This window comes from Eleutherodactylus coqui, chromosome 12, assembly GCF_035609145.1.
Source record: "Eleutherodactylus coqui strain aEleCoq1 chromosome 12, aEleCoq1.hap1, whole genome shotgun sequence".
NCBI classification, from domain to species: Eukaryota; Metazoa; Chordata; class Amphibia; order Anura; family Eleutherodactylidae; genus Eleutherodactylus; species Eleutherodactylus coqui.
In genome coordinates, this window is record NC_089848.1 from 110,482,096 (window position 1) to 110,597,124 (window position 115,029).

General features: G+C 45.9%; 1 protein-coding gene across 3 annotated transcripts; it reads right to left on the minus strand.

The window, feature by feature from the left end:
* Window positions 1-26,803: 26,803 nt before the first annotated feature.
* Window positions 26,804-96,614, minus strand: WAC (WW domain containing adaptor with coiled-coil). 3 transcript variants are annotated; one of them, XM_066585086.1, is made up of 14 exons: window positions 96,290-96,613; window positions 96,120-96,153; window positions 85,810-85,996; window positions 74,169-74,263; window positions 72,764-72,879; window positions 68,250-68,344; window positions 52,890-53,189; window positions 38,431-38,676; window positions 36,919-37,041; window positions 36,590-36,738; window positions 32,061-32,182; window positions 31,640-31,829; window positions 29,336-29,463; window positions 26,804-27,947 (listed from the first exon to the last, which is right to left on the minus strand). In XM_066585086.1, the coding sequence occupies exons 1-14, from the start codon at window positions 96,328-96,330 to the stop codon at window positions 27,878-27,880; spliced, it is 1,896 nt and encodes a 631-aa protein (XP_066441183.1). In that variant the 5' UTR covers window positions 96,331-96,613; the 3' UTR covers window positions 26,804-27,877. The 3 variants fall into 3 exon arrangements, with proteins under 3 accessions (XP_066441183.1, XP_066441184.1, XP_066441186.1); XM_066585087.1 differs by lacking the exon at window positions 36,919-37,041 and having other exon boundaries at window positions 96,290-96,614; XM_066585089.1 differs by lacking the exon at window positions 52,890-53,189 and having other exon boundaries at window positions 96,290-96,612.
* Window positions 96,615-115,029: the final 18,415 nt, after the last annotated feature.

A 115,029-nucleotide genomic window follows, 5' to 3' on the forward strand; every position in this document is an offset into this window, starting at 1 on the left:
GGTCGCTCTCAGGTGCAGTCGTACCAGTCTGTCCTCCATATCCGCAGCAGCTGACAGACAGATATGGAGGGTAGATTTTATTCTGCAGTGACGCCGGTATATATTTCCGCCCCATAGGAGGCTCGCTTCTAGAACTTGCAGAAATTTTAACTAGCATTCCAGGTTAACAAAATGTCTCACCTCTCGGAACAGCAAGGCGCCTCCATCTTTCTGGTTACTGTCCTTCTTCACACTACTGCTGCATACTTTATTTCCAGAGGTTCGCTGCACACTAACATCACGGCCTCAATTCACTGTAGGCAAGGGATTCTTTCATCCTCACAGGGAGTCCCATCATCACTGAACACTGTGACAATGTTGTCACAGTGTTCAGTGATGAGGGGACCTTCATGGAGAAGTTGCACATATGAAACTTGGCCCATTCACACGTTTTCCGCTCATAGGCACGTAAAAAAAAAACACACTCGTCTGACCGAGCCCTGAATGTAGCGCCTGCCCTCTTGTTACCGTCGCAGTCCTGGGTATAAGCAGATAGGAGAGCTCCCTGTATTGTCCCCTCATGTATACATACTTTATTTGATTGCCCCCTGGCCGTCTTTTTTCCAGTGTAAATAATCCCAGTTTTGATGCCTCTCTGGGTATTCCAGTCCCATCCTCCTGTCAGAGAAATTCTAAGTACAGCACCAATCAGGCCCACCCCACTTGCCCCGCTGCCGGTGGTAAAGAAGAAAACACCACACGGAGGTCTGGTATCGTTCCTCACACGGGGACATGACTGCGCTGCCCCTTTATTACAGATTACATGAGATCTTATACCCTTTGGTCTCATCACTAGAAATGGGTGATGGGCTCATTGGCTAAAATTCACAGCATAACCATATATGGGAAGTCCGGATTTCCGGCCTGAGACAGTGAAAGTTCAGATGCATAGTTGAACATCTTGATATGGCGCTTCTGGGAAAACGGCCAAGTACACGCGGCCTTCGTGTCTGGTTATTCCTTGTGTTCAAGATACATTTTGTCTTCGCCTTGCAAGGCCTTCGGAATATCTGATGTAAGGCGACATATAAGTTTTTCTCATTTTAACTTTGAATATAACTTGCATACAGGTATAAAAGCATAAAGAACATATGGCAATATATACATATACCCTCACACTCCCACGCATTAGTTTAGTTGCCCATCTTTGAACCCCCTCAAGCACTACCACATCCTTCCTGAGCAGCAGAGTCCAGAACTGTACACAGTATTCCATGTGGGGCCTGACAAGTGCCTTATATAGTGAGAGGATAATGTTCTCATCCTTCGCCCCTATACCTCTTTTAATGCACCCCAAGACTTTATTAGCTTTTGCAGCAGCTGACTGGCATTGGTTACTCTAGTTAAGTCTACAATCCACTAGTACTCCCAGGTCTTTTTCCATATCACTTTTCCCTAGCAGTACCCCATTTAGTGTATATTGGTGACACCCGTTTCTACTGCCCATATGCAGAACCTTACATTTATTAATAGTTTACAAAGGCCAGGAATCGTTGGATTCCCCAAAAACCGGAGGGACGAGGCCAATTTAACATTGCAGAGACTTTTTCAGCCTCCATCTAGAAACCCTGTCTGGAGACAATATACCCCAAAAAGGGGAGCGACTCGCATTCAAAGACACATTTCTCCAATTTAACAAACAGACGATTCTCCCTTAATATTGAATCGCACAGGCTAATGTTTTGGAGCCACAATGAAACTCTGCCCCCGAATCTGCAATGAGTGTTCATGGTCTAGGGTGAGTAGGGCGGTTGTGTGAGAGAGAGAGTGAGTGAAGTGCAGCTCAGTGACTGACTGGGCTCTATACTACTGCCTGCGTCAGATAGGACTACTGAGAGAGGGATCTGCTGCAGAAGCTCTTATTGCAGAGTCCCAAAGCTGACAAAGGAGGGGTCGCATCTGAGACAGCTAGGGAGGACCTCTCATTTAACAGTTACCCAGATAGGAGACCATCGAGGGACTTTGGGGACCTCATCACCCCAACATCGGGAAAGAGGATGCCAGAGGTAGTGAGGACGGACCTCTATGAAATCTGAGAGCGCACACACGAACAACTGGTGTTAGATAAGAAGCAGGCCTGCTAGTCCGGGTCATACTGTGCTATTCAATTTGACGCCTAAAGTTCTATTAGCTTGTGCATGTAGTAATGTACCTTCACAGACCTAGAGAGAAGCCAGATAAATGCATTTACACCCAAATAACTTTGGCCCTAAGGTGACGTCACACAGGTATATTTGCGCACGTATTCATGCACATTAATTTCAATGATCTCCTTCCCATAGATGTATTTTTCCTGTGCATTTGAGCACCAAAAGTCCACATAGAATTCAATGTAGATATGCAAATGCATGTGCAATACACTAGGAGATGTGTGAAACTGCGCAATTGCGCAGGAAAAAGAAAGCATCCTAAACTCAGACTAATTAGTCATTTCAATGGCAGGGAGCATGGGTGCGCACGGAATTGTGCAAGACTTGCGTATACAAAAAAACAACATCTGTTCGGCAAAAGCGTGGTGCAGAAATATGCATACACTTGTGTGAAGCCGGCCTTACTCTTATCAATGTAGTTAATGTATGCAGATATCACATTATTAGAGATGAGCGAACCTACTCGGCCACACCCCTTTTTCGCCCAAGCGCCGCGATTTTCGAGTACTTCCGTACTCGGGCGAAAAGATTCGGGGGGCGCCGTGGGTGAGTGGGGGGTTGCAGCGGGGATTGGGGGTGAGAGGGAGAGAGACAGGGTTCCCCCCTGTTCCCCGCTGCTCCCCCCGCCCCCCGGCGCCCCCCCGAATCTTTTCACCCGAGTACGGAAGTACTCGAAAATCGCGGTGCTCGATCGAGTAATTACTCGAAACGACTATATTCGCTCATCACATGCGTCGGTGCTGAACTCTTGTAATGATTTGTTACTTTTGTTCTCCGATAAGATGTAACTTAAGGCCCTTTTACACGGAATGATTATCCTTCAGAAATTGCTTAAATGATCGAACAATAAACGATATTTTGTTCACATATCGTTCATTTTGTGCAAGCATGAAAATCATTCTTGGCTCGTTCGCTAACCATTCAGTTTAAATACTGATCATTCAGTCATTCTCATTCACTTATAAGGCCCCTTCACACGGGCGAGAAAATCGTGGGAGATCTCTGAGTTGCGAGTCGCACCAATCTCGTACAAATATAAAACCCAGTCTTTTGAATGGGTTCATTCACATTTGCAATGTTTTCCTGCATGGCACCGTGTTCCGATGCTATGCAGGAAGCACAGCGCAGCATGTCCTTTCTTTCTGCAGTATCCCCCATTGTTTAATGGCAGCAGGACCGGCCCCATTGAAAAGAGTGGTAGAACGTGGCGAATTTGCAAAAAAAAAACTTTTTGTCCCTGGATAACCCCTTTATGTACAGAGGATAACCTAGTAGGACAACTCCTTTACTGATAAGTGACTCCCAGCCTTTTGGAGTCGTCTGTGAATGCTGGGAGTCACTTCCAAATATTTACACTTGGACTAAGTGACTTTAATAGGTTACAGAGCAACATCAGTGTCAACATTTGGCGAAGTCTTATCAGCCCTTCAACATGTTTCTAAGTATAAAGTTCACATGGATCGTCTGCTGCTTCTCTGCCCCTGGAGTCATGGCATTATGGGCTCATGCAGGTGCATTGCGTAATATGGCACAAGTAGCAGTTTATGAGGCAATACTGCCCCCCGTATACCTGCAGCTTCTTACTGGGGTGTTTTTGGTCGTATAGCATACAATAGAAGAACATGGTGGCATGCTCTGCAGAAGCAATGTCTCCATCTCCATATGGCATAAGTGTCGGGAACGTTCCTGCCATATATACCAAACCTATCTATAGTGCCCTGCAGACCCAATGGATGACCAGAAAGGGTACTTTTTGAATCTGTCGGACCAGCATGTGTCTGCATAGCTTTTTTTTACTATTTAGCAGGGTGTAATTTGCTGCATGATATGTAAAATGTATAGCTTGCGTTAAAAATAGTGGGCGATATCTGCCACGGTGTGCCTATACAGAGGGGTATGTCAGGGATATATCTCAGGAGTAGTTTCCAATCTACACTGCAAATGCAGCATGAACACCCGAGGGCCGCTGCATTACAAGATTATCATAACCTTTTTAGAACTATTTTGTACTTTTCTCCTTTTATGTGCCGGGGGATTGTGAGGTTCCCGTAATCCTTGCAGCTCCCCCATGATAAAGTTGATGCTTCCAGCATAGGAACCAGCAGACTGTTACCCTTCTTCTCTTTTAGAACCACAGATGAGGCAACTGGTAACTCTATTAGGATCCAGTTGTCCACACCAGGTGAGTCCTAACTTTTTATATCTGAGGCACTTCTCCACACTTGTATATACCTTTTGATACATTGCAAAATCTATCACAGATGATGAGTTTGTCTGGCTGGCCCTCCTTTTAGTAACAATAATATCACTTCTGGACCCTGGTTTATTAACAATAATGCCCCTCTTTGCACAGTTGAATTCCATATGGCACAATTTAACCTTCAATGCTCTCTCTCTCTGAATCTGGGGTCACTCAGTAGAATTCCCACAGTCCTAGTTATCTGTTGGGCTTACTGGAAGATTATAACGCAGTTAAAGAAGTTGACTTTAAGATGTGTCTCTTTACTTTCCCTGGCTTTGACTTCACCGGGTTTGTGTAACTCACTGTTTTAGTGGAATGGGTCCCAAACTTTCTCCTCCACACTGCTGTGGATGAAGAAGCTGGTGAATCCTGGCTTCCTCATTTAAGGACACGATATCTCTGCTTTCACTGCAGAACTCCTCCTACACGTCCTTCTCCTCCTGCACATCGTCCTCATCCTGCACATTGTCCTCATCCTGCATGTTCTCCTCCTCCGACTGCCTCCTCACGACTCTCCCCTCCAACTGCCTTCTCTTGCTGTCTATCTGATGCACTTTCTGTCTACACCTACCTCCTAACATCCTGCCTCACCCTGATATTTTCCCGCTCTGGACTATCACACCATTCCCCTCCACCAATCAGTGAAAGCATGACAAGCAGCCAGCTGCTGCCAAGCGGTTTAGCTGAAGCTTAGAGAAGAAAGGGGGGAAACTGGGTTTTCCCGATGTACAGCACCTTCTATGTCTTCTAGGAGCCCATAGCTAGTTGTTATAGGACAAATGATTGTGTGGCTATCCTGGAGGACCTTCCGGGCCACTACATCGGGATCGCTGGGGGTCTCAGTGGTGAGATCCCCACCCATCAGACTTTCACCACCTATTTTGTGTATAGGTGATAAAAGTCAATCTTGGTACAACAATCCTTAATACAGAACTTGCTCAAAATATTTGCCATTCACTGACAGCAAACAGAGATCCTGAAAATGTAAAGGAAATGGAAACACCAAGTATTGTACATACACAGGCAGGTTGATTGGTGCTTTTCTCTTGGCAGTTCGATTGAAAGGCCTGATGAATGATTGTACGTACAGTCGTTGGCTTCCATTATTGTGTGCAGCACATTTCCTGTTTACGTGGGCAGCCATGTTGCCGAAAATGATCATTTTACATTCGCCTCGTCAGCTGATCGCTGGGTTGACGATCTGGAACTACTTTCCATTTATCCGATCATTCGCCTTTGTCAATGGGCCTTTAAGGGGGTGTCGGTGGCGTGTCCTTTAGCGCTGCTCAGTGGCAGTGCTGCTCTCTGCTGCGGTCCGGTTGTTTATTTACATGCTGCAGTCCCGCCCACTGCATGGGATGTCACAGGTGCTGCAGCCAATAACAGAGCTCAGCGATGGAGTGGTGACCTGTCATTGGCTGCGACGTCAGAGGGGAGACCTGGAGCCGCGGGGGAGAGGGTTCTACTTCAAAAATACAACTCGGATGACCCCTTTACCAATTCATTATAGGATGAGCAGAAGGGGTGCGGCGCAGACAGAAGAGGCGGCTCTTTCCAGAAGCAGCTCGGCTTTTGTCCGTAAGTGACGTCTATTATTCCCCCCGGATCCTGAACACAACAGACGCTTCCTATCGCTGAAGTATTGGGACATTTTCTTGAATATTTCACAGGAATCAGAGAACTTCACACCTCCGACAGGAAGCCGCATTGTGCTGTGTTCGCCATTCACGCTCGGCTGCCGCCTTGGCCGGCTCCGCGTCAGGACAAAAGTCGTTTTCTCAGAACTTTTGCTCCACTGGAAAGTGTGTGAGACTTAGTGTCCCCATCGTTTTATAGACATGGCCGCGTGACAACATTCAGGAGAGCTTCAGTCCTCACAGCAGAGGCGGCCGAAGACGGCAGAGCAAAGAGATGCGAGGGGCGTCGGGGGACCCACAGGCCAGAAAGACCCTCCAGGGAAGCGCTGCGCCATTCTCTGCAGCCCAGAAGTATCATGTAACATTACTGACCGTCATGTCAGATCCAGCTGCGGAGAGACAGATGGACATCAATGGAGGGAAGGGGGAAAGCATTCACACAGGCGAGCGCGGTATTGGAAAATCGCGCAGTTCCTTGTAAGTGCGTCGCGATTTTTTTCACTATTCAGAAGCAATGGGTGAAATTTCTGCGGACTCGGGGAAAAAATAGAACATGCTGCGATTTTTGTATCTCACGGCGTCACTGCAAGAGAAAAACCGCAGGTGTGAATAGACGCAGTGAAAACAGGGGGACGTTCTTCAGTGCGAGTTTTGTGCGTCATGCAATGCATAAAATTTACGTGAGAGACTCGCTCGTGTGAACGCGCCCTAAAGCTGTAGATCGCCTCACGTATCAAAATTGGCTGACCTGTCTTGTTGCGTGTTGCAACCGCACTACAGCTTTTATTGGTTAATGATTGGTTGCTATGGAAACAAGACATTTTATGTCCGGCAGTTTTGATAAGTGAGGCGCATTATCATTAGTTTCCATTTTTCTATGAGGCCCTCCGCAGCGGCACATGGCCGCCCGTGAAAGGCACTTCTGTCCAAAAAATCAGATGAAAACGTAGCATTTCACAGATCCACAGGCTGCAATGGGTTAAATATAGTCAAACTATCCTCCATTATGGGAGCAGGAAAATGGCGTCGTCAGGATTAACAGATCCGTCTCCTATTGAAACCAAACGGGGTCTGTTCAGCTCCTGCTTCTGTCCAGCAGGTTTCCGTATGAAACAGTCCTGCGTGCACAACCTTTTCATCCAGCATTTTATGGGGGGTCCGCGCCGGAGTCTCTGAATGGACCCCCCAATATAGATGTCAACAGAGCCTAAAATATGCCAAGTGAAGTTAAATGAAAAAAAACCCACAATTCCACCATCTTTGTGGGGTCGTGTTTCTACGGCGTACAAATGACAGGTAACCTTATTCTGTGGATCGCTGCGATTACGACAAATCCAAAAAATTTTTTCCCCAAAGATTTAAAAAAATCTTTGGACAAAAATACAATTATTTTCTGCCGCCATCTTCCGACCGCCAAAACCTTTTTATTTTCCATCAACATAGTTGTGTGCGGGCTCATTTTTTGGGGGGGCGTCATGTACTTTCTATTGATACCATTGTGGAGTTCAAATAACTTTTTCATCATTTTTTATTACATTTTTTCTTGATTTCGGAGGGGGGGGTGACCAAAAAAGTTCAATTCTGACTTTGCGTATTTTTTTGTGATAACGCTCACCGTTTGGGGTAAATAATGTCATCAGAATAGGTCATCAGTGAAGAAGGGCAGAAAACGCCTTTAATGCATTTGGCGCTGCTAGTTGGGTTTACTTAGGCTGCTGTGTGAAATGCTGGTTTGAGTCAATATGTCTGTCGTACAGAACATGGACAGCAAATTGACAGCAGCGTCCACCGAGTGCTTCTTCGCTTCTCCTGCCATGTAGCGGCACCAAGTGCTTCTTTGCTTCTTCTGCCAGGTAGCGGCACCGAGTGCTTCTTCGCTTCTCCTGCCATGTAGCGGCCACCGAGTGCTTCTTCGCTTCTCCTGCCAGGTAGCAGCACCGAGTGCTTCTTCGCTTCTTCTGCCAGGTAGCGGCCACCAAGTGCTTCTTCACTTCGCCTGCCAGGTAGCGGCCACCGAGTGCTTCTTCACTTCTCCTGCCAGGTAGCGGCCACCGAGTGCTTCTTCACTTCTCCTGCCAGGTAGCGGCCACCGAGTGCTTCTTCGCTTCTTCTGCCAGCTAGCGGCACCGAGTGCTTCTTCACTTCTCCTGCCACATAGCGACCACCGAGTGCTTCTTCGCTTCTCCTGCCACATAGCGACCACCGAGTGCTTCTTCGCTTCTTCTGCCAGGTAGCGGCACCGAGTGCTTCTTCACTTCTCCTGCCACATAGCGACCACTGAGTGCTTCTTCGCTTCTCCTGCCAGGTAACGGCCACCGAGTGCTTCTTTGCTTCTTCTGCCAGGTAGCGGCACCGAGTGCTTCTTCGCTTCTTCTGCCAGGTAGCGGCACTGAGTGCTTCTTCGCTTCTCCTGCCAGGTAGCGGCCACCGAGTGCTTCTTCGCTTCTCCTGCCATGTAGCGGCACCAAGTGCTTCTTTGCTTCTTCTGCCAGGTAGCGGCACCGAGTGCTTCTTCGCTTCTCCTGCCAGGTAGCGGCCACCGAGTGCTTCTTCGCTTCTCCTGCCAGGTAGCAGCACCGAGTGCTTCTTCGCTTCTCCTGCCAGGTAGGGAGGTGCTTGCAGTCAGATCCCGTTGAATTTTTTTCAACGTTATTAAATGTGCTGGAATTTTATAATGTACTCAGAAATTTGTAACGGCCACCAGACATCTTAGTTGTCCGAATCCGCTGATAATGGCAGAGCCGGGCAGCTCTCTAATGGATGTGGGGCTGCTCAGCTTATCAATGCCAGTCTTACGTCCCTAAACACACCAACATTCATTTGTTGGCTGAAGGATCACTTGGCCAACCTTTGTTGAAGATATACGGCGGCCGTAAGTCTCATAGAACGCCTTAAAATGACCCTCTATGCCAAAACAAATGGAACTGCAGCTTTTTTCATGAGGGAAAGAGTAATTCTTAACTGACCCCCCAGCAGCACAGGTTCCAAGCAGCTCACAGCAACCACTGCTTGACAGAGCCGCCTATGTAAAGACCCCTCGGCTGCCAGCAGCCATGGCCTTAGTTATGGGGGATCTGTGCAGCCGAACAAGGCGCCAACTACCAGCTTGTAGAGGGGGCACCAGAGAGAAGTAGGTTGGAGACAATCATCCCCTATAGGTACAGCTGACTAGATGGTCTTTTCCTCTGTGTGGCAGCATATTGTGGAGCTACATGAATAATTCTTCTCCTATAGCTTTATTTATATTATGAACGTGGCTCTGGTACTGTATCTATGCTACGAGCTTGGTTCTGGTACTGTATTTATGTAGTGAGCTTAGTTATGGTCCAGTGTTTATTCACTGAGTTGTTGTGGTGTGGATATGCTGCTACTGGTATGTCGCTGGTCTCTACACAATCATAATACAAGCAGACTGCCTTTCACGGGCATAGCCATATCCCGCGGCAGAGCTCCGCTGCGGGACCACCACCCGGGAGCAGGAGACAGCTGACGGTTCTCCGCACTGAGCCTATCTGAGACTGCTGCGATTTGCTGCCCGCGAGCGGAGAATCACTATGATTCTGTGCACATGGACAGGGGGGCTGCGCTTTTCATAGCAATGCTATGGAAAGCATTCACTGCGTCCCCCATGGCCGGATTATCGCTGTGGGGAATGCAATGAAAATTCACCCGCGGACAGGCAGCCTAATACATATTGCTCTTTTCGTATGATGGGCTGGGATTCCGCACAGGCTGCCATCTAGTTTAAGGCTGGCACTGCCAGCAACGACTGGGTCTGTTTTATTTAAAAGCCAGGGTTGACCCCCAACCCTCAGGGAAAGGCTGCATTTTCATTCTTTCTGGAGGGCCACTTTAAAGTAGCGGTCGCCACGGTGTTCAGTGGGATCTGCTGGTCACAGATGAGCCACCAACCAGCTAATCCCGACTGCAATGAAAGGCCGAGTAGTAGTTTAAGTAGTTTGTGTTCATCATGAAATAACAATTCTGGTTTACATTTTCTTGGAGTTTTGCACTTAAGTGTTCCTCGGTTATTCTGCCTGGAAATGTATGACTAAATCGACAATTGGGCACTGTCATTCCCTTTGTCAATGAGGTGTATCCCTACAAGCTCTGGACACTTTCCGATCAGCATTGACTCTGATCAATCGTGCAGCAGGGTCCAAGAACAACAGGGGGGGGGGGGGGGATATTTGTTTCACGACTCTTTTCACGTTTTTTTTTCTTTTCTCCAGTTTAAAAATGTGACAAATAAATGAAATGTTGCTCGATGTCGATACATTTGTTGCATCTTTAAATATGTGTAGAGATGTGGAGTTACTTTGTACACCGCCCGGCTGCTAGAATGGCTTTTATAAAAAGTTGCAAGTCATAGATGTCTTCAAAAACCTCATTCGATTCAAACCTCCAGACATTTGAAAAGTGGAGTAAGGCCCCATGTCCACTTACCTGCATGGATTCCACTGCTGAATCCCAGAGTAGAGTCCGTGCGTGCCCGCGGCCTGGGACATAAAAAGACAGTTTCTTACTTCTCCGGATTCAGAGCAGGTCTCCTCCGTGCCAGCCAGATCTTCTTTCTTCTGCACGGATCCACGGCACGTCCACAGTGACAGCTGTAGGTGTGCCGCGCATCGGATGGCTTCAATGGAAGGACCCGCAGGAATATGGAGCATGCTGTGATTTCTTCCAGCGTGTGCGATCCGCATGCCGGGTAAAATCACATCCGCATGCTTTAAATTACCTTGCAGATGCTAATGCATCCCTATGGGCGGCTGGAGGAGAGGATCTCCCACATGGGAGTCTCGCATGGATTTTATAATTAAAATCCGCGCACGGACATTGGGTCTAAGGGCTCATGTCCACGGGCAAAATAAGAATTAAAATCCGCAGCGGATTTTAACTCTTCTCCCGCACGCGGATCCGCACCCCATAGGGATGCATTGACCACCCGCGGGGTAGATAAATACCCGCGGATGGTCAATAAAAGGGATTTTTTTAAAAATGGAGCATGAAAAAATCTGGACCATGCTCCATTTTCGTGCAGGTCTCCCGCGGGGACGGCTCCTGCGGGCTTCTATTGAAGCCTATGGAAGCCGTCCGGATCCGCGGGAGACAAAAATCTGATTTTACTCACACGCTCCGTTTCTTCTCTTCGCCGCGGCGCCATCTTCTCTCCGTCGCGGCCGGATCTTTTTTCTTCGGGACGGCGCATGCGCGGGGCACGTCACCGACGTCATCATGCGCATCCGCCGAGCCGAAGAAAGAAGATCCGGCCGCGACGCAGAGAAGATGACGCCGCGGCGAAGAGAAGAAACGGAGCGGATGGGAGGTGAGTTTATTCTCATTTATTTCTATTTTCAGCGCTCATGTCCGCGGGGCAGGAGGGACCCGCTGCAGATTCTACATGGAGAATCCGGAGCGGGCCTGATTTTCCCCGTGGACATGAGGCCTAAGGGAGCACATGGCACGCTGTGTGATTGCATCAGGGGTCTCCGAGACAGAACCCCCGAATGGAATCAAGTGGAACTGATTATTGTCATTTGTGAAACAGACGCCACTTTGGTGTCCATTTGATAAGATTTACATTTGTTAAAATTAAAATCAGGGGGGAGAGGGGGACTGCGGTACCCGCCCAGCCGCCCAGCCTCCCTGCGACCCATCTCCGGTCACCAGTTGGTGTGGCCCTGGCATCTGCCCCGCTTTGCCAGGACGCCCTTCTCTTCTGGGGCTCCATCACAGCGCTGTTCTCTACAACCCCAAACAGAATCACACATTGTGTCATAAAATGCTGTGTGACTGCAGTACGGCTGGTTTCACGCGGGTGATAAAGTTGCGCAATTTTTGCAAGAGAGCATGGAATCGCAGAATTATGAAACCAATGATCTTCCGTGGTTTCCTTCACATTCGCGATGTTTCCACTTAATGCAATGTTGCGATTTTAAGAAATGGCAGCATGTCCTATATTTCTGCGTTTTGCTATTTTTTTTATCACCCATGTTTTCCTATGGAGCCTCTTTTTTATCGGAATGCACAAACTTTTGATTTTTGTGCAATGCGTTTTTAACATTAGAAAGTCCTATTGACTTTCACACAAAAAAACTGCGGCAAAATCGCGCAAGAAATCACATGCTTTTGTGAGAAAGAGAAGCGCTGACACTCAAAAATCACAGGAACAAAGACGTGATTTTGCCACAATGTTCTGGCAGTGATATCGCAATTGCCTGTGTGAGGCTGGCCCAAGAGAGGCGGAACTCTGTTCTTTTTGGCACAAATCAATACTAAATTTGTCAAAATTGATTCACACCAACAAAAAAAGGTGCAACTTAGACCAGAATTCTGCCGCAACACCAGTAATAAAGGTGCCACAACGTGTGCAGCGAGAAGCACTGTTTATTATACCTGCATCCGCTGTTACATAACACACATTGTAGCAGCTGTGTAGCAACTGTGCCATCTAGTGGTCAGTGCTAATATTACAGACAAAAGGCTTGTCTCTTCTCATGATTGATCTCTACAATACCACCACATAGAAACTGCTGCAGTAGTTTTCTCTACAGAACAGGAAGTGTCAGACTATTATTAGGCTAAGTGGTCAGTGTGCAGGGAGGGGGAGGAGGTGAGCTGTGACATCACCTATTATTCATTTTAGTCAAAAATTGATCAAAGATGTAAAATAAAACCATCAAAATTCCTAAAAATATATGTTGATTTACATAAGAGGTCATTTTCTGTGAACCTGTTGCCACCACTCGACTTCTGAAACTAACTTCACCGGCCGGCCAGGGATGACACATCAATGAATCACAATGCCTTCACTTTTCCTTATAAGTCCATGTATCTTTGCAATTAGGTTCCAAAGTTCTCCTGCACCATATGCAAATCAGCAGACAAGAATCATATGTCCCAAAAGGGTCACACTAATATATGCAAGGATAACCCCACACCCCTTTGTCTTGATTGATAACTCGTTGCATCCCCCAGTATACAGGGCATTAGAAGTGATGGGTTTTCATCTCCTCCCAACTAGTAAAGTTAATTTTTGGGGTTGGGTGATGGTGAGAGGTTCTCTTTAGAGACCACCAAACTGTCATATCTACACTTTGTGTGAATGCTAAAGAAGAGAATTGTCTGCTGACCCCGTCTCTTCAGTCTGATGACCCCCCCCCCCCCCACCACCCTTTATGCAGAAATACAAACTTCTGATACCAAAGAAAAGCAGCGACTCGCCTGACTACTAACTTATCCAAATTGGTTATCAGCTTCAGTGTAGGCAAGAAGGTTCCCATTCACTGACAGGAAGCAGAGATTCTGACGTTCTGTATTATTAGAAAGTGGATCAAATCTATGTTATACAATGAATAACTTTAGTTAACCCCTTCCAGACCACATAACGTAAATATACATCATTCGATCATGGAGTGGGTTGAGAAGCCGAGTCCTCTCCGCACCTGATGTCTTTCAGCTGTTTTTGAGAGCTGGCAGCCGCCTCCATCTGTTTGCAATCAGAGTTGGCTGTGAGCGCAGCAGTTAGCTGTTTAGATGCTGCAGTCAAATCTAACAGGCAAATGAGAGGTACCCCACCACCACCACCACCATGCACACACAATGGCATTGCAGGGTGACAATGGACTAGTATGGCGGCCTGCAGCTTATTGAAGTGTCTCGTGGCTGCCTTACATGGTGCTTATTAAGCCCTGCCTCTGGCTGGTCTTAATAGACAACATTTAAAATCCCCATATACTGCAATACTGAAATATTGCAGTATACAGCTCAAATGATTACAGGTTCAAGGTTTAATAACATTTTTGTAAAAAGTTAAAAAACACCTTTTTCCATAAAAATCTAAGGAATGAAAAAAAAAAAACATGTCTGGTTATCACTGCATTTGTAAATGTCCAAACTGTTAAATATCACAGTATCACGGGACAAAGGGGTTTGCTCTCCTAGGTCCCCAAAAATCTGAAAAAGGCCATATTTACACGAGTGTATACGTATTTGGAATGAACAGTGCTTTTCTGCATGCGCATTGATGTATTTTTACGTAACTCTTTGCACTCACGAGTCATGTTCATGTGTACGCGCCAAAGAAAGACGAACCGATTGAAATGGCTAATTAGTCTGATGAGTTCCAGATGTGTTCTCTTTCCAGCAGAATTAGGGTGCATTCACACGACCGTATATCGGCTGAGGAGGCAGAGAGGGGGTGGGAGCTCAGCTCCTGCTCCCGGCTCTTCCAGCCTCCCCCCCCCCTGCAGATGAGGACGACGTATATCGTCCGGGCATGAAAATCGAGCCGATATACGATCGTCTGAATCCACCCTTACAGTGTATTATGCATCTCCTTGCATATTGCGCGCATTCGCACACCAACATTGACTTCTATGGGGAGTTTTGGTGCGCAAGAAAAGTACAGCATGCTGTGATAAGTTTTACGTGACAAATGTTTGCGCAAAATACGGAAATGTGAACAAACCCTGTGAAATCAATGGGCACAAATACGTCTCTGTGAATCTGGCCTAAGAAGGGATCAAAAGGACTTATTTACCCCCCAAATAGTACTAATAAAAACTATAGTCCCCCCCCCCCCCGCAAAAATGAGCCCCCACAGAGCCCAATCGATGAACAGATCAAAAACTTCTGATTCCCAGAGTTCAGAGACCGAACGCAATTTTGTTTTAAAAAATCAATTTATTTGTTAAAAGTAGTTACACATTTAAAAAAAAAGATATAAATTTGGTTTCACCGTGCGGACCTACAGAACTACATTCACGTCATTGTTACGACATAGGAAGGGGTTCTTTACTGTAAGAGCAGTGAGACTGTGGAACTCTCTGCCGGAGGATGTGGTGATGGCAAAATCCATAGAGGAGTTTAAAAGGGGACTTGATGTCTTTCTGGAGAAGAAGGATATTACAGGATATAAATATTAGGTTAATTGTCAATCCGGGTATACAGGCAGGTAGGAACTATTAGGGGTTGATCCAGGGAACAGTCTGATTGCCATTAGGGAGTCGGGAAGGAATTTTTTCCCAAAAGGGCTATTTGGCTTCTGCTCTTGGGGTTTTTTGCCTTCCTCTGGATTAACACAGGAGGATAGACAGGCTGGACTAGATGGACATTGTCTTCATTCAGCCTTACGAACTATGTTACTATGTTACTGCACTGTAAACATTGTAACCCCCCGCCCCCACACTCCCCTCCCCCCTCCTATATGTTGCAATTGTATTTTTTTTTTCATTTCATGTCACTTAAATATTTTTGTTTTGGGTTTTCCTGCACATTAAATGGTATCATGAAAAAATACAACTTGTTCCACAATAACAAAATAAAGCTCTTATACGGCTGTCGATGGCAAAATAAAAAAACAGTGCCTGTTGGACGGTGGTGATGAAAAAACGAAAATAAAAAATGAAAAATCTCTGGTCTATAATGAGTTAAATGAGTGGTGGGCAGCAGCGAGCCCCCTGCCCTGTTCTTCCAAGTACTGGCATTAGCAAACTTCAGAGAACTCTTCTTATAGAGGAGACTTAATGCAGCCAGCAGGTGGCAGCATAACACTGTGAACCGGCTGACGTCCGGTCTCAGCAATGAGAGGCGGCTGGTGGATGCTCCACAGCAGAGACGCGCCATTCGTGACACTGAATGCCCTGTATGACGCCATGTTGTGCGGCGCAATAACCTATTTACAACAAATCAGAAATTGTGAACAGGAGGTTTATGTTCATGAAATGTGAATAGGATTGAAAATCTATCCGTGGGGGTTTGACTACTTGAAGCCCAAGCGCCAATGCCAGTCACGTCAACCACAGAAGAGGCGGACGTGCAGATAAAGTCCCACTGACATGAACGGTGAGTTTGAATTACTTGTCACTATGATGTGACAGCAATGGGAGGGGCTGCTCGAACATCACTCCTGAAGTATCTGGGGGTATAAACTGCAGGGGGCGCTATTCTAGTATTCGTCTTGGAATATAAATAGCGGGGGCGCTATTCTAACATCACTCCTGAAATATCTGGGGGTATAAACTGCAGGGGGCGCTATTCTAAGGGCCCTTTAATAGTGAACGATTACACTATGTAACACAATTTTTGTAACTGATAAGCAGATAGTAGTAACTTTAGTGCGCTGAATTCAAATATGATATCCGTTTTTTTTGCCACATAAGGTTTTCCAGTTATGGGGCCAAATGGAATCCAATTGCCGTTGTATTGTATATTTTGGAAATCTGCCAATACAATTATTCCAGTCGGCTCGCCATTAACCTGCTTAATAAAAAAGAACAAAAGTGATTGTGTAACTATTTCCCAATCACTGTTAACACACCACTTGCTGAAGGAACACTATAAGGGTAGGTTTATGTAACATATAGGGTATGTTTCCACGTGGCGCAAACACCGCGGATCATACACCAGTAAGTTGTAATTAATGAATTGTGTTTTTACAGGTCGTTGGTTAGACTGAGACTATTTTTCAAAATGTAATAACAATATGGCTGAGCGACGCGAATGTCTGAACAACCCAGACAACTTCTGCTATGTCTGCGGACAGTTCACAACAGAGACACAGCGGAGGAAAAGAACATCCTTGGTAAAGTGGGCCTGTCATAAGCGTTTCGGAATAAAGCTTGGTGACCAAGATAAGAAGTGGCACCGCCATCATCTGTGTGTCATGTAACACTCGTCTCACACAGCGGCTGAAAGGCAAGAGTAGAACGCCATTCACTATTCCGATGGTACGGCGGGAACAAAGAGACCTCCACACTGACTGGTATTTCTGTATCACAAATACCAAAGGTTTCTCCAGTAGACAGATATACCTGCTGCAATAAAGCCTCATGACGCCAGATTACCTATTCCTGATCCAATGGGAGGGTCGTTATTGGCCTCTGGCTGGGAAGCATCACTGGGACTACTATGGTGGTCACTATTAGAGATGAGCGAGTATACTCGATAAGGCACATTACTTGAGCGAGTAGTGCCTTAGCCGAGTATCTCCCCGCTCGTCTCTAAAGATTCGGGGGCCGGCGGGGGGCGGGGAGGAACAGAGGTGAGATCTCTCTCCCCCCCGCAACTCACCTGTCACACGCGCAGGGACACTGTTACTACTGGGGCCACTGTGGGGGGGTCACTATTACTACTGGGGCTCAGTAGTAATAGTGGACATAAGCATATTTCAGTTGTGCAAATGCGATATGTATTTGCATGACCAAAAATCACTTACACCCATGTTTTTCGCCCGCTCTGGCATGTTTTTAGGTGCACAAATACACTGCATATTGGCACATGCAAAAAAGAATGTAGACAGGCTCATCGAAATATTATGAAAATAAGCAGTTTTCCTGCGTACTCACTTCGTATTTGTGCAGCCGATTCACTTCAATGGCTTATCGCAGTATGTAATACGTTCCAACGAGGTCATGGCAAGAATTTTTTCACACGATTGTACATTAGGGTGGACCTTATTTTTCAACTTTCTAAAAGTATAGCTCCCACCCCCTAACTCGTTCCAATCAACAACAACAAAAACGATCTGTGCAAAATTTTAGCTTATCGCACAACTGCGAGGCGACCCTCATCGACCATGAGGTTTTAAAATTTTCACCCAGAAATTCATTTTTTCAGATAAATTTTTTTTATAGATATTTTATTTATAAGCCCTGGTAATGGAAATTAATGCGAGCGCTACTGCCTATTAGTAGCTTATTAATTTCATTTGCATTTAAATGAGACTTCTTTTGCTGTATGCAGAGAACAGCGGGGGGGGGGGGAGGGTCTGTTATCTGCATACAGCTCCACTGTTTGTCAGCGGGACAGCAGCTGAAAACAATGCACTGCCACGGGGAATCACAGCGTGTCGTCCCTGCTATTAGCTGGCCAGCCAGAGGATTGTGTTTATGAAGAACTAAAAATCATTGTTTGGCCGTTCAACTGTTTTTGGTGGAAAATCACTCTTGGATCCGGACTTCCTCCTGTAAGAAACATTACTTTCCCTCTGTAAGAACCTGCAGAAGTCTCCCATCATATTCGGATAGTTCTTCCCTTTATAACAGTCCTCAATGACTTAAATGCCTTCTGTACGTAATCCTAATTGGGAGCCTAAAATTACGATGCTCCGCTATGTTAGATTTGACAGCTGGAGAGATAACAGTATCTCAAGTAGGACCAAAATCATACCAATTGATATGGAAACCGTGGATGGATCACCGGTGTCTTTTGGGACCTGTAACTCATGAGACAATCGAATTTGAAGTCATTATTGAACCTGATCACCATGAAACAATTAGTTTCCATCTTATCTCTTCTCCCAAATATCTAGTTATTCTAGGAATCCCTTGGTTTTCCACCCAATCCTTTCATCAACTGGGACTTAAGGACCATTACCTTCCCCTCTGAGTACTGTAAAGAAAGATACCAGCTGTCACTAGCTGCCCACGAACATACCCAAACCTCTGAGGATTGTCAGTAGAATTTTGATAAGTTGCCGCCTCAGTACCAGCAGTTCAATGACATCTGCAGTACGAAGAAATCCGATCAACTATCCCCTCATCAGCCATATGATTGTCCAATAGAACTGCTCCCCGGAACGACCTTTCTTTTTGGGCGAATTAACAATCTTTCCAAATCAGCATTAAAAGATACTCAGGGAATTCCAGGTTGGAAATTTAAAGAAGGGTTTCATTCAACCTTCTTCATCCCCAGCTGGGGCACCCTGTTCTTTATAGAAAAGAAAGACCTAACCTTGTGGCCATGCATTGATTATAGGAAACTAAATAAAATTACTGTCAAAAATGGCTACCCTCTTCCCTTAATCCCGGAATTGGAAAGACTCTATTCTGATTTTTACCAAACTAGATCTGAGATGGGCCTGTAACTTCATATGGATCCTCAGGGGATGAGTGGAAGACCACCTTTAGGATGAGATATGGACATTTTGAATACCTGGTTAGGTCTTTTGGCCTTTGCAATGCTCCTGCCACCTTTCAGCATTTTATCAATGATGTGTTTAGAGATTTTTTGGATACAAGAGTCATCTTTCTATCAAATTGGAATAGACCAGGATCCAATTCCTTGAATATATCATCTTCCCAGTTGGTCTGAGTATGAACTCAAAGCAAAATTAAAGCTGTAGTTGATCGTCCCACTCTAAGAAATCTAAAAGATGTTCAATGCTTTATAGGATTTGCAAATTTCTACCAGAGATTCATAAAAGTCTTCTCAAAATCATCTTACCAATCACTTTGCTCACCAAGAAAGCCAAAACATATTCATGGTCTGCAGAGGTACAGGGCGCATTTGAAAAACTAAAAGCTCTGTTCACTACTGCACCAGTTCTGATTCACCCAAATCCAGAACTACCTTTTGTTGTGGAAGTGAACGCATCCAATGCTAATGTGGGAGCGGTCTTGTCTCAACGAATCGGAAACAAGATGCAATTGGACCTTGTGCATTTCTGTCTCATATCATATCACTTGCTGAAAGAAACTATGACGTTGGAAAAAAAAGAACTGCTAACCATTAAAGTTGCCCTCTCCGAATGGAGACATCTTTTGGAAGGTCCTAATCATCCTGTAATAGTCCTTACTGACCATAAAAATCTAGAATGTATCCGCATGGCTAAAAGACTCAGCAAGACAAGCACATTGGGTATTATTTTTCTCCAGATTTAATTTTACCATTTTGTATCGGCCTGGTTCAAGAAATGGCAAGGTTGATGCCTTATCCAAGATTCATCCCATGTTTTATGTCTCAGTGCTTACGTCAGTCACGGAAAACACCTTTTCAAGAGAAATGAGCCACCACTTCCTCCCGTAAACAAGATAGAGAACAGGATTCTGGTCTCCAGAATTTTTAGCGGAAGCTTGCAGTGGCGAGGATATTCCTGCTTCTGTCTTCCTAGGATACCATGGGCTTTCCATCAGAGATATCCAAGAAAACCCAGCCCCTGGGATGTCAAGAGACCAACCTGGGAGGGGGCTACTATTAGGACTCGAACCCAGGAGCTCCTGTGCTACAGACGGCGGCTCTCCCTGCTGAGCAATTCAGAGAGTTGGATAGCTTCCCTGCTAAACCTTGTCCCCGTTTCTTATTTCTGATCCTGTCTTCCTGATTAGTTACCTTATATAACCTCCAATCCTTATGTGATTATTGAACTCCCAGCCAGTAGTCAAGCTCTACCACCTGCCTGCTCCTTCCCACTGTGAACTGATACCTACCCGTTACTGACCTCTTGCCTTCCTCTGACTACACTACCTGCCTGCTCCTTTGTACTGCAACTTATTCCTACCCGTTACTGACCTCTGGCTTTACTGACCACGCTATCTGTCTGCTCAGGTTACAAGAGACTCTGAACCTTCACCGGATTGTTACATATCCCCTACCACAGTATATTCACAGAATCAAGAATATGCTAATCGGTGGGGGTCTCACTGCTGAGACCCTGCCGATCTCCAGAACAGAATTGCCATGTCCAGCTGTGACTGAGGGTCGCTTCTCCCCCCCACAGTGAGCACTATGTCGTACGTTTTTGCAAACTTGGCAATCTGACGTAGAAAGAGTTCCTCCATATCTTCTGCTTGTCCAGGTGGCCTATAGTAAATACCTACAATGTTGTCCTTTCTGTTGTTCTCTCCTTGTATTCTTACCCAAACCATTTCTACAGAACTCCCAGCTCTGAAGCTTGAATCTCGGTGGAGATGAATGTTTTCCTAACATACAACACCTCCTCCCCTATTATTAGGTCTGTTTCTTATAAATAAGCTGTATCCTTCAAGCCTCGTATTCCAATCATGTGTATCAGCCCACCAAGTTTCCGTGATGCCCATGACATCATATTTCTCTTCCTGTGTTAGGAGCTCCAATTCTCCTTGTTTGTTTCCCATGCTCTGGGCATTTGTGTAGAAACATTATAGTTTGTGATCAGTGTCTCTTGCTCCTCCACTTTCATTCTGACCTTTTGGTCTTTCTTTTCACTTCTAATAGCGAGGTTCTCAAATGTATTATTAGCTGTATATTTTTGCCTTTTACTTCCCTTCACATATTGTTCTAGTTTAAAGCTCTCCTAATAAGTGAAGCAAGGCGCCCACCAACTATATGCTCACCTGTTTTTGTAAGGTGCAACCCGTCTCTACCAAGCAGTCCATTAAATAGGTAATTCACTCCATGGTCTAGAAATCCAAAGCCTTGCTGATGGCACCAAAGACATAGCCAGTAGTTCATCTCTAGAATCCTGTTCCATCTCCTTATTCCATGGCCATCCGCTGGGAGAATGGATGAGAAGAGCACCTGTGCTCCCAGTTACTTTACTGCGGAGGTCTTCAAAGTCTCTGCAGATTGTTGCAAGGTTCTTTCTATGATGTCATTTGTCCCTACATGTATTAATAGGAATAGATGGTGTTCTGTAGGACTGAAGAGTCTTGATAGCTTAGCAGAGATCTGTGATTTGTGCCCCTGGAGGACAGCACACCTCTCATGTTATATCAGGTCTGGAGACAGTGACCTCTGTTCCTCTCAATAGAGAATCACCCACTACCACCACTCTCCTCTTCACAACACTTTTTTTTTCTCCTTCCAAGAAAATTCAGAGTATACTTTTTTTTTTGTCACCGATAGCTGGCCTTCCGCTGCATCAAAGATGCACCCCCCCCACTGTTAACCCCCTCCCTGCCGCAATCTATGTAGATCGTAGCATGGGAAGGGTTCACATAGGGAGCGCAGTCCCTCTGTGATGTTATCGGGCTCTCGTGATGTAATCGCAGAGAGCCTGGCCGGTTGCCATAGTAACAGGACGCCACGTACAGGCGTTCTGTATTACCATTGCCTATGATCACTGTAATAAGCGATAAGGCATTGCCGGAGAAGTTCTGCACTGCTTTATCACAGTGATCATCAGTGGTATGGTACAAGTACCTCAGAGGGACACAAATGGTGTAGAAAAGAAAAGGTAATAAAAATGTTTAAAAAAAACGCAACACTTTTTGGCTCTCATATTAGCATAAAAAATAAAAGATCCCACCTATTTGGTAGCGTCGTATCCGTAACGACACGTACAGTAAATTGACCATGCTGTTTGCTGTTTATCCTGCACAGCAAAAAGCATTAAAAGAAACTGCTAAAAACTGAGGCAAAATGCTAATATTTAGCATTTTGCCTCCCGCAAAAAATGCAATAAAAGTGATCAAAAAGCCATATGTACCCCAAAATGGTACCAATAAAACTACAGCTTGTCTCGCAAAAAGTAATACCTCACAGAGCTCCATCCATTGAAAAATAAAAAAGTCATAGGACTTTAAACAGCGATTTGGAAAAACAAAATCCCAGAGGCTTTATTGCAGAAAAGTAGAAAAACATAAAACAAAAAGTAAGAATTTTAGCACTGTAATCGTAACGACCCGCAGAAAAAAATGTATTGTGTTATTTATGCTGCATAATTAAGGCTTTTGAAGAAAAAAAAAAAGTGTTTTACATTATAGTCTATGTAGCCAAAAATGGCACCAATAGAAACCACAGTTTGCCACGCAAAAAACAAGCCCTTATACGGCCGCGGACGGAAAATAAAAAAAGTTATGGCCTTTGAAAAATTAGACATTAAAATCTGCCGAAAATCGTTGCGCCCTGAAGCCCAAAATAGGCCATGTCCTTAAGGGGTTGAGAACAACTTTCAGCTGATCGAACTGAAGTTTAGTATTTAGAACCCACAAAGACTCCAGATGTTCCTCTCCCTCCTATATGTCTTCCCGTAATGTGGGCTTTAAACAGGATTTTACATAAAGAAAAACCCGTCCCCTTTCCTGGCTTTTATAATCCCTCACCCCTGTAAGTCCACCGCCCAGTCACAGCTTTCATCCAGCCAGGTCTCCGGTATTCCTGCTATGCTGTAGTTTTCCCTCAGACATTACTTGCTTCCAGTTACTCAACCTTATTAGGCAGACTTCTAGCATTAGTCCCCTTACTGGTCAGCCTTCTAGCATTAGCCACCATAGAGTTTAGAAGTTTTTTTATTTTTTTTATTTTAAGTGTATCCCTACTAACTGCTCTGCCGTTTCTAACTGTACACACGGCTCCACCCCCATTTCCATTACTTGGTCCCAGCTCACTGTCTCCTTCCTACACCAACTCTTGAGGAACTTGTTCACCTCCCTAACCACCCGCTGCCTTCCTGGTGTGGCAGATGCTGCAGGGACTATTTCCCCTAAGATTACATCCTAGTTCCTTAAAATAGTATTAAGAACCCTCTACCTACCTCTAAACCTTATTTGTGCCAATGTGCACCATGACCGCTGGCTCCTCACAGTATCTAAAAATCAGCTGCTGAAGCACAGCTTATTTAGAGTTAAAGTCCACAGCGACCAGCATACTTGGACTCTGTCTCTTGCAGAAAAGAATCCGCAGCACTACCGCTACATGTAAACATAGTTTGAGGAGTTCAAACGAGGCAGATTTGCTTCAGAATATCCACAGGGGACATTCTGCAGATCAGCAGTATGAAGTCTGCCTCAAACCCCACATCATTTGGTGCAGATTTGGTCGCATAGTATTGTGCGGACCTCATCCCCTCATTGAGAAGTGAATTCCACAGCGGAAACTGCGATAAAACTGATATGCTGCAGAATTAAATTCTGCACTGCTTGTCCATTTCTGCACTGGTTATCTGCAATTATTTCTGCAGCTTCTGGACGAGATTTTGAAAATCTTATCCACTTTGTTGCTAATGCAGCAGAATTTCTATGCAGAGGGTCCACACAAAAATTCCGCCCATGTGGAGCAAGCCTTAAGGGCTTTTTCAGGCATAGCCCGCCAAGATGCACCAGAGTCAGAGCAGAATCACTCCTCCGACCCTCGTGTAATGGCTGGCGCTCATAATCGCAAGTGCAGCTCTCACTGAAATCAATGGCATCCCAAACACAGCTCCAATTCATTTCGATGAAAGCTGCGCCTTCAACTACAAGTGTCAGCCACTACACAGGGGTAGGAGCAGCGCTTACTCTCCGACCCTGGTGTATCCGCGGGTGCTGCCTGGACAAACCATTTAATGTTGGCTGAACGATTCCCAGCCTAGAAGCCATGCCACCCCCGTTGTTAATCACTGCTCCATACCAGGACCTGTCTAGCCTGCCCTGAGCTCCCATTCCCATTCTTACTCTCAGCATACATCCCCCTGGCAGTCAGAGGGCAGGTTGTGCTGCAGGATGTAATGGCATCCCTCTCCTGCCAATTTTGCTACCTTGTTGGGTTGTGCCAGTTCAGGACTCACCTCCCTGGTTCTCTTCCCTCTACCCCTCCTTCTGCCACCCAGCTAGCTGCCTGATCATCCTGCTCTCCCAAACTACCATCCACCTCCACATCTACCCCAGTGAGTGCTCTGCGAACAGCAAACTCCTATCCATGTTGTCAATGGATTTTAAAGTGTTGCGAGCTGCTCATTTAGATCCAGGATCCGGTATTCTAAAGTGATCCATTACACCTTTGCAGAAAGAAACAGATGGGTGATAATGTAGCAATTGTTTTCTTCTGCTGTTTATTTGTAATAGGAAACAATTTACAAAGCCAAAATTCTCCATCATTGAACGGTAACAGTGGTTTGTAATATATCACAGATATTGAGAGGTCTGCGGTGGTGAGAGCAGTGGTCAGCACCAAACGGGAACACCATAGTACATCACAAGCAGCCATTAAACTGAAAAGCATGACGTCAAGACGAGGTAAACGAGACAACTGCGGAGGCGACATGGAAGAAACAATGGAGATGGGATGAAAGTCTGGTAAGTGCGCCTTGAAAGGAAAAAACAGACCTGATGGATATTTCTGTAGCAGGACCAATGGTTTAACAGCTTGGACATCAGGTCAATGTACATTGTTTGCTTTTTTTAAACAAAGAAAGATCCTGCCCCTAGAAGGAGTTGTTTTGCTGCAAAACCTGGCATACAGTTCCATCTCAGGCAGATATGCCAAAGATTAGAGTTGTGTCGTGATTAGATGACTAGTCTTGCATCTGAGGCACTAAAAGTGGTTCCACCCTTAGAAAAAGAGGTCCACTACACACAAGGAGCCCGAGAGCCTTTTTAGGCTTGTGTAAAGGTTATTGACCACTAGACGCCTCTACGACGCAGAGTTTTCACCCCGTTACCAGAGTCTGAGAGGGGCGCATTATTGGGATGCGAGAAGCTGGATGGTCGTATCCATGAATTGTCCCCCACTGACCGTTGGAGGGGGGCACAAGGTGACCGGGCTCAGGACGCCCCCTACAGAGCACCAGTAGAGAGGAGCATCTGACCAGACTGTTAGGATGTGTTGGGACCAGTGGATGGGGGCACACAAAGTGACCGGGCTCAGGACCCTCAACAGACCACCAGTAGAGGAGCGTTTTATCGTCCAATGGTTTCGTTATCCATCATCCAGAGACAGGGGGCGCCATTGTTACACCGGTGTCCGTCGGAACAATTTCCAGACGCTTGGTAAATCTTCAGCAACAAATCCAGGTTTAGTTTGGACACTGATGACGGCCGTGTTTGTGTCTGTAGACCTCAGGGTGAGCGCCTCAATCCTGCCTTTGCTGTGGAGCGGCACACTGCCTCTTGCTGGTATGAGGGTTTGGCGAAGGACATCGTATTTGACAGTCGGTCCCCCTAGTAGTGGTACGAGGGGCAATGACAGCTCAGCGATATGTTCAGGACATCCTGCAGCCACATGTGTTCCTCTCATGGTGGCTTCCAAGAGGCAGCAGGATAATGCTTGGTCGCACATACAAGGGGGTCACAGGAAGCCTCCACAACATAGTCACACTTCCTGCCTGGTCGCCAGATTTATCGTCAATAGAACAAGTATGGGACCCCAATTTCAACAGCCTATGAGTTTGCACGTTCTAGAGGCTCTGTTGCAGCAAATGTGGAGCGATGTGCAGCAGAATAGAATACAGAACTTGTATACCTCCATGCCCGCCCGCATCACATCTTGTACCCAAGCTAGAGGCAGTACAACAGGTACTAGAGCCTCCATGCTTGCCCGTATCACATCTTGTATCCAAGCTAGAGGCGGTACAACAGGTTACTAGAGCCTCTATGTCTGCCTGTATCACATCTTATATTCAAGCTAGAGGTGGTACAACAGGGTACTAGAGCCTTCATACCTGCCCGTAACACATCTGGTATCCAAGCTAGAGGCGGTACAACAGGGTCCTAGAGCCTCCATGCTCACCTGTATCAAATCTTGTATAAAAGGTAGAAGCGGTACAACCGGGTACTAGAGCCTCCATGCCCGCCTGTATCACATCTTGTATCCAAGCTACTGGCGGTACAACAGGGTACTAGAGCCTCCATGCTCACCTGTATCAAATCTTGTATAAAAGGTAGAAGCGGTACAACCGGGTACTAGAGCCTCCATGCCTGCCCGTATCACATCTTGTTTTCCATAATAAATGATGCTTTTGTAATCACTTATAACAATTTTACAATCACACACAGGAATTTCATTCGATTCTGACAACTCCTTATAGGTGCTTGATCTTTTTTGACAATGCGTGGTTATACCAAAGCAGCTTCACCGAGTACAGCTGTGGCCGGGAGTCAATCACAACAATGGCAAGTACGCCAAATGCCGTCCGTCCGCTGCATTTAAAATACCACTGGTGCTGTGAAAAAAAAAATAATTACATGACGACAACATTTAAAAGTAACACAACCGCCTCTCACCCCATTAAGGTAATTATAACATGTTGCTAGAATGAAATGAAAGCAAACCGGTCATCTCTTTAAACAGGTTTATTACAACAGATACAGTTCACATCTGACTAGATCGTTTTCTTCTGCTCCCCCACACAAACATTTGAAGATTTAAAGGTTTTTTTTTTTTATTTTACTGATTTCCAAAGGGGCAAAAAAATAAAACAAATCTCTGTATATTGTATGACTGAGCGAGTAATGTGCTTGTAAGCACACGACACGGGTATCCAGCAGTTATCACAAGGCTGCGTGTGGAAAGAACTTTCAATAATTTATACAAGCAAGTTGGTTTGTCGATCAATCACCGCAATGTTAAAGCTACTGTACACAGGAATGAAAAAAAATAGATGGAAAATAAAAAAAAAAAAAAAAAGTGCCATCGCAACTGTGCCGTTAAGGAGGAAACTTAAGATGCGTGGGAAGAAGTCGTCTAGTTCATCGGGAGGAACACTTCCAGGAATATATTTAAATTGCAGAAAAAATAAAATATATATATATATAACGTAATGAAGCACTGAGGCCGGGGTGAGAGAATGACGTCTAGCACAAATGCTTTGTACACTGCCCAAACTGTTGGAAATTACGTCAGACACAGATACATTTTGCTTGGTGCTGGTATCTAAATTTCTGGAGGAGGAGAAAAAAAAAATAAAAAAAGCAAGATTTCTGAATGATAAATTAATAAAAAAAAAAATATATATATATATAACGGCTAATTTTGCAGACAAGCTTACATGAAGGCTAGGGTCGTTTACCACCTCAGCATTGATTAGTTTTGGATGTCAAAGCTCTGATACACACATGGGCATCCCCCATGGCTTCAATCTACAAAACATATTTACAACGTGAAGGATACATCTACAAGAAATCTACATTTCAAGGAGGGGTTTTTGTTTTGTTTTTTGTTTTATTATTTTTTTTATACAAATCACGCTTGTATTCTTCCCCCCTGAATTGACGCCCTCCGAGTCCTGCACCCTCCGAAGTGTCCGCTGCCCGACTCAACGGTCCAAAGTCTACTCGTTTGCAGCTCAAAAGTGTTGAGTCCAGGCTCCGCTCTGCTTTACAGTCCCCAAGTCCACGTGCAAGACCAACTCTTCACACCATGAAGGAATTCTGATTTTTAAGTTTTTCAAGTTCTTTAATTTGCTGTCTCAAAAACAGTATCCTGAGGAGAGAAAGAGCAAGCGTCATAATAAGAGAAGACAGTACTAGGCTCAATGAGATAACGGCCTCTAAACTCAGGGCTCAGCCACGTTACTAAACAAGTTTTTTTTAAATTTTACTTTTAAACAAGAGGGGAGAACACACGAAGGAAAAAGAAAAAAGACATTTTGTAAATAGTTAAAAAGAGATAATTCTTTTTCATGTCTCTGTAGGTGAACCTGCAATCCTATGACTGCTAACACTACACTGCAGCACTTCTGTACTACAATGCATAATAACTTATCCTAGTGATCACAGTCTATGGCAGACTTGAATGCCACTGACTGGCAACTACTTGCCATGCCAACTGATTGGCTCTCTGATAACATGGCAGCGAGCTGAAGTAGTAATGGGGGGGGGGAGGGGTTGAGGGAACAGCCCATTTCTGTAAACCGTTTACATGCTGCAATCAACATTGATCCTGACATGTAAGGGGTTAACAGTGGGGATCAGAGTTAATCACTGAATACTGCTACTTCAACGGGAGACTGCCTATAAGTCAAAGCCAGTCCCCGGCTGCAGATAGCACAGGCTCAGTTTCTGAGTTTGTACCATCCAAAGGACACAAGTGTATTTCGATTTACCGAACCGCCTTCTCGCCCAAGGTGTAAAAAATCACAGCTTCAGTGCCCGTCTAGTTCACATGTGCATACTTGTTGCAAAAATATGGAGAACAAAAAAAAAATTACCAAATACAGCAAAAAAAATCTTAAATATTTAAATAGAAAAAGATGGAACAAACAGATGAAAAGCGAACAAATCAAAATACGGAAAATAAAAAAAATTTAAAAAAAGAATTGGAGAAAATAAAGGAAACTATTGTGCATCTGTTTATATTTACATCCAAGTCTAAATTATTCCTTTTGGACACAAAACCAAAGTAACGGCCTAATGTATAGAGATGGGTAAATGAAATGTTCTACAGTAAGACCAAAGCCAGATGGCCCCCATTCTAGTTCATGGGGTTCCCATGAGGCTCCATTTGTGTCCATCATGTGACAGACGCATCCTGTTTTTCTGACCCGAAGTAGATGTGAATCAAGCTCTGCCCTCCGTTTCGGCCAGGTTCCTATACGATTCATTGGGATACATTAATTGACCAGAAATAGATGTAAAAATCTAAAGTTGTCCAAAAATGAATTCACATGCAGCCCGAGGAGCAGAGATGGCCGTTTACTGGGTGTGTGGCCATGGTGATCTCGCTGTATGCCACTTCACACTGTGGGATTATACCAGTTACCGAAAAGCTTAGGTGTCTTTATAAAGTTACACTAATGTGACCAGAGCCGCGCCGCTGTCCGGTCTGAAATCTGCCATTGTGGAGACCAAAATAAGAAGCGTCATACAAACCTCTGCTCACGCAGAGTCGCTTGAATTTCACATACTCGAACTAAAGACCTTAAATTTTTCAACTCTGTACAAATTTCTGACATGTGAATGCTCCCCATGTTGTGAGCTTCTTCACGCAACCTTGCAGCCTACAGAGGAAACAAAAATAGTTCTGAGTTTATTTCCTGTTACTTCAAAAAGCACCAACTTATTCCACGGCGCGGTCACAGTTTACACCCCTCCATGTTCCCAGCGGGTGTCACCATCCAATTTCCACATTTTGTTAATCTACACGGGTTTATTAGTGTTTCATGAAATTAACCTGATTAGTAGTTAAGATTTTTTATCTATTTTTGAGTACGAGAGAAAACCCACATAAATCCTTAATTGGATTTGAGCAGACGACCCAAATGCTGCCAATCATTGCGCTACCATACTGCCATTTAGAATGAGCCAACTCCATGCAAACAGGCGTTTCTGTAGTTCATACCTACGTTACTCGGGGTGCTAAATCACAATAAATCTTCATGATCAGAGGAGGAAGCAGAAGTTAATAGACTATTCCGGTACTAGGACGTTATCCCCCATTCACAGGGTAGAAGATAGTCTGATTGGATCTGTTGGGGTAACCGTAGTCAGACCCCTGCCTGAGTCTGAGGATCCCATATACCTCTGAATGAACGGACTGATGACCATGCATGCACACTGACACTCTACTCCTTTCAGTGGGACTGATGGAAATGTCCGAGCACCTGTACTCTGCCTTCTCCGGTACTCCCAACCAAAGGAGTCGGTTCATTCAGGGGTATATGGGAGCCCATTCTCTGGATCGGTGAGGGTCCCAGGAGTCAGACTGCCACCAATCAGAAGGCAAACTGCTATTCTGTGGATAAGAGAAAGAAGGCTCTTCTGTAAGATGACGTTAAGAGCTCTTACGAAGTTATGGCGATACGATGCAAATACAATATTATTTTCTTGGAGAGTCGGGGAAGAAACCTCAACTTTGTCAATCTACGTTTTGGTTTATATATAGCGTTACTCATGAAACGTAAAGGACATGATACATTTTTCTCTACGGATAGGTACAATTACGACAAATACCAAAATTATGGCTTTTGGGATTTTTTGTTTAGATTTTTCCACATTAAAATTTTTTTTTTTGGGGGGGGGGGGGGGGGGTTTCTCTTCAGCATCGCTGCATTTAAAGTTCAATAACTTTATTTTTCCAAAGTCTGACTGTTGGCAGTAAAAGAAACCAAGTCATCTTGTAGATATGAGACCTTCTAATGGCCAACAAAAATACATGATATTGCAAGCTTCCGAACTACCCCGAGTAGGTAGGAAAGCTCGCTGTAACATCATGTATTCTGTTAGTTATTAAACTGTCTCAGATCTACAAGATGACTTGGTTTCTCCTGCTGGGAACAATCACAATTTGCTCTACTAGCCAACACAGTACTAAACTCTTCTCGTTTTAGTTTTCCATTGATGGAGCTCCGTGAGGGCTTGGGACAAGCTGTAGTTTTTATTGATAACATTTAGAGGTTTACATGACATTTACGATTACTTTTATTGGTAAAATGAAACAAAAAAAAAAGTTTACTTTTTTTTTTTTTAAGGCTCTGCAGTGCAGGATAAAAAGGGCATTCAGTTTATTGTATGGGTCAACACGGATGCAAGGATTCCAAATGAGAGACTGAAGTGTGGCTTTTTTTTATGCTTCACACATTTATGCCCTTGTAGGGGCTTTGAACCTGCAATGCTATAATCACACTAATAAATTGCAGTACTTTTGTACTGCAATGCATTATCACTTCTCATAGCGATCACAGGCTATGGCAAATCCGGATGCCATTGTGTTGCATCCGTTTGACATGGAAACACACGGCCCTCCGCAATTACATAGCGAAGGGCCGATGACATCACAGAGAGCATGCCCTTCCGTCTTTGAATCCTTTACAAGCAGTGATCAACACTGATCACATGTAAGGGATTAACAGTGGGGATTGGTGCGCTCACTGATCCAAGCTGTTGCAGTGGGAGGCTAGCTTTTCAGCTCAAACTCAGCCCACCCACATAACCTAAGTGTATGCGCCTTTGCAGCAACTGCTTCCCACCAAGCATGTACATTTATGCCCTGGAGCACAGGAAAAGTGAGCTATTATTCTGTATCACAGGTGCTCAGCTAAGACGTTACACGGGGGGGGGGGGGGCATTCTTTGCAGCAACGCAAAAAAAGGCAAGTAGAGTCAGAATTCAGCGGGTAGACATCACATCTTCAGACCTCCGAACACTAATTGAGGAATTACAGGAGATAAAAGTTACCTGTTTCTCTGCATGATCTGCAGGCCAGCCTTGAACATGCTTTATAAGGTTTTCATTGAAGTAGGCAGCTAGCGTTGGCGTCAGCGAACACGAGGATGACCGCGCAGACGTGCTCTGCGTTACAGATGACGTGCTGGATGCACAAGTGCTGGAGGTATGGTTTGGACTGGGAGACGGGCTTCTCTGACTACTACAGCGAGATTAATGAAACCAGATTAAGGTAAAAAAATAAAAACATTACTTGAGCAACGCTTTATGTAAAGAGGGGTTTTCTGCCCCCTCCCCCCCAGAGCCACACTTTTATGGTTCCCAACAACAGCTCTGAGTTATAAAGAAAATCTAAGCTAAACTACCTTATAAATATAACACATAGGATCATCATAACAGCGGCTCCCCGGGAGTCCCAGAGCCGGTAACTTACCTTTGTCGTTGAAGGTTTCGTGGGGAAGTGGGTTCATGTCCTTGGGGTTTGTCAGCAGTCACGCTCTGCTGAGGGACAGTCTGTGTAGATGGTCCTTGCTTAGCACCAACCGTGGTGTTGGCCTACGGAGACAGACACCATCATTTTATTTTCACTGGTTAGAAACAAACGCTGAAAAATAAGCATCTGGCAAAAACATTCACAATGCGCCCGATTGTGTATATGGAGTCACTAGGCAGGTCAGTCTACCAGGGTCTCCCATCAAACAAGCCAAAAAAAAAACCCCACTACACAGGGCACCCTTAGTACTTGTCCTAATATATAGTGGACCCAGACATGACTACACAGCGCACCCTTAGTACTTGTCCTAATATATAGTGGACCCAGACATGACTACACAGGGCACCCTTAGTACTTGTCCTAATATATAGTGGACCCAGACATGACTACACAGTGCACCCTTAGAACTTGTCCTAATATATAGTGGACCAGACATGGCTACACAGGGCACCCTTAGTACTTGTCCTAATATATAGTGGACCCAGACATGGCTACACAGTGCACCCTTAGTACTTGTCCTAATATATAGTGGACCCAGACATGGCTACACAGGGCACCCTTAGTACTTGTCCTAATATATAGGGGACCCAGACATGACTACACAGTGCACCCTTAGTACTTATCCTAATATATAGGGGACCCAGACATGACTGCACAGTGCATCCTTAGTACTTGTCCTAATATATAGTGGACCCAGGCATGACTACACAGTGCACCCTTAGTACTTGTCCTAATATATAGGGGACCCAGACATGACTACACAGTGCACCCTTAGTACTTGTCCTAATATATAGGGGACCCAGACATGACTGCACAGTGCACCCTTAGTACTTGTCCTAATATATAGTGGACACAGACATGGCTACACAGTGCACCCTTAGTACTTGTCCTAATATATAGGGGACCTAGACATGACTACACAGTGCACCCTTAGTACTTGTCCTAATATATAGGGGACCCAGAAACGACTACATAGGGCACCCCTAGTACTTGTCCTAATATATAGGGGACCCAGAAACGACTACACAGGGCACCCTTAGTACTTGTCCTAATATATAGGGGACCCAGGCATGACTACACAGGGCACCCTTAGTACTTGTCCCAATATAGAGGGGACCCAGAAATGACTACACAGGGCACCCTTAGTACTTGTCCTAATATATAGGGGACCCAGGCATGACTACACAGGGCACCCTTAGTACTTGTCCTAATATATAGTGGACCCAGAAATGACTACACAGGGCACCCTTAGTACTTGTCCTAATATATAGGGGACCCAGGCATGACTACACAGGGCACCCTTAGTACTTGTCCTAATATATAGGGGACCCAGAAATGACTACACAGGACACCCTTAGTACTTGTCCTAATATATAGGGGACCCAGAAATGACTACACAGGGCACCCTTAGTACTTGTCCTAATATATAGTGGACCCAGAAATGACTACACAGGGCACCCTTAGTACTTGTCCTAATATATAGGGGACCCAGGCATGACTACACAGGGCACCCTTAGTACTTGTCCTAATATATAGGGGACCCAGAAATGACTACACAGGACACCCTTAGTACTTGTCCTAATATATAGGGGACCCAGGCATGACTACACAGGGCACCCTTAGTACTTGTCCTAATATATAGGGGACCCAGAAATGACTACACAGGACACCCTTAGTACTTGTCCTAATATATAGGGGACCTAGCCTTGGCTACACAGTGCAGCCGTAGTAATTGTCCTAATATATAGGGGACCCAGAAATGACTACACGGGGCACCCTTAGTACTTGTCCTAATATATAAGGGACCCAGAAATGACTACACAGGGCACCCTTAGTACTTGTCCTAATATATAGTGGACCCAGGCATGACTACACAGGGCACCCTTAGTACTTGTCCTAATATATAGGGGACCCAGAAATGACTACACGGGGCACCCTTAGTACTTGTCCTAATATATAGGGGACCCAGAAATGACTACACAGTGCACCCTTAGTACTTGTCCTAATATATAGGGGAGACAGACATGACTACACAGGGCACCCTTAGTACTTGTCCTAATATATAGTGGACCAGACATGGCTACACAGTGCACCCTCAGTACTTGTCCTAGTATATGGGGACCAGACATGATTACACATGGCGCCCTTAGTACTTGTCCTAATATATAGGGGACCCAGACATGACTACACAGGGTACCCTTAGTACTTGTCCCAATATAGAGGGGACCACCAGACATGGCTCCACAGGGCACCCTTAGTACTTGTCCTAATATATAGTGGACCCAGGCATGACTACACAGGGCACCCTTAGTACTTGTCCTAATATATAGGGGACCCAGGCATGACTACACAGGGCACCCTTAGTACTTGTCCTAATATATAGGGGACCCAGAAATGACTACACAGGACACCCTTAGTACTTGTCCTAATATATAGGGGACCCAGGCATGACTACACAGGGCACCCTTAGTACTTGTCCTAATATATAGGGGACCCAGAAATGACTACACAGGACACCCTTAGTACTTGTCCTAATATATAGGGGACCTAGCCTTGGCTACACAGTGCAGCCGTAGTAATTGTCCTAATATATAGGGGACCCAGAAATGACTACACGGGGCACCCTTAGTACTTGTCCTAATATATAAGGGACCCAGAAATGACTACACAGGGCACCCTTAGTACTTGTCCTAATATATAGTGGACCCAGGCATGACTACACAGGGCACCCTTAGTACTTGTCCTAATATATAGGGGACCCAGAAATGACTACACGGGGCACCCTTAGTACTTGTCCTAATATATAGGGGACCCAGAAATGACTACACAGTGCACCCTTAGTACTTGTCCTAATATATAGGGGAGACAGACATGACTACACAGGGCACCCTTAGTACTTGTCCTAATATATAGTGGACCAGACATGGCTACACAGTGCACCCTCAGTACTTGTCCTAGTATATGGGGACCAGACATGATTACACATGGCGCCCTTAGTACTTGTCCTAATATATAGGGGACCCAGACATGACTACACAGGGTACCCTTAGTACTTGTCCCAATATAGAGGGGACCACCAGACATGGCTCCACAGGGCACCCTTAGTACTTGTCCTAATATATAGTGGACCCAGGCATGACTACACAGGGCACCCTTAGTACTTGTCCTAATATATAGGGGACCCAGGCATGACTACACAGGGCACCCTTAGTACTTGTCCTAATATAGAGGGGACCAGACATGGCTACATAGGGAAGCCTTAGTACTTGGCCTAATATATAGGGGACCAGACAAGGCTACACAGGGAAGCCTTAGTACTTGTCCTAATATATAGACCAGACATGACTACACAGTGCACCCTTCATACTTGTCTTAATATATAGAGGCCCAGACATGACTACACATGGCGCCCTTAGTACTTGGCCTAATATATAGGGGACCAGATATGACTACACAGGGCACCCTTAGTACTTGGCCAAATATATAGACAAGACATAACTACACAGGGCACCCGTAGTACGATTCCTCGTAAGTGTACGTCCTGGCAGGGGGGGTACTTGTATTGTGTCATTTATGCTGCATGATTAACGCTGTAAATAAACGGTTTCTCTTCCTGTCATCATAAAAAAAAAATATATATAAAAGTTTTACAATATAGTTTATGTACCCAAAAATGGCACTAATGAAAACTACAGTTCGCCACTCAAAAAACAAGCCCTTATACAGCCGCGTCGACGGAAAAGTAAAAGTTTTAACTTTTGAAAAATGAAGATAAAAATCGGCCAAAAATCGTTGCGTCCTTAAGCCCAAAATAGGCCGTGTCCTTAAGGGGTTAATGGATCAGTTTTTGTGAACTTCACGAAGTAGAATATACAGATCTGTCACAAACTGGTGAGAAATGGAAGAGTTACAGAAACCGATGAAAGCGTCTGACAGACCGATCACTTATCCGTTTTGCTTCAGTTTCTCATCAGTTCGTTTTAAGTTCTACAATGTATGTGTTAAAAAAACGATTAGCAACATGATGTCCTCATGCCTGAAGGCTCCACTCATCAAACTGTACACTACATGTATGGAAATGTACCATCTTTCCCTTTATGTGTCATAGTCACTAATGTATTTAAAAGATTCCAAAAAAAAAAAAAAAAGCGCAGCCATTATACTTGTGTTTGGGAGGTAGAATAGCGTAGCATTCTGCACTTTTCTGTTCCACAACATAAGGGAGCGCCAACGTAGTCGGCAATACGCACGTCTTTACCACATCTGACCAGTTATAATCTAGGAGCACATCAGGCAGTATGTGCATTAGACTGATGGCTAAAGCGTGATGTGAATAGCCCCCCTTCAAAGGAAAGATACCCAGCAACCTTCAGTTCTGGAGTGTTAAGGGGAGTATTTGTTACTCTCCTCATGCCACAAACACAGTAGACGAGAAGTTGAACATACAAGAACGAACAGCGGCGCATTACCTTTGGCTGTGAAGATACGGACGTTGTGTTTATCAGGGGCTTGTGAGGAACGGTGTTTGTCTGCGGTGTGCTGATTCGGGGGGACACATACGATCTTGGTGAGGAGGCATCGGATGTCAGAGACATAGGCGACTGATTGGACTGTGTTGCTGAAGAAGAAGAAAAAGGAAAATTACAGCATTTAGTTCATTAGCCTCTGGAATAGAAAAGCTGCAGACGCCACGAAACCAGAACAGATACCAGGATAGCGGTCACACAGTACCCAAACACGAGATTCAGCCAGCTGGTTAGAAAGGTGACATCCAGAATGAACAGAGGCCAACGCTCACCTTGTGCAGACAGCTGTGCGACTTGGGAGATTAGAGACGTGATGTTGAAAGCGGAGGGCCCAGCAGTAATGAACTTGTGTAGTATCGATTGTAAAGAAGCTTGTGTCACAGCAGCTGTAAGGACTAGAAGTACAGATCCGGGTTAGAATATGTGTGAAGAGGTTAGTGAAAAGTAAAATGCAAGCTGCACCCTGTGTAGTGTACGGTCAAATGCAAATGAGTCACTTGCATCAAATTCAGAATAGACTGTGTAGTAAAAGGAATTTACCACTAGGTGGCAGCAAAACCACATTTTTCTCAAAGCACCCATGATATACCAGCAGGTCTTTCCCCATTTCCTACCATCTAATATTGGTCCCTTAACTATGGTATCACTATCTACTCTTATTAACCCTTTGTTCCCCCCCCCTTGCCCTCCTAGCTTGGCCGCACTTAAAAGCCGAAGCTTAAAAACCCGTAGGTGGTTTGGCCGCCGGCATCCCGTTGCAGCTCTCTTTCTCCTTAGAGAGGAGTGAGGACGCAACAGGGGGCGGGGTTGGGGGGGGGGGGGGGGGGGTTGACATGCTGCGGCTGTCAATTTTGTGCCACATGGCCGCTTCCGCCCGGCTTTGCTGCACCAACTTTTGAAAAATCTCATCCACATGGCTGGCTTATCCCGGGATTAGGAGTCGCAGGTGGAATTGCCACAGAAATTCCACACGGAATTTTCGTGGCAAATCCATCCAGTGTAAACCCAAACTAAACGCTCACGACTCACAGCTGTTATCCCTTTAAATACCATTGTAAATTCTGACAGTGGCATATAAATGCACCAACTGGTGTTCAGGTACAACCAGAGACCCCCACTGACCGCTAAAATGAAGGGGGCGGAAGTTTTCAGGCAAGCGATGCGCCCCTTTGGAAAAAGTTTAAGCTTAACGAGCTCAGCCACAGTTTGAAGAGCGGCTCATAAACCTCTATGTGACAGTCTCCATTTGCCGAGGAGTGACTAATCACAGCCACAGAGGACACAGCGCTTGGCTGCGCACTTCTGCCCCTTGATTTCAGTGGTCTCAGCATCTGGACTTCTACTGATTTAACCTTTTGCCATGTCATTAGGAGATACTAAAAGTTTTATAAAAGTGAAGATACTGCTTTAATATTGTTCTTCACTTTGCAAATTCCCAACACACTAATGGGCCATTTACACGGGACGATCACTCAGAATTCGTTAACACAAATTTGAGTGATAATTGTGCAGGAAAAAGGCAAAAAAAAATCAATCGTTTACCATTTGTTCACAAGTAGTTATCGCTGACCCCGAGTCAGCATAAAAACCATCGATTAATCGCAGGCTTGTCCTTAGGTGTAACTGATACCCGCTCTAGAAGGTGAATGTCTGAATGCTCTGCACAACCGCCAACGACCTCAATGGTGATGCCCGCGCTCGTGCAGTTGTTTAGCCGACTGTCACCCCATAAGACACAAACAGCCACACACTGAAAACCCTCAGAAGGGAAGAACATTCAATACCTTCATTAATTTTGGAGATATCCACATTAGAATTATTAATCTGCAGAGTGGCTTGCAAGGCAGGAAGCAGCTGTCGCAGGAGGTTGGGGTCCTGCAATATTGAAGGAATTGGTGATTGTGGCACCGGTGACACAGGGACTGTAGAAGAGGAGGAGGAGGAGGCAGGAGGAGCAGTAGAGGGATTTAGTCCAGGAGCAGATGATGTGGAGGGAGTAGTACACGATGGTTTGTCAGCAGATGACGACTCTGTGGGAATAAAGACGACACTTATTAGATACACTCTTTACAGAATCCTTATACAAATGTCCGCTTAACCTCTAAAATAGCAAACATTCAGTCCCCTTAAGGGGGTTTACCAGAATATCAAGTTATAAGAGGGGCTAGCTTGCTGATCTGCAGGGGTCTCACCGCTGGTGACTGCAGGCAGCCACACGTTTTGGCCCGTAGTTGCGTCATGTTGCTGCACACAACTGACATTCCATTTCTCTGAACAGAACGGCCGACATTTATGACGACCGATGTTTATGCCGGTCTGAAAATGAAGTTCGTTGGAGTGAACTGCTCCAAAATAAAAGATGCGCACCTCTTCAGAAAGGTGAGTCATTCTGGTCTGAAATTGAGAAAATGAAGTGTATGCCCATGAGCAAGCGTAATGTGTGCCACAATTATTGGCATTTTTAGCTTTTAAGGGAGTCTGTCAGCTGGAACACGCAGTCCGTACGGCCGGCATGTTATAGAGCCGGACGGATGTATAGTTTATGGGGGAAAGATTCAGTATAAAGCCATCATGACGACATTAAAAGCTGCGCCTGAGATATTTGGCCACAGCTGGCATTGGACATCCCATCTATGGAGAACGCACCAGAACAGGCTACGCTGAAACTATCTTTTTACTCAAATAGTAAAAAAAAAAAAAAAAAAAAATGAAGCCCGCGTGTGTGTACCCGCTCAGATGATGGCTGCTACGTCCCTCTGAGCTGTACCGTCCGATGGGCGGTCCGGTCCCATCAGCGATTGACTGCAGCCACTGTATGTAAAACTGCGCCAAATGTGGAACCTGCTGCAGATTTGCATCAATTTCACCCTCCGCGTTGCGATGAGACCCGCAGTGAGCAACTGACACGGTGTAGATTTAAACCCTGCAGCGCATGCAAGTTCCAGGATGGTATTTTCCTGCGCCACCTGGATGGTATAATCACATGCCCACGGCTCATACTATAAGTGTGGTGGAAAGAAAGCAGACTTTACGCTACACGTGAACATAATCTAAATATCAGAGACCACGCCCACTTCCACTAACCCCACCCACATTCTCCTAAAGTCAGGCAAATGCAGAGAAAAAAAGTTACACATTTAAGTACAAATATGGCTTGTTCTCTAACTTGTGAAGTTTCATGCTGGTGAAGAATAAATCTCCCATAAAGTACATTAAAAATAAAATCAGCACAACAGCATTTCCGAAAATATCCTCTGCCGTTCAAACGTGTCCTGGTGTAGCAAATAGGCGGCTATAAAGGCGCCTTCCGTGGCTGACATCGTATTCTACACAGCGGAACACATTTATGAATCCATCTGATTGTAAAGGCGCTTTTATACATAGCGATTACCGTTAAAAGGGAAAGTGAACGGTAATTGTCTGGTCTAAACGCGAGACGGCGGCGAGCGATAATCATTTGCTTTTTGCTCATTGGTCATTTTCTGCAGGCATCGTTGGCTCCTCCATTTATCGTTTAGTCGCTTTTACTGCAAATACGAAAGTCTGAACAAGGCTCACCTGAACACTCCAACGTGTCTGCCGGCATCAATAGGCCGCATGAGAACCAACGAGCTACCGGTGAGGTCACTTCAAACCAGAATCGGCTGCTCTAAAAAGAGCCCAAGACCGCTCAACCGCACAATGTACAGGTAGGCACGCTCGCGCTACCGATCATCCGCACACCGCCGATACTCTGCCGGTTAGAGCAATAGCAGCCGTGCCAACCGACATGCCGATTGTCAGAGGATCAGACAGAGCAAAAGGGCCGCATCGTCATATCATCCGCATGCCAGATTGTGATCCAGAGTTCTATCGCATTTAGGCCACTCGCCTCCACCTGAAGCCATGTACTTCTGATGCACAGGCGGGGAAAGTGTTCAAGAGTCTGAAAAGCACCATAAATGTAGTGCAAAACCATTCAATATTTTCCATAGTAAATCCGCCCCGGTGCCGCAGGACGTCACACAGAGGGTCTCAATCCCCAAAGCACAGCCTACTCCAATCTCACCAGCCAACAAATTTAGCATTGATTATCAACATTTTGAGGAACACTTTGTTTTCCTGCACCAAGCCAATATTGCAAAGGCTCATAGGTGTCAGAATGATAGCTACCCCCACAAATGACCTCATTTTAAAAACGACACCCCTTAAAGGGGTTGTCTCGCGAAAGCAAGTGGGGTTAAGCACTTCTGTATGGCCATATTAATGCACTTTGTAATGTACATCGTGCATTAAATATGAGCCATACAGAAGTTATTCACTTACCTTCCCTGCGCTGGCATCCTCGTCTCCATGGCTCCGTCTAATTTCAGCGTCTAATCTCCCGATTAGACGCGCTTGCGCAGAAGGGTCTTCTCCCATCTGTTCGGTCCGACACGAGCGGCATTCTGGCTCCGCCCCGTCACATGTGCCGATTCCAGCCAATCAGGAGGCTGGAATAGGCACAAGTGACGGAGGCGGAGCTACGCGATGACACACAGAAGGGGGCGAAGCCAGAATGCCGCTCGTGCCGGGCCGAACAGATGGGAGAAGACCCTTCTGCGCAAGCGCGTCTAATCGGGAGATTAGACGCTGAAATTAGACGGAGCCATGGAGACGGGGATGCCAGCGCAGGGAAGATAAGTGAATAACTTCTGTATGGCTCATATTTAATGCACAATGTACATTACAAAGTGCATTAATATGGCCATACAGAAGTACTTAACCCCACTTGCTTTCGCGAGACAACCCCTTTAATGTATTCACTGGGGGGGGGGGGGGGTCAGGAGTATTTTTATCCCACAGTTTTGTTTTTATTAAGAGTTAATGCAATTTAGAGGAGAAAAACTAAAATTTATTCATTTTTTTCCCCCTTTAGTGCACATGAAAATGAGGATTTACACCCGAAAATGGATCCCCCTGCTTGTCCCGTGTTCAGAAACATACCCATTGTGGCCCTAATTTACTTATAGGACATGTGGCTCGGCCTATAATGGAAGGAACACCCGTTGACTTTCAGGGCACAACTGAATACATTCCAGGCCCCATTGCTCACTTGTGTAGAACAAAAAAAAATTGACCCCCTAAAAATAATCCCCCCCCCCCCACCCCCCTTTCGTTTTCGGCGTTCCCCAAATCTTAGATAAAAGTAATAATGTGAACTGTGTGGTATTTCCGAAGACAGGGGTAACTACGGAGGCTGGTTGGGATGGGCACATGGGGCAGTATAATCAGGTATCCTTCCTCCTCTCATGCTTTTTGGGGGGTATTTCTTGACCCCAGCAGCAGGGTTGGGGTGTAAAAAGTGGCGCTCCGAGTCTCCGTAAACTTGCTGAGGTGCGGCGGTCTCACACAGAAGTCGCTCAACAAGCTGCTCCTGAACTGCATGAAGGCGAGCGTTCCCGGGGCTTCTTGTAAATGAGGTATTACAGGTAGCGGTCTGAATAACGCCGGGCTCACACATCCGTATGTGGAATCCGCTTGCAGAGGTCCGCAGCGAATCCCAGCTGTGAGCCCGGCTGTGGCCCTGTGTACGGCCGCATAATGTACTGCGTATAACTGCGTACTCACATAGGCGGTCATGCGCAGTACACCTTTTTATCGTTTGTACTTCCGTCACTTAGCGATGACGCGACGCCTGCAGCCCGTACACAATGTAGTTAGGTATGGGCTGCAGGTATATCCACGACCATGGAGCAAATGGGATCTAGGTCACGGATTTCCGGCAGATCGCCGTGGGACATCGGAGGACAAGGGTAAGTATTTTCAGCTGCCCTCATGGATCCGATTCATGAGGGCAGCTGAAACTAACTCTCCCCCCCCCCCCCCCCCCCCACACACACACACACACATTTCCGTGATCGCCGCTATCCACGCACATCGGAGCCCCCCATGACAGCATCCAGTCATTGGCACCCTAGCTGATAGCAGGGAGCTGTCACACGCACAGACCCCAGGGCTTTAGTCTACAAGACCGGCGTGTATTAACAGCCCTGTAGATTAAAGCCCAAACACCCAGGGCATGAAAATGCGTATGGGTGGTCACTAAGGGGTAATCACAGCAGTTACCGGCAGATGTCAACTATCAGCCAAACAAGACCGTGAACTACAAAGTGAACCTGCAGTAATTCTCCTCAGTCCCCGACTTCTTGGTATTATCCGTTGTGCTATACACTCTCGCTGAGCACTAGGGGTGGGGGATCCAAGGAAACCCCTTTAACACTACATGGAGTGTACGCTGCTCAGTCCGCTCACCCATGACCGGGCCAGTGTAGGCCGTACACCACTGGCTAAGAGGCGCTGCACACATTGCACACAGCAACAGTCATCTGCCCTCAAGTAGTGGAGCTGCAAAAGCTGGATGGAAACATTTTAAAACCATGAGGAGGAAAAAAAGTAATTAATGAAAGGGCCCTTCCAGGGAGCACACATTTTTCCATCCCTGTCCCCCCTCATCTGACTGCCTGTGACATTTTGGGGTCTTCTGTGTTTCAGCCACTTGCTTCCTCACAGTATAGCCCCCTGTGTCTGATGCTCATCAGGCATCATCTGGAGGCTGACATTTTTTAACTTTCAGATCTATCCCATGATGCATCAGCAGAGCATTGGCTAGAGGGACAGTTTAGCATAATTTTCTACAGTGCCCTAAATAAACTACAACCCATACAGTATACAGTCAGAAGGATGAGCTGTGACCCCCTCTATTACACCTGTGTGATCATCATCAGTAACTGATAGGAGAGTCCCTTTCCCGCTCTAGGCAGAATAAGAAAATCGACTAGTTTCAGACAACATAATCCCAAGTAGATCTAAGATCATATAACTATCTAAGGCAAAAGAGGCCAGTAGTTCCAGAGAGAAAGGAATAACTAAACAAGGTTAACAATAGCTGGCATATATACTGGGGGGCTAGATACATCATGAATGAAGAAGAAAAAAAAAAAAGAAATCACAGGAGTAGCCCTTTAAATAGTTTAGAAACAGCACATGTCCCCTTAAAAGCTGCGGTAGTCACAGGACTAGCATGCTCCCTCTAAAGACACAGACATTTTAATTTCCTGTTCGGTTATCACCAGCAATTTCCTCCTGATGTGGACATCAGCAGGGAGAAAGTAAAGGTCTGCAGTAATTCAAGTCATAATCAACAGCACAGAGCAAATTTTTATTCACATAGTTGGGCACATCTTTAACAGGTTTTTAAAGTGAACCTGTCAGGTGATTTCGCAGTCCTATCTCAAAGAAATATGCTGTAAGTAGAGAACCTGAACTATATGGACTCAAAGGAGTTGTCTCGTGGCAGCAAGTAGGGTTATACACTTCTGTATGGCTCATATTTAATGCACGATGTACATTACAAAGTGCATTAATATGGCCATACAGAAGTTATTCACTTACCTGCTCCGTTGCTAGCGTCCCCGTCTCCATGGCTCCGTCTAATTTTGCTTTCTTCTGGCGTTTTTAGACGCGTTTGCGCTGTGCGGTCTTCTGCCTGGTGAATGGGGCCACTCGTGCCGGAGAGCTGGTCATCGTAGCTCCGCCCCGTCACGTGTGCCGATTCCAGCCAATCAGGAGGCTGGAATCGGCAATGGACCGCACAGAGCCCACGGTGCACCATGGGAGAAGACCCGCGGTGCATCATGGATGAAGATCCCGGCGGCCATCTTGGTGAAGGAAGAAGTAGGAAGAAAGAAGAAGTCGCAGAGCGGGGATTCGGGTAATATATATATATTTTTTAACACATCCCTTGGGTTTGTCCTGCGCCAAACGGGGGGCCTATGGGGGAAAAAAACCCCCGTTTCGGCGCGAGACAACCCCTTTAAGGAATTTGGAGAAGAATTTTCAAGATAAAACAGTAGAGATCCTCATCTGCACAGCGATACAGGGAAAGGTGTCAATCATCCTGTGTGGGCGCGGGAATCAGAACTCTCAGGCCTCATGTCCACGGGGAAAAATCGGGCCCGCTACGGATTCTACATGTAGAATCTGCAGCGGGTCCCTCCTGCCCCGCGGACATGAGCGCTGAAAATAAGAATAAATGAGAATAAACTCACCTCCCATCCGCTCCGTTTCTTCTCTGCATCGCGGCCGGATCTTCTTTTTCGGCCGGCGGATGAATTCGTCACGCCGGCGGCACGTCGTCGACGTGCCGCACGCATGCGCCGGGCACATCCGCCGAGCCGAAGCAAGGGAGATGCGGCCGTGAGGAAGAGAAGACCTTCCCGGCCCGCTGCGGGTGAGTAAATGCTTTTAAATTCCTATTTTAGGTCTCCCGCGGATCCGGACGGCTTCCATAGGCTTCAATAGAAGCCCGCGGGAGACCCGCATGAAAATGGAGCATGGTCCAGATTTTTTCATGCTCCATTTTTTTTAAAATCACTTTTATTGACGATCCGCGGGTATTTATCTACCCGCGGGTGGTCAATGCATCCCTATGGGGTGCGGATCCGCGCGCGGGAGAAGAGTTAAAATCCGCTGCGGATTTTAATTCTTATTTTGCCCGTGGACATGAGCCCTCACAGTCTCTTCTACAAGTCCTGTGAGGATTTGCTACTCAGAAATCCTACTTCAAATCATATAAAGCTATAGATCGCAGATTATCTCCCTCTATCATTTTCTGCTTTCAGGTGATTTTTTTGCAGGCCTATCAGAGAACAGAATATGATCGCGCAAGAGATCGGAGATCTATAGCTTAATATAATTTGAAGCAGGATTTCTGGAAGCAGAGTAAATCCTCACAGGACTCCTAAGAGAAACAGTCCCGGTCATCCCGCCCATGCAGATAACAGACAGCTTTCTCTGCATCTGTGTGTACAGAGAAGGATCTCTGCTGTTTCATCCCAAAAATCCTGCTTCAAATTCTTTAGGCCTCCTGCATACAGGCTGGTCGGACCCTGCATGCAGGATTCTTGCAGCGGCGTTTGACCCGATGCCCCCTGCGTGACCGCCTGCACATGGGCAGGTCGGATTCCCCCATGCGGTATTCCTACAGCGGAGCTTGACCTGGTGCCAGGCCTGCTTACCTGTCCAGCGTCTTCTCCTGTGCTGAGAATGTGCCAGGCGGCACATGCACAGTACAGGGGCCGGACTAAATGTGTCAGCCAGGCAAGCGCAGTTGAGAGGATGCCGCGCCGTCGCCCTTGTGGTGACGGGCCTCCTGAGTCATTCCACAATGGTCGGGGCATGAACAGCTTCCATTGACTTCAATGGAAGGCAGCTGTGCGTATCCCGTGGAAAATCACAGCATCTTGCTATTTCTTTCCCGCAAGTGGAAAATCACAATCGATCTCTGCTCGTGGGCAGGAAGTTGTGTTTTTTCCATAGCATGCTACGCGCTGGATTTGCTGCGAAATCCGCAGGCGGCATCCCGCTCCGGATTTCGCAATGCAAATCCGTCCATGTGCAGGTAGCCTTAAACCCATATATCTCCGAGCTCAAAAGGAGCTCCATACAGCATATTCTGGTTTTAGATAAAACAGTGAAAATGAATTGACAGGTTCACTTTAAAAACCTCTTAGGGATCTGTACATCAATGCATGAAATGATTTATCTAGAATTTCAAAAAAGTGCTCTATGATATTATTTATGACTTTATTTACTGCAGACCTTTACTTTCTCCCTGCTGATGCCCACAGCAACTGCAGATAGCTGGAGAAAGATCACTAAAATAAGTTACACAGTATTGCCAACCTCCACAAGTTATTCTAGACAACTGAACCAAAAATCATGAACAGCATAAGTTTTAAAGGGCATATACCACACTTATTTATACAGGCCACACCATAAAAATGCCCCCAAAATGTGAAGCACCATGGATCTGCCAGCAAGACATAGGTCATGTGCAGACACCATTTTCAGTCATCCCATTCATGCAAGAGCCTCAATATGAAATGTATTACAATGATCAACTTCATTATCATTCTGCCACAATTCTATACAATCTTTCTTTGGAATTCTGATTTTTTTTTTTTTTTTTAGAGTACCCATAAAAAAGTCACGAAAAAAAACCCACTATGCTAAATAAAAATAAATAAATAAAATTAAAAAAATATATATATTTTTTTATAAATATTCTTTGAAAGTCCCAACCACTAACCTACAAATGATAGGAGGGGGACTGCTGTAAATAGCACAATCCCGCATGACATAGGATCACCTACACGTTTCACCCTTGAAAACGAAGGGCTCATCAGGGACCAAAAACAAAAATAACGTGAGACAATTATGTCTATAGGCCCTTTTAGACAACAATTTTCGCTCAAAAAAAAACAAACCACAAACCGCTTGATGTCGTCATTTGAGCAATAATCGTTGTGTGTAACTGCACTGACATCCTGCAGTTTTCGTTAAGCCGTCACTGATCTTTGAGCGTGCTGACGATAAGCCTTATCAGGGATTCCCAGCAGGATACAGCTGATACTATTGTTTCAGCTGTATCCCGCTCCCTGATCACAGGCAGGGTATGAAGAACACAGAGGCCCCGCTTGTCTTCTGCAACCCCCGCTTGGAGCGCAAGGTGATCGTTTAACATTTCAGTGATCACTTTGCGCTGTAAAAAAAAAAAAAAAAAAAGCACACAGCGATTATCGCTCAAAAGATTTTTTGAGTGATAATCGTGTCTAAACCAGGCTTATCTTATTACTAATTATCAAAGATCATATACATGCAATAAAGAAAACCCTGAAATTGTATATTACATGACAAAAAAAATGTGAAGTATAAAAATATGGAGAACCAAATCCTAGAGGTTAAAACCTTCTGAGACAGTCAACCAATTCTCACCCTTCCCAGCAAAGGTGAGATGCAGTGGAGAAATGCTGCAGTGGCTTAAAGGGGTCATCCGGCCATTTACGTTTATTACTAGAACGAGCCAAGTCAGACCCGCCACTTTGACTTGTGTTCGACAAGAGGTCACATGGTATCGCAGCCTCCATTGTCAGTGATGTCATAGGAAAGCGACAGCCTGTTGGCTTATTAAAGTAGTTGGGCAAGGCCCTCTCTCTATCATCACCGATTCAGTGATGGGTCTGACTGAGCGCTCTAGTAAGTAATTCAAATTGCCGGATGACCTTTTTGACCTCTTAAGGACATAATCTATTTTGGCTATTAACCCCTTAAGGACCAGGTTGTTTTTGTACCTTAAGGCTGGGTTCTCAGGGCAGAATCCCACTGGAAATGCGCAGCTTCAAAACCCGCAGCACTTTGCGGCAGCTTTTGGAGCGGCTTGGCTGCAATACTTTTCCTTTGTGGCCGGCGCTCCCATAGAGAGCTGTAGCTGAGGCATCCATAGTACCCTCAGTTACAGAAGTAAACATCCCCTGTAGTGAAATTAGTCACTGGCAGAGCTGATCAGGGTCTGATACGACGTTGCAGCTCTGCTATAACAGAGAGCCCCGGCGGTCATGTGATCCCTGGCTCGCATGGGGAAAGAAACACTTCCACTTTTAGTACATAATCGCTCATTGAGGCTAAAGGCTGGTGTACACGGGCTGATGATTGCTCAAAGATCGCTTAAACGACAGTCTGATTGACAGCTTTGAGGGATCATTTTGCATTAAGTATTAAGTAGCTACTCAGCTTCTTAAGTACCAATTAAGTGTGTAAACGAAGCCTTCACTGAATGCAGCTAATAGCCTATTATCTGAGCTCAGATCCTTTGTTCTCCAGGGGAAACAATGCTATCAGCACTCCCTGTGGAGAACTACTGGTAGAAGTGAGTGACGATTTTCAGGTTGGACTGAATTTAACGATCAGCTAACAGTGCCCGAAAAGCAGACTATGGGCGCACATTTACACACACGGCTTATCGCTAAAACGATCGCCGATTAGCGATTTTTTGTGATCGGCTGGTGTAAATGGGCCCTAAGTGGGGCTGTAGCAGTCTGCCGATGGTTCTACAGAGGAATGGGAAAATAATTGTTTGCGCAGTCAGGTAAGAGTTTCATTAGCGGACTATAAAAAGGTACCTTTACACGGGCCAACAGTCACCCAAATAATTGTTCAAAATTACGGATTTGGGGCGGAGCCGGTATACACACGGACCCCAACAGTGCATCGAGCAAGAAATCACTCAGTAGTGCGTTGGTCAGCATCAGTTCTCTGAAACCAAATTACCACCGAGCGTCTGTAAGCAGGAAACACTAGGTTTACTGTCAATGAAGGAAGGCAGACAAGATCTCCATTCTCTGACTCCTCTGTAAAAGCCCAGGAGCGATAGTCTGCAGTACGGCTGTCGAATCTGCTGTACCATGTAAAGCTACCTCTAGCAGCAGCCCTTCTGGTCATCTTCAGTATCGCGAACCCCATTACATCCTACAGGGAGTAGATCCAGTATAGACACAGTGGGTTCTTTCACATGTCTCAATCAAAGTTGTGTAACAGCTGCCAATCAGCAGGATCCACACTCGTTCGTCTGGCGTACACACAGTCTAATTCAGATGTATGAGGGACGAGCAACCGTCCATGCGAGCGTTCATCCCCACAGTGTTTGGTGCAAAATAGAAGCAGTCACCTGCCGATAGAGCCTCTTCATTATTGTGTGAGACCCCCGTCACGGACCCCTCACCAGCCAGTAGCCTACTGCAAACCGGTGAGCGGCAAAAACCCTGAAACAGCCCGTCTGCACGCGGTTATTTTATTCCGCTCTGGCTTTAGTTTATACTTCTAGTCATTGTTACAAGGCTTGTTAGGTTTGACATTGGCTTGCAGGAATGCTGCCCTCTAATAGGTGGCGCTGTAGAGGCATTGTTCCCATATCCCAGAGAGCATGCATGGCCTTGTAAGTCTCCTTCTGCCTTCTAGGTACTCTCCCTACAGATAACCATGACATCTTCCTATAAGCGGCAGCCCTTTCACATTTACTGAATGATAATTGCAATGCAAGATCATCTTGTGTTGCTCATATCGGGAGATCTTGAGCAGACAGAAAAGGTAAGACTTCCGTATGAGCAGCCCACAAAATAAACTGCAGAGGTTTCCCCTAATCAAACTGGTACATTTCATACAAAGTCCTGCAGTATTATTGCTGCTCTTCTATGACTGGTGGCAGTGTTAGCGCTTCATTCACTTCAGTCTTCAGAGTTCCATTCTGAAGCTTCTGTTGCCGAATTCTGTTAAAATGCAGGACAAAACAGCGCCGCATGAGGTGGTATTTCATCCTGAACACCACTGAAACTGATGGACCCCGTCGCAGTCAATTGGGACCGTTCAGGACCGTTGTGTCCATCAGACTGATCTGTTTGCTCGGGGGATCCAGTTTTCCCCACTTCCATAACACCAATGAGAACCATTAAACGGAACGCGAACCTTTGCAACTATTTTCAGCGTTCTACTGGTTGCAGTCACCAATAGATAAGGGATTCCTAGAGCTGCTGCAAATATTCGATGGCTGTTACATTTGGCCGAATAGGTGATAAATCTACATTTTTCTCCAAATTGCTTCAAATGCACCTCCATTATGGGGAATATTGGACAACTATGACAGTCCACCTGCTACATGGATGCCATGAAAAAGGCTTGAAGGGTATATCCAGTTTTAGGGGGGGGTTGCACCAGAGCCATAAGTGTTACTCTTGTCTACAGATTTGTATGTCTCCGTGGTTACAAACAAGCAAACCATGAATGTAGTCTGATCCTGATTTTTTATTTTTTAATATCAAGAATATTTGCAAAGAATGTTAAAATTTTAAATGCATTAGAGCGGCAAAAAATTGCTGCTACGGTGAATGACGAACATTAAGTTATTGTCTGCCAAAGTACAGCTACAAGGGCGCGTTGACTTCGTCACAATTTCTGCAAATCTGCCAGCTCACATTACTCGACACTCCTGGCAAATTACAGAGAACACCTTCCTATTTCAATCAGTGCTGATGCTGCTATGATCACAGGACTTCATTAACCAAAGCAAAAACTATCAGTGGGTTTTGTGTCATGGAGTGCGCAGTCTGCGAGTAAGTGAAGCCAATAAGAAGCAAAGAGAACTCCACTTTATACTCTAGATTAACTGAATTAAATAGCTAAAGACATTATAAACTTAATCTAGCATGGAAGTATTAATATAGACTGAAAACCCAACTACTTCTATTAAAATGTTAAAACCTACTGCAACAAAATAAGGGCCATTTAGAGATACGGTTATCGCTCAAAAGTCATTTTTTGAGTGATAATCGTTTTGTCTAAACGAGCGCCATTGTGCACTATTCGTTCATGGTTGACTTTTAGCAAGCTAAGTCAGCGATGAGCCTCATCAGTAGGAGACCAGCTGTCTGTATTCTTTTAGCTGGATAGCGCGCAGAGCTCTCAGCGATACCTCTGAGAATGAAGCAGCTCCTGCTGTTCTCAGCACTATCAGTTCAGCGAGATACCAGCTGAAAGCTCCAAGAACAAAGCAGCTGTTTGCATATACAAAGCAGCTGCTGTTCTCGGAACTGTCCGCGGGGTCCCGCTCCACCTGCATTTAACTCTTAAGCAGCTAATTAGCTACTTAAAAGTTTATGCAAAGATGATCGCTCAAAACTGTCACTCAGACTGTCGTTTGAGCGATCATCTTTCAGTGTAAATGGGATTTAGTTGGAGCTCACAATCTTAGTGATGTTATTAACCAGGGCTCCTTTACCCCAACAAAGAGCTTAAAAAGGAAAGAAAAAAAAAAATCTTCCAGCACTCACATCATTAGTTTCTTTAGTCGTTACTCAACTGACTAAAATGGAAAGTGTGAGCATGCAGGATTATAATTAAAGATATTCTGTCATTCGGTTCATGCTGCCCAAATCACAGGTAGCATGAACCCAGGACAGCTACACATATTGCCCCTGTGCATGCTCTATTCTGAAACGCTGCAGTTTTGTGTATATGGAGAGAACAGTCAGTCTGCATGATGCAGGCGGGAAGCAGCCGGCGCCGTGACTCGGAGACCAGCTACAAGTCTAACTTCAAAGTCTTTATTATGAAAAGCAGCATTTCAGAATAAAACATATGGTGGTAAGGCCTCGTCCACACAGGTGACCAAGTCAGGCGATTTTGTAGTGTTGCTACAATACTACAAATCACATGCATGTGAAGCCCATGCTTTCCTGTGGGTTACTTCACACATGCGATATTTCGTAGCATGCGACAACCCGACACAAAAACCTCACAGGTCCGGCGATATGTACGTGACTCTTGAGCATTTGTAGCCCACATTTCCCTATGGAGACTCTCTCTGTTGCATCACACGAAAACGCGGTTTTCGTGCGATGCAATGCAACTTTGACAGTAGGAAATCCCACTGTGAAAACCTAAACTAAGCCCCACCTGCAGGGAAAAAATAAAAAAAATACATACATCACCTTAGATGCGCTGTCAGCCCGGCCGCATCTTCTCCCCTAGGTCCCGGCACTGATCAGCTTCTTCTATTGTGGCAGGGGATTGAAAAATCCCCGCCTTCTGGAAGTGCTGGCTGTGATCAGCTGACGCTTAGCCAATCACAGCCAGCACTCGATGACTGGTCAGATATAGCATTATATAATACCCACATGGCTGCTTATCCTGAAAAGTCAGGCGTGCTTTAAAAAGGAAGAAAAACTGGGGGGTCGTGGACAGAATTGCTTTCCAAATATAAAACATTCCAGTAACAATGAAAGGCAACAGCAGGCACACATCTGCCCCGCAAGATTTGGGCCAAGTCATCCATACAGTCAAGCCCAAGTGACGCGCTATAAGAGACAATTCGGCAAAATATTGTCCTCATGCGTGAACCCCTTTGAGGATCAACGCAAATATGAAAGCTAAAAATTTCCCATCTTGCAGACTTGTGCTCCCCAACATCCCCATTCCTGAGCCTGCAATTAATAGTGTTTACCTTCTCGGCTAACATGCCAGTGTGGTATGAGCAGCACTTCCTCATAGCTCTACACATACATGTAGATGCCATTTGGGATTTTGCTTTAACAAAGTCTAATAAATATATATATATGAGTATGATGACTGGAGCGGACCACCGCAGTTATGCTGAACGTCAGGTCCTTCTGCCAAAACAAACCATGTAATCTGGCACATCCACCATACTAATATCACTTTATAATAACACAAACTAACATTACAGCCACAAGCAGAAAGTTGTTCAAAGGACACCCCCCCCCCCCCCCCAATAAATGCTAACTCACTGGTATGAGCCAAGATGCAGACATGGCGCACGCGGTGCACTTCCCCTCCCCCCCCAAACAATATGTATTCCCGCTGTCCACATTACCTTTTCTGTCCGATTTTTGTGCTGGGATGGAAGATGTAGGGATAGGCAGTTTCGATAAAGCCGCTGCTCCATTTGCGTCAAATGACTTTTTTGGAGGAGGGTGGTCAGGCTGTACTGTGTAAGTACTAGAAGGAACAGTGCTCGGGGCAGCCACCGCTTTAATTGTGTGCTGCACCGGGGCGGCACTACTGTGAGTCTCTGTTCTGGGGAGTCTGTAGTCTCTATCATTGTGCCGGCTTGTCTGCGACAAGATATTCTGTGGAAGCATGCTGCTGGCGTCATTGGAATGTTTCTCATCAACTGATTGGGAGTTTTTATAGAAAAGAAAAATAAATAAATAAAAAAGCTTAATAAGCAATGCGACCATTCATGTAAAATGATGTACATTGTGCAAAGCTCTGAACAGCTCAGCTTCAACTCATAGTGGAAATCTGTGCCCAAATACAAAGAAAAGACAGAATTCTTAACCGCTTCTGTAGAGTTAAATGGGGTTTTACCACTAAAAGGCATTTCTCCCCCTATAAGGATAGGGGGTAAATGACTAATCGTTGGGAACCCCAACAATCCACAGACCGGTGCACCCAAATGCTCCATTCACTTTATGGGATGCAGGGAGACGGCCAAGGGCATCAATATCCACCTGTCCAATAAAAGTGAATGTGGCGGCCATCGAACGGGCACACCACCACCCAATACAGGTGCATTGGTCTCAGGATCGAGACATGTATCCCCTACTCTGTGGATGGGGGATTAATGTCTTTAATGGGAAGACCCCTTGAAGCTTGCACTGGCAGACCACAAACTGCTCTCTGATCACTTCAGTTAAAGTGACCCTCTGGTTTCGGGACCAAATTCTGCTCCAGGACTGGAGGCTGAGGGAAGTCTATTGCCTGCAGTTGCTCTATTCCAGGGTTCCCCAACTCCAGTCCTCAGGGACCGCCAACAGGTCATGTTTTCAGGATTTCCTCAGTGTTGCACAGGTGATGCAATTATTGTTAGTGCCTCAGACATTACCACAGGTGTTCTTACCATAGGATATCCTGAAAACATGACCTGTTAGTGGTCCCTGAGGACTGGAGTTGGGGACCCCTGCGCTATGCCATCCCCCTGAACCACCACTTCCAAGTCCCAGTTTCAGCCATCCAATCCCCACAATGCATTGGTAGCGTAAGGCCCATTTACAACCAACAATTATTGCTCAAAAGGTGTCTTTTGAGCAATAATTGTTGCATGTAACTGTTACCATCATTAGCTTTTCGGTCCAACGATGATTTTTAGTTCAGCATAAAAACATCGTTCAGCAAGCTAGCTGATAACGGGGACCACACGCTGTGATTCTCCGCGGGAGCGCCGATAACATTGTTTTCAGATGTAGTCCCAAGGCAGAACAATGGAGCTGTACGCAGATAACAGACCACCCGCTGTTATCTGCATACAGGGAAAGGAACTTCATTTACATGCAACTAACGCTAATAAGCTACTAATAGGCATTAGTGCCCATTAGTAGCTATGCAAAATGATCACTCAAAATTGTCACTTAAACTGTCTTTTGAGCGATCATCTTAGTGTGCAAGTGGGGCTTTAGACATTAAAGGGGTTGTCATCAAAAAAGGTAATGGCTGGCTATGGGACAAAAAAAACAAAACAAAAAAAACAGTAATTCATCTTTGGGTCCCCCTTCCCGGGACACAGTAAAGAGACTCCCAGGGATCAGTCCCTAGCATGGACTTCCGTCAGGCAGCCTCCGATTCGCTCACATCCTGGGCGCCATGACGACAGGAGTTCAAGACTGTAAAACTCCAATTGGCTGAAGTGAGCATCTAACATCTGATGGATGACTGCACCGGGTGCCCTGGATATGGGAGCTGCATAGCTGTGTTCCAAGGGCCTGAAGACCGGCAAGTATACCCTTTGTTTTATCCCATTGCCAGCCATTCAAAGATAGTTTTGCAACGACAGCCCCTTAATGCACTATATCTGCTCTCTGACTGGCTAGAGCTCTTCATGTGACCAGCATTAGCCAATCAGAGGCAGTGCACAGCGTGCATTTCATAGTTAGAAATTGCTGCAGTCCTCTTGGACAGCCGAAACGTGGGCCTGGGAACCAACACAATAGGAGGAGCGGCAAGGAAAACCAACTGCAGCTTAGACACCCAACTCCAGTCCCAGGGCAGAATATCATCCCAAAACTGGAGGGTCACTTTAATAATCCATCACTTAAGTAATTTTTTGCCATCCAAACTTTTTTCTAATAGGGGGAGGGGTTATATGAAATGAATATACATTATGGGAAATTAGGTGAAAAAAAGACCAATTTCTTTCATTATCTTATTAAATAGTCTCAATGCAAAAAAATAGCATTTAAAAGCCATCACTTCTGCACAGTATACAACAGGCTAGTGGGGACAGGACAGAAATCTTACTTCCAACATGTAAAAAGCAATCAAATGTCCTGACTGTCAAATACTGGAGAAAAAGAAAAAAAAAAGCTGAAAAAGATTCTTATTTAAGGGTAAAAAAAAACCAAAACTAATAGTTCAATAATATTCACATCTATCTGCTGCAGTAATTATACATCACATTACTTATTGCTGGGGAGTTGCCATAGTAACAGTCTTAAAAGGGATTCTCTGAGTAGTGACAGGGTACACAACTGTTAAAAATAAACTCTAAGCATATTTAGCACTCCGATCCCCCGTCGGCCCCCACAACCATCCTCATGTCCAATCTGCTTACACTAGAAGTTGGGACGCTCCTCCTCATGTCCAATCTGCTTACACTAGCAGAAGTTGGGACGCTTTGCATACACACGACTGCTGCAGCCAATCACCGGCCAGAGATTTTGAGCCGTCTACTACCGAGGTCACCGGATTGGCTGCAGCGGTCATGTGTATGCAAAAGACCAGAACGAACAGACCGGCGGTGCTGAACCGGCAGGGGAATAGGGAGTGGGAAGTATGCTCTAGTTTATTTGTAACCCTTGCCTGTCCTCATTTCCTTCAACAGCTCAGACCCCTCGTCGGGGTGCGTTCACATCTTGCGGGAATGCTGCGGGATTAGAGGTTAGCGCTACAGCAGAATATCCGCAGCATTTTTTCCTCTACACGTTAACAAGATTTGCTTTAATCATAAACTTTCTCACCACATGTGAACGCACTCTTAAAGGGGTTTTCCAATCTTAAGTGCTGCCAGCGGTTGGACACCCATCATCCCTGAGAAGGTATTTTCTCACACCTGACAGTCCCAATCAAGACTAGGATGCAGGCCCTTCCTTCTCGGGATGGTTAGGGGGTCCTAGAAGCCTAATCCCCAGTGATCATGAAGTGATGCCATCGCTTTGGAAGATGGTAATCCCCTCACAAGCCACAGTCAAAAGTTTCCTCCAACACTAAAAGCAGTTAGAAATGGGTATTAAAAAACTGCTCCAGGGAATAACGCAGCACCTCATTCTGGGGAAGAGCGGAGTAGATGGCGGGACTACAGCGGCCGCCAAAACATCAACTTCTGAACAAAGACTTCTGGCTGATGAGCAGACTGCCATCTGTTGGAACCAACTTTATAACAAGTTATAACTCGCCCTCATTGTTAGAGCTGATGTCCCACTGGGAATAAAAAGCTATAAACCAATCCACAGTATAGGGGAGAAGTAGCTGATTGCTGTGGGTCCGACAAACAATCATGAGAATGGCGCGTTCCAAAGGTCCCCGGTTGAACAAAGTGGAGGTCAAGCAGGAACTCTGCTGCTCCACTTGTTCCAAAGGAGACGGCCCAACAACTGGACTGCGGTTCTACGGATATGAGACGACCCTCGAGGCCAAATTAACACGAGCGTATGCGTTTTTGAGTATTGTGCACGCACACACTGCCGTGTACATCCAGCCTTAAGGCTGCAGCCATACTTACAAGTTTTTGGTGCATTTCTAAGCCCCAGCAAAAAACTACATGTGGTTTTTAAGAAGCGCATAAGTTTTATTTTAGCTTTTTAACACACTGTAGGCATTTATTGTATTTGTTGCTGCCGCTCAGAAGCGCGCCAATAACACTAAGTGTGAAGCAGCTTTACGGGGTTATCCCATATCCACAGCCTCGGGGCCCCAGGTACGAACGGCCCATTTACACAAAGATTATTGCTCAAAATTAAAAAAAAAAAAAAAGCTCACTATTCAAAAACAACTATTGCTAAACCACTTCTCGTTATGTATTAATGCCCCACGCTCCCATAAAGCTGTAGCAGTGAGGGAAAAGCCAGCGAGAACCCAGCAATATTCTTCAGTCTAGACGCTCTGCACGAGTAATGACGTCCTTAGGGGTGACGTCAACGATCCCCGGCGCTCCGCCTCCGTTCACTGATCATCTCTGCTGTCTGGAAGCTCAGGAGCAATAATCTCTTCCAGTCGCCCACCAGCATTCAGAGTGAACAGGCAGTCGTTCCTCGATTGACGACTACCTGTTTACACGGGATGATAGTCATTTGATTTTTACACCTGCAGAAGCCGGACGAATAAGACAGAGTTTATTTAAAGAGTTTTTCAGCTCTTCCAACACGTCCATCTTTTCTTAGGACTCTGTATTGTTCTATCACTCCTAGAGACGCATTAGTTGGCAACTGGTTATTAGCATTTCCCTCAGCACTCGTATACATGCAAACACAGTATAGAATGTCAACACCCAGCTGTCACTTTGTTCTGCCTGTCACCTGCCGTCTGCGGCAGCAGAAACCGGACACTATTTATAAGCAGATTTGAAATAAAGTTCCTCTTCCAGTAGAAAATGTCTGCAGCAAAACACAAACATGTAGTTACCAAATACCACTATAATACATCATACCATGAAGTGATAAGCCAGGGGATGCCAAGAGCACCCCCTTTAGGATGTCCATATATTTTACAGAGTCGTCTCTCAGGCCCCTCATCATCCTCCTCCTCACTCACCGAGAGAGCAGCAGCTTATCTACCAAGAACAAAAGGATCAGACAGCTGAAAACCAAACTACGGAGACTCATCAGTCCCAACATCTGCCACAAGGGAAGTTCATCATACACCCCAGGGGGACCCGGACCTGGAGGAGGGGAGGTCATCATACACCCCAGGGGGACCCGGACCTGGAGGAGGGGAGGTCATCATACACCCCAGGGGGACCCGGACCTGGAGGAGGGGAGGTCATCATACACCCCAGGGGGACCCGGACCTGGAGGAGGGGAGGTCATCATACACCCCAGGGGGACCCGGACCTGGAGGAGGGGAGGTCATCATACACCCCAGGGGGACCCGGACCTGGAGGAGGGGAGGTCATCATACACCCCAGGGGGACCCGGACCTGGAGGAGGGGAGGTCATCATACACCCCAGGGGGACCCGGACCTGGAGGAGGGGAGGTCATCATACACCCCAGGGGGACCCGGACCTGGAGGAGGGGAGGTCATCATACACCCCAGGGGGACCCGGACCTGGAGGAGGGGAGGTCATCATACACCCCAGGGGGACCCGGACCTGGAGGAGGGGAGGTCATCATACACCCCAGGGGGACCCGGACCTGGAGGAGGGGAGGTCATCATACACCCCAGGGGGACCCGGACCTGGAGGAGGGGAGGTCATCATACACCCCAGGGGGACCCGGACCTGGAGGAGGGGAGGTCATCATACACCCCAGGGGGACCCGGACCTGGAGGAGGGGAGGTCATCATACACCCCAGGGGGACCCGGACCTGGAGGAGGGGAGGTCATCATACACCCCAGGGGGACCCGGACCTGGAGGAGGGGAGGTCATCATACACCCCAGGGGGACCCGGACCTGGAGGAGGGGAGGTCATCATACACCCCAGGGGGACCCGGACCTGGAGGAGGGGAGGTCATCATACACCCCAGGGGGACCCGGACCTGGAGGAGGGGAGGTCATCATACACACCAGGGGGACCCGGACCTGGAGGAGGGGAGGTCATCATACACACCAGGGGGACCCGGACCTGGAGGAGGGGAGGTCATCATACACACCAGGGGGACCCGGACCTGGAGGAGGGGAGGTCATCATACACCCCAGGGGGACCCAAACCTGGAGGAGAGGTCATCATACACACCAAGGGGACCCGAACCTAATGTATGGCCGCCCTTACAGCTATCACAACCACCTGCAAGGAAGCTGCTGCCAGTCAGCCATCGGGGAACAACATTACATGTCAGTACAGGACTAGAGGCGTTATCCGGAACCAAGACCCTACAAACCTGTTGCAGGAGCTGAAGTACTGCAAGCACTTACTGTTTACCTACTGTTCACCAGACTTCTACAGCTCACTGCAGCTTCCTTCTACCCAAGTGAATATGAATGAGCTGCTATCAAAGGGTTTTGCACGCAATTGTTATTGATGGCCTATCTTCAGGGGTCCGCTGCTGGAAGTCCCAGACGATCAGCAGTTTGACCGCCAGCTGCAAGCGCCACAACACACAGAGTACAGATTGGAAGCGGATAGTTCCAACCTGTGTAGCGGCCAGTGCTGTTAATTGCAGGCGGAGCTCTCAAAATCAATTATAGCTGTGCCTGCAATTACTAGTGCCAGCCACTACACATGGGTCAGAGCCATCTGCTTCCTCTCCATGCTTTATGTGTTATGGCACTAACAGCGGGCACCCAAATAGCCGATCAGCTGGGGTCTCCAGCATTGGAGGCCAGCCAATTGGCTACTGATTATCTATCCTGATGGGTAATATTAATTGCCTGGAAAATCCCTTTAAGTAGTACAGAGCAAACTTGGTAAAGGGTGAGGCAGAACTGCTGCCCTACAGGCAGAGACTTGACGGGGGTGCAGAGAGGTGGCTCTAATGTCCCCAATAAGCTCACAAGATTTTAATAATTAAAGCAAATGCTGTAAAACGCACAAATACACTCTCGCCTCACCAGCTGTCCGGCAACCCAACAACGGAAGCTTTAGTGGTGCCCGCCACTCTGTTTACAGTCTGCCAGTGATGGCGTGTCATACCAGCAAGGGACTGCCTCAGTCAGTGGCCTCTGTGGCAACGTGCCGTACTTCCTGGCACTACTGAATGGCACGTTGCCACTAGTACCGAGGCCACTGACTGGCGGCACCAGCCGCGTGCCGGCAGATTATAGACAAAGACTGGAGGACCATGGAGGCCTATGGGCTGCATAAGCAGGGGATGGAAGAGGGGAGTAGTATTTTTTAGGTGATATTCTAGAGCACATGTGTCAAACACAAGGCCCGCGGGCCGAATCCGGCCCGCTGCCTTGTGTTATGTGGCCCGCGGCGTGCCGACGGCCGCTCACCACTGTAGTGATTACCAGCTGGGGTGCCGCAGCTCCCCGCTGGTAATCACACTGACAGCGCTGATCCCTTCTCCCCCGAGTCCCCTGCTCTTCAGTTCCGCAGGAGAGGACTCAGGGAGGAAGCGTGCCGTGCTGCTCACTGATGTCAGTGCACACCCGGACGCATATGAACTTTTTCCACAAGACTTCTGCACTTGTCAGCAATTCCAGCAATCTGATTGGGGAATCTGCCAACCCAGAGAACCAAACAACCAATCAGGTTGCTGGAATTGCTCAATAGTGCAGAAGTCTTGTGGGAAAAGTTCATATGCCACCCGGGCTCAGCACGATCCGAGGAGGAACGGTGCTGACAGCAAGGAGGAGGTAAGCACATGGCTGGGGAAGGGGGAAGTTAATATTGCTGCTGGGGGGTGAGGGTTAATATTGTTGTTGCTGGGAGAAGGTTAATAATGCTGATTGCTGCCGGGGCTGAGGGAGTTAATATTGCTGGTGTGTTGGGGGGTGGGGGTGGGGGTTAAATTGTTGCTGGCAGGGGGTTAATATTGCTGCGGGGGTCGGGTGGGGTGGTAATATTGCTGCCGGGTTGGGAAGGGGAGGATGGGGGGGGGGGGTGTTAATATTGCTGCTGGGTGGGTGGGGGTTAATACTGTTGCTGGGAGGGGGTTAATATTGGTGCAGGGGGAGGGGTTAATATTGCTGGTGGGGGTTAATGTTGCTGTGTGGGGGGGTTAATATTGTTGCTGGGAGTGGGTAATATTGCTGCTGGGAGGGAGTAATATTACTGTAGGGGTCGCTATTACTACTGGGGCCACTGTGGGGATCGCTATTACTAACTGGTCTACTGTGGGGGTCAATATTTTTACTGGGGCCACTATCAGAGTCACTATTACTACTGCGACCACTATGGGGGTCACTATTAGGGCTCGTTCACACGGGCGTAATTGCATTTCGGTCACACAAATACGCTACGTATTTGCGCAATCGAAAATCGCTTATGCCTGCGTATTTGGGCACGCAGAAAAGAACGCAGATGGGCCCCTGAGATGGTGCGCAAATATGCATTGAATACATAGGCTTCCTGCGCATTCACCACGTATTTGCGCGGCCCATTCACTTCAATGGCCTATCGGGGTGCGTAGTTTGAAACAATATAGGTCATGCTGTGTGAGAATATACATTATGTGAATGAAATCATTGACATCAATGGCTTCTGTTCTCTGCATATTATGTACGCAAATACGCTGGTGTGAACGAGCCCTTACTGTACTGTCTTATAATCGGCCCTTTGAAGTTCACCAAAAACCTGATGTGGCCCCTGGTGAAAATGAGTTTGACACCCCTGTTCTAGAGCACTTACTGACCAACCCCTTTGAGGGGTCATATAAACCCTTCAGTATCTTAACTTAGGTTTCCACTTGTAAACTACTGATGGCCTATTCTCAGGAAAAAACACCAAGTAGCGGGATTGGAGGGGGCACGGTGCCCAGAATCCCTGCCATTCAGCTATTCCCTGGGCTGCTGCACTCGTGTAAAGAGCTGATTTGTCAAGGGAAAAAAAAAAAAAAAAAAAAAGACAGCTCCGCTCTCATTGGAGTGGTCAGGCTTGGTATTGTAGGCAAAGCTCCCATAGAAGTGGATGGGAACTTGGACCGCAACACCAAGTTTTGCCACTATATTTGGAACGCAGCTGTCACTTCCTGCGGAAATCAACTACATGCATGAGAGTGTCAGTCTGGCTTGGCAGGGATTCAGGGCAGCGGGCCTCATGGATCCCACTACTGATGGTCTTTCCTAAGGATAGGACATCAATAGTCTACAACATCTCAGAGTTACTTTTACAATTATTTGCCATCACAACAGAATAAGACAATATATCGTGGATTCAGGAATCCTTCAACAGAGAACCAAAACTCTACGATGTGCCAACATTTATTAGCTTTACTGTCAGCCGTCTGCTCAGAACACCCACTAATCACACCACAACCACCAACACCACACAAGCACTAACTGGTGCAACAAGTAAAACTCAGGTATAAAACTCTGAACCTACAGAACATTTCAGCTGAATGATCAGGCAGCAGACGAAATGAATATACAGAATACAGCGCTACAGCCAGCCGAACTTCAGAAACCCACAATTACACATTACAAGAGTATAGTCCCCATTTCCATCATGTACATATAGGGAGGGAGGGTCCACACAGCTTCACCTGCCCGGGTATCACGACAGTTTGAGGGACAGCTTTGAGCGATTATTTTGCATAAAAAATAAATGGTATTTAAGTAGGTACTCAACTACTTAAATACCAATTATGTATGCAAATGAAGCCTTCATTTGATTCCCCCCCCCCCGGGCCTGCTCGGACCAGTAAGCAGTTACTCGAGAAGAGCGATGCTCGCTTGAGTAACTGCTTTATCCGAGCGTGCTCGCTTATCTCTACCCCTTAGTAACAACTGATTTTAGCCTTAAGAGCCAGTAGGTCATACCGCCCCCACCCTTGTGTCCCAGTGGTCATAACCTTTATATACATTTATCCCGCCGGTTTAGCTATATGAAATCTTATATTTTGCAGAACAAATCCTGTTTTTCTCAGGAACAAATTTACGTTACATTTAATGAGCGATGGGGAAAATGTAATTTGATGCCTTTCCCCACATGGCCTACAGATTAGGTCTTCTTTATTCTACAAATCAGTAGGATTATGACAACACCAAATATATGGAGCTTTTATTCGGTTTTACTACTTTTACACAAAAAAAAAAAGTTTAAGCAAAGATTTTGTGTGGCGCTGTATTCCAGGACATTTTCAGTTTTCCATATTAGGTTTATTCTTTATGGGATTAACTTGTAGTCTTTATTGCTACCATTTAGAGGTCTATACGACTTTCTAATTATTTATTTCATTTATGGGAAAGCGAGGTGATCAGAAAACAGCTATTTTATTTTTTATGGAATCTACCATGCTGGGTAAATGTAAGATTTTATGGTTCGGGTTGTTATGGATGTGGCAATACCAATTAAGTAGCTTTTTGTTCTTTTTATTTTTTCAATATTTAAAACCTTGTGCAAAGTGAAAAGTTTCATTTTATTTTTTTCCTGTAAAAACTTATGATGCCGCAGTCAGTGGGGGGGGGGGGGGGGGGTGCAGTTTTTGTTGCCTAGTCATTCATCATTGTATTTCAGCAAGCTTATCAATGCACACACTGAGTTCTCAGCTAGATACCGTTGATACTATTGTTTCGGCTGGTTTCCCGCTTAGACCACAGGAGTATGCAGAAGACAGAGCTCCAGCTGCGTTCTGCATACCACAATCGGAGTGCTCAGCTGTATACCAGCTGTGCGCTCCATGAATACTGCAGGAGAAAAGCGGTCCAGCTGTCTTCTGTATATCCCGCTCAGAGCGCTCCGCTGTAAACCAGCTGTGCGGTCCCTGAACACAACAGGAGAGTATGCAGAAGACAGTTCTGCAGCTGTTTTCTGTATACCCCATTCGGCGCGCTTAGTCGTATACCAGCTGAGCGCTCCTTGAACACAACAGGAGTATACAGAAGTATTTCACAGAGTAGGCAGAGCAAAAAGTCTCCAAATTTAACTTGAGTAGCCCTTTCACAGTGGTGACTTGAATTAAAAAATATAATTTTTATTTTGAACTTTTTTAAAAATGCACATATAGGGGCACAACACATAAAACAACAAAAACAAAAAAAAAGGTAAGTAAGGGGCGTGGTAAATACCATCCAACCACACCGTCACTAAAGATGGGCATCCAATTGTGCTGTGTGTGTGGGTGTTTGTGTGATCTGGTCACCGGCGACCACGAAGTCTTTTTGTCCTGCTTAAAGCCGGTAATGTATGAGGCAGGGGTATATTGGTACTTGGTGTTTGTAAGATTATCCCCAGTTGTTTTGGTCTTTTTTATTTATAAAGCCCACACACCGTAGATGGATGCAATTTTTAGTGATTTGAACGTTCGTTTCTTCACAATTCTTTTTTGCCCCCCCCCCCTTTTTTTTCAAAGGAGGGTAGAGGTACCTGACCAATTCCTAAATGGATAGTCGGAATTGGCCTTGGCCGTAGGGATCATCTCCCGAGGTTGCTAGATATGTATGATGCCAACCTCCAGAGAGAGTCTCCCGGTTAGTATAGGACGGCCTCGCCTCTATAGATAAGGGTCGTAGTGTAAATACTTGACCCAAGCGTATTCGAATTTCCCTTTTTAGTATGCTGATTCTCGTATTTAATTTCTCGACGCGTTTCACCACTTCAATTCTCGTGGATCATCAGGAGCATTATAAATCGGGATTGAGTAGAGACAGTATAGATGATATCATGAGGTCACCAATAGACCAATTGATAAAGAAACGAATATCTTAATTTTTGGAGGGCCTGTTCATGCAGCAGGTTTCTCAAAGGATCGGGTCTAGCCTGGGTAGAAAGTTTGATACTCAAATTTCTCTTATTGACAAAAGCAATAATTTGAGATTTGCCAGAGATAGCGTATCCTAATGACCCAAATCAGCCTTGAATGCGAATGTCTGGCGTGGGGTGTTCAGGACTGATACGGGAATGTTCAAGCTGCTACTACTCACAGAAACATACCATAGGGATGCAGTATTATGCTGTGAGTAAAGTAGTATTGGAGCAATCCGTCTCTGTCCAGAGATTGGATAGCCGGTTCGTCCTATGCAATATGCATACTGGGACGCTAAGCCGGTATCGCAAGGGTTTTTGTGCCTGTGCTTATTCAGGACACATATCCCCAGGTGAGGAAAAGGAGAGAAGCACTAGCCCCCTGCTTCTCTATAGAGAACACCCCGTTCACCAATCTGCTGCTTCTTTAGCTATCACATAAACAGACTAGTGGTTTACTAGCCTGTTACGTGTAGGAGCTTATCTAACAGAACCCGCCCGAGTTTCTTTTCCCAGAGTGTCAGAATTGACAGAAGAAAAGGATGGCTACAAGATGAAAATAACAAAAGTTGGTGTCCATAGCCCAGATGGTAGGCTAGGGAATGAGATGAAAAATTAAGATATTCGTTTCTTTATCAATTGGTCTATTGGTGACCTCATGATATCATCTATACTGTCTCTACTCAATCCCGATTTATAATGCTCCTGATGATCCACGAGAATTGAAGTGGTGAAACGCGTCGAGAAATTAAATACGAGAATCAGCATACTAAAAAGGGAAATTCGAATACGCTTGGGTCAAGTATTTACACTACGACCCTTATCTATAGAGGCGAGGCCGTCCTATACTAACCGGGAGACTCTCTCTGGAGGTTGGCATCATACATATCTAGCAACCTCGGGAGATGATCCCTACGGCCAAGGCCAATTCCGACTATCCATTTAGGAATTGGTCAGGTACCTCTACCCTCCTTTGAAAAAAAAGGGGGGGGGGGCAAAAAAGAATTGTGAAGAAACGAACGTTCAAATCACTAAAAATTGCATCCATCTACGGTGTGTGGGCTTTATAAATAAAAAAGACCAAAACAACTGGGGATAATCTTACAAACACCAAGTACCAATATACCCCTGCCTCATACATTACCGGCTTTAAGCAGGACAAAAAGACTTCGTGGTCGCCGGTGACCAGATCACACAAACACCCACACACACAGCACAATTGGATGCCCATCTTTAGTGACGGTGTGGTTGGATGGTATTTACCACGCCCCTTACTTACCTTTTTTTTTGTTTTTGTTGTTTTATGTGTTGTGCCCCTATATGTGCATTTTTAAAAAAGTTCAAAATAAAAATTATATTTTTTAATTCAAGTCACCACTGTGAAAGGAGTATACAGAAGACAGCGCTGCAGCTGTGTTCTGCATAACCCGCTCAGAGTGCTCAGCTAGATACCAGCTGAGTGCTCCGAGAAGACAACAGCTGTATACAGAAGATAGCGGCCCCGCTTGTCTTCTGCATACAGCGTGAGCCTTCATTTACACACTTATGCAAAGTGAGCGCTTAAAACTGTCACTTAAGCTGCCGTTTAATCGAATTTGGAGCGATCACCTTGCCGTGTAAATGCACACAACGATCATCGCTCAAAAGATGTCTGAGCGATAATCAGTGTCTAGATGGGCCCTAACATTTTGCAGTGTTTATACTCTGGGACTGCGCTGCAAATACGGTGGAGGGAGCACAATTGGTAAAGTTCTTTTTGTAGGCAATCCCTTTAAAAGTAAAGTCTGGGTTTAAATGCAGCATTTTTGCTACAGATTGTACCGGGATTCTGCATTTCTCTCTGAATTACAATTAAACAATTTACAGTTAAAAAAAACAAAAAACATAAGTCAGCAAGTGTGAGCGGGGGCTAGTATTAACCCTGCAGGGCAAGAGTCAGCCTGAAGAGCCTCCATTCTGCATTTACATGAGACGCGGACAAACTACTCTTTGCACAATACACCGCGGCACGGAGTCCGACAATCACACAAGCACATTACTGGATTAGGTTCCTTCAGCCACAACTGTCTTGAAGATCTACAAGGATACATTGCAAAGGTTTACCATAATCTATTACTAGTAAAACAATGCCTGCGCAGGGAATTATGAATTCCCCAACGCCCTACCGCCTGTGTAATCTGATAATGTATATTCTTTACAATAACCCCTTTATAGGAACGTCTGATGAGCAGAGATGACAATACACCGTATATCTCTGGGTACGCTTTTCTAAACAAGATCTCAAAACTCACTAAAATACACAAATTCAAAACCCTTAAAAAGGGGGTCAGCCACTTCACAACAGGAAATAATGTTCCTGAAGTCCACTTAATGTGCTCTTTATGTCTGCAGTGAGCCACTCTAAAGCATAACCCCCTCCCATCACCTCATGCATAGGCTCCATCTATAAAGTGCCTGTATATGGAGGGGCATCACTCAGCCTTGTACATTACTATGGCGGAAGTGGTGTGACATCTAAGGTCACATCCCCCTCCCTATACAGCCATCTTACAGCTGGAGTAGCAGACAAGAGACGACAAAGGGGTCGAGTGATGGGGGGGAGCGGGGGGGGGGGGGTGACTTAATAAAGCAGAATGGAGTTGTCCAAGTAATATTTCCTCTTAAATCTGTGTTCCCCATCCCCAAACATAATGAAAGACTGTATACTCCCCCTCTCTTGGGTCTCCTGCAGTGTTTATAGGCTGCAGTTGGGGTATCACAGGCTGCTGCAGCCAATCACAGACCTGCGCAATGAGCCTCCGTTATTAGCTGCAGCATCCCATGAACAGACTGGATGCAGAGTACAGAAATGCAGCACTAAACAAGCGTGGAGCCAAGACAAGTGAATAACAGATTTTTTTTTTCTCTTCTTTCAATTCCGTTTTGGATGGGCACCACGGCTTTAAAAAAAAATTAATAAAAGTTAACTTGGACAATCGATTTTATAAGTTTCTAAAACGGATTTTGGAGCATTTCCCATTATTTAAGTGGCCGAACCCTTTCAAAAGGAAATGGGTAACTTTTTTCACCTAGTAACTCAATACTTTTTCATGCGAGACATCCTGGAGAACGCAGCTTGAGACATCGCTCAAGGAAACCACTCGCGTGCCATAAGCTAAAAAGCTGTGGAATGGCCATTGGGTAGTCCACCTCTCCCTGCCTATTTAACTGAAATACAGCCCTCCTTGCTGAGCGACATCGCTAGCTCAATCCTCTGGAAACACTCCTTCTCCCCTCAAAAACGCTTGCGCTGCACCGTCAACAGCGCATGTGCGTGACATTATGGCCTGAGGGGGGAGTTAGATGTACCGATCGCTCCATGTGGTGCAAACACTTTGAAGGTGAAGCGCACCCTGGAGAGGTCACTCAGCAAGGCACTTTTCAGCTGCACTGTCAGGGAGATCCCAGACCGCTGGCAGAGGTGGACTCCCCACTGGCCGGTCTACAGCACACTAGCACAGTGTCCACAATGTCTTAGGCATCTGGAGTTCGGAGCCAGGATTTGAATTAAATAAAGGTATCGCTGCATTCCCGGATGTCCCACATGGAAAAGCATACTGCGGTACTTGGTGAAAAGTTAGGTGACCGACTTCCTTTAACTACAAATGATCTTGCTTTACTATAGATAAAACGCACCTGTAGCTGCGGCTTGCATCGCTTCTCTTCTATAGTCTCTGTCTTTGGGGAAACTATTAATTGCCACTTTGGTTGAATCCTTTTGGCGCTGTTCTCTAAAAAGTAAAGCGGAAAACAAAAAAGAAAGAATGTATCAGCAGGAAATAACATTTAAACATTTACCAAGTATTTTAAATTAAAACTAATAATAAAATATATATAAAGTCCGGAATAAGTTGCAGTCCTCCCACTGGCCACACATGATCACAGAATGATACCTGCCCCTTCAGCTCACATGGCAGGGGATTAATAGATGGCTGTACCAATATACTGCTAGAGGACCAGGTACGGCTGGACACCAACGTACACAGATACACCTCTGCGTGCATCTCCCATGTCACTTACTGAACTGGTCAGTGATATTTTTATACAGATTGTCAAATAAAAAAAAAAATTTCCATAATATTTTCATAACAAAATCTTGATTTTCAACGACACTCGCGGAACTTGAAACACACGGAATCAAAGGTTTAGGGCTCCTTCACACTGGCGTCGCGATATTGCTGCATAACAATCGATTGAGTGTCAGAATTGCCTTTTCTCGCGAAAACAAGGCTACCACTTGGGATTTTGCTGCAAATTTTTTTTAGAGCAAAAGTCGATAGGACTAATTATAAAAACGCATCGCATGAAAATCGCAAGACCCTGTTTTGCGATGTGATAAAAAGGAGGCTCCATAGGGAACCATGAGAGATCTTTAAAAAAAAAAAACGCAAAATGCAGAAAGATAGGGCATGGTGTGATTTTTTTTTTTGCACTGATTTTCTTGAAAATCATTGGTTTTATAATTTTGCACATCGCTCAAAAAAAATGCGATTTTCTTGCAAGTGTGAAGGCACCCCTTTTTTTTTTATATATACAAAAATAATAAGAAACACTCTGCTAAGTCGAGCCATTTCCAGTTAAATATATATATTTTTAATAAAATAAAAACCCAACCATGAGAGGCTGGTTGAGAACAAAAACTTCAAAATCTGAAATATGTTTTTTATTTTTAAGACTGAGCGTTGAGATTGTGTGTTTTTAGTTCTATTCCTTTGGCCTCTAGTGCTAGACACAATACTGGATTCTAATGGAATAAAGAAATTGTTTTGGACTAAATACCTAAAAAACACAAGAATCTCAGAAATTACTCAGAAAAAATTTCTATGACAAAAAACAAAAATCTATGATAAATCAGAAAATTCCATGACTTTCATCAACTTGCAGGTATTCCAGGTTTTCCATGATGCACATGAATCCTGTTCTAGTGATAAAGGATCTATAGGGTGGGCTTGTGGGTGAACAAGACCAGAGCTCCAGTGAGGGTTCTGACCAGTATAGGACTCCGTGAAGATCAAGGGGATCAATCAGCTCCTGAATCCATTATCCTCAAAAGGAAGGAACCCCCAATCACTGTTCACCAGCAGCCCTTTTAATAATGCGTTGAAATCTAATTAAGGAGATCTGAAGAAATCAGTCACAATCTTTATCCAGAGTCTACAATGATTGCTCCAAACACAACCGCAAAGAGAGCGGCACTCTGGCGATTCCGAGGAAAAATGTTGCCTAAATAGTAAGAATGAAACCTTTATTCTATTATTGCTTCTGCTTCCACTGAATCACCAATTATTAATGAGACTCGGATCTGAATCCAGGAAAAACAGCAGCGGACAAGACAGCTTAACCCCTTGAGTGGCACGCCCGGAAATTTTCCGGGACGAGCTCCACTGCTCATAGCAACATAGCCCGGAAGATTTCCGGGCTATGTATCACTATGGGAGCTGCAGAGCACAATGCCACAAGCTGTGACAGTGTGCTCTGCCTGCACAGACCCACACAGAGCAGTGCAAGGGCTTTGAAAAACCAGCAGAAGATATTGCCGGCATGTCGGCAATGTCCTGCTTTGTTTACAGGTTGCCATAGAGACCATCGGCTTGTCAGAAGCAAGCCGATGGTCTCTGTGACAGGGAGAGCTGGTTGTTAGCTGTGAGAGGACAGCTAGGTACCAGCTCTTACAGCAGAGATCAGAGAAACCCTCCGATCTCTGCTGTGTTAACCCTTTACATGCTGCAGTCTATGTGACTGCAGCATGTAAAGGGTTGTCACTGCAGCATGTAAAGGGCTGTCACCATCGGACCCCCGGAATGTGATCAGGGGTCCTGATGGGTCCCTGTGGAAGTCCCCTAAAGGGACAAAAAAAAAAAAATTTTTTTAAATTAAAAAAAAAAAAAGTAAAAAAATTATTAAAAAAATAAAAAAACACTTGTCTCCCTTTACTTTGTAAAAAATCAAAAATACAATCACACATGTGGTATCCGTGTGCGTCGTAATGACCCAGAGAAGGAAGTTAATACATTATTTAACCCCTTAATGACATGACCCCTTTTTTTCTTTTTTCCCCATTTCTTTTTTTCCTCCCCCTGTTTAAAAAATCACAACTTGTCCCGCAAAAAACAAGCCCTCATATGGCCATGTCAATGGAAAAATGAAAAAGTTATGGCTCTTGAGACGCAACTGCAAAACTAGTTGAAATTCAATGATTAGACCATTTTAAAAAACCTGCCCTGGTGGGCACGACAGGGTGGTAGGAAACCTGCCACTCAAGGGGTTAAAGGGGCAAACTGGTTTGGTAAACCCTTCTTCATTGTATCCCATTAGGGAATCCTGAGTTGAAAGGGAATGTCATCAGAAAACGAACGATTATAAGAATCCCATTATTGTGATATACATACACTTATTTAAAAAAGCAAAAACAAGCACTTAGGAATTGTCTAGTGCTTGTCGGACGCTCCTCTCTACTGGTGGTCTGTAGGGGGCGTCCTGACCCGGGTCACCTTGTGTGCCCCAATCCACTGGTCCCAACACCTCCTTACAGTCTGGTCAGACACTCCTCTACTGGTAGTCTGTAGGGGGCATCCTGAGCCCGGTCACCTTGTGTGCCTTCACACATCCGCTGGTCCCAATACCTCCTAACAATCTGGTCAGACACTCCTCTCTACTGGTGGTCTGTGGGGGCGTCCTGAGCCCGGTCACCTTGTGTGCCTTCACACATCCGCTGGTCCCAATACCTCCTAACAATCTGGTCAGACACTCCTCTCTACTGGTGGTGTGTAGGGGGCGTCCTGAGCCCGGTCACCTCATGTGCCCTCATTCACTAGTCCCAACACCTCTTAACACTCTGGTCAGATGCTCCTCTCCACTGGTAGTCTGTAGGGGGCGTCCTGAGCCCAGTCACCTTGTGTGCCCCCATCCACTGGTCCCAACACCTCCTAACACTCTGGTCAGAACGGCCCGGTGGGGGACAATTCATCGATACGACCATCCAGCTTCTCACATCCCAATAATGCCCCCTCTGGCTCTGTTAACAGGGTGAAATCTCTTCCCGGCATCGTATAGGCGTCTAGTGGTCAACAAGCTCTACACAAGTGGAGGAAGAGGTCACTACACACAAGGAGCCTCCGAGAGCCTCTTATAGGCCAAGGGGGGGAACCACTTTTAGGACCTCAGGTGACCGTTCATCTAATCACCACAACTCTCATCATTTACAGATCTGCTCGAGATGGAACGGCAGGACGGGTTCTGCAGCAAAAGGACAACTTCATCTAGGGCTGGATGTGTTTAGGACAAAGCTTTAAGAATTTTTTTTTTCTCTTCAACTTTTGATCGATCTACTTTTTTTTTTAAATAGAAAGTAAAATCCAATATTTGTCACACCGAAGCAAAAAGGTTTTAATTGGTTTCAGTAAAGTTCAGATTTACAAAGTTATTAAGAGTTCACTAACAAGGCCTTTGGTCATTGCGGATTACGTGCATATTTTTCATACGCATAATACATAGTCCTAAAAACCCATTGATTTACATTGGACCATTCAGATATGCATGAAAAAAATTTACGTCCTATTTTGGCACTTAATAAGCCCATTATAAGCTATGGGAATATAAAATATGCAGCAAATGCACATTATACATGTGTATTTAACTGTGCATTAAGGCCTCGTGTCCACGGGCACGCATGGTTACCCCGTGCGGAATCGCACAGCAGATTCCACCCGGCCCACAAGCATGAGGCCAAAAATACATTATACACACAGTGCGCATGCGCTCTTTTTGTTTAAACTCCTGCTTTCCTGCGGTACGGTCGCAGTGACAGCTGCGAATGTGCCACGGATCCGGACGGCTTCCGTTGGCTGCAACGGAAGCTGCGGGAAAACCACATAAATGGAGCATGCTGCGGTTGTTTTCCCCGCATGTGTGATCCTGACGCCAGGGAAAAAAATGACATCTGCAGGAATTTAATTACCTGCGGGTGCCCAATGATTCCCTATGAGCGCAGATCGCATGATTTATGCCGTGGACATGAAGCCTAACAGTGTGAAAAATACACGATTGTGTAGCCCCCATATGCCCCTGTAAGTGACCCCCAAGACATCTGCAGCTGATCGTGAGCTCCTCTTTAACCTTAGACAACTCAGTGAAGTCTTTTGCACACTTACCTCTCAAGCCACTCTTTCGGCTTCTCCCACTGAGACACTTCTGTTCGGCAATTGTAATAGTACTTTTTACCAGAAGAGCTGATATGTTCAGACCAGTCATCTGCAGGATCATATGCCTACAAAAGCAGAAAGAGAGACTTTGAAAATTCAATGTGAGATACAAAAAACCTGACAAATACAGGCAAAAAGAACAATTAAAAATGTTGCGACAATTACACGTTCATACGAATATCAGAGCGCGGTCCCCTGCTCAGGACTCCCCTCTATCACCAGAACAGACAGTCGCTCTGTAAGAGCAGCTTCCATTTCCGTGGACTTTGTGCCGTCCTTGTATTAACAGATGGTCATTCCATTCTTATGAAAGCAAGAATGCAAAATATACAGTGTTATTAAAAACACTTTAACCCCTTCCAATCCAACCCCCCAATCTATACGCTCCACAGCCCTTATTTATTTTGGGTGGCGGAGCACGTGGTGGATTCCTTGGAATTACTCAACAGGAACACACAGACGACCCGTCAGATTTATTTATTTTTTTAAGTAATTTTTTGAGAATGAAACGTGACACGTTTCACATCGGGAAGATCTGTAATCCTGTAAATATATACTAATGTAACATTTATACAATCAGACATTTCTAATTTCTCTAATGAAATCTATCCTCTATGTAATACAATGCCATATAAAGACCTCCTATAACTGCATACTATGCATTTAGCACTTTTTTTTAACAATGCAGGACAGCTCTCTGATGTCTGAGGCTGTTTTGCATATGTGAGTAACAGTATGTAGGACCGTGCTCCCGCATACGGTTACATACATATGCATAAGAGCCTCCTACATCGCAGAGCTGTCCTGTATTGTGTTAGAAACGTGTCGGACCTCACCCGACATCAGAGCTATGCAGAGAAATCTGCATGTCGGATGAGCTCTGACACTGGATTGGAAACGGTTCAAGTGACGTGAACTCTACTTATCCACTACAAGCTCCAATGCATCATATTTGACCATACATCTACCCTAGTTTGCAGTCAAGGCTGTGAATAGGGGTTTTCCTAAATATCTAGCATTTCTAGCAGTGGGGGCGAAAAAAATAAATACATACAATTTACTACCCTCTCCGCTAACCCACTGCTCCCAGCCGCTACTACAGTCCTCCAGCTTCAGTCATCAGTGACGTCCCGTAAGCAGGCCTGGGGCTTCTACATTAGAAGCTCGGTGATGACACAGGCCACATGACATGGCGCTGGAGTGCCCAATAAGCAATTTAAGAGGATACTCTTGGGAGCGGGGTTGTTATGTACAGACGTTATGCTCTTATTACAACCCCTTTGATATTCCACACCAAAGAGTTACTGAAATAAAGCTTTAGCCGAGCAGCCCAGGGTATCACAATATAACTTACAGAATCACTCGTCTTGCTTGGAGTAGAAGAATGTGAATTTGAGCTATGAAGAGCACTGTGGTTATGTGAATTTTCTTGTGGAGAAAAGCTGGTCCCTAGATACAAAAGCAAAAGTCCAAAGTCAAGTATCAGCCATTGGAAACCGCAGTATATTATACTCCATTCATTCATACAGAAAGACCAGGATGCAATGCAGTCCGTATGCAGGGAGATCTGGGACAACCACTCAAAATAGCATTGAAAATGGTCTTCTAGGTGGAATGCCCCCTCAAAGACGACAACCTATATAACCAGGGGTAGGTGACTAGTTCTTGTAAAGGTTCAATTAGGCGAGTCTGCCATCATGTGAAGGTCCGGCAAACCCAGGCAATTAGGGTTAAAACAAAACACTTATCTATATTTAGACATGAGTTACGGAACAATTACGGCAAAACCTAGACATATTTGGTTTTATTTTCTTATTGCTCTTGCACTATAGAGCACCTAACTCGCCATATTCTGTGAGCCCTGACACTCATTTTCCCATCGGAGGGAGGGGGGGGGGGGTCCTGTGAGGGCTTGTTTTTTGCAGAATGAGTTGATGTTTTCATTTATACCATTTTGGGGTACACATGGCTTTTTGAACAATTTTTAGCTAGGAAACCAGTTCTAAAAGTGGATGGCAATTACAGTGTAGGGACCACCAGTGATGGAACCCAGGCCTCCAACACTAGTCTGGAGTTATCAGGCAACCACTAAACCAGAGTACTTCAAATGAGGCAAATGACGACAAAATACAAAGTGCTGTAAAGAAAGAGGTTTCTTCCAGTTTGGCTTTTATACAAAGTCCTACATGCATGCCGAGTTACATCCTCTTACCACAACCTGAAGCATCATCTAAAATACCATAATGCTGGAGGAGTAAAACCAACGACAACCGACTCATTTACACCATACAATCGTTAATATACAGCTGAACTAGTTAAGGCTATTTACACGACAAGCATCCTATAAAGGGAGCAGAAAGTTCAGAACGTCTGGGGCTTCTTGTCTGCCGTCAGTTGGATCATCAGCAAAACTGTTTTTATCCGCATAAATGCACATATGGGGTATATTATATGTGCGTGGGGTTTGTATGGAGCTAATCTGACGCCTTACAACATGGCTGGTCTAAGTATATGTTTTGCCGATTGACAACCAGCCTTCAAGTCAATCACAGCTATTAACCCTTTAACCCTTTTGCCCACAAGGCCCTTTTTTACCCATTTTTGTTTTTTCCTTCCCCCTTTACTAAAAAAAAAATAATCGTAACTCCTTTATTTATCCATCGCCGTTGCTGTATGAGGGCTTGTTTTTTGCAGGACGAGTTGTATTTTTCATTGGTGCTACTTAATGTACCATATAATTTACTGAAAAACATTTAAAAAATCCTAAGTGGAGTAAATTGGAAAAAAGAAATTCCACCATCTTTCAGTTCATTTTGTTTCTACGGCGCACAAACTGCAACAAAAATGACATAACTTTATTCTATGGGTCAGTAGAATTACTACAATACCGAACTGCTTTTACTTTTACGGATGCGGCGATACCAAATATGTACTTGTGTTTTAGGATTTAGATTTTATTATAAATATGGCAAAGGAAAGGTTTTTCTTGAACTTTCCTTTATTCAATAATTAATAAAACTTTAGTGTTCTTATTTTTACTTTTTTAAAAATTATAAACACATTCTTTGTAATCCCCAGAGGGGACAACAACTTGCGATGCTTTGATCGCTCCTGCAGTATGATGTAATCCGGCAGCATTACATCATACTGCAATCGGACAGGCAGTATATCAAGCCACTCCCCAGCTGCCATGACACCAGAACGGCTCCCTGCGATCTCATCGTGGAGTGGCGGGCCAAAATATTGTTTTGGGGATTCGAATGCAGCTGTCAGAATGGACAGCGGCATTTAAAGTGATCACAGCTCTGATGAGACAGGTGTTGGCTGTAAGAAACAGACGGTGCCCCCTTTGTATGAAGAGAGAGCATGTAACCCCGACGCTGCAGGACGTAAATATACGCCCTGCAGCATTAAGGGGTTAAACATTGCTGTCAATTTTGACAGTGGAATTTAAAGGGGTTGTCCCGCGCCGAAACACGTTTTTTGTTTTTTTTTCAATAGCCCGTTCGGCGCGAGACAAACCCGATGCAGGGATAAAAAAAAACAAAACAGATAGTACTTACCCGAATCCCCGCGGTCCGGCGTCTTCATACTTACCTTGTGAAAATGGCCGCCGGGATCTTCACCCTCGGTGGACCGCAGGGCTTCTGTGCGGTCCATTGCCGATTCCAGCCTCCTGATTGGCTGGAATCGGCACACGTGACGGGGCGGAGCTACGAGGAGCTGCTCTCCGGCATGAGCGGCCCCATTCAGCAAAGGAGAAGACCGGACTGCGCAAGCGCGTCTAATCGTGCGATTAGACGGCACCATGGAAACGAGGACGCCAGCAACGGAGCAGGTAAGTGAATAACTTCTGTATGGCTCATAATTAATGCAGAATGTATATTACAAAGTGCATTAATATGGCCATACAGAAGTGCTGAACCCCACTTTGTTTCGCTGGACAACCCCTTTAAGTGTCCTGATCAGCATTCAGAGATCCAAAAAAAGGGGGGAAATAATTGAAAAAGTTTTTACTGTAAAAAAAATAAATAAATAAATGGCTATCAAAAAACCCCCTTTACCTGTATTTATAATTAACATAATCACGGCAACACTAAATGTGTCATGAGTCCAATCTATTAAAATTATGCTTTATCCCGCAGAGTGAGTGTACATAGCAGAATTATGCCTCCCCCACATTCACATTTCATTCCACTTAGAACTTTTACAGTATATGGTACATTACAACGGGGGTTGGTGGTGGTGGTGGTGGGGGGGGGGGGGGGGCCCACATGAGAATTACAACTCGTGCTGAAAAAATAAAACGGTCACAATTTAAAAAAAAAAAAAAAAAAAAAAAAAAAGGTACTCTTTTTGAAAAAGGGGATGGGAAAAAAAAAAAAAGCGGCATCTAGAGGAGTTTTGAAAGTCAGTATTGGAGGGATCATCATTACCAGAGAGGTACTAGAAAGGTCAGTATTGGGTCCTACTCTAATATATTAAAACAACCTCAGTTTTGTATCTGCAAATATTTTTTCTGTACAATCCCTCTAGGTAACGTAATTAAAGGGGTTGTCCAGCTGTGAGCTACTGATGGTCTATCCTCAGGATCAGTCAATAGTAGATCAGTGAGGTCTGTAATTTAGGATCAGCTGTTCACCAGCCCAGTGCACATATGATGTGTGCAGGAGGCAGACAGCTCCATCTCACTGCAGTGGCCAGGCTGGGTATTAGGAGGCCAAGCTATCAATCATTTCAGTGGGAACAGACTTGGCAGGCTCCTGTACACAAGCCCGGCAAACAGTTGTCCTGGGAGACGGACCCTCACTGGTCTACTACTGATGACCTACCCTAAAAACAGGTATCAATAGTTTTCAAGTGGACAGCCCTTTTAACAGAAGATGACAGTTGTGCATAGATCTAGTGTACACGGTGGCAAAGGGATCTTGATAAGTTGAAGGTTGAGAACAAAAGTCGCAGGTGAAGGTTAACACTGATGAATATAAGGTTCTGCACATGGGCGGGAAATCCAGGTCACCATTACACACTACATGGGAAACACAGACTTGAGGAACTGGAGCAACCAGTGTCAGGCAGCTGCTGCCAAGGCAAATAGAACGCATCAAAAGAGGTCTACGGGAACATAACTAGAACATTGTTTTTCCTCTTTACAAGTCACTGGTCAGACCACACATGGAATATTGGAAAATTTACTCCAACGCCAAGCTTAGTTCAATTTCCACATTTATAGCTTCTGGTATAAAAAAAAAGTAGCAAAAATCTGCAAATTTCCGTGCCAGCCCAGAACAGTTTTCAAAAAAGTGGGTGTGGCGTTTGGGAGCAGGCGTGGTCAGCCCACACCAATTAACTCATTAAATAATTATACCAGAAATGTACTTTAGGTCCGACCTGGCATACAATACTGACACTGTAGGTGCACGGAGGAGTCGGGGGATTAAAGGGGTTGTCCCGCGCCGAAACGGGTTTTTTTTTTTTTTCAAACCCCCCCCCCCCAATTCGGCGCGAGACAACCCCGATGCAGGGGTTAAAAAAAGAACACCGGACAGCGCTTACCTGAATCCCCGCGCTCCGGTGACTTCTTACTTACCTGCTGAAGATGGCCGCCGGGATCTTCTCCCTCGGTGGACCGCAGGGCTTCTGTGCGGGCCATTGCCGATTCCAGCCTCCTGATTGGCTGGAATCGGCACGTGACGGGGCGGAGCTACACGGAGCCGGCATCCTGCACGAGCGGCCCCATTGAGAAAAGAAGAAGACCCGGACTGCGCAAGCGCGTCTAATTTGGCCATTAGACGCCGAAAATTAGGCGGGCTCCATGGAAACGAGGACGCTAGCAACGGAGCAGGTAAGTGAAAAACTTCTTATAACTTCTGTATGGCTCATAATTAATGCACAATGTACATTACAAAGTGCATTAATATGGCCATACAGAAGTGTATAGACCCACTTGCTGCCGCGGGACAACCCCTTTAATACCGAAGGAGGCCTGCACCTCTTCATGTATTCAGGGCACCACGCACGGGGGTATTAGAGCCACCATGCCAGCCTGTATCCTATCTTGTGTCCAAGCTAGAGGCGGTACAACAGGGTACTAGAGCCTCCATGCTGCACCTATCACATATTGTATCCAAGCTAGAGGCGGAACAGGGTACTAGAGCCTCCATGATGCCTGCATCCCATCTTGTATTCAAGCTAGAGGTGGTACAACAGGCTATTAGAGCCACCATGCCTGCCCGTATCCCCTCGTGTCCAAGCTAGAGGCGGTACAACAGGGTACTAGAGCCTCTATGCTCCCCTGTATCACATCTTGTATCCAAGCTAGAGGCGGTACAACAGGGTACTAGAGCCTCCATGCTCCCCTGTATCACATCTTGTATCCAAGCTAGAGGCGGAACAACAGGGTACTAGAGCCTCCATGCCTGCCCGTATCACATCTTGTATCCAAGCTAGAGGCGGAACAACAGGGTACTAGAACCTCCATGCTGCACCTATCACATATTGTATCCAAGCTAGAGGCGGTACAACAGAGTGCTAGAGCCTCCATGCTGCCCATATCCCATCTTGTATCCAAGCTAGAGGCGGTACAACAGGATACTAGAGCCTCCATGCCCCCTGTATCACATCTTGTATCCAAGCTACAGGCAGCACATTATATTAAGGCCTCCCTACAAGAGGTCAGTTCTTGACTAGAAATAATCCTTTTGCGCTGATGTTGTAACCACTTACTTATAACAACGTTACAATCACAGAGTTAAAGTTTCATCCATCTGACAACTTTTAGGGAAGGGATAGAGATTATATACACACATACATACACCATCTACCTACCTACTCCTAGGGGGAGAGATGTTACCGACAATGAGTGTCTATGGCTTGAAGGAAAAAAAGAAACAAGACGATTTTAAGGTATAAAATATATATAATATTGAGGGCGCACAGAGAGGGATGACAAGGACTGTCGGATTATACACCTTCAGTAATCACGGATCCTACTTGGGATATAGTGAAACATTCTGTAGAAATAATCCTTCTTTGTTCATTAGTTGTTTGGAAAGGTATTGATGTACTTTTTGGAGACCGTACCACAGAATAGGACATTTAAGGATAACGCTAGTGCATCCTACCAGAGGGGCGCTAAGCCTAAAATTTCTAGCTGTGCGGGTGATTGTACCCTGTCATTTGAGGCCGGGGAGAGGATGAATACAGTGTTCTTCATTGGGATTACAGGCAGGAGGTCAGTAAAATGCCTGCTCCATAATGCCTGCTCCATAATGACTGGTCTATCTACCGTATACCCAGTAAGAACCTCTATATAATGATTTACTAATATTGTCCAAGAGTGAGACCGTGCAGACTAAGTGCTCATTCACATGAGGGGGGGGGGGGATTTAAGTTACTATCGGTGAACAGGTTGCGTATTCACGGACCAAAACTCTGCCTATTTAAGGCGTATTTTGAGCCTTTTTTGCTCTTGCATGAAATTGCTGCGTATTTATGCACACAAAAGGAAAAAAAATATATTGCAATGTCCCAATTTTTTTTTTTAAATTGGTATATTTACGGTCTCATTTTGTTTCGGTCATTTTGATATATAACATGCAAGGTTTTGGATTACAGGGCGCATATAGCGACGATTTTGGGTCATTTTATTTCTTATGTATATATTGTTGTTTTATTCTGCAATTTCTTTTAACTTATGTATGCAATTGTGTTTTTTTTTTTTTACTATCTATGTCCCCCCATGACGTCATAAGACCTCTGGGGGATATTCACGTGTTTTAGGTTTTTTTTTTTTACATTTTCCCACTGTAGCTGGGGCATCCATAGGGGCAATAGTCACTGGCAGAGCTGATCAGGGTCTTCTAGGACCATGCAGATCTGCTGTGCCGGAGGTGAACCGGCGGTCACTAACTCATCCAGTTTCTGATTGATTGCAGAGGGCAGGAGGCTTTAATCCTTACAGTGTTTTTACATATGGCTGGGCTTTAAGCCCGGGACAAAGCGCCGTAAATTTACAGCGCGTGGTCCTTAATGGGTTAAAATAAAGCAGCTGTAGCGCTCATCTCAATAGTTACTGTTCGCTAACTAAAGATGGACTTAAGAGTTCTTAGACTTTCACTTAGGAGCGCTCCTGCTCCGTTAGCCATTTTCATCTCCTTCCAGCAGCTGAAGATGACAAAATATACTACTATGTAAGCGCTATGTGGAGCGGTCTGCAGCTGCCACAAAAGCGACAAACAGAGCAGGAGCGCTCCGAAGTGAAAGTCCAAGAACTACCGTAATAGAAAATGTATGGGTCCATCTTCAGCTGGAAAGCAGACAAGGCTCGAATAAGTGCCTCAGCTGCTTCGGTGTTCCATCAGTGGAGGTTTGAGTGGTCGGATCCCAGTGATCAAAACTCTTGACATGCACTTTTGGGTGCTGATTAAATGACATGGCAGTCCAGGGCATAGTGAACGCTCCCAGAGCTGCCATGGTTTAAGCCCTGCCTGTGGTACGGCTTAACCCCTTATAGACCGCCCTACAATGTTTTTTACGTTTTGCATACATTGCGGGTGTCAGCTGTTTCTTACATATCTCGCCAGCGGGCAACAGCCTCGACAAGTCGCGCGGCCGATCGGGGCCGTTAACCCTTTAAGTGGCGCTGTCAATTCTGTTCAAGGGTCCTGTCCGCCCCCACAATGAGAACGCAGGGAGCTGTTTGGGAGTCATGGCAGCCGGGGGCCTTCCGAAAGGCCCCAGGGCTGTCCTGGCAGTATGCCTATCAAGCCATCCCCGTAGTGTGGCTTGAAAGACTACCTGTCAACCTGCAGGAGCGATCAAAGTATTGCATGTTGTGGTCCCCTAGGAGGACTAAAAGAAAAGGTTAAAATGAGAATAAAAAGTTTTAATATAAAAAAAACTTTTTTTTAAAAAAAAGCAATAAAAGTTAAAGAAACCTTGTCCCATATTTACAATAATAGAATCTAAAAATAAACCAAAAATACATATATTTCGTATCGCTGCATCCGTAAAAGTCCGATCTATAAAAGTCATGCATTGTTTACCGTGCATGAACATTCTCCGAAAAAAAAGAAAGCACGCTAGAAACACGCTTTTTTGGTCACCTTGTCTACAAGGAAAAATAAATAAAAAGCGATCAAAACGTTGTATGCATTTCGATGAAAATGAGAAGACATACCAAAATGAGCCCTGACAACTATGTCGATGGAAAAATAAAGTTATTGTGCGCAGAAGATGACAGAAAATAATTTACAAAAATTAAATATCTTTTGCTGTAATTCTTGTATTTTTATAAAAGAAAAAAAACTATATAAGTTTGGTATCGTAGTAATCGTACCGACTCAATAAAGTCATCATATCATTTGTGTTGCAATTTGTGCGCCGTAGAAACAAAACAAAGGATGGCAGAATCTTTTTTTTACCATTTCTCTCCACTAGAATTTCTTTTAAGTTTTTCAGTACATTATATGGTACATTAAATAGCGCGATTGAAAAACACAAGTGAACTGCTAAAAAAAACAAGCACTTGTGCAGCGACGCCGATGACTAAAAGAGTAACGATTTTTTAAAAAGGATGGAGCAAAAAACGAAAATGGGGAAAAGGAAAAGCTAGGTCACTAAGGGGTTAATAAGCAATTGGCAGGATTATATACACTGCAATAATAAAGTTATGCAGCCCATAAGATAAGGGGTCAAATGATCAGAATTTCAATTTCCCTATGGAATTTTTATTTTATTTTTAAGTTTTTTGGGTTTTTTTTAAGTAGTAAAGCATAGGGAAAAAAAACAATACTTGGTATAGCTTTGTTGAGGAAGAACCAAATTTATGGCTCTTAGAAGGCAGAAAAAATTAAGAAAATTCTGGTCTTGAAGGGGTTAAAAACAAACAACAACGTCACAATGTGGTTATTGCCGGCGACTGCCCCACAAGTTTTTCTAAAACCTTTGTAGTCAAATGGCAAGAAGTAAAACCTTCCAGATGAGTGTAGCTACTTGTAAACAAGACTCCCGTTTGTTTCAGTAACCACTAGGACATGTTGCAGACTACAGGGGACTGCAAACACTTCCTCCCCATGTGGTATCGCAGACAGGTTGTGGTCACCTTGTTACATATCGGATGCTACTAAGTAGCGACTTTCAGTTAATCAGAGAGCAAATTCGGAAAATCAAAATCCACAATAATAAATCAGTAAACGAGGTGCGGCAGAGCAGAAATCACTAATTACTGAGTATCCCTTTAAGGCCACTTAAAAAGACCCTCCAGTTCGGAAGAAACAAAGATGGCTGCACCGCTTCTCCGACTAACTGATGTGCATTAGTATACATCAAAAGCTTGAAGGCAACAGACATTGATCTGACTGGCCAGTACTGGTCAATCAAAACAGGCATAGAGCCCAAGACTAATTATGCATATTATTGGGCATCTTTGTCTCTCCAGGACTGGAGACTCGCTTTAACCTTCTAAACAGCAAGGACCTGCGGGTCACTCACTATATATACACTATATACTAGTGGAGATGACCTGAAGGTACGTAGACCTATTGGGTCAAATCTACAATAGCTGCCAGCAAACTAGTTATAACCAGGCTGGAAAGCGAACATCTACTGGGACCGCTACAATCCCTCCTACAGAGTTTAGTTGTCCGTTAATCCTCGAGCGCATGGGGAGCAGTTAAACTTATCCCGTATATATGACATCAGGGGAAGGAAGCATTGGGGACATTGAATTTCAATGGCCATCACTTTGCTCCTGAAGAGATCAACCACCGCAGGAGGCGTCTGGGTGTAGATTAACTCCCCAAACACACCAACCTCGGCCAATCCAAATGTTCACATTAATGCGAAAACAGATGTCGGACCAACGATTGCTTGTCTGGAAGTTGTTGAAGGTGTACAGAAGCCTTAAGAATAAGCTGCCTCAGACATGAGACTCAACTGATATGTAGGAAACAGACTGACGGAAAGAAAAAACACACAATATGATAACTTTGTAGCACAGTGAGGCTCCCAGCGCAGAAATGTCCTTTAGTATTAGATACCAAAAAAAAAAAAATGTCTAAACTGATAGGAACTTTGTAAAGCTAAAAAAAATAAATAAATAAGTAAAAAAAAGACATCTGCCCATCCAGTGCAGCCCATTATCCCACAATGTTGAGCTAGAGCAAAGCAAGCCATCGCGCCCCCCCCCCCCCCCCTCCTCCCCCAATGAGGTAAAAGTCTACGAACCTCATTTTAAGGGAAAAAAATAACACTCCAGCAGTCAGAATTATCCCAGATCACCGACCCTCCTGAAGTAATCAGTGATATAACATGTAATATGACTACACTTCAGGCCCCTCCTGTACTCTGTTAGTGAGTTCACCATCACCACAACCTCAGGCTGAGAGTTTCACAGTCTCACTGCTCTTACAGTAAAGAACCCCCTTCTATGTTGGTGATAAAACCTTCTTTCTTCTGGACGTAGAGAGCGCCGCCTTGTCACAGTCCTGGGTATAATAGATGCTGGGAGGGATATCTGTATTGTCCCCAAATATATTACACATAGTTATTAGAGCACCCCCTTGTTACAGTCCTGGGTATATTAGCTGATGGGAGAGATCTCTGTACTGACCCCCTGATATTTCTATACATAGTTATTAGAGCGCCCCCTTGTTACAGTCTTGGGTATATTAGATGATGAGAGAGATCTCTGTACTGACCCGTAATATATCTATATATAGTTATTAGAGCGCCCCCTTGTTACAGTTCTGGGTATAAATAGATGGAGAGATCTCTCTCTGTACTGACCCCCGATATATCTATACATAGTTATTACTATAAGGGGGCGCTCTAATAACAAATTAACCATAACAATACTATATGACTTTTCTGCATAGAATAAGTTTGAAAACATGAATACACTTTTTATAAGACACCCCACAACCTTCAGGCTTGTGTGCGTCTGTCTCCCAGCGAGGAGGATCTATAGACGAAGATCAGGGAAAGCATAAAATTCCTCAGTCAGTGCGTAACGCTGAATGTGAATCCAGAAATAGACCCCAAATTTTGTTGAATTTATCTGGGCAATCCCTGTGCTTATACAACTTTGTCGTAGGGGATTATTGCATTATTTTAACTTTTTCCATTTTATTTAGGTGGGCGACTCCACTGCCATCCACTTCATGGCAATTGTTTTGCATGCCAAGAATAGTCTCTTTATTTTAGTTGCCCCCTTTGTACCCGCTCAAGCTCTGAAATGTCCTCCTTGAGTACCTGTGCCCAAAACTGTCCACAATATTCCATGTATTGTCTGACCAGTGACTTGTAAAGAAGAAGAAGAATGTTCTCATCAGGTGCCCCTAGATTTCTATTGCTGCCCCCCATGATCCTATTTGCCTCAGCAGCAGCTGTCTGACTCTGGTTGCTCCACTTCTCTAAGTCCTTTCCCATGTCAGTGTTCCCCAGGGGTATCTTATTTAGTGTGTAATGGTGACATGGATTTCCTCTGCCCATATGCAGAACCTCATTTGCCACTTTTCTGCCCAGCTGATGTAGATCCATTTACAACCATACACAGATCTGTATGTACCCATATATTGTCCTGTATGTACCCATATCCTGTCCTCTCGTGTTAGTTAGGCTGCTTTCACACCTGCGTTAGGGTTTAGTTCAGGGTTTCAGTCTCTCTGCTCCATTTCTGAAGTTAAGAAACTGAAACAAGACAGAAAAAAAACGGATGCGTTTTATTTCCCCATTGATGTCAATGGGATTTTAAAATAATGGAAAGCCAATGGGAAAGTTCCATCTGTTTTCAATTTTTGGATGAAAAAACAAAGCTGAAGCATGGACCCTCTGCTGCCAATCACTGAGCCAGTCGCTCACAGATTCTCACCTAGACCAGGCATTCTCATTTTATTCAACACTATCAGATCAGTAACTTCTGCCCAAAAATTTCAGGTAAATACACAATGACCTGCTGCCGTACAAATGGATCTAGAACATTTGTGACTTACCTCCATCCCTCTCCCGCACCCGGTGGATGTGCACACTTTTGGCCTTGCCGTGTCCAACACTGTCAGCGTATTTTTCAGGGCTATCTGATCTGCGCATTTTATTTGGGGGAGACGGATCTGCAGAATCTCGCATCTTGTCATGACGGTGATCACCGCTGCTTGGGTGACCCTTTGAGTATTTAAGAGTCTGGAGGGAAAAAAAAAAAGTAAACTTCAGAAGAATTTAAAATTTTAAACATTAGACAGATATGGATATGGAGTCAAATGGGCTGATTAGGATGGACAAAGGCTTCTCTTTTGCCAAGTCGTCTGATCCTAAAATAATGTGGTGGGGAGGAGGAATTCACAACTCAGGGTTGGTTCTCTATATGCATTATCAGTCAGTTTGAATCGGTGATCATAATGGATCCCCCTCCACTCCGACTAGCAGGTGCCCAATTTTACAAAAAACTAAATAAATGATACACTTAAAGGGGTTGTCCCGCGGCAGCAAGTGGGTCTATACACTTCTGTATGGCCATATTAATGCACTTTGTAATGTACATTGTGCATTAATTATGAGCCATACAGAAGTTATCAAAAGTTTTATACTTACCTGCTCCGTTGCTGGCGTCCTCCTCTCCATGGTGCCGACTAATTTTCGGCCTCTAATGGCCAAATTAGCCGCGCTTGCGCAGTCCGGGTCTTCTGCTGTCTTCAATGGGGCCGCTCGTGCAGAATGCCGACTCCGTGTAGCTCCGCCCCGTCACGTGCCGATTCCAGCCAATCAGGAGGCTGGAATCGGCAATGGACCGCACAGAAGCCCTGCGGTCCACAGAGAGACAGGATCCCGGCGGCCATCTTCAGCAGGTGAGTATGAAGACGCCGGACCGCTGGGATTCGGGTAAGTACTACCCGGTGTGCTTTTTTAACCCCTACATCGGGGTTGTCTCGCGCCGAACGGGGGGGCGGGGGTGGTAAAAAAAAAAAAAAAAAAAAAAAAAACCTTTCGGCGCGGGACAACCCCTTTAATTATATATTATGGATTTTGTGAACAAAACCAAACACTGTTGAGGGCTAATGCACACAGACCGATTTCTGGCGCGTTTTACACAACGGAAATCCGCGGCGTTATGCCGCAGCTATTAGGTTCTAATGAACGTAATAGCTCAATGTTCACGCTGTGGAATTCTGCAGCGTGAAAGAAACCGTGGCATGCTCCAATTGCCGCAGGAATACGCACAACGGAAGTATCGCGTGAATACACATCCCTGCCCACCGCGTCATCCCGCACTGCTGGCGCGTCATGCGCATGCAAGCTGGCTCGGGGGCGGGAATAAAGCGGCGGATCTGGAAGGTGAGTATGAGGGTTTCTCCGCTGCGATATTCCACTACCAGAGTCTGTCACGGACGTGGGCATGAGGCGTAATACATACATTATTGAATATTTACAGCTCACCTAAATATACCCAGTGCAAGCTGAATTAAATCAGAATTAAAGAGCCTATAAATCAAATGGTCAATGCAATAAAGCAGTGGGGCATGCTGGGAGTGGTAAGTTTACAACAGCTGGGAGACCACTGTAAACCGCAGCATGTTCTAACATTAAAGAGGTTGTTCGGGACTTTTACTATTGATGAACTATTCTCAGGATAGGTCATCAGTAGTTGATCAGCCGGGGTCTGTCGCTCATGATCCCTGGGCTCGCTGTCTGTATCACAGCAGCCGGTTTTGGTACCGCAGGCACGGCACGGCTGAATCCAACTGCAGTGCTAAGAGTGCTACCTGCATTGACAATAGGCCTGGGTATCCTGTAGAGCCGACCGCTGCTGATCAACTACTGAAGACCTGAGGATAGGTCATTCATCGTTCTAGTCCTGGACAACCCCTCTGATATCCTGTTGGATTATATAGTGCAGATCTTAGAAGTTGCCTTGAAGGTATTGCGGGTCACCAAACAGAATACTCAGAAGAGTAAATAAATTTTAAAAAACTAAATAAATAGTAATAAAGGCTACAACATTTTTTTTTTTTACTCTTGCAATGACAACTTGGGTCCTGAGATTTCTCCAGCCAGTTTTTAGAGTTAGTCTGTCATGAGAATGCGCCCCATAAACCACTGGTCAGCAGGCGCTTTGTACACATCCGCAATCCTGACCCACTTTGCCCTGAACGTGTAGGCAGAAGGGAAATATCAGCGTTTACAGGCGGCGTGTAACTGCATGCAGGTCAGCTGCAATCCATCCAACAGGGAGTCTTGCAACTCGTAGTGGTCCGGGCCGTCCCCCAAGCTTGTAAGCAGAGGACCGAGAGAAGACGGGCCGGACTAGTACAAGCTGCAGCTCATATACATACTCCACCTCCACATGAGGTTTTCAAAGCGCCTGCCTACTGGCACCAGTGGATTATGGGGCATACTTTCATTAAAGGGAGCCTGTCCCCAGGTTGACCTGGAGCTGAGCTCAGAATCACTCAGCCAGGCTGTGCAGGCTTCTCCCCACCCACAGCATGCAGACTAACAGCTGTTCTCCCTTTATGCCTTCAGTTGTCATGGCAGCCGAGGACCTTCTAAAGGCCCCCAGAGCTGTCGTGGACAATTGCCTACCAAGCCATACCTGTGGCGATCCTTAACAGACTGTTTGTCACAACACAAAATAATAGAATACTATGAAATACTAGTATTGCATCAGCAATCTATGTGGACAAGAGAAAAAAATTTTTTTTGAAGTTCTGCTTAAAAAAAATGTAAAAAACAACCCACCAAAAACCACATAATTTGGTGCTGCAGCATCCGTAAAAGTCAGATCTATCAGAGTAACTCACTATTTATCCTGCATGGTGAAAAATAAAATACTAATTGCAGAATTACACTTTTTTTGGTCACTGCATATCAAAGAAAAAAAATTGACTTTAAAAAAAAAAAGGGGATCAAAAAGTTGCATGTACTCCAAAATGGTAACAATAGAAAATTCAGGAGGTCCAGAATAAAAAATTATGGTGGGTGAAAATCTTATTTATCCAGATATTTTAGGTTTTAGTACACAAAACCAGATTCCCCCCCACGAAATTATGTTATTGTCCCCATATTACTGCTTAGAATTTTTTTAAAGATTTTCAGTACATTAAATAGCGCCATAAAACAATACAACTCGGCCTAAACAAGCCCTCAGACCACAGAAAAATAGGAGTTACGATTTTTTAATAATGTGGATGAAAAACCAAAAGTCGAAAAAGAATAAAAAGGCGCATTCCCTAAGAGGTTGCAGTTTCAGCGCAAAGCTTCCTACAGACAGAATTGATAGTTTAATTACCGCGGCTACTTCACAGCATATTAACATATTTGTACCGAAAAGGCCTGCGGCTGAGCGGCTCGCCACTCAACCCAACTCCGATGACTGGAACAGGCTTTCAGTAGAAGTTCCCTAAACAAACTTGCCAAGTAACTTAGGGCTCACACCCACTGGCGTTTTATTCTCTCTCACAGCGCAACAAAAACTCTGTGATATCACCAGTGTTTTCAATGGCGCCCGAAGCAGCAGCACTAGCCCCATTGAAAACATAGGGAGAAAACCGCAGACTTGTGGCACAGCTGTGACATAAGTCCAGTATGCTATCCGATTGCTTTCAATGGGGTCGGCACTGCTGCCGCTCCCATTGAAAGCAGTGGTTTTTCACAACCCCCGCAGCATGATTTATGGGGAGGGCTTGAAATATAAGCCCTTCCCTGAAAATCATAAGCTGGTTTAAAAAAAATAAATAAATTTTTTTACTCACCTCTCTGCCGCTCAGACGCGTCCTCCGGCTGGCTCCCCTGCACTGCTGTCCAGCACTTTCAGCAGTCAGAGATTTAAAAATCCCCGCCTCCTGAAAGGGCTGTGCTGATTGGCTGAGTGCTCAGCTAACTCATGAATGAATAGCTAAGCGCTGGCTGTAATTGGCTGAGCACTAACTTTTTGTTTGTTTTTTTAACAAGCTTATGATGATTTTCAGGGAAGGGCTTATATTTCAAGCCCTTCCCTGAAATCAAACTGCGAGGGTTGCCACAACCCACTGTTTTCAATGGGCTAGCGCTGCTGCCGCTGGTCCCATTGAAAACACTGGCAATATCACAGCGTTTTTCTTGCGTCACGAGGCGAGTGTTTTCAGAATAAAATGCCAGTAGGTGGGAGCTCTTACACCTTACTGCTGAGCTGCACTACACAATGGGGTTCAAAAGACCAAAGTCATCGAGGAAGAGCACACAAACAAGAAGGGTTCATGGCCGAAAGTCTTACCAAAGAGTTACAGCAGAGCCGATTTGCACGTTCCTCGCCTATTCCCAGCTTTACAGATTGAAGTACTGCAGACAGCAGAAGTGCGAGCCTCCACCTGTCTGTACCTGGCAGAGCACGCTGCCACGTCATCCAACAGACTAAGGGCTTATTTACACGAGTGAGAAAACCGCAACTGTGTATCTGCGCGACGCACAAGACTTGGTCAATGTATTAACCCATTGTTTCCAGGAGTTTTTTTTTTCCCCTCTCACAGCGATGCTGCAAGACAAAGAAACTGAAGCAACTCCTACATGCGGGCGATCTCACAGATAGCTTGCCAATTATTCACTATGGGCTACATTTAAAAAAAACAAAACACATTGCACTCACATACACATAAGAGTTCACATTTTTTCTTATTGAAATGCGTTTCATGCACATGGAAAAAAATTTAAAAATCACACGCATCGTAATGCTATTTTCTTGCAAAAATGCACACGACTCATAGAAATCGCAGATTTAAGAGTGCGGTAGCGGTCCGAGTTTCTCAGACCGATATTCCACTCGCCTGTGCAAATATGGCTGACATAGTGGTGTAAGATTTCAGGTGACCGAACATAAAAAGAAAAATTTGGGAGTAGCAGGAAGATTGGATATAAACCTCTTATGAGAGGTAGAGATCAGCAGTGACCATTGTCTCCACACGGACCGGTCATCACAGTAGGGCCTCCTGCAGACGTCCGGGTCGGATCCTGCTGCGAGAACTCTAGCAGTGGGATGCGCACCGTGCCCCTGCAGTGACCACTGCGGCTCACCTGCTACCGGCATCTCCCCGCTGTGCTATGTGCCGGCCAATGTGCAGAGCAGAGCCAGCGCGTCACTAGTGACATTTCTGTGCGGGCGGCAGATCCGTGTAACATCAGATTGACTAAAAAATGAATCCATAACCAAGTAGATCTGAGATCACATGACCATCTGAGAAGAAAGAGGCTGGGAGACTCCGATAGAAATAACTAACCGAGGTAACACTGCCGACATATACACTGGGGGGATGGCTGCATCATGAATGATTTATTTTTTTCCCCAAATCCCCGGAGTGGCCCTTTACTAGAAGAGCTGATGGCGCATCCTTAATATATGGATGTTCTCCATGGGTTGAGATTTTAATATTTATGGTCCATGCATGTGGTACAACAGAACTACAAGTCTCAGCATGACGTAGCATCCAGACAACTCTGCAGACTCATCTATAAGCTACAGTTAAAATACAAGCCGATATAAAGGGGTTGCCAGTTTTGGGAAAACAAAAACATTTATGTTTCTCTTACAAGAACATATCCTCCCTCCCCGCTCCCGCACCACTGTTTACAGGCTGCAGCCAATGACAGGTCAGCGATCGAGCTCTGGGCTCTATCATTGGCTGCAGCAGCCTCTGACATTCTGTAAGCCAACTGTTGCAGCTTATAAACATGACATCAAGGGGGTGAGCGCAGAGCGGTATCACAGGAGATAGCGGGGAGTTTATGTATGTTTGTTATGGTCTTACCGGGGGAACATATATTTGATAGAAAGAAAATTACAACATCTCATACAACTCATTTAAATGGGTTGTACCCCCTAACGCACGGGTGCTCAAAAGGGCAGGCAGATCCCCTTTAGGCCGCCTGCCCACGCTAGAGCCGGATCCCGCATGTGGAATCCCGCAGCAGAATCCAGCTGTGGCAGAAGCGATGCCCACATGTTCGTGCTTTCTTTAATCTTCGTCTGTACTGCGGGTGGTCCGCACGGCTCGCCGTCGGACATGTGCAGTACAGATTGTTGTTTTTTGCTTTTTTTTTTTTAAACTCCTACTTCTCCTGCGGAATCCGCAATCTTAATTGCGGACGGGCTGCGGGGTCTGACGCTTTCCATTGACTTCAATGCAGACACCACAGGAAAATGGAGCATGATGCGATTTTTCCTTTGCGAGTAGAAACCGCAATTGGTTTCCGCTCTTGTGCATGAAAAAATTTTTAAAAAATCACTTCCCCATAGCATGATAGATATATATATACACACACACACACTTACTTTATAAACAGCGATCAGACTGCCCATCTACATATTCCATCCACGCTGCATGTAATACTAGATTTCCTCTATACTAGGAGAACATCTCCACGCGGCGAAACGCTCTGCAGAAGTTCTTCTATTCGTCCACATCTCTGATAACAATTAGTCAGCCAACAGCTGATCACTGGGCACAAACGTTCCTTATAGGCATCCTGTCCAAATGCACAAACGCTCACTAGCCAGTTGGTCTGCCGATTTATGTGAGCACAAAAGGGCTCGTTAGCCGACCATCTCCCTGTGAGAACGGCGAGACGTGCGGCCAACCAGCGACCGGTCTACAGAGATTTGTCCCTAAAAGCCGATCATAATGAAGAATGTACGTTTATCAACCAGTGCTCGTTACAGCGGGTCGACTGAGCCCACAGACATGGAGCTTCAGGTTCTGTTCACCTACGACATTCAGGCTGCAGGTTGTGCACTTCTTTCAGTAAGCTTCGAGACGGTATAACAGAATCACGACAGACGCCATTGATTACAATCGCTGTTTGTTGCCATCATGCGCCCAATCCACGACAGCTGGTGAGAACTGAACTGCAGAGCATCCCACCGTCACCCTACAGGTGTGACAACACTACCGTGCACTAGTGCTACCCAACGACACCTACAAGTGAGAGCCGCACAGCACAGGTGTGAACAGTCAGCTCTCACTGCCCAAGTCATGGAGCGCTCCCTCGCACTAGTGCTGCACAATGCTATACAACTGCCACAGGAAGAGGTCATCGGGTAGCACTAGTGCACGATAGTGTCTCATCACGTATGCGTGTAGGGTGACAGCGGCATGCGGTGATCATACCTGTGCTATACAGTCCCTGCAGGTAGATGTCACAGGTGTGAACACTGAATCAGTCATCTTACATGTGTTCGATGCTAGCGCTACAAGAGGACATCTACCTGCAGGAGCCAAAATCGCATCACACCATCAGCAGTCAGCATACATGGACACATCAGGGACATGTCAGAAGACACCACTGTGTGCCACACGAAGACCTTACCTGCAGGAGCTGTACAGCACAGGAGGGAACAAAACATCACACGCTACATGTACTAGTGCTAGTGCTGTCCGGCGCCTGCTGTTTGATGCCATTGTGTAGCACTAGTGATGTGTGTGAGCTCTGCAGGTAGGGTGGCAGCTGACAGTACGATGCAGCGCTCACACCTGTGCAGTACAGTCCCTGCAGGTAGATGTCACAGGTGTGACCACCACATCGTACTGTCAGCTGTCACACAACATGCACAGATCACACAGACGTCTTAAGGCATGACGTCTACCTGCAGCACACAGGTGTGACCACCACATCGTACTGTCAGCTGTCACCCTTCATGCACACATTGGATGCTACCAGGCACTGGTGCTGCACGATCCACAACAGGTCCTGCAGGTGGATCTCATTGGGCAGCACTAGCGCACGATCCATTTATGTGGGCTGACAGCATGATGCTATGTTCACACCTGTGCTATACACCTCCTGCAGGCAGACGTCACATCATGCTTTCAGCCGCCCCCCCTACATGTCACCAGATGCTGCCGTGTACTAGCGCACGACTATGTTTACCTGCAGGAGCTGTATAGCAGAGGTGTGACCACATCACCTTACATGCACTAGTGCTACAAAACTCCTGCAGGTAGAGGTCGTTGTACAGCACTAGTGCAGGGTAGTATCTAATGATGTGTGCGTGTAGGGTGACGGCCGACAGTAAGCTGTGGTCACACCTGTGCAGTACAGCTCCTGCAGGTAGATGTCACAGGCATGGCCACCACATGGTACTGTCACACAACACGTCACTGCCGTACACTAGTGCTCCACCGCACCTGCAGGTAGATATCACAGGTGGGTACCACATCGTACTGTCGGCCGTCACCCTCCATGCACAGACAGACGCTACCATACACTACGATGACCTGCAGAAGTGCCAACGGACTGGGTAACCACCGACGAAGAGACCTCCGGGGCCAGACGGACAGTCAGAACGTGCAGGACAGCAACAGCCACCATACAAATCTGTAAGCGTAGCGGCTTCTACTACAGAAGAGCTGCAGAATAAGTTGGCGCTATACAAATACAGATGAGTATTATTACTGCGGGGGCGGCCTTGTAACGCACCGCAGAATAACGCGCGCGCCAGGTAACTTGTAGAGCCGCATGGCAGCCTGCTAAGATTCCTGCACCCGCTACAACCCCCCAGACTCCCTATGCCCACCACACACACCTTCGCCCACACCCGCTACGCCCCACAGGCTCCTCGTGGCCGCTAAACCTCCTCAGACTTGTTGTGCCCGCTACACCCACTGCACCTCACACAATCCTCATTCCCGCTACACCCGCCCTGCTTATTGTGCCCGCTAAACCCCCAGCACCTACTATACCCTTGCGCCTCGGACTCCTCGTGCCCGCTAAAGCCCCTGCACCTACGACTCCTCGTGCCCGCTAAACCCCCAGCACCTACTATACCCTTGCGCCTCGGACTCCTCGTGCCCGCTAAACCCCCTGCACCTACTATACCCTTGCGCCTCGGACTCCTCGTGCCCGCTAAACCCCCTGCACCTACTATACCCTTGCGCCTCGGACTCCTCGTGCCCGCTAAACCCCCTGCACCTACTATACCCTTGCGCCTCGGACTCCTCGTGCCCGCTAAACCCCCTGCACCTACTATACCCTTGCGCCTCGGACTCCTCGTGCCCGCTAAACCCCCTGCACCTATTTGCGCCAGCTACACCCAACTCCTCGTGCCCACTACACACCCTGCACTCGCTACGCCCCACAAGCTTGTTGTGACCGCTACACCCCCTACTCCTCGTGTCCACTACACCCCCTACACCCTTCAGAATCCTTGTGCCCGCTACACCTTATGCGCCCCAGACTCCTTGTGCCCGCTACACCACCTGCACCCAAATGCCTCATGCCCGCTAACACCCTGCGCCCAACTCCTCGTGCCCACTAAGCCCTTCAGACTCCTTGTGTCTGCTACATCACCCACACTCAAGACTTGTCATGCCTGCTATACCCCCTGCACCCTATAGACTTGTTGTGCATGCTATAACCCTGCACCTATCTGTGCCAGCTACAACCCCTGCACTCCGCAGACTTGTTGTGCCTGCTTACACCCCCCGCGCCCCACAGATTTGTCATTCACGCTTACATCCCCCGCACCCCAGACTTGTCGTGCCCACTACATCCCCCAAAGACTCGTGCCCGCTACAACCCCCACACCCTAAAAAAACGCGTCGTGCCAGCTACATCTCCCGAAGATTCATACACACTACAACCCCCGTGACAGACTTGTTATGCCCGCTCCACACCCCGAGTCACAGATTCCTTGTGCCGACTACACCCCGTGCCAGACTCCTTGTGCCCGCTACACCCTCCAGACTCTTTGTGCCCACTATACCCCGTACCCCAGACTGCTTGTGCCAGCTGCACCCCCCCCCCCAGACTTCTCATGTCTGCTATACCCCCTGCACCTATTTGTGCCTGCTATACTGCCTGCACCCCAGACTTCTTGTGCCCGCTACGCCTCCCAGACTTATCATGTCTGCTATACTCCCTGCACCCCAGACTCTTTTTGCCTGCTACACCCCCTATGCCCCAGACTCCTGGTGCCGGCTGCACCCGCCACAGACTTGTCGTGCCCACTATAGCCCCTGAGCCCCAGACTCCCTGTACACGTTGCACGCCCCCCAGACTTGCCCTGCCCACTAAACCCCCTGCACCTTAGACTTCTTGTGCCCACTACACCCCCTGTGCCCACTATAGCCCCTGAGCCTCAAACTCCTTGTGCCCGCCGCACCCCCCACAGACTTGTCCTGCCACCACTTAACGCCTTCGGCTGCCTAGTGGAGATGTCACAGGGGCAGCAGTGTTGGCACCGAGGCTGGCCGCGGCGGAGCCCCCGCACATACATGTCCCCCCGAGGCTCGGGCCTAGTGCGCAGGCCGCAGCCTGCCTGGAGTAGCTGCGCCGTAGATACCTGGTAGGGTTGGGAGTCCCTTCGGTCGTGACAGCTGAAAGAGAGAAGAGAGAGAGGCCGTTATGGCGAGCGGAGGAGGGGGAGGGGCTCCGGTCGCCGCCGTCACAGGACGGGGGGCCGCGAAAATGGCGGCGGCGAGAGGAGGCGGAGAAGAGGAAGAGGCTCATTACCCATCACTGAGTCTCGCTTGTTTCCTTGCATACATTACCATCAATGCCGTGTGTGAGTGGGGTGCGGACGCGAGAGGAGCCGACGACAGTCACCCGGCGGCGGGCGCGGGGCACCGGGAGCGGGGGGCGGCCCCAGTCTACACACAGCGCTACACACGCCCGGCTTATGACTGCTGGCACTTTGTACGTTAATGGGGCGAACGCCCGTCATCCATCTCCCCCCGCACACACAGACAGAGACGGCACGACACGGCGGCGGAGGCGGCTGCGCGGACACTCGGGGACGCGCACCACAACAGTTCCCGTCTAGGCTGAGGGAACGCGCATGCGCTGCCCCGCCTTAGCCAGTGGCCAAAGACGCAGGCGCAGCACCGCCTAGAAGTCTGACGTCAACACGCATGCGTACCTCAGGAGTCTTGGCAATGACGTGGACTAATTTTTTTAACAACAAAGTAAAACTTTATATAAAACCGTGGATGACATAGAAACAAAACCCGAACGTGAGCCAGCTTTCACGTATATAGCTCGGTGAAGCGTCCAGTGTTTGATGGAGCGAATTTTATCTTGCTGCTTTATGTGCGAATTGTGTACTAACATCAGTTTCAGTCGGGCTCCTCTACCATCAGGCGACCATGACTGAAACTTGTCACCCAACCAGTCATTTTGTTATGGAGCCAACCATATTAATGGCCATTAAAAATTAATTATCGACCCCGAGCCGGCCGGGTAGCAACCTCACAAGTATTTCACTAAATTTGTCTGTGGCTCCGGTGAGGAGACCGCCGCTGCTGTACTCGGTCTGTGAGCACCCCACCCCCTTGCACTATGGAGGTCACTATTACTACTGGGGCCACTATGGAGGTCACTATTACTATCGAGTCTACTACGGGGGATGGCATTACTACTAGGGACAATATGGGGGTCACAACTACTACTGTGGTAACTATGGGGGTCACTATTAATATTGGGTCCACTAGGGAGGTCACTATTACAATTGGGGCTAATGTGGGGGTCACTATTATTACTGGGGGGCCACTATGGAGGTCACTATTACAATTGGGGCTAATGTGGGGATCACTATTACTATTGGGGGGCCACTATGTGGGGTTACTATTACTACTGGGGCCACTATGGGGGTCACTATTACCGTAATATTGGGTCCACTAGGGAGGTCACTATTACAATTGGGGCTAATGTGGGGGTCACTATTATTACTGGGGGGCCACTATGGAGGTCACTATTACTATTGAGGCCAATGTGGGGATCACTATTACTATTGGGGGGCCACTATGTGGGGTTACTATTACTACTGGGGCCACTATGGGGGTCACTATTACTATGGGGGACAGTATTACTACTAGGGAGAATATGGGGGTCACAACTACTACTGCGGCAACTATGGGGGTCACTATTACTCCTGGAACCACTGTGGGGGGGGGGTCACTATTACTACTGTGGTCACTATGGGGGTCACTATTACTACTGGGGCCACTATGGGGGTCGCTATTACTACTGGGGCCACTATAGTGGTCACTATTACTACTGGGGCCAATGTGGGGGTCACTATTACTACTGTGGCCACTATAGTGGTCACTATTACTACTGGGGCCACTGTGGGGGGTTCACTATTACTACTGGGCTCCTTATGGGGGTCACTATTACTACTGGAACCACTATAGAGGTCACTATTACTACTATGGCCACTATGAGTGTCACTATTACTGCTGGGGCCACTATGGCGGTCACTGCTACTACTGGAGCCACTATGGAGGTCACTATTACTATTGGGGCTACTGGGGTTAATATTACTACTAGGGACAATATGGGGTGGACAACTACTACTGCGGTAACTATGGGGGTCACTATTAATATTGGGTCCACTAGGGAGCTCATTATTACAATTGGTGCTAACGTGGGGGTCACTATTACTCCTGGGACCACTGTGGGGGGTCACTATTACTACTGGGGCAACTATGGGGGTCACTATTACTACTGGGGCCACTATAGTGGTCACTAGTAATATTGGGGCCACTGTGAGTGTCACTATTACTACTGGGGCCACTATGGCGGTCACTAATACTACTGGAGCCACTATGGAGGTCACTATTACTATTGGGTCTACTATGGGGGATAGTATTACTACTAGGGACAATATGGGGGTCACAACTACTACTGCGGCAACTATGGAGGTAACTATTACTACTCAGGCCATTGTGGGAGTCACTATTACCACTGGGCCCACTATGGGGAATACTATTACTACTGGGGCCAATATGGGGGTCATTATTACTACTGGGGCCATTATAGAGGTCACTATTACTACTAGGACCACTATGGGGGACACTATTACTACTGGGGCCACTATGGCGGTCACTGCTACTACTGGAGCCACTATGGAGGTCACTATTACTATTGGGGCTACTGTGGGGGTTAGTATTACTACTAGGGACAATATGGGGGGGGCAACTACTACTGCGGTAACTATGGGGGTCACTATTAATATTGGGTCCACTAGGGAGCTCATTATTACAATTGGTGCTAACGTGGGGGTCACTATTACTATTGGGGCCAATGTGGGGGTCACTATTACTACTGGGGGGACACTATGGCGGTCACAACTACTACTGCGGCAACTATGGGGGTCACTATTACTCCTGGGACCACTGTGGGGGGTCACTATTACTACTGGGGCAACTATGGGGGTCACTATTACTACTGGGGCCACTATAGTGGTCACTATTAATATTGGGGCCACTGTGAGTGTCACTATTACTACTGGGGCCACTATGGCGGTCACTAATACTACTGGAGCCACTATGGAGGTCACTATTACTATTGGGTCTACTATGGGGGATAGTATTACTACTAGGGACAATATGGGGGTCACAACTACTACTGCGGCAACTATGGAGGTAACTATTACTACTCAGGCCATTGTGGGAGTCACTATTACCACTGGGCCCACTATGGGGGATACTATTACTACTGGGGCCAATATGGGGGTCATTATTACTACTGGGGCCATTATAGAGGTCACTATTACTACTAGGACCACTATGGGGGACACTATTACTACTGGGGCTACTATGGGGGTCATTATTACTACTGGGGCCATTATAGAGGTCACTATTACTACTGGGCCCACTATGGGGGGCACTATTACTACTGGGGCCACTATGGGGGTCATTTTTACTACTGGGGCCATTATAGAGGTCACTATTACTACTAGGACCACTATGGGGGACACTATTACTACTAGGGCTACTATGGGAGTCATTATTACTACTGGGGCCATTATAAAGGTCACTATTACTACTGGGCCCACTATGGGGGGCACTATTACTACTGGGGCCACTATGGGGGTCATTATTACTACTGGGGCCATTATAGAGGTCACTATTACTACTAGGACCACTATTGGTGTCACTATTAATATTGGGTTCACTATGGGGGATAATATTACTACTGCGGCCACTATAGAGGTCACTATTACTATTGGGGCCAATGTGGGGGTCACTATTACTACTGCGGCCACTATAGTGGTCACTATTACTACTGGGGCCACTGTGGGGGGGTCACTATTACTACTGGGCTCCTTATGGGGGTCACTATTACTACTGAAACCACTATAGGGGTCACTATTACAACTGGGGCCACTATGGAGGTCACTATTACAACTGGGGGCTACTGCGGGGGTCCTTGTTACTACTAGGGCCACTATGGAGGTCGCTATTACTACTGAGGGCCACTGTGGGGGTCACTATTACTACTGCGGCCACTATAGTGGTCACTATTACTACTGGGGCCAGTATTGGGGTCACTATTACTATTGGGTCCACAGTGGGGGACATTATTACTACTCGGGCCGCTATGGGGGTCACTATTACTACTGGGGCCGCTGTCGTAGTCACTATTACTATTGGCTCCACTATGGGGGATACAATTACTACTGAGGCCACTATTAGGGTCACTGTTACTATTGGTTCGACTGTTACATAGTTACATAGTATGTTAGGCTGAATGAAAACAATGTCCATCTAGTTCAGCCTGTTTTTATATCCCTCTTGTTTGTCCAGAGGAGGGCAAATTTGAGATAACCCGACTGGTCACCTAATGTCTATATCCTGTAATATCCTTCCCCTCTAGAAAGTCATCTATTCTTAAACTCCTCAATGGATTTTGCCATCACCACGTCCTCAGGCAGAGAGTTCCACAGTCTCACTGCTCTTACAGTAAAGAACCCCCTTCTGTGTTGGTGATGAAACCTGCTTTCCTCTAGACGTAGTGGATGCCCTCTTGTTACCGTTGCAGTCCTGGGTATAAACAGATCATGGAAGAGATCCTTGTATTGTCCCCTCATGTATTTATACATAGTTATTTGATCGCCCCTTAGCCGTCTTTTTTCCTGGGTAAATAATCCCAGTTTTGATGCCTCTCTGGGTATTCCAGTCCCGTCATTCCATGTATTAGTTTAGTTGCCCTTCTTTGAACGCCTCCAAGCGCTGCAACATTCTTCCTGAGCACCGATGTCCAGAACTGTACACAGTATTCCATGTGAGGCCTGACAAGTGCCTTATATAATGGGAGAATAAGGTTCTTGTCCCTCGCCTCTATACCTCTTTTAATGCACCCCAAGACTTTATTAGCTTTTGCAGCAGCTGACTGGCATTGGTTGCTCCAGTTAAATCTACAGTCCACTAGTGCCCCCAGGTCTTTCTCCATATCACTTTTCCCTAGCGGTACCCCATTTAGTGTATATTGGTGACATCCGTTTCTCCTGCCCATGTGCAGAACCTTACATTTATCAACATTGAACTTCATTTGCCATTTTTCTGCCCAAGCCCCCAGATTATCTTGGCCCTTTGTAGCCGCACATTGTCCTCCGTTGCATTAATTACCTTGTATAATTTTGTATCGTCTGCAAATATTGATATTTTACTGTGCAGTCCCTCTATCAGGTCATTGATAAATATATTGAACAGAATGGGGCCTAATCCTGAACCCTGTGCCCCCCCCCACTAGCAACGGTGGCCCAATCAGAGTATGATCCATTTATTACCACCTTCTGCTTTCTATCTCTGAGCCAGTTCTTTACCCAGATACACACGTTTTCACCCAATCCGAGCTGTCTCATTTTATATATCAACCTATTTTTCAGCACGGTGTCAAATGCTTTAGAGAAGTCTAGATATACGAGATCAATAGACTCTCCCAGGTCCAGCCTAGAGCTTACTTCATCGTAGAAGCTGATCAGATTGGTCTGACACGATCGACCCTTCATGAACCCATGCTGGTGAGGAGTTATGCCATTGTTTTCCTTAAGGTTTTCTAGGATGCCATCTCTCAGAAACCCCTCAATTATTCCAATAATTGAAGTGAGGCTTACTGGTCTGTAGTTACCAGGCTCACTTTTAGACCCCTTTTTGTATATTGGAACCACACTGGCAATGCGCCGACCTAGTGGTACAACCCTGGTCTCCATAGTGTCCATAAATATAAGAAATAGCAGCCTAGGTATCACGTCACTTAGTTCCCTTAGAACCCCTGGGTGTATTTCATTCGGGCCCGATGATTTATCGATTTTGATCCTCTTTAACCGGTTCTGCACTTGCTCCTGTGTTAGGCTTGCTATATTTAGTGGGGGGTTATTCCTCTGCATCTCATGTGGCATTTTATTTTTATTCATGAATACACGCGAAAAAAAAATCTAATAGATTTGCCTTCCCCCCATCGTCTTCTATGATTTCTCCTGCATTATTTGTAAGAGTACCAGTGTTCTCAGCGCAAATCCTTTTACTGTTTATATAATTGAAGAATAGTTTCGGGTTGTTTTTGCTCTCTTTGGCAATCAGTCTCTCTGCCTCTTCCTTAGCAGTCTTGATCTTTCCTTTACATATTTTGTTTTTTTCCCCTGTACAATTTTAGCGCTTCTTCGCTGCCTTCTTGCTTTAGTAGTTTGAACGCTTTCTTTTTTTCATTTATTGCCCCCTTACAGTCTTGTCGAGCCACATTGGTTTCTTTCTAGTTGTGGTTCTTTTATTTTTAAAGGTCATGAACTACTCACATGAGGTCATTAAGATGTTTTTAAACTTTTCCCATTTGTCCTCTGTACTGATATTTTTGAGGATGTTGTCCCAATTAGTGTTACCGATAGTTCTGAGCTGATCAAATTTTGCTTTACTAAAGTTTAGTTTTTTTTGTCACTCCCTGATAAAGCTTCTTACTGAATGACAGCTGAAAATTAATTATTTCCCAAGTGTCCCTCAACCTGCACCCCCATTATTCGGTCCGGTTTGTTAGTTAGTACTAAGTCCAAAGTGGCCCTCCCTCTAGTCGGCTCCCACACAAGTTGGGTATGGTAGTCATCTTCAATTGTTCTCAAGAGCTTATCACCCTTGTGAGATTTGCAGGTTTCGTTTTCCCATATTATATCCAGATAATTAAAGTTTCCCATAATTGCTTAATTTTGGTTTGACACCTCTTCCATCTGCCTTAATAATAAGATTTCAGTTTCTTCTGTTGCTTTTGGTGGTCTATAGAAAACCCCTATCAGGATTTTGTTATTTTTGTCCCCCTGTATTTCTACCCACAGAGATTCCACGTGTTCATCTCCCACACCTATATCTTCTCATAGCTTTGGCATTAAGTAGGATTTAACATACAGAGTTACCCCTCCCCTTTTCTGGTTTCCATGGTCTCTTCTGAAGAGATTGTAACACTGTAAATTTACTGCCCAATCGCACTTATCATCAAGACATGTTTACGTTATTCCTACTATCTTGTAATTTTCATCAGTTATGTTTGCTTCAAGCTCACCCACTTTACCGATCAGACTTCTTGCCTTCATTGCCAAACAATGTATATGGTTGTTGTTCTTTATTTTCATTGTGCTACTAATGGTACTATTGGCTGTTCTGTCAGTTCTAACTGTACTAACCCCACTCCCTGCTCGACCCCCTTTTCCATTACTTGGTCCCAGGTCGCGATCTACACAGACTACCCCCTGTTTCTCTTTTTGCTCTCCCATCCCAGTCCCTAGTTTAAACACTCCCCCAGCCTTCTAGCCCTCTTCTCCCCCAGCACAGCTGCACCCTCCGCATTGAGATGCAGCCCATCCCTATGGTAGAGCCTGTAGCCGAGAGCAGAGTCAGCCCAGTTTTCCAGGAACCCAAACCCTTCTTTCTAACACCAACTATGGAGCCCCTTGTTTACCTTTCTAAGATCCTGCTGCCTTTCTAGTGTGGCTTTTGGTGCAGGTAGTATTTGTGAGAAAACTACCCTGGAGGTCCTCGCTCTATGCTTGGACCCTAAGTCCCTTAAATCATTTTTGAGGGCCCTCCATTGACCTCTCATTTGTTCATTGATGCCGATGTGCATCATGACCGCTGGATCCTCACCAGCTCCTCCAAGTAATCTGTCAATCCGATCCGCGATGTGTCGAACTCAAGCGCCAGGAAGACAGCACACTGTTTGACGATCTGTATGGCAGATTTCACTGTCTGTCCCCCTTATAATTGAGTCCACCACCACTACGACCTGTCTAGCCTGCCCTGCACTCCCCGTCCCCTTCTCACTGGAGCAGTCATCCCCCTGGCATTCAGAGGGCATGTCGTGCTGCAGCGGTGCTGGCTCTGTAATGGCATCCCCATTGTGGGGGATACTATTACTACTAGGGCCACTATGGAGCATACTATTACTACTAGGGCCATTATGGGGGCACTATTACAATGAGGTCGACTATGAGGGTCACTATTACTACTGGGGCCACTATGGGGGTCATTATGGATGTCACTATTACTATTCGGTCTACTATGGGGGTCACTATTACTACTGGTGCCACTGTGTGGGACACTATTACCACTGCGGCCACTATGGGCGACACTATTACTACTAGGAACACTATGAGGATCACTGTTACTTCTAGGAACAATATGGAATCACTATTACTACTCAGGCCACTATGGACATCACTATTACTATTGAGTCAACTATAGAGGTCACTTTTACTACTGGAACCACTATAGGGGAACCTACTGCTACTGGGGCCACTATGGACTTCACTGTTAGTATTGGGTCCACTATAGAGGTCACTTTTACTACTGGGGTCACTATGGGGGACACTACTGTTACTGTGGCTACTATGGCTCGCGTTAGTACTACTGGGGCCACTATAGCGCCCACATATTCTGCAGCGCTTACATAGACAGGGGGAATACAGAAAGACAAAAGTACAAAAATTACAGAACCACGGTTACATAGTAATCAGTTGATGGGAACAATAGGGGTGCGGGTCCTGATCCAACGAGCTTACATACTACAAGTAATGGGGTGATACAGAAGGTAAAGGGCTGTAGATGTGCACGGTATGGCGAGGTGGACAGTGAGGGATTCGATACACATAGACAATGGTCAGACATTTAGCCGTGTGATTGCAGTCAATAAGTCAGGGAGCATGTTATCAGGCGGAGTACAGATGAGTTTATTTAGGGAATGCGGTATGCCTCCCTGAAGAGGTGCATTTTTAGAGCATGCCTGAAGTTTTTCGAGTCCTGGATTGCTCGGGTAGCCTTTGGTAGTGCGTTCCAGAGGACCGGTGCTGCTCTGGAGAAGTCTTGGAGGACAGAATGAGAAGTTCGAATTAGAGGGGCGCACAGTCTGGTTTCGTTAGCAGAGCGGAGAGCCCGGGCTGGGTGATGGATTGAGATGAGGGAGGCAATATAGGGGGGCGCTGCGCTATGAAGGGCTTTGTGAATGAAGGTAGTGAGTTTAACTTGAATTCTATATTTAACGGGCAGCCGGTGCAGTGACCGGCACAGGGCAGAGGCGTCCGAGTAGCGGCTGGACAGGAAGATGAGCCTGGCTGCCGCATTCAGGATGGATTGGAGAGGGTAGAGTCTGGTGTGGGGGAGGCCGATCAGCAACGAATTGCAATAATTGAGCCGAGAGTGGATGAGGGCAACAGTAAGCGTTTTTAGCGAGTCCACGGTGAGAAAAAAGAGCGGATTCTTGCGATGTTCTTGAGGTGCAGCTGACAGGTTCGGGCCAGAGATTGGATGTAGGGGATAAATGAGAGATCAGAGTTGAATATGACGCCAAGGCAGCGGGCATGTTGTCTAGGAGTTATGGTGGCGCCACACACTGAGATGGAGATGTCAGGATGGGGTCGGTTAGTGGAGGGCGGAAATACCAGCAGGTCAGTTTTAGAGAGGTTTAGTTTTAGGTAGAGAGAGGACATAGTGTTAGAGACAGCGGACAGACAGTTAGTGATGTTTTGGAGGAAAGGTGCAGAGATGTCACGGGAAGAGGTGTATAACTGGGTGTCGTCTCCTGATGACACCCACCACCAGACCCCGTTGTCAGCTCTACATCTAGTGACATCCCGCCACCAGACCCCATTGTCAGCTCTACACCAGGTGACATCCCGCCACCAGACCCCGTTGTCAGCTCTACACCTGGTGACATCCCGCCACCAGACCCCGTTGTCAGCTCTACATCTAGTGACATCCCGCCACCAGACCCCATTGTCAGCTCTACACCAGGTGACATCCCGCCACCAGACCCCATTGTCAGCTCTACACCAGGTGACATCCCGCCACCAGACCCCGTTGTCAGCTCTACACCTGGTGGTATCTGATGCTTTCTGTACTGGGATCTCCTGTGTGTTCCTCTCCTGTATACTTCACATATCACCTGGCAGCACAGGACTGCTGGGGGGTACATACCTTTAGTGAATAAGGAGGCCAAACCCTTTAATAAATGCATTAAAAAGAGAAGGACCAGTATTGGCCCTTGTGGTGCCCTGCCGTGTTGTGTCTGTCAATTGGTCATTCATGTCCAGCAAACAGTTGAGTAGCACGGCTGACATTACCGGACCGTATGGCGCTCTCCAGCGCCGGCCTGCGGAGGAAGGGCACCAAACCTCACTAGATATACAGATTTGTGAAGATCTGGCATTACATTTCCCTCAGTACTTTTGTTTCTTCTTCTTGGTTATAATGGAAGATTTTACATGTCATCCCGTTTGCCATAAAATTCTCTGCCCAGTGAAGGGCAGAAGTGTTGATCAGTGGTAAACCGTCAGCTACACTGTGGATCTGTCATGTTGGCACCTCCTGACCTTGCATTTGCTTTGTGCCCTCAGTGTTTAACCCTGTAAAGCTATTTTCTGCTGATCCCATAGACTGCTTTGTGTGGAGGTCACACCAGATTCCTGCACAGTCCAGTGATTCCCATGAACATCGCATCATCTTGTAAGGCCTGCATGGCCAGACTGTACTCTTCTGTCATCGGTTCTGACATCATAGCATTGTGTACTTTAACCCTTTTGTGACTGCCAACGGTAAATTTAGGTAGCCGCTTCCTGGCCTCTGGGCAGCAGCAGCGTAAATTTATGTCAGGCACTCCTCCAACGATCATGACTCCCCACATCGGGTAAAACATCAGAGACAGGCTGTTACTAACAGCCTATTCGGGTGCCATCATCAGGACCTGATTGGTTCAAGTCCCTATGATGTCATTACTGACAGCCAATCACAGTGCTGGACAGAAAAGTTTGTATGCTACAAACTTTCCCGGCATTTCAGGGCTGCATCAGCGTCTTTCCCCTTCTCTCTCCGCTCTTCTGTCAATTTGAGATCTGAGGAAAGAGAAGAACACAGTGTGTGAAACACTATACATTAACCCCTTCCATTACAATCACCTATACTATTTAGTTACTATTGGGTGTTGGATAGTGTGGCATTGATTTTTTAACGAATCGCTTGGAAAAATATTAAATTCATTATAGTATGCTCACATGTAGCAAATCTGCAACATGTTTTACACTGTGGATTTTGCTGCAAATTACACCAAAATCTGAATTAAAATCCACATAATTTAGTGCTGATTTTGACACAGATCCTCAGATTTCACCCTTTTTAAATATGGAGGTGACATGTATTGTGAATCCACGGCAGAATCCGCACCCATGAGGTAATGCAGAGATTGACTTATTCCGCTATGTGTGAACGTACCCATACATCAATTTATCACATCAATTTGTTATCATATTAAATCATTATACATGAAAAACTATAAATTAAATATAAATGAGAATAAAAAAATGAGAGACGTCACAATTTTTCAAAATTAATGTTAACCCCTTAGTGACCACCTATACTTGTTTTCACATCCTGGGTGTCTGGGCTTTTATCTACAGGGCCGTAAAATCACTCTGGACTTATAGACTAAAGCCCCGGGGTCTGTGCTGGGACAGTTCCCTGTTATTGGCTACCGGAAGTAACCGATAGCAAGAAACTATCATGGGGGGGCCACAGTGCTTAACCCCCGGTCACGCGATCTTTGGATTGGAAAACGGTGATCGCTTGAAAGTTTACAAAAAGTTAAAAAAGTTAAATTTTCCCCTCCCCTCACGGATCTGATCTATGAGGGAAGATGAAATTGCCTACCTAAGGCCTCTGGCAATATTCCCCCCGTCGGGATCTTTATCCACGGATGTTTCATGGCTTCTGCGCATGTGTTCATCACCAAAATAGCAGACGCCTGCCCAGAAACTGGGAAGGAACCAGGAAATTTAAAATGTCATTTTTCCTGGATACCAAAGGTAGCCTAGAGCCTGGAGCAGTGACCGGAGGCCTCATTGAGCGGTCCCCAGTCACATGATTGCCATTATCCAATAGTATAAAAAGGTAACGATCAACCTTAGGCTGGTCTCACACGACCGGATAGAAATTGCGGATTCCACATGCATTTAATCTGTGGTAACACGTTGATCAACCAAATGCATTGGATTACACAATTCCACTTACATTAGGGGGTCGGAATTACGTAATCCACTTGCAGTAAACAGAATGCAGCATGTTCTATTTGACTGCAGATATTCGTGACATAGAGCCCTTTATGGTTTATGGTCACAGATATTCCCGCAGCCTATACACAATAACGTACAGGCTGCAGGTACCCGCATCATTGCTAAGCGACGGTGCCGGAAATATAAACAAATAAAAAAGGTGTACTGCGCTTGTGTGAGTACGCAGTTATGTGCAGTACATTACACGGCAGTACGCAGGGCCACGGCCAAACTCACAGCTGGAATCCGATGCAGGCCTCCGCAGCCCGAAATAATTCAGATCACTACCTGTAATGCCTACATAGTTTACAAGAAGTCCTCGGAAACAGTCATTTACCTGTGCGGCGGCCGAACCAGAGGGGAACTGTTGTTGGGGAGACCACAGGTAAGCAAGATGGATGTCACAGGTGGCTCTGCGATCTCTCCCAATAATGGCGGCAAAGGGCCTAGCTCGGTTGCTCGCAGTGAAACAGGTACAATAACTATAGCAATTCATTTTAACGGTGTTGTCACGTGACGCCAGTACCTTAGTGGGGTAACCTCAAGTTGATGGAGATTAAATAATTGAGATGTGTCCATGTAGTTGTGTATTAAAACGAAGGTACACAGTTTACTTAGCACTTTGTAGAAACACATATAACAAGTACAGTTGTGCAGTCTTGTTTTGCATTCGAATTAACGTTGCTTTGAACACAGAAACAACACAAAAGATTTCTCTTCAATGCTCTCTCTCTGTTTAAGGTTACTCAAAGAAGAATTCCACCAGTCCTAGTTATCTGAGGGTTGTTTTCCGAAAGATTAATTAAGCATATAATGGAGTAACAGTGATAGGGCCGCTTGCACTTCCCTGGCTTTACATCTAATAGGGGCTCGTAAAACTCACTGTTGCATAGATAATTCCCAGCTCGGTTTACTCCACACTGCATCAATTCTGTAGCTTTGAGTACTTCTACTCTCCACTCCAGCAACGTTACTTCTGCAGCCCTGCTGCACACCTCCTCTCTCGTTCACCTCCCGACGACAACTCCCTTCTCTCTTCTCAACTCCTCCTTCACTTCATGCTGATTCTCCTGCACTTTCTAACTAACCACACCCCACATCCTGCCTCGCCCTGCTGACTTTCCGGAGCTTGTGTCTTCTTCCCCAATCAGGGATTTCTGTGGCAGCAGCCAATCTGGAGCAAGCTGTTACCGGGCAGAAAAGCTTAAGCCAGTGAAGAAGGGGGGAGAAAGGGTCTCTCCTCCACACAATACCTTCTATGTCTGTAGGAGCACGTAGCCAGGTATTCCAGGACTTATGATTATGTGGCTATCCTGTAGGACCCTCTGGGCCACTACAGATCTCCCCTATTTAAAACACAGCCATTCTCGGTGTGAAGCAAGGTCCAAGGGACGGAAAAGTGTACCTACTAGCGTTAGTGACAGCACATTATTTTAGGAATTAGCGAATGTGCAATTATACTTTTTAAAGGAACTCGTTGGGTCTTTAGTCCCAGCTAACTATTGGGTCTTTACATTATACGTCTCCCCACATTCAAACAGTTTTTGCATATAAGACATTAATGCAGTAAATAACACATTTTCTTTCAAGCATATACTGTACAGTAGGCAACCTGAAGGGAAGGAATTCACAGGTTAAGTGACAGGCACACATCATTACTTTTAAGTCCTTTTTAAAAGAGTCCACATGCATGAAATAACCTGAAAAGGAACATGCAATATGATAGTACTTTCAGCTTGGCAAACCTTCTGGGTGACCGCCTTGCAATAAAGGACAAGAGCAAGTCCATAGGTGCAAACGAGCATATAAGAGGGAGTCCGGGATACAATGTGCGGTACACGTAGTTTATTGTCTCTGCAAACAACGAGTTAAAGGGGTTGTCCCGCGGCAGCAAGTGGGTCTATACACTTCTGTATGGCCATATTAATGCACTTTGTAATGTACATTGTGCATTAATTATGAGCCATACAGAAGTTATAAGAAGTTTTTCACTTACCTGCTCTGTTGCTAGCGTCCTCGTTCCCATGGAGCCGACTAATTTTCGCCGTCTAATGGCCAAATTAGCCGCGCTTGCGCAGTCCGGGTCTTCTTCTGTTCTCAATGGGGCTCCGTGTAGCTCCGCCCCGTCACGTGCCGATTCCAGCCAATCAGGAGGCTGGAATCGGCAATGGACCGCACAGAAGCCCTGCGGTCCACGGAGGGAGAGGATCCCGGCGGCCATCTTCAGCAGGTAAGTAAGAAGTCACCGGAGCGCGGGGATTCAGGTAAGCACTCTCCGGTGTTCTTTTTTAACCCCTGCATCGGGGTTGTCTCGCGCCGAACGGGGGGGGGGGGAGTTGAAAAAAGAGAAAAACATTTCGGCGCGGGACAACCCCTTTAAAGGTGAATAAGAGAATCACAAACAATAACAATAAAACTTTTTTAACTCATCAAGAAGTTTCTTGAGGCACACACTTGAACGTTTCTCAACTCACTGAGAAGTCTCTCAGGGCACAAACCTGAAAGGTATCTGTAATACCACAGGAGTCAATGAATAAAGTTAGCAAGATCAATCCTAAAAACACAGGGGTAGTTGTCCACGGGTGCTTCTGGTAGACCCCTGTAGAATGGGTATCCCTGAAAGTCTCCTTTGTTGCACGGATGGGGCAGGAATAGGTGGTAGTGAAATTGGTGCTGGAACCAGGGGTGGTTGTGGCGATGGCACAGACCGCAGTCTTGAAAAGGGATTCTGATATCACAACAATTGGTTAGTTAAATCAAATGGGAATGATTATCCTGTAGGACCTCCGGGCCACTACACCTGCAGTTCCACGAGCAGCTTGTTGAGTGCCTTCTGTATAAGACCACCGCACCTGAGCAAGCTTACGAGTCTGAGGAGTTGTGTAATTCACAGAGCGTCACTTTTTACACCTCATCCCTGCCACAGAGGTCAAGAAATACCCCCCCAAAAGTGTTGGGTTTGCAGCAAACCTCGGAGGAATAGGAGGAGGGATACCCGGTTTTTTGCCCCATGTGCCTATCACAACCAGACCACTGTAATTACCTATTTTCAGACATATCACACAGTTTACATTATTACTTTTATCTAAGATTTAGGTAATGCCAAAAAGAAGGGGGGGGTTCTATTTAGGGAGTCAATTTTTTTCCGCATAAGTGAGCAATGGGGTCTGGAATTTATTTAGTTGTGTCCTTAAATCCAACGGGTGTTCCCTCTATGATAGGCCGAGCCACATGTCTAGTAGGCAGATTGGGGCTACAATGGGGGTATTGCTGAACACAGTGCTATAAAAGAACTAGTGCTGTAAAATTTGGGGGGTGTCTCCCCAGTTTTCCTTGCTTGACACAAAGAAAACTGTCATGAAAGTGATATATTAAAAAATACAAATACATTTTATTTACCTGCTAATAATTTTGCAAAAAGCTGTGGAGTCAGAATGCTCAGCACACACCTGGATAAATGGGCTAAGGGGTCTACATATCAAAATGGGGTCACTTGTGGGGGGGCGTTCTATTGTTTTGGCACCCTGATGACTCTGCAAGTAAGCAATCCGGCCTGGAATTTGTTCAGTTGTGCCCTGAAAGCCAAAGGGTGTTCCCTCCATTATAGGCCGAGCCATGTGTCCTATAAGCAGATTGGGGCTACAATGGGTCTCTGAACAAACAGGGGGATCCATTTAGGGGTGAAATTCTTTATTCCGATGTATGTTGTACAAAAATAACTTTTTAAAATGACACAATTACCAAACAAAATGGTAATCGTAATTCTTTCCTTCTGCTGTGCTTAGATTAATTCAAAAACTGTGAGCCCAAAATATGCAGTACACCCCTAGAATAAGGCCTCATGTCCACGGGGAAAATCAGGCCCGCTACGGATTCTACATGGAGAATCTGCAGCGGGTCCCTCTGCCCCGCGGACATGAGCGCTGAAAATAGGAATTTAAAAGAATTTACTCATCCGGAGCGGGCCGGGAAGGTCTTCTCTTCCTCACGGCCGGATCTTCTTTTTCGGCCGGCGGATGAACTCGTCACACCAGCGGCACATCGCCGACATGCCGCGCGCAAGCGCCGGGCACATCCGCCAAGCCGAAGCAAGAAAGATTCGGCCGTGAGGAAGAGAAGACCTTCCCCGCCCGCTTCGGATGAGTAAATTCTTTTAAATTCCTATTTTAGGTCTCCCGCGGATCCGGACGGCTTCCATAGGCTTCAATAGAAGCCCGCGGGAGCCGTCCCCGCGGGAGACCCGCACGAAAATGGAGCATGGTCCAGATTTTTTCATGCTCCATTTTTTTTTAAATCACTTTTATTGACGATCCGCGGGTATTTATCTACCCGCGGGTGGGCAATGCATCCCTATGGGGTGCGGATCTGCGGGCGGTAGAAGAGTTAAAATCTGCTGCGGATTTTAATTCTTCTTTTGCCCGTGGACATGAGCCCTAATTCGTTAAGGGGTCTAGTTTTCAAAATGGGGTCATTTGTTGGGGTTCTCTGTCGCTTTGGCCGCTCAACGGCTCTACAAGTGGGCAATGGGGCCTACAACACCTTCATGCTAAATTTATTTTCTGAAAGCCACCGACTGCTCCTTTCGGTTTTGGCCTCGTTGTGCATACGGACATAAGATTAGGGCCACAATGGGTATGTTTATGAACACAAAAGAAACAGGGGGATTCATTGTGGGGTGGAAATCCTCATTTTCATTTGTACTATAGAAAAACACTGTCTTTAAAATGACAGAGTTGCAAAAATGACATTTTATTTTTTCTCCTCTAAATTGTATTAATTCCTGAAAATGAACAATGGGGTCAAAATACTCATGACACCCCTCAGTGACTACATTAATGGGGTATCTATCATTTATGAGGGTATCTATCATTTGTGGGGGTATCTATCATTGTGACACCCATGAGCCTTTGCAATCTTGGCTTGATGTAGGAAAACAAAATGTTCCTCAAAATTGTAATAATTAATGTTAAATTTGTACGTCTCCTAAATGGTTCAAAAAAACTGAAGTTTTTTAAATATGCTTCCAGAATAAAATAAACAGATGGAAAGATATATCTCATCAAAAAATTGCACAGTATATTTGCACATATTTCACATATCACAGTTGAAAATGTAAAAAAATGACAATTTTTTTCAACATTTTCTCAAATTTGGTGCTTTAAATAAATTTACCAGTTTACAGTGTCAGAATCACTTGGATGCAAGGCCTTTACAGAGTTATTCTATGTTAAAGTGACACGTCAGATTTCCAAAATTTGGCCTGGTTATTAAGGCACAAACTGTCTTTGTCTTGAACGGGTTAAGAGTGACCAAGCATTTACGTAATGGTGCGAGTATATGGCATGACAAACAGAGCATGTGCGAGTATGCTATTGGGATGCATTTTCCTTGTGGCTTCCTGCGCACAGCAGTGGTGATGTCACAGAAGACGGAGAGGCATGGAAGAGCTGTGCGCTGCGGCTTCCGTGAGTGTTGCAGTTTAGTTGGTGCTACCGAAGCAGTTAAAGGGGTTGTCCCGCGGCAGCAAGTGGGTCTATACACTTCTGTATGGCCATATTAATACACTTTGTAATGTACATCGTGCATTAATTATGAGCCATACAGAAGTTATCAAAAGTTATTCACTTACCTGTTCCGTTGCTAGCGTCCTCGTCTCCATGGTTGCCGTCTAATTTTCGCCGTCTAATGGCCAAATTAGACGCGCTTGCGCAGTCCGGGTCTTCTTCTGTTCTCAATGGGGCTCCGTGTAGCTCCGCCCCGTCACGTGCCGATTCCAGCCAATCAGGAGGCTGGAATCGGCAATGGACCGCACAGAAGCCCTGTGGTCTACCGAGGGAGAAGATGCCGGCGGCCATCTTCAGCAGGTAAGTAAGAAGTCACTGGAGCACGGGGATTCAGGTAAGCGCTCTCCGGTGTTCTTTTTTAACCCCTGCATCGGGGTTGTCTCGCGCCGAACGGGGGGGGGGGGGGGTTTGAAAAAAAAAAACCCGTTTCGGCGCGGGACAACCCCTTTAACATTGTGGTCACAATCCCAGAAGAGTGTTGATCCATCTACTGGAAGAGCCTGTAGGCCGTGAGCTAATCCGACCGAGCGGGGTGCTGTATACTGCTGCCGCCACAGTCAGACATTGTCATGATGAAAGAGACTATTCTTATTGTTGTCGAGCTCCACAGTAACAATAACGTTAAAGAGGTTGTCTCGCGGCAAACCTCAAAATTTTACCTTACCCTATTCCCCCTGTCACCCCCCTGGCATAAAATAGCAAAGTAAAGCAGTTTTTAAGCCGCTTGCTACTTGCCGATCCGACGAAATAAGGACTTTAAAAAATCTTCTCCCAAGATGGCCGCCGGTCCTTTCCCAGGGATGCACTGCGGTTTTCTCCCATGGTGCACCGCGGGTCTTCTCCCATGGTGCACCATGGGCTCTGTGCGTTCCATTGCCGATTCCAGCCTCCTGATTGGCTGGAATCAGCACACGTGATGGGGCGGAGCTACGCGATGACGCGTAGAAGGGGGCGGAGCCAGAACGCCGCTCGTGCCCTGACCGAGCAGAAGGGGAGAAGACCGCACAGCGCAAGCGCGTCTAAAAAAGCAAGAAGACATCAGAATTAGACGGAGCCATGGCGACGGGGACGCCAGCAACGGAGCAGGTAAGTGAATAACTTCTGTATGGCTCATATTTAATGCACGATGTACATTACAAAGTGCATTAATATGGCCATACAGAAGTGTATAACCCCACTTGCTGCCGCGAGACAACCCCTTTAAGGCATTGTCATGTGACGCCACAACTTAATCCCACACTCACCCTGCAATCGGTATGTCTTTGTGCAGTACGGAGACGGGTGTCCCTACCATGAGGCTACCTGAGACGGCAGAGGCACGGCATGTC

Coding starts and splice junctions, on each gene's coding strand:
- WAC (XM_066585086.1), bottom strand. CDS start 96,330: ATGGTAATGTATGCAAGGAAACAAGCGAGACTCAGTGATGG. Junction 68,345..72,763: donor CCGAAAGAGTGGCTTGAGAG/GTAAGTGTGCAA, acceptor TTTACTTTTTAG/AGAACAGCGCCAAAAGGATT. Junction 27,948..29,335: donor GCGACTCTGCGTGAGCAGAG/GTTTGTATGACG, acceptor TTCTCTCCTCAG/GATACTGTTTTTGAGACAGC.